This window comes from Xyrauchen texanus, chromosome 11, assembly GCF_025860055.1.
Source record: "Xyrauchen texanus isolate HMW12.3.18 chromosome 11, RBS_HiC_50CHRs, whole genome shotgun sequence".
NCBI classification, from domain to species: domain Eukaryota; kingdom Metazoa; phylum Chordata; class Actinopteri; order Cypriniformes; family Catostomidae; genus Xyrauchen; species Xyrauchen texanus.
The window spans coordinates 8,169,535-8,290,598 of NC_068286.1; the positions used below are offsets into that span (position 1 = coordinate 8,169,535).

General features: G+C 40.8%; 4 protein-coding genes and 2 pseudogenes across 5 annotated transcripts; 4 read left to right on the top strand and 2 right to left on the bottom strand.

The window, feature by feature from the left end:
- Positions 1-4,928: 4,928 nt before the first annotated feature.
- LOC127651885 (CRACD-like protein) lies at positions 4,929-23,560 on the bottom strand. 2 transcript variants are annotated; one of them, XM_052137927.1, is made up of 12 exons: positions 23,479-23,560; positions 15,955-16,076; positions 14,156-14,223; positions 12,627-12,783; positions 11,860-11,989; positions 11,482-11,643; positions 11,318-11,377; positions 10,629-10,853; positions 8,744-10,142; positions 7,262-7,698; positions 5,893-6,010; positions 4,929-5,738 (listed from the first exon to the last, which is right to left on the bottom strand). In XM_052137927.1, exons 3-12 carry the CDS (start codon positions 14,202-14,204, stop codon positions 5,587-5,589), a joined length of 2,889 nt encoding a protein of 962 aa, XP_051993887.1. In that variant the 5' UTR covers positions 14,205-14,223; positions 15,955-16,076; positions 23,479-23,560; the 3' UTR covers positions 4,929-5,586. The 2 variants fall into 2 exon arrangements, with proteins under 2 accessions (XP_051993887.1, XP_051993888.1); XM_052137928.1 differs by lacking the exons at positions 11,318-11,377; positions 11,482-11,643.
- Positions 23,561-24,014: 454 nt separating this feature from the next.
- On the bottom strand, positions 24,015-39,998 carry LOC127651959 (testis-specific gene 10 protein-like). The gene is made up of 18 exons (XM_052138023.1): positions 39,915-39,998; positions 38,903-38,995; positions 35,639-35,789; positions 35,303-35,458; positions 32,851-33,030; positions 32,445-32,522; positions 30,227-30,378; positions 29,793-29,908; positions 29,475-29,629; positions 29,236-29,291; positions 28,420-28,588; positions 27,841-27,951; positions 27,515-27,700; positions 26,932-27,099; positions 25,312-25,514; positions 25,135-25,239; positions 24,755-24,937; positions 24,015-24,446 (listed from the first exon to the last, which is right to left on the bottom strand). Exons 3-18 carry the CDS (start codon positions 35,717-35,719, stop codon positions 24,416-24,418), a joined length of 2,130 nt encoding a protein of 709 aa, XP_051993983.1. The 5' UTR covers positions 35,720-35,789; positions 38,903-38,995; positions 39,915-39,998; the 3' UTR covers positions 24,015-24,415.
- Positions 39,999-43,366: 3,368 nt separating this feature from the next.
- LOC127652160 (serine/threonine-protein kinase 10-like) lies at positions 43,367-63,693 on the top strand (annotated as a pseudogene).
- Positions 63,694-64,229: 536 nt separating this feature from the next.
- LOC127652092 (zona pellucida sperm-binding protein 3-like) lies at positions 64,230-67,547 on the top strand (annotated as a pseudogene).
- Positions 67,548-78,944: 11,397 nt separating this feature from the next.
- LOC127652093 (zona pellucida sperm-binding protein 3-like) lies at positions 78,945-81,740 on the top strand. The gene is made up of 7 exons (XM_052138154.1): positions 78,945-79,448; positions 79,662-79,774; positions 79,888-80,003; positions 80,231-80,402; positions 80,528-80,707; positions 81,111-81,175; positions 81,592-81,740. Exons 1-7 carry the CDS (start codon positions 78,945-78,947, stop codon positions 81,738-81,740), a joined length of 1,299 nt encoding a protein of 432 aa, XP_051994114.1.
- Positions 81,741-93,141: 11,401 nt separating this feature from the next.
- On the top strand, positions 93,142-106,432 carry LOC127652096 (uncharacterized). Its single transcript, XM_052138155.1, has 11 exons — positions 93,142-93,651; positions 94,970-95,082; positions 95,204-95,307; positions 95,596-95,764; positions 95,930-96,065; positions 98,400-98,734; positions 99,221-99,459; positions 101,990-102,213; positions 105,790-105,878; positions 106,108-106,184; positions 106,275-106,432. The coding sequence occupies exons 1-11, from the start codon at positions 93,142-93,144 to the stop codon at positions 106,430-106,432; spliced, it is 2,154 nt and encodes a 717-aa protein (XP_051994115.1).
- Positions 106,433-121,064: the final 14,632 nt, after the last annotated feature.

The following is a 121,064-nucleotide window of genomic DNA, read 5'->3' on the forward strand; positions in this document are numbered from 1 at the left end:
TCATTGTTTTGATGAATGAAGGCTATACAATGCTTGACATTGCCAAAAACAAAACTGAAGACAACTGGCACTAACAAGGACAGAAAGGGATGTGTAAGGCAAGATGTACAACTAAACAAGAGGATAAGTACATCAGAGTCTCTAGTTTGAGAAATAGACGGCTCAAATGTCATCCGCTGACAGCTTCATTGAATTCTACCCGCTCAACACCAGTTTCATGTACAACAGTAAAGAGAAGACTCTGGGGTGCAGGACTTATGGGAGAATTGCAAAGAAAAAGAAGAAAAACTAAAAGAAAAGATTACATTGGGCAAAGAAACACAGACATTGGACAACAGATAATTGGAAAAGAGTCTTATGGATCTGAACCCCATTGAGCTTTTGTGGGATCAGTTAGACTGTAAGGTGTGTGAGAAGTGCCCGACAAGACAGTCACATCTATGGCAAGTGCTACAGGAAGTGTGGGGTGAAATGTCACCTGAGTATCTGGACAAACTGAGAGCAAGAATGTCATGGATCTGCAAAGTTGTTATTGCTGCAAATATATTATTTTTTGGATGAGAACTCTTTGAAGTAGTTTATTATTTATTTTTTCAAATTGTAATAGTAATTTTTCACGTTATTAATGTCCTGACTGCACATTGTGATCAGTTGAATGCCACTTTGGTGAATAAAAGTACCAATTTCTTTCCATAAGAGCAAAATCTGTCCACTATTGCAGACTTTGGCCATCTGTGTGTGTGTGTGTGTGTGTGTGTGTGTGTGTGTGTATATGTATGTATATACAGTATATATTTGACAGGTTATTTAACTTTTCTTATCCTATCAATACAAAAGGAAGGGCCAATTTCCTGTAATTACATGACACCATAAATAATATAACACAAAGTATTTCACAGAATGAGTCTTCTAAAATACTTTTGTGACAGTTGACAGTTTATCTCATCAACAAATCTGATGCCTTAAACAAGCTAATTTTAAGCTAAAATTAACCTTTGTTTTTACCCAAAGATAATGCCAATATTATGTCCTGTATATCCTTTAAATGGTTCTTAATTTATAAGATTGACTAGCCTAGATTCTGAAAATATGTGAAGTGCTTATCCATGTAGAACTCATTGCCATGGTGTTGCTATGTTGTTACTGAGTCCTTTGTGGTTGCTAGGGTGTTGCTAGGATGTTCTGGGTGGTTGCTTGGTGATTGCTTATGGTCTTAAAGGAACAGTTAACCCCAAAATGACCACACACACCTTTCATGCCATCCCATGTGTATGAATTTGCATGGTTTAATGTATGTCTTCAGAAGCAATAAGGTATGTGTGGATGAGAATCAATAGTCCTTTTTTATTATAAATTCTTCTCCTTGCCCAGTAGGTGGCGATATGCACAAAGAATCGCCAAAAATAAAAGAAGAAGAAATCTTAGGAGAGAAGATCGCTTAGGAGGGCTCTTTGAAAGTGGAGATTTATAGTAAAAAGGTCTTAAATATATTGATCTGTTTCTCACCCACACCTTTCACATCGCTTCTGCCTCCTTGCCTCCAATATTACTTCACCACTGATAAAATGATGCTATATGTGCTCCAATAATTTTGCTTGCTTGAGTTTACCAAGCTCCTGGAACAGACAACAAGGATAACATTATTTTATGCCTGTCTTACAAGGTCAAGTCACTTTCTGATGTACTTTAAAGTAGGTTTAAATAAGATAGTAAGAAGTAAAGCATGTTCTGTATTTAGAGTGAAAGAAAGATTAGACAACAAGATAGAGAAATAGATATAAAAAACAACAATAGGAGGGCCTTAAATCAAGGCAAGGGGCTTGTTGTCATCTTCCAATGCTCAATTAACAATGCCTGCCTGCTTGCTTTTTCTCTGTCATGAATTATTTATCTTTGAATTGTTAATAAATAATAACAGAGGGCTCAGGGGACCCCGCCTGGTCAATTAGGCAATGAAGAGGGTGAGACTAAGCAATGGGGGTCTACATATTATTATCATCAGCCAGATCTCTCACTTGCTTCATCTTCATAATATCGCTCTGCCGTCAGACACAATAACATCCCAATGCAAGGCCAATCTTCAAACAATCCTGCATATCAAGTCCTCATTTTCCTCACCAGTTCTTCTTTATATACCTCTTTGTTCAGACTTTTCACCAATTGCTCTGGTCTAAGAACTCTAATATCCACACCGTTTAGACCGAGTTTCCACGATATTTCCTGAGGTTTGTGTTTGCCAAGGATTTCTACAAGAATATATTCTATATCTATTCTACAAAATAGAGATAGCAAGAATCAATGAAATATTTTAGAGCTTGAAAGTTTTTATTGATTCAAAGAAATTTCCATGATTGTTAGGATTTAATTCATTTCCACAAGCTTTCCAGGCCTGTCCTATAATGATCTCATTATCAAAGGCCAAGAACCTCGATATGGTCTTGTTTTCATTACTTACAATAAATAAATAAATATAATTGAATCTACAGTTGATGTATAAGGAAGGAGAGCATTTACTGTATTTTGTTATTTTTCTGATTTGACTTGGACCTTGACCTGTATCCTAATTAGGGACAGACCATCTCAGTCACCTTTCACTTTCATTTTATGGAGAAAAAATAAATAGAATAAAATAAGATGAAAAGAAAGTAAATGGTGACTGAGGCTGTTACTCTCCAACATTTTCACTCAGCATCTGCTAAGATGTCAGAGTCCTACAAGGCATATTTCGGTATGCCTTTCGGGGGTCAAGACAAGCCCTGGGAACCTCATTTCACCTGCGAACACTGCAAAAAAACTGGACAATTGGAGCTTGGAATTTTATGTTATACATTTTTAAAATTGTAAAAGTTTTTAATTTTAAAATGTCTTTTTGGGACGGCTCTGCGACAGCAGGGACACCAAGGCACACTACCACAGACGGGACTGGCCACAGCGGACCGAGTTCTCTGTGGGGAGGAACAAGGTCAAGTGGGAGCCACTGGTGGACACCAAATTGAGACATATCCAGCTGCAGACCCGCAGCACCACCAGTTTCAGAACCCCAGTTTCAGAACCCCAGCGCCAGAACCTGAAGTGAGGGGCGGAGTTATTGACAATGAGACAAGCATGGCGGAGAGTATGGTGAGTTGTGTAAAGTTTTTGACATCATGTTGTGAAAAATTATCGCATATATTAAGTTCAGCGTTTATCTGCTAAATATTTAATTTGTGCATAACTTTATCATCTTAATGAAGCTTGAATATGTTGTCATACTTTACTGTATTAAAAAAAAAATTCTACGGATGGTTCGATACATTTTTGCGTGTTGTAAATGGGCCTTGCGGTGACGTTTTGAAGACATCTTGTGAAGGTGTTAAAGTGTTTGTTCCACGTTCCTCTGTTATATGCATTGTTTGTGAGTTAATGTTACCTTATAGTTGATGGGGTTTTTTTTACGTTGAGATTATTGTGTGGTGCTTTCATCTCTTGTAGAGACATTTCGAATGAATGAAGACCACAAGGAAAAGGCCGCAACAATCTCCTGGAACAGTCAGAAGCTTCCAGAGAGCCCTTTCTATTTCATTTTGTGTTCAGGGATGACATGGAGTTATTTTAGCAAGAATGTAAGGACAAAATGGGCCTGAGAGTGAATTCCTCATTTGATACATTTTAAGTTTAATTTATACAGGATTGTCATGATAAAATGGGCCTAGGGGTGAATTGGTCATTTGTTGTATATATTTTTATTGTTTCTTTTAAAATTATGCTGAATTTTCTCTCTTTTTAGTTTTTTGACATGTTTTATTTTACATAAAGAAAAATGCATGCTGCACATGTTCTTGTGAAATAAAGTATATTTTATATAAAATGCCCATAAGTTTCAAGCATTTTTTTTCACCATCATGATCAGGAAGTAACTCTCATAATACAATGAAACGGATAACTATATACAATTATATTACACAAGATCAATGTTTTAAAGTGCTTATTGTACTGTACCTTAAAGAATCATTATAACATACGTATAAAGTATGATGTTTCGTTTGTAATAAAAGCAAAGTACTCTCCAAAACGTTAGGTGGCGCTACTCGGTTTAGAACGTAAGCTCCGCCCCTCACTTCAGGTTCTGGCGCTGGTGTTCTGAAACTGGGGTTCTGAAACTGGTGATGCTGCGGGTCTGCAGCTGGATACTATTGACCAAATTGGGCCTTATGAAACAATTCATCAGAGCTCTAGATAAGAAGTCTGCAGCCTTCAAGTACCTTCAAGACTTCTTTTCTAAGCTGTCTGAGGCAACGTTCAAAGCCGATGTCTTCGTTGGACCACAAATAAAGAAGATCCTGGAGTGCACTGAATTCCCTAAGAAGCTCACTAGTAAGTTGAAAGTGGCTAGGAACAGCTTTGTCGCAGTGGTTCAGGGCTTCCTGGTCAATCACAAGGCCAAAAATTATGTGTAGCTTGTTGAGACTCTGGTGAAGAACTACAGAACAATAGGCTGTAGGATGTCCCTCAAAGTCCATTTCCTTGATGCTCATCTTGATTATTTCAAGGAGAACATGGGAGCATACTCGTAGGAGCAAGGCGAGTGCTTCCATCAGGATAATCTGGACTTTGAACGCGGCTACCAAGGACAGTATAACGAGAACATGACGGGAGACTACATTTGGGGGCTGATTCGTCAGTGATTTACAGTATAATCACAAATCTTTTCTAGTCGTTTTTGTATTACTTTACTAAAAAATACATGTTCATTTGAATTCATGTCGTTTTGTTTCTGACTTTATGTGAACGAAAAGACACAAATTCACCCGTTTTCTCATTATAAATAGGTAAATTTCAAAATATCATTGTCCTGGTCACAAAAGCAAAGTGTGTTGGTAGGCATAGGCAATTAGTTAATAACACTTACTACCCAGGAACAAAAATAGTGTTGTAAAGATGGACTATGGTCATACAGGTATGAGCTCTATAATTTATATATAGGAAAACTTGATCAGTAAAAGACAACAAATGCATGGTGTAATATATTTCAAACATTTGTAAACATGTAATTCTTTAAAGCTACAGGTAAGCCTTGTCTATTGCAAATGCACTATATTTAAAACAATCAAACAGCAAAAAACAAGACAAATCTCACTCACTCACTCACTCACTCACTCACTCACTCACTCACACACACACACACATGTTGTGTTTCCATGTTTTATGGGGACTTTCCATAGACATAATGGTTTTTATACTGTACAAACTTTATATTCTATCCCCTAAACCTAACCCTACCCCTAAACCTAACCCTCACAGAAAACATTCTGCATTTTTACATTTTCAAAAAACATAATTTAGTATGATTTATAAGCCGTTTTCCTCATGGGGACCGACAAAATGTGCCCACAAGGTCAAAAATGTCGGGTTTTACTATCCTTATGGGGACATTTGGTACCCACAAAGTGATAAATACACGCTCACACACACACGCACACACACACACACACACACACACACACACACACAACAGATCAATTTATGAACATATATAACATTTACATTCATTCATTGTAACATTCGCTATTCCAACACTCTAACTCTGAATGTCCCTGGTTGCTTGTTTCAAATAAAATCTAAAGTTTTGTCACTCCAAGCTAAAGACTTTCTTTTGGCAAGCTCCATCCAAGATGGCTGAGCTCCATCAGACCGACACTGCTGCTGTGAGTCTAATGATGAGGATGATGATGATGGAAGCTCAGATGTGATAGTCGGTACTAATGGAAAGAATCAAACACACACACACACACACACACACACACACACACACACATACACAAATGTGAATGTCAAACTCATCAGATAATGACAAAACTTTGAGGAGCTTATATTAAAAACATAATCAAAATGATAGTAAAAACAGTAGATTACATTCTGTGTTGGTGGGTGTGATGGGGCTTGTATTCCCTTCCATCTTACTGGGTACTGCTTTTCTCTTTATTGATTCAGTTGCTGATGTACTGATCCTAACTGCAGGGATGCTTTTATCCTACAAAACAATGCAATAAAATGTCAGAATGATATTTAGTAGGTGGAATATGATGTTGTTCACAGTGGTACACTGCATTCATAGTACACTGAAACAACAGCATGATTGCGATTTGACTGGTCGAATGTACATTATCTCACTTGTTAAATGGCTACTTAACCTCTTAGATAATAATAATACAATGAATGAAATAAAAAAGACAAATAAAATATCAAAATGAATATAAATATAAAATAATATATCTGCAAGTGGCCATTATTGGTATCCAAGCACATATGGAGAGAGATGACCAATATAAACAAATTTGACAGAATTGATGCTAGACAAAGCTATTTTAGTGTCACATTTCAAAAGCTTTATGCACAGTTTTCTTAAGTTATAGCACCCTTATCATTGAGATTTTGCACGTGACCTCAGAATGCTCTGTTGTCCATGTGTACTAAGGTTTGTTAAGTTTGGATATTGCACTAACAAGTTACAGGCCAATTAGACATAATAGGTCACACCCAAAAACACATTGGCTTATATCTTCTGAACGACTACACAAATCAAAATTCTTTTGATACATTTTTATTAGGAAGGTCTGTAGATGATGTGTACCAAATTTTGTGCGATTCAGACAAACGGCCTAGGACAAGTTCTAGAACTTTGAACTTTGTTGATCAAATGGCTGCGGAGTTGTGACAGTTTTTTAGTTGTAGCACCCACTATGGGCAGAATTGTACACAATTCTGCATGATTCCCCAAAATGTCCTGTTGATATATGTATACAGGGGTTTTGTTACATTTGGAATTTGTGATAAGTAGATATTGGGAAATAAATCAAATTGTGCATTACCGAACATATTGATTTGCTTATATCTTTGTAATGATTTGGCATTTAAATTATTTTGATACATTTTGTCATGAGGGTCTGTAGATGATTTTTACCAAATTTCAAGCGAATTGGACAAACGACTAAGTAGTGACAATGATTTTATAGTTTTTAAAGTACCTTCGGTGCTTGGACCCCTAATACGAATAATACGAAAATCAATACAAATGCAATAGGTTCTAGCACATTTGGTGCTTGGGCACCTAAAAATGCAATGGAAGTCATAGAATATCAAAAATTATTAGTAAGCATTTATTAAGTATTTCAGAGAGCCATAAATTAAATAGCTACGTTGTTATAAACAGTAAGTTTAGGGTGCTGTTAGGGGGCAAATAGAAAGAAAAATAAAGAAGCAAAGACAATCAGTTCTCACTTGCCTTAATGTCAGTTATTTTTCCTCCACCTGCTGATGGGCTAATTGTGTTCTCTGCCCTCCAACCTGATGATAATTGCTTGTCTTTTATTCCACTTGGGGTTGGTTTAGTGGGAGATCTCGGAGTTGTCACTTGTGAAGATTGCTGGTTGGCTGTCTGAATTGGTGCATTTAGTGTGTGCTGTGTTTTCAATGGAAGAAACATGGTGGTTACTGGCTGTGTTTTGGGCTGTGAGGATGGTGTTGGAGGCTGCAAGTGAGGTACTGTTGGAGGTGGAGAGTGGACTTGCGGTGGAGAGTGGACTTGCGGTGATTGATTTGTGGTAAATCTGCTCAAGAATGGCTGGTAAGCCCTGGTCTTCTCTCTTGCTAGACTCATCCAGCCTGGCTCAGATCCAGCCTCTTTACTTTGTCCCAACATGTCTTGGGATGATCTTCCATCTATAAATTGATACTTCATTTTAATAATAATGCTGATCAGCTTGAAACACTCATAATTAAAGGGATAGTCCACCCAAAAATTTAAAATCTGTCATCGATTACACACGTTTCATTCCAATCCTGTTTGACTTTCTTAAGTGGAACACAAAAGATGTTAGGCAGAATGTGAGCCTCAGTCTTCATTCACTTGAAGCGAATGGTGACTTTTGGGATTTTCACACTGAATGCAATTTTGCGGCACTCATTGTTATTCTTTGTAAAAAGCGCTAGATGGAAGTCTTTGACAGTTGTGCTGCTTCTTGCTGTTTTTTCAGCATCTTGCGCAAGTGCACAACATTTTTAGACGATGTGCCATGTTAAAAAGAACAGAAACTTTTAAAAGTGCATCCCGAGACCCCTGCGCTTTGTTATAATAGTTGCACTATAATCAAGCTATGTTTAGGACAAGAATGTGTCAGTCCCTAACATTCCCTATAAACGCAGAAACATACACTATGCAAGTATGTGAACACAGACATTTCTAGCTAAGCAATCTCAAGTTCGTGCCTTGTTGGGTTCCAAAATGTGTCAGATCACAATCAATAACACAACGCAAGTGCGCGATGCATTCTCAATGTTATATAGCAGACATTAATGTGATCTGTCCCCTTCCACTGTGATTTTTCTCTTTCAAGCCAACTACTGTCATGGCGGAGCAACAGTTTGAAGAGAATATTGCTGAGAAAGTTAAGTTAAATGTAATATATTTAGAGAAATTTACCTGAATAATAACACATCCAATTTAATGAAACAGACGTCTGAAGATAACTCTAAGTTTTACGAAATGCATAATGTTTCAGGACTAACATCCCCTTTTGTTTTCCATGGAAGACAATCAATCATATATGGGTTCAGAGTGACATTAGAATGAATAAATGAGGACAGAATTTTAATTTTAGTTAAACTAGTCCTTATAGGACTTCTTGCAGAAGCTCTTTTCATTAAATTACCACCATATAACGTAACTTATTTTAAAGGTTAATAAAAAGAAGAAAGACACACTCACTATCTGTGGCAGGAAGCTGAGAGTGCAGATTCTGTAAATCTTTTTTTTCGGGAGCACTGGGCTTTTTGATGGAATTGCCATCCAACATATTTTTGGAGGTATCTGCTTTCCGAGCATGCTCTTCTGAGGCTGCTAGCATTTGATTCGACTCTAAACTGTATCGCTTGGTTTCATCCTTAATTTTGGAAACCTCAGAGCGATATCTCAGAGACAGAGAGGTGGTGCGAAGCTGCACCCCAAAAGCACTCTTCCGGTCTTCAGGTTCCTCGGCTTTCTCCATTTCAACATATTCTGTAGAGGTCTCATTCTTCTTAAGGTGGTTTCCTAGTGCTGGTTTGGACATAACAGGAGATATTACTTCTCTATGGTTACTGCTCTTTGTCTCTTGCATCTGATGAAGGAGCTGCAACTCTGTTGGTTTTGTCTCCCTTGCTTCGTCCTTTAGTGGCTCTGGGTTGGGTTTGTTGGATTGCATCTTGATTCCTGGAACATCTTTCGAATATCCCTCGTTCTGCTTCGCCGCATTCTCACTAGTCATTTTGGAGCGATACTTAGCAGGTGCGATGGAAAACTGAAATGCTCCAGTGTTAGGTGTCTGTGATTTGGCATCACCCTCTCTTGCAGAAGGGGGCGCAACAACTCCTTTAAAGGGTGCTGTAGTCCTACCAACCAGTTCTGGTGTAGAAGATTCCATTCCAACTTCCCAAGGCTTCTGATAGGCTTCTGTGGCACCTTTAGGAGAGGGAGGGTTCCTTATTTCCATTTTAGTTTTTTTGGTTTGAGGCACAGGTACAAGTTGTACTTTGAGCGGTGCTTCTGCTTGTAGCCCACCTTTGTTCTCATTTGATCCTTGAGATCTTTTTTCATCAAAAATCAAGATCTCCTTAGTAACAGATCTCTGGATTGGCGAATGGACTCTTAATGGATCTACTTCCCTTGATGGTTGGATCTCCTCTGCCTCATATCTCTGGACAAGTGAATGGGCTCTAAATGGCTCCATTTCCCTTGATGGTTGCATGGATTCAAGATAATGTTCTGAAGATGATACTCTACAAGAAGACAGTGTGGTCAAGCCAATGGGTGTCGGTTGCAAAGAGAGAGGGTTGGCGGTGACATTCTCCTCAGGTTCAAGAGACTTGAGGGTTTCAACATCAGTAAATGGGGGATTCATTTCAATTACGGTGCATCTCTCCTCTTGGATCGGCAGTGAGTTTGCAGGTGTAGTTGTTTGTGGTTCTGGAGAGGTAGGTTTCTCAGTTAAAGTCAAAGTTGGAGAAGAGCACAAGTGATTGTACATTGTCTCTGTGGACATCGTGGTTTCAATATCAACACCCTCCTCAGACAGAACATTGTTCAAGTCATTTAGACTTCCTGAGCAATGCTTGGGAGAGAGAGATTCCTGGTAGAGACAGATTTTGTTTAAACCAAACATTCAAAATCATTGTTACATTTTTGCATATGGTATTAATGATAAGTGATATTTGTGTTCTTTAGTTGCACCCCTAACATATATTAAAACTACACAGCTAATCATGTTCCCTCTAAAGTCTCGGGTATATATATTTTTCTGCATTGTGGATCAGATCGACCGCATTGTCTTTCAAAGTATACTATTTCGACCACAAGCGAATACGCACTCAATTGACGAATGTGCACTTTGACTGCTTTGTGATACTCTTTTAATACAGTGAATGAATAATTAACTTTCACTGGTATACCGACTACTGAAATTGGTCTCTATATATTATATAATAATCAATGTATATTTCTCAGGTGGCTGAAGGGTCGGCCCAATAGAAATAGGTTTTGCTCAGCAAGGAATAAATAAAAGGGAACATTGACAGCTTAATGGCTTCATTTGAAGTAACTTCAAAAGCTGTCTTACCATTGGCACTTTTTTGCCCTTTGTACTGGCTCTTTGGTTCCTGGGTTTGATTAACATGCGATGACGAGCGGCCGAGTTATCCAACCTTGGCGTGTAATACACAGGGCTACTGAAGTCAACTCCTGTAGGTGGTGTGTACGAAGCTGAGGTGGGGGAGATGACTGTCTGAGGAGACAGCTTAGAAACTGGTGATAAAGGCCTTGATGATGACTGGAACGGATCACCCTGGATGAGACAAAATTTGCTAGTGTCATATAATATATATGTAGTATCTTCCTTAAAGTGGCAGTCCACCAAATATGTGCTGTTGCAAAACCAATATGACTTTATTTTCTTCAGTAACACAAATTAAGGTGTTAGGTAGATTATTAGGGACTGATAGCCTCAGTCACCATTCCGTTTCATTCCATACAATTCCTTGATTGTGAATGGTGACTGAGAGTTAACATTATACATAACTTCTCCTTTTGTGTTCCACAGAGGAACGTAAGTCATATGGGTTTGAGCTTTGAGAAAAAAGAAGACACAAAATCAATAGGGTGAGCAAATTAATTTCGATTTTTGGGTGAACTATCCCATTTCTGTACCTCTCAAAGAACCTTTCTAAAGCCCTGAGCTTTAAACGCCTATTATGATGTTGATATCACTCCTTGACATTAAACCAGGGTTGATTTTGAAAATAATGTTACCTGTTCCTCCTCTTCACTTCCTGTTCCTGCTAAACTTAGAGAGCTCAGATGTTCTGGATACTGGAATAGAAATGGCATAATGATCCCAATCATTTTCCAGGTGTTTTAGGTGGCTGTGTTTAAGTCTAGCCTACAATCTGTGTATATCTCTGTTCTTTGTTCACCTTGTAAACTACTCCATGCATCCCTCGCTCATGGAAGGACATCTCAGGTGGGCTGCAAGGTAAACCATCATCCTCTGAAGTTGCTCCTGAGTCCTCTGTGCATTTACCAGAGATTGACATTGGAGGAGAGCCCAGACGCAAGTTCTGTTGCTGTAGTTTTAACTATCAAAACCAAACAGAATCACCTAACAGTAAATTTATGGAACGCCTTCCTCAAACGTCTGCAAAAATGTATTAGCCAATAAATATCTGACTCAATTCAAACTGCTGGTACTCAGTAAGGGTCCTTGTACCTGATCAAATCTAATCTCCCTCAATTAAAGAATTTGTGATTGGGTTTGCCAGCTTTCAACCTCCTTACAAAGAACATTTCCTTACTTGCAAAGCCTTAATTTTGCCATGAACGTTCTCTTGTGAAAGAACCCCTGTTGGTTCTGGGGTCTGGGTCTGATCAGTAATAAAGATGCTATCATGGGACATCGCCCTGGTGCTCAGGCACTGTGGGTACCTGTGGGTCAATTTGAATAGGTTTGTGTTATTTAGCTGGACATGGATACAATAAATATATATGAAGTCATAACTTCATACTTTCAGTATAATGTATATGCTAACACAATATAGCACAATACATACAATATGATAATGCATTATAGTGTACAACATTTTTATAATTCAAAACAATAAAATATCAATCTTTGCATTTTTGTAATGTAATTTTAATGTAATAAAAATTGTATTTTGTATTACAGTACATAATGGGTAGGATAGCACTTTTTTTTTATTAACGCATTGTAGCGTTTTGTGAAGTTTAGTTCTATGTCATATCATAGTTCTATTTCCTGTTCCATTCCTGACATCCGGTTTTGTTATGTGGCAGTTTATTAATATTATCCAAAAATGCGAAAGTACCAAAACATTAATATAAATGAAAAATGAACATTAACTTAAAAAATAAAAGACATGACAAAACAAAGGACATAAACCGAAACATACAAAATGAACACACAGACATCACATACCATCATCACGACAGGAACCAGAATGGAACGGAACAGGAAATGACATGGAGCTAAACTTCAAAATAAAAGACAACGAATAAAAATGTAACAAAACCACACAAAATTCTACATGCATCAGCCACTTACAAACAGTCATCCTCAGAGTCATATCCTTCCCTCCTACCCTCTGGAGCTGTGATGTCACTGGCGGACTGACTTTGCTTCATCAGGCCTTCACTTTCCTTTTTCTTCAGTTTCCCAAAAAGACGTGTCTTCAGCTGTTTAAAACGTGACTTCTTCCTCCCTGTGGAAGACCAGAAATCAACAGGATTGGTTTAAATAGATCAGAAATACACTCAAAAATGTTTTTTAAGATTTACGCATTTCAATTTTATATTTATAAAATAATATTGTATGAATTAAATTTTGGTGGGATAGTTCACCCAAGAACGAAAATTCTCTCATCATTTGCTCACCGTCATGCCATCCCAGATGTATGACTTTCTTTCTTCTGCTGAACACAAACAAAGATTTTTTTAAAGATTATTTCAGCTCTATGGTCCATACAATGCAAGTGAACGGTGACTAGAACTTTGAAGGCTCAAAAGGCCAGTGGTTAAATGTATATCTTCTGTAGCAATTTGATAGGTGTTGGTGAGAAACAGATCGCTATTTAATTCCTTTGTTTACTGTAAATCTGCACTTTAACTTTTACTTTCACATTCTGGTGTGGAAGTGACTTTCACTTTCACATTCAGCCACCTACTGGTTTGTGCTGGTCAAAGTCCAAAACAAGGTCTTAAATATTGATCTGTTTCACACACACACACACCTATTATATCACTTTAGAAGATATAGATTTAACCACTGGAGTCATATGTTTACATTTTATGCCTCCTTTATGTGACCTTCTGAGTTCTGGTCACCATTCACTTGCATTGTATGGACCAACAGAGCTCAGGTATTCTTCTAAATATATTTTGTGTTCTGCAGAAGAAAGAAAATCATACACATCTGGGATGGAATGGGGGTGAGTAAATGATGAGAGAGTTTTTATTTTTGGGTGAACTATCCCTTTAAAGATTACTCAATTACATTTGAGGGAATTGTGTTATGAAATTAAAATGTGAAAATCTTAAAAAATAGGCTCAAATGTTTTTTTTGAGTGACAGATGGATGACATTATGTGAAGGAGAGAAAAAAAAGACTAAATACCCATAAATGAAATGATTAGATCTGATTGGATGAGACTCTTTGAAGTAGCTGATAAACACACTCATGTGCTGCACATTATTTGCAATCCATATCAATGCGTCATCTTTCTTCATACTTTGGCAATCATAAACAGTTAGGCTATTTTATATATATATATATTTTTTTTTTATTAATTTGTTTGCTATTTTAGGTTAATTGTCTAGGAATGTCTGTTGTGATCATTAGTATTAATAAATGTGATTATGTGTTGAAAATTGGTGTCTTTTTTCAAATTACTGTTGCTGCCATTTTATAAAAGCAATAAGCCACACTAGGACAAATGTTACAGTGATTTTACCATGGTTAAGAGAGTTTTTGGCACTTTTGTTTAGGTTTTAGTAACACCCCTTAACTATGGTAAAATCACTGTAGCATGTTGCCACTCATGTACTGTTAATGAAGAATGTACACATTTTTCCAACCTGTGAGTTCCTCTCCATTCTTGTCAGTTTCTCCAGTGCTGGATTCCATGTCTATCTGCTGATCCAGACTGCATGAGACAATAAGTATTATCTTCAAAAGACATTAAAAATAACATAAGGTAACATTCATCTCTGACATGTGATGATGCTCGTTGGTATGGATGGTCTGTAGACTGGCCAAATGCAATTGCCAATCAGACTTCATTCAAAAAACCTGCTCGTCTGTGTGGAAGAGACTTATCTTCTGCATGTCTAGCTGTAAAAACCAGCTGATCACGGTTGACTAATACACTCTGTTTGCACACACTTTATTCCAACGTTTCCTGTGTTCAAAGGTGGTAAACCCTGTTCTGAGTCTCTTAGATTCTTCTGCAATGCCCTTGTAAGGAAAGAGTTGATTTGCTACTGTTTTCAGTTTAAAGATCCTCATGAAGCAAATAATATATATGGAAACAGCTTCAAGTCAGCCTAATTTAAGTGACACCTTCTGCAAGCCTAAATCAAATGGTGTATCACTGTTAAATTGAGTATTGTATACTGCTGGCATATGATACATTATCATAGCACTCAGAATATTGCTTAAATGATTTAATGACATGAAGCATGACCACACAACATACAGTATGCCTTAATCCTGTAAGGCCAGTCTCATTGGCAAACCAAAGGTTGTACAAACGTGTCCTGTGTCTTTTTATTGGCATTGAATTGTGATATATCAGTGGCCTCTCGTAATACAAACACAGAGATCTATGGGGGGAGAATAGTTAACTTTGGCCTGGACTGAGGCGCCAGTTGCCTAGTGATGCACTAGGGTGACGCGATGTTACAGCGACTATTAGACAAACAGTGTGTGTGCACCTTTGCTGCAACCTGGGTAACCAAGCCCTTGTCCAAGCAAACTCATATCCACACACATTTCCTCACTTCTCAGTATTAGTCTTTGGAGTGTTGTAGAAGAGTGGAACATACTGGAATGGGTATAAGACACTTAAACTTGCATTTATTTCAATGTTCTAGCATGTTTCAATGCTAAATCCCTAACCCAAATTAATATGCCTGTCTTAAGAAGCAACACTATTTAAAAGATAATAAAAACAGCAGTCTGTTGCCATTTGTCATGGCTGTAACTTTATGAACCAAAGGGGAAACTAAAAGAATTAGCTGTGCTCTTTATGCATGTGTCTAAAAGATTTTGCATGATATGATTCTATTAAAAACCTGATCTATTAAATCCAACAATGTTTTGTGTACACTGCCATACAGGACATATGCCTTGGCACACATACACACCTGTTGCTATTGTCCTCACTCCTTAACCAAACAATCATATGACAGAAATATGCCAATAAGCCCTGCTTTACACTCTGTCTACTGTCATGTGGCTGTAAGCATGACTAAAGTATTGTGCGTCCACGTTACCTTCATGTAGACACAATTCGAATCAACACAACACCAGACAATTGGCTCTTGTTTAACCAAAAGACCAAAAATCAATAGGCCATTATGTCATCATAGAGGAAGGCTAAACATCAAGGTTCGAGTTTCCAAGTAATTTTCCTGCAGGTTGCACTCATAAATGTCAGTGTGCTTTACATTTTGGCAGCAAATTCATATGCAGTGGCCCCAAAAAGCATTTCGACACTGAAGCCACACTTAAATGTATGAATGTCATTGCATTCAACAGCAAGATATCACACCAAATGGAATTTATTTTAAAGATTTTTTTATTATTGATTCCTAAATGTGTTGCTAAACTAAAATGAACAAAAACATGAAATAGAAAATTCGTCTTAACTTACCAGCAGCTCTACGTTCCGTACGTTCAGGCTGAATGATATCTACTTAGTGGTTCAGTTGTTTTCTTCAGAGTTTTTTTTTTCTTTGGTCCCCACTCCCCTTGATAGTTCTAGATCATTGGCATCTGCAAATGAAGTTTAAGAGGGGAGTAGTTGTGCAAGGTAGAACGACAGAGTCAGGGAAAGAGAGACAGAATGTGTGTGCGTGTGTGCATGCGTGTTTGTGAGAGAGAGAGAGAGAGAGAGAGAGAGAGAGAGAGAGAGAGAGAGAGAGAGAGTTAACAAAGAGTTTTCAAGTCACCAAGGATGACAGGGCAGTAAATAAGATGTATTGTGAACCTAGCTTGGGTCACATCTTCTCAGACACGGTCACTGGGTCCGTGTGGTGTGTAACACAACTTTATGAACTCTAACATGGTAAATGCAAAAATGCATGTAATTATAGAAATTAAAGGAGCAATATGTAACATTGACATCAAGTGTTTAAAATGGGTCCTGCAGTCCAAATTCAAAATATTGGAGAGAGTTGTCTCTCCTACTCCCCAGACTCAACTCTCACGTGGGATGCCAGGTTGAGACACACAACAGGAACGAGCAAACTGACAATGGCAAGCGAAACTGTAAGTTGATCATTATAAACCAGCTCATGTGGATTTTTATAACTCTGTCAATGTTAGCTAGATATATTGTTGGCTTCCATGGTTGCAGTATGCTGTGTTTGCCTGCTAACTTGTTTCAAATCTAGCAACCCGTGGTGTCTAAATACTTTTGGAAAATGGGCAGTGGGCAGGATCACACAGGCCAAAACACAAACAGAAATTCCGGTCCCTGATCGGACATTTCAAAGTGGAATATACTGGCTGTTGCATTGTTTCAGAGAAGCCAGTATTTCAACTTAGCATGTTTCCTAAATCTCTGATAACAAAATATGATAATTTTATGCTTTAGTACAGTAAATATATTACATGTTGTACCTTTAAATGGATAGTTCACTCACATGTTAAAATTATCAGCTAAAGAACTCAGTGATTTGTATTAGTAAAAGCCCTTACTAAAGCATCTTTGTCTTCAATAAGAGTTAATAATTATGGTAGGCAGGTGACTTTTCTCCTAAAATATTAAAGAGAAGTGTGACTGACAAAATGGCCATTCAAATTTGACCACAACATCCATTTCTGAAATAATATGTGACCTGACATTATCATGTTTTAGGTAGGGGGTTCATTGTGGTTGAGGATTAATCAAGGGCATGGCTTTTTATACCCTACAACAGATGTCACACACACACACACACACACACACACACACACACACACACACACACACACACACACACACACACACACAGAGTGAGAAGGACAAAAGAATTCTTTCTGCAGTCTGAATCTTGAGCACGACAGTTTGCAATTGCATTACTTAAATGTTCTGAAATAATCAATGCATGACTGAGTGCTACTGCTGTAGTAACAGAGTTGCTTTAATTGCATCTATTAAGGAAGTTTGGTTACTTCAGTGTGCTTGGGAGCCTTCAGGAATGCTGTAAATATTTCTGTCTGACATGACTTGGAAAAGAACACTATTTCAGATCACTACCCTAATGTTCCCACCAAACTAGAGCATATCTTCAATCTCAATTGAGTTGTGGTGACCGATATACTCATGTAAATGTATCTCTTGAGGTGTGTAAAGTCTTGCATAGTGTGAAGGGTGTCTCATTCTAATTCATGGGTATACGTAAATTGTTCCCTTATGTTTTTCTAAGTTTGGATTGTCACTTAAATATACAATATCAATGTATTGACACTGACAGCAAAAAATGTATTCATATAATCCAGTATAAGGTGCGTAAACAGAAAGAGCTGAACACCAGCTAAATTAACCGCTTTACAAACAGGTTAATTACCTCACTCAAACGCATCCTATTTATACATGAGATTAATCTCTATATCCATGACATTTACACAACAGTACAACTTGCATAATTAGTAAATACTGTGTTCTGTGATTATAATATGTAAGCACAGCACTTTTGTGAAGGGCGCTGCTTTGTTGACACACATACATAGCATGCACAGTCTGGTCACAGTCAGCTATTTTATGCCCTCAGAGCTTGCTGCTATTTTCACGTGAGCGCTACTCATGAATAACATTCAAGATGTAGATGCTCAATAGGTCGGTTCACTTATAATATACATTTAAAATGGCACCTGAGGAGCATTTGACCAGAATTTGAATAAGAAACTAATTCAACTGCTGTGAACTAGCCCACATACAGATACTTACAGGACTTCATTGAGTGTTCAAACTAGGGCTGTCACGATTATGAAATTTGGCTGACGAATTGTCAAATTAAATAATTGCGATTATGATGATTAATTGTCTCTTTAAGGGCTTTCACGATTAATTGTCATATTTCTTTAAGGTGTGTTTTTTCTGCGTGTGTGCTACATAGTGGCATAGATTCCAGGGGGGATGGGGGGGAGGTAACCCACCCACTAATCAAGCAAGTACATATAATACTTAAAATATGTCTCTCTTTTTGGTCAACTTTAGTTTTTGTCAATTTTACATTTAGACTGTTATAATATATATTGATATATTGATATAATATTTTATTAGATTATACAATAGTAAAATATTTCTGTCCTAATTAATGCTCTTTGTTTAAACCCACGAGCCCTTTGAGATTTCGTTTCATCATTTCGTTACTCCACACAAATAGAGTGAGCAAAGAATATTTGCCATTACACGATCGTTTAAAGTGAAACTGGAGCGCTTTACATTAACTATCACAGCTTGTACTGGTTTGTTTATATTTTTGAGGGGTTTGGCGCATTTATTATTATTATACATTTATTATTATTATTATCATAATATAATTTTACAAATTATAACAATATTTAAGTTGAAAGGTTTCCGACAAATAACAGTGTGAATGAAAAGTGGACTGATATCTTTCAAATTTAACTTTGAGATTAGTTGAGAAGTCCAGATACAAGTTGAAAGAAATGTGCATAGATATCTGGCTTCTTTTCTATTTAAGTCATAGACTGGAATGACTGTAAATTTTTCTGCTGCATTATCCAGTAAACTAGTTAACATTAACAATAAAGTGTATTTTTTTATAGGCTATACATTTATATTGAAATAATGTGTAGTTAGAGGTTTGTGTTTCTTTACATATAAAAGAGTACCCCAGTTCCACACAATGAGGAAAAGATATTCTAAACTGATTATGCCCCAAAAAACAACAACTGGTATTGGATCGGTATCAGCCAATACTGACATTTCAGATATCGGAATCAGAACGAAAGAGAAAAAGTGGTATCGGTGCATTCCTAATTTTGTGGGACATTTTTATCAAAATACTAAAACTATGACAAAAAAAAACAATACAAAATAAACACTGTGTGTGTGTGTGTGTGTGTGTGTGTGTGTGTGTGTGTGTGTGTGTGTGTGTGTGAGCGTGTATTTATCACTTTGTGGGTACCAAATGTCCCCATAAGGATAGTAAAACCCGAACTTTTTGACCTTGTGGGGACATTTTGTCGGTTCCCATGAGGAAAACAGCTTATAAGTCATACTAAATTATGTTTTTTGAAAATGTAAAAATGCAGAATGTTTTCTGTGAGGGTTAGGTTTAGGGGTAGGGTTAGGGTTAGGGGATAGAATATAAAGTTTGTACAGTATAAAAACCATTATGTCTATGGAAAGTCCCCATAAAACATGGAAACACAACATGTGTGTGTGTGTGTGTGTGTGTGTGTGTGTGTGTGTGTGTGTGTGTGTGTGTGTGTGTGTGTGTGTGTGTGTGTGTGTGTGTGTGTGTGTGTGTGTGTGTGTGTGTGTGTGTTTCTGGTAATTACAATGATTCTTAAGGAATCACACAGAATGGTGTAGTGGTTAAAGCACAGGGCTGGTAATCAGAAGGTCACAGGTTCTAACCCCACAGCCACCACCATTGTGTCCTTGAGTATAATAATTTAATAATTGCACTGTAAGTCGCTTTGGATAAAAGTGTCTGCCAAATGCATAAATGTAAATTTGTTATACTGTATCAAGTCGTCAGAGCCATGAAATTTAAATTATTCATAACAAATTAAAATGATTGTTCAGAGATTAAGGTTAACTTGTTTGTTGATTTTTGGCTCTTTTCAAAATCGTATGTTCAAAGTAATCATTCACAGACAATGATTTGCGCTAACCAGGGAAATCCATGTTTGCAGCTTATCTATTAACATTAGAGACACATCTGCGACTTCCCATCAGTGCAAGTGACACAAGAGGAGTTTCCCAGCAGTTCTAAATCAACAGCTTGCACAATTTACGAATGTCAACAAGCTTTAATCAACCTCTCGGCCTGCTCATAAATGACCTGCAGATGCTACATTGATCCTCTATGAGAAATCCAAGCACGAGACAATATTATGTAGCTGGCAACTAGTGGTTCTGACCTTTTCCAGCCAAAAACCCAGAGATTTTCTCCCTTAGATCTCTCTAACTCTAGCTCACCTTCTCTGGCTTCATTCTTTCAGACTTGACCTTCCCTTCTCTTCAGGTATGAATGCACCCATTCAAGTACTGTGTTACTCAGGTGAAATGCAATCTGCACAGAGGAACAAAAATCAGGCCCACCTTTGTACATTGTACAGCCTGTGGTAGATTAAGTAGAGGTTGTACAGTTCAGTACATTCACTATAAAGCACTCAAAATCCCATATAAGGACTGATTTGTTTTTCCAGGCTGGCTATGAGACATCTAAAGGATATAGAGGAAACGTTATTCAAATACATAATACATAACTATGAAAATTAACTAGGAACAAGTTCCAATTTTATCTAGCAGGGCACTAGTTACAATAGTACACTACAGTATAGTGATGAACGCTGTCTGCCATAGGTCTAACAAATAAACAGCCCCGCCCCAAACTCACACCACTGGTTGAGCTAAAGATGTGTCAGGCTGGTCGGGATTCTCCAAACAACCAGCAATCTTTTGAAAGCACCACAGTGTTTCCAATTTTGCCTATGAATGGGCAACCCACTCTCATGGAGAAGTCATATGGATTCGTACAAGTTGGCTAAATCGTATGTGATCCTACATCGAACAAATTACATACTTCTGAACAGCTTGCTGCTCATTCTCTAAATCGAGTAAACTGCAAACATTAACTGCTCAACAGAGAGGGTGACTAATCTGCTTGAACATTAACTGTGTTTTGAAGATACTCAACCCCTCCTTAACCCTGCTTTCATCTTAAACTTACTGACCTATGGATTATCGTTTTTCCTTTTCCTGTAAACATCATTCAGCTGTTTTTTTGTTAGTTTTTCTCCCCAATTTGGAATGCCCAATTTCCAATGCGCTCTAAGTCCTTGTGGTTGCGTTGTGACTCGCCTGAATCCAGGTGGCGGAGGATGAATCTCAGTTGCCTCCGTGTCTGAGACCGTCAATCCGTGCATCTTATCAAGTGGCTTGTTGAGTGCCTTACTGCGGAGACATGGCACGTGTGGAGGCTTTACGCTTTTCTCCACGGCATCCATGCACAACTCACAACACGCCCCACCAAGAGCGAGAACCCCATTATAGTGACCACAAGGAGGTTACCCTATGTGACTCTACCCTCCCTAGTAACCGGGCCAATTTGGTTCCTTAGGAGACCTGGCTGAAGTCACTCCGCACACCCTGGATTCAAACTCACGACTCCAGGGATGGTAGTCAGCTGAGCTACCCTGGCCCATCATACAGCTGTTTTAATAAAAGTGTAGGAGTTATATCACAACCTGAACACCTACTACTCTTTACCTAATCAACTCTGGGATGGTTTTAGTTGAAACAGCAGTAGGGAAGGAGATTTACCATTTTGTTCTTCACAGATTATGTCAGATTATGTGTACAAAGCATCTAAATATGCCTGAATCTATCCCTGACTGTAGGACACTGGCCAACTGAAAAGTATTTGGACACTTTTGGACACTTAAATAACAAACGTATGAACTTAATTGCATTAGATAACAAAATATCAAACAACGTTCCTTTGGCGTTTATTGCCATTACTTTTAACCAACTGGTGGATAGTGGAAGGATAAAGTCAGTTCCCATCAAGTTCACACAGGTTTCCTTGCAGAGTAACTGCATGTACTTCATCACATTAAAGGTACAGTTCACCCAAAAATGAACCTGCCATCACAGCTGTGTATGACTTTATTTCTCCTACTGAACACAAAGGAAGATTTGTAGAAGAAAATCTTAGGTCTGTAGGTCCATACAATGCAAGTGAATGGTGGCCAGACCTTTTTTAAATCCATATAATCTGATCAATATTTTAGTCCTTCTTTACTATACATCTCCACCTTTGACCAGCCCTGACCAGACGGTAGAGATATACTTGAAGAATAACCAAAAAACAAAAGAAGTAGAATGTAGAAGTGAAAGTAGAGATTCATAGTAAAAAAGGACATAAATATTGATCTTTTTCATCTATCGTATCACTTAGGAAGACATGGATTTAACCACTGAGTCTTGTGAATTACTTTAATGCTGCCTGTATATGATTTTTGGAGATTTGAAGTTCTGTCCACCATTCACTTGCATTGGATGGACAAACAGAGCTGAAATATTCTTCTAAAAATCTTAATTTGTGTTCAGCAGAAGAACGAAAGTCATACACATCTGGGATGGCATGAGGGTGAGTAAATGATGAGATCATTTACATTTTAGGGTGAACTATCCCTTTAACACAGACAAACCCTGCCATGAATAATAGGCCCTTTGTAATAGCCAACTTGGTATCTCACTAAAACTAAACTGTATTAAAGCTGAAGAAGAACACTTCACATGTCAAGTACAGTAACCATGTGTTTTACAATGATCTACTATCACAAGTGATGCATGCACACACTTAACTGAACGCATTGTCCTTACAAGTGTATGACATCATGGGTAACACGGTAAGTCTAATGCACAGAGAGTTGTTCACTCAGGGATTTCATGCAAAACTCTTTGCTATTGTACATATTTGTAATAATAAGAATTGAAAATCAGTTGGTGAGATGCGCTCAGTAACAGAATGAAAATAATGAGCATTTCAATTTTCTTTTACCTTAATATCTTGAATAGTCTCGTTTCATTGTATATCTCCAGACAAGAGATTATTTTTAGCCTCAGATAGGAACTTTGTTCTTAGAGTTTACCTTTTCAACAGCTGAATATTCTTCTTCACCTTACTTTCAGTCTAAACCAATAAGACTTCTGTATTCAAAATCAACAGCTACTTCTGCACATGATATCAATGCTGAATTTGTACTTCTGATAGTGGCTGCATGTCAAAATATAATCTGCTAGTGTATTAAAAAACAGTGTTTTCAAGTTAAAGATATCTTAGAAATATGCACTTTTCTTGGAATTGTTTCATCTTCCCAGAAATAACTGTCTCGATGTTTACTAAAACTCCAAAAGTGTACTAAAATTCTCCGTGGAGAGGATATGTAGAAAAATAAAAAAACAGCAGCATCACAAATGTCTTACCTTTGTGGAATATGCAGAAGCGCGCAAATGCGCGACTATAATCAATAGTGCCTGTCCAGCTCGAGCTGCTGTGGAAATAATCTAGAGCGCTCACGTGATTGGTTACACCCCAGCCGATGACGTCACACAGCTTCACGCAGAGCGCAGGAAGTCGAACAGGTGCAGTAGGAGAAAGTTAGGATGTGTGATCAGATTCAGGATTTGTGTATTTGAGGTGTTTTAATTCAGAGATTATTTTATATTTTTGCAATGTACATAAATATATTATTGTATAGTTATTATGGTGGGTAATTACCATATTCACGAGAAAAAAAGGCACTTGGCAAACAAAATTTCTCACATTTTATAAATGCATTCAAATGATATGTTAGCCTTTTTACAAACTGAGTACTTAGAAAAGGTAACGTTGTAAAGGAACTAGATTTATTGTAAAATTACTTTTGAATTTTTCATTTGACTATGTACTACTTGTGCACTATTTATTGTATAGAACAAAAGCATTAAAAGACAGATAGGGAACATAAGGCAAATAACATTATTCTTGTGAAGTGCAGTGTTCTGGAATTATTCATGCTAACCGTTTCCATAGATGCAAAAGCATAGTGAAAAACACTTCTCATTGTGCAGCATTCGTTTACATTCAAGCACACTGGCAACTTCACAGCTGTCCTGATGTCTTTATGCAAAATACGTACAAATGCATTTTAATAAGTACAAATTCTATTAAATGAATCAAGCAGAATCATATATAACTATCATCAAACCACTCCCAAACAATTTACAACTTAAATACTGTGTGCTTTAATGACAAACACAGAAATTCTTAATTGAAACACATGACCAAGATGTCACAGTAAATCTGATCACATCAGTGTCTATTCATTTTCTTAAGGCAGAATCCAGCCAAAACATGGATGATTTGTGCAATGAGAGCTTCTCAGCCGTAAAGGTCTGTGAAAGTCTGACTCCTGTTGAAGGATAAAAAATGTATTATAAACAAAATAAACATAGCCAACACCTTCACTAACTGATAATATAAACTAGAGTGACAAATACATTAGTAGTAATGTAGCCATGCATAGTATTTCCAAAAATGAAATAAGATTAAGAGATAACATAGAAACTGAAATCACAGTTGGGGCAACAATGGATGTTGACCTGCTGATAGTTTATATGATCCTGTTCCTTATTATGAACCAAATATGTGCTGTCACCCCAGCCATCACATTCTGAATAAAGATTATTACAGGTGTGTGCAGACTGCATCTGAGCACACCTTTTGGGGTAGTGTGACACAAGCAGAGTGTCAGGTGAGTTGTGATGAGAGCGTTCTGGAGACCAGGATTTATGATGGCTCAGAAAGCGATGACGGGAAGGGGATGAGGAGCGCATAGTGGAGGAAAGGACAGGATATATTGCTGAGAGACCCTGCTTGTGCAGCTCCTGTACTGCACACTCCCTGAGAGAGACAGAGACAGAGAGAGAGAGAGAGAGAGAGAGAGAAGGTGGAAATTATAGACCAACACAATTTGACATTCTAATCAAGTCCTTATTGTGAAAGGATTAACCATATATAAAATATATAATATAGTTCTCACACACAAAAATTCATTGTCACTAAGCTTTAGTGTCAGCTTCTTGGTCTTAAAATCTTACCTCTCATAGCTCTCAGTGGACAGGTGTCTCTTTGTCATCTCAAGATCTCCCTCCAGCTCAGCTGATCGTGTCCTCAGCTGAGCCATTTCCCTACTCTGACAGCTCCTGAGAGAGAAACGATTGGGTGAGTGAATGGACGTGTGTTGCTCTCTTTGAGTCTATGTGTGCTACACTCACACTTTGCTGTCAGCCATGCTGAGTTTGTCCTTCAATATTTGTATTTCAGTCTGTCTTTCCTGAGAAGTGAGTTGTCTCTGAAGCTCCATTTCTCGTGCAGACACCAGCAGGCTCTCCAGACTCTGAACAGAGACACGTTCACTGGCCAGCTGCTTCTGAAAATGTTCCATCTCTGAACGGCATGATTCCAGCTCATGCTGTACCTGGATGTATAACACATTAATGTTTGCCATATACATGTCAGACTGGAACTACAGATTATCTGCTTCTCTGGCAGTTTTGCTAGCAATATGCAAAAGAGAAAGTACTGTGGGCAGTCCGAGGCTAAGATGCTCAGTCATGCCACTTGCCCAGTGGCTTAATGCAGTGATTCCCAAACGGGGGTAGGTATACCCTGGGGGGCACTTAAGCAGATTCCGGGGGAGTTATGCGAATATAATCGAAAAAGGCATCAGCCTCCAAAGTTGGGGATTTGTAGGTTTAAGTCCCACCTGGATCCTATCTGAAGGACTAAATTTAAATGGGTGCAGCAAGATCACCTGAGTAATTTGCAAAGCTGCTAGCCAATCACAGTGGAACTGCCTTTCTTATGGTTCTCAGCCAGCTATTGGGCAATATCAGACTGTGGACAATCCAAGGCTGAGATGCTAATGGCACTTTTCCACTGCACGTTACAGTTTGACTCGACTCTGCTTGCTTTACTTTTCTGAGCTTGATTTTCCACTGCAGTTTAGTGCAGCCTCAATGTGGGTGGGATTGTAGGATGATCGTCGTAGTTGCGCCGCCTCTACTGCCATGACATCATCTTAAACGCGACAAAAACACGCAATAAAGGAGCAATGAATGAATGGTGTTCTTGATTCTTGGCATGTGGCTGTTTTTCACAGCAAGACGAAAAAACTTTGTTTCAAAAGAGGCTGATGGCAGCAAGACAAAATACTGCAAAAAAAAACAACAGGAGAGTTTGGGAAATCATACACCAAAGCGCAGATGAAGATATCACTCAGTTAGCTCAAAGATGACGCACGAGGGTCAGTTATACTGCCATCTAGCTTTAGCAATGACGCTGTTAGTGATCTTCAGGGTTTTGATGTCACATTTAGGATTGGCTCGGCTCGCTTGGAACCTCGACTGAGGTGGTACTAAAAAAAGTACAAGGTACCAGGTACCATCCACAGTGGAAAACCCCCGTAACGAGCCATACCGTGTAGTGGAAAAGCCCCATTAGACATGGTGCAGTGGGAAACCCAGTGACATAATGGATAAGGTATCAGCCTCTGGAGCTGGGGATTGTGGGTTTAAGTCTCATCTAGGTTGCTTAAGAAGGTCTTCCTTTAATACTGTAAAAGCACCATCATTTTTGTAAAGCTGTACTATAAACCAAGTGTTAGGAACTGACCTTTAAACTTATGTACTGTGTAGTAGCTCTGAGCTGGTAACTCAAAAGATTTATGAAGTTCCACTCTTGTGCCCTTTTCATTGTGGAAATGCAAATGTCAACCAATGTTTGTGATATAAGTGTACTCTAAGGCACAGAGGAAATGTTAGCTAAATGTAACATTAGTTTCATACACACTCTTTCACATTCTTCACAGTAATAGAGACATCCTGAGTACTCACAGCCTCTTTGCTGGCATCCAGTTTGATGCAGAGTTCTCTCGTTTTTTCCAGGTCAGACTGCACCTGTGTGCGCTCAGTCTGGGCCTGCCGGAAATCTTCCTCCAAATGAATGAGCTTTCGATTCAGCTGAGACAGCTGACTATTACAGCTTCGCTCTGCACTCAATGCCTGGACACAGAAAAAAAATCAACCTAATGAGAGATTTAGTTAAAAGATTCTACATTTATTTTATACTGCATATTAAGCCACACACTAAATAATTATAAAATAATTGCACAATACCAAACTGAAACTCATTGCCCCTATGCACATTTAAGACCTGGACAAATCGCAGACTTAGTTTATTGTAGCATCTGCTATTAGTCGCAACATATCTCACAAGTGTGCACACTAGAAGAGCATCAGCGATGTGCTGTTGGCTATGATCAGGGGCTTTTAGTCGCAAAGTACAGTAGTGGCATACCTAAAACACGAAAGGGCGATGAGCTTCAGTCTTGAAGTACATTTGAATCCATGAGTATCTCCTGGATATTAACATCATAATTATTGTAACCACCAATATCATTATGACGAAGTGGCTGACCTCTTGCAGGCTGCTCTCTAAGCTGTCTGTTCTTTCTTTGAGTCGAAGTATCTCAGAGTTAGAGTTGCAAAGCTCAAGACGGAGTTCAGTTATGGTGGTTTCAGCCTGTCTGGCTTGTTTTTCCAAGCTCTCCACCTGAACAGATGCTTTCCTTCGAGACTCTTGCAGATCCCTGCACTCACCCTCCTAAAGATCATCAAACAAGACTAAAATCAAAATTGACTGGAGCCCAAGTATGCCAATGACAATTAAATACTATCACATTTGCAGACATTTACAATGACTATAACTGTTTACATTTAACACTTTTGTTTAAGTGACTCAACCTTAGCAGACAGCAGATCTTCAGTGCGTGAGATGTCAGCAATGTGATCATGTACTTTTCCCTGCAAGTATTCTATTTCCTGATTAGCTTTATCTAGCTTGATCTGTAAAGCCTGAAATGGAAGAAATAAATAGTTGGTTAAGGGACATTTACACCATTATACAATATATGCATGTGGCACAACCAGTAAGGCATTAGCTAAAGTGGGTCACACATGAAGGTCTAATTAAAAAGATCCTATGTTTAGAGAAAGACAGAGCTTCAGATCATCAAAAGCTAAACATTTTCATTTACATTGTATAAACTATTAGCAACCAGAAACATTTATATAAAGTATGTCTATCCCTCCAGGAAAGATTAGGTAGTGTGTTGCTTCCTTGCAATGCCAGAAGACTGTGTCACCAATCAATCAATACATCCAGCAGTTTTAACAGACTAGACTTGTGGAGTCATGGTAAAACATTGATTGCAGATAGATGCGTTCTCCCTATCTGGCGAGGAAATGTTAATTAAATTAGTAAATTTGATCACATGAGAGGTCTTTCCTTATTTATTGAATTAACCCTGTAAAAAATGATACCTTGTTGTCCAGATGTGCTTTGTCAAGGTCATCCCTGAGCTTAATATTCTCCTTCAACAAGGCATCTTCGACTTTTATCACTCGGACCACCTCTTTTTCAGAGTCTGACAACTTCCTCTTCAGAACATCCAACTCTCTTTCTTTGCCAATCACTGTCTCCTTCTGAGCTCTGGAGATAGTAAGTCACATCATTATTGAGGTGGCAGCATGTGGGATGGTAATCCATGATTGTAAATTCAATACCATGAATGGCTAATCCATGTTATATAATATTTGATCAAATGAACCATTTAAGGATATGCATTCTATGCATCATGTTTTTAGTATTATTTAATTATTTAACTGCGCAAACAATATAAATGGGAAAACCACAGAAAATAGCACACAAATTCAATCTAGGATATGATACATTGTGTACTCAGGCACTACAAAGAATAAAGGGAACTACCATCAGTAACAATTGTTATACCTATTTATTGCTACCACCCAACTTTACAATCATTTTGAGAAATGCTAACTGATGTTGACTGTGGGTCACATTCTACATCACTAACAACTTGTGCAGAATGTTCCTGGTAACAACCACTTTATATACAGCAATGTATCCATTAATAGACCATTTAAAATCACAGGGGTATCATTCTGTAATTAGCTTATACCTTGATGGTGAAGACAGCGCTGTGTAATAAAGGAAAAATCATACAGTAAGCTATACATTATACAAAGCTTTGGTAACTTTTCCCTACAAAATGGTTTAGCTTTCCAAGGTCAGTAGTAAACAAACAAATAACCAGTGAACCTGAACACAGAACTCACATCAGAGTTGTCTCAAGATCCTCAGATCTCAACTTCAAACCCTTGATGGTTTTCTCCTGAGAATACACAGTGATTTTCATCCAGTAAATATACATAGAAAATGACAACAATTTTCACGATACACAAACAATAAAGTTCTACTGCGTGCAAGTGGGTTAGTCATGTAAAGTGGCACCCAACACACTTATGAATGACTATGACTATGTATGAGTCAATGTAAATGTGTTGGTGTGTGTTACCTTCTCATTCAGCTGGTTATTTGCTGTGCAGAGCAGACCAGTCTTCACCTCCAGCTGCACCTGCAGTCTGTTTCTTTGCTGGTCAAGCTCTGAGATTCTACCCTGCAGTGTGCTAACATCTTCCTGCAGAGCAGTCACCTGCCTCACCAGAGACTCTGATACACACAAAGAGACAGACAAATCAAAAGATATGATGTGCATCTAAAATATGATATAACCTCTTGTTGTACATTTTGGCACAGTATCATCTCAAACATCTACACCTAAATTAATGTAATGGTTTCAAATCCTAACAGACTAAATATCTTCTATCCTCACCATTCTTCTCATCCAGCAGTTTGTTTTTCCCCTGAATGTTATGCAGCTCTCCAGTCCTGCTGGTCAGTCTCCGTTGATTCTCACTCAGAGAGCTTTCCATCTGACTGTTTGACAGTCTAATACATGGACACAAAGCAACAGCAAACTAATATTCAACACAGACATAGAAGTTGTTCATATTTTGTAAATCACACTAAGGTGACGTGTTACAGATATTGTTGTGATTCTTAAAGTTAATGAACTTGCATCTAAAGGAATCAAATGTGCATTAAGTAAAGTTTGTCAGAAAATCCCAAACCTCTTTGCTACGAGCTATAACTATTTCAGATTCTTCATTACATTATTTTAAGAATCAAACTTAACTAGTAAACACAAACCATTGTAGTATTGCTTTTAGCACTGAGCTTTAGGGTTGCTATTGAATCCTAGTGTACCTGAGACTACTGCACTCATTCCTCAGGCGACTGAGCTCCTCATCGCTGGCGTTGAGTTTTCGGCCAATTGTGTGAACTTCCTCCTCCAGACCAATCATGGTCTCCCTCATCTCAACTTGCCTGCCCTTCTGGTCCCCCCGCTCCTGCTCCAGCTGGGACAAAGGCACACCACCACCACCAGTTATGGATAATGACACTTGTCCATTACAATAACTGTGTATTTTGTTTTGATGAGGTTTTATGATTTTGATTAACTGATCTTTTATTTATTTTTTGTGATTGCTTCTGTGCTTTCCATTATTTAGTTATATTATGACAATAACTGTAGTCAGGGTGTAAAATGGAACTGTATATTACAGTATAGATTAGTATAGTATAGTATGGTATGGTATGGTATAGCAAGGTATAGTCTCAATTTATTGCTACTGTTTTTCACATCATTTAGTTAGATTTTGACAATATTTTTTAGTCTTAGTCATATAGTATAGTATGGTACATTCCATTACTGTACAGTACAGTATAGTCACAATAGATTGATACCATTTTTTCCTATGCTTTAGTTAAAGGAATATTCCGGGCTCAATACAAGTTTAGCTCAATCAACAGCATTTGTGGCATAATATTGATTACTACAAACATTTTGTAATTTTATCCTTTCTTTAAATAAAGAAAAAATCTTGGTTCCTGTGAGGCACTTACAATGGAAGTGAATGGGGGCCAAATTTTTCACGTTGGAGGAATATTCACTGTTTCAAATGTATAGCCACAAGACACAAACAATGTGTGAGTAAATATGATTTTAGTTTGATAAAATCGCTTACTGACCTTTTCTGTGTAAAGTTATAGCCAATTTTACTACTTGGTTACCATGATGATGTAATGTCAACAAACCCTAAAACAACGATTTAAACAACTTTACAACTCAAATAATACACAAGTTTTAACAGAAGAATGAATGTGTGCTTTTATAAAATGATAAGCTTCACATTTCTGTGTTTAAACCCTCCAAATATTGGCCACATTAACTTTCATTGTAAGTGCCTCACTGTCACCTCGATTGTTGATGTTTTTGGGGTTTTTTTAAGATTTGAAATTATGTTTTGTGGTCATCTACATTTTGCCATAAATGCTTTCGAGCTACTTAACAAGTATGGAACCCGGAACATTTCTTCAAATTATAAAAATAACTTTAGTCAAATTAAAGTATGGTACAATTTAGTACATTAGTGTATGTTGCAGTACAGTACAGTATAGTATTGTATATTATCTATACAATATACATAGCACAGTATAGTCACAATTGATTGATAATATCTATAGTCTTTGTCTAGTATAGTATGGTACAGTGCAGCACAGTATGGTATGTTTTGGAATGGTATGGTATAGCACAGTATAGTCACAAATGATTGCTACTTTTTTGCATAATTTAGTTATATTATGAGAATATCTATAGTCTTAGTCTAGTATAGAATGGTACAGTGCAGAACATTACTGTAAAGTGCAGTATAGCACAGTATAGCATAGTATAGCATAGCATAGTATAGTAACAATAGGTTGCTACATTTTCGCATAATTTACCTGTGACATAATATAGTTTATTATGACAATTTTTTTTGCTACCATTTTTTCCAATGATTTAGTTATGTTATGACAATAACTATAGTCAAAGTATAGTATGGTACTGTGTAGTAAAGCATAGTGCAGTGTAGTGTAGTGTAGTATTATATAGTATAGTATAGTGTTGTTTAGTTTAGTATAGTATAGTAAGGTGTATTATCTTACTGTAAAGTACAGTGTAGTATTGTATAATATAATATTGTTTAATATAGTCACAATAGATTGCTACAATTTATTCCCTATAATTTAGTTATATTATTATGACAATAACTATAGTCAAGGTATTCTGTAGTATGGTACAGTGTAGTACAGTAGAGTGTAGTATAGTATAGTACAGTACATTACTGTATAGTACAGTAGAGTACAGTATAGTTTAGATACCTCATTCCACATCACATCACTATGGTTTAACTACTGTATATTATAGATTACATTTATATTTATTCAGCATTAAAGCAGAAGCTTTAACCCAAAGCGATTTACTAATGAGGAATGCAGCAAAAGCAATTAATCCTGAGGAGGCAAAAATATGAGAAGTGCTTACAGTTCTCAACACTGGTCAGATTACAGACAGATTACAGTATAAAGATGGAGCTCTTACTGTGAGTAAAGCAGCCTGCAGGTCCTCCACCCTCTGCTCCAGGTGAGCTCTCTCACTGATGGCCGTCTCCTGAGAGATCTAAGGCAACGTTCAAAGGAAACACACATTCACTCAACAGGCTAAAAAAAGCTCTCTCTCTCCTGTTATCATTGCTTCCCTACCCAGTGAGATGACTCAATTCTTTAGTGAGGAGCAGAAAAGTGCACAAGTGGTTTTCCTTTAGTACTCCTCAATAACATCTTCATCAGACAGAAACAAGTGAATGTGAAAACACGTGCACACATGTACACACCTGTGAATAAGATCTTATTCAACAATGACAATGGATTCAGGGTCTCTTAACATCTGACAATGAGCTTGTAAATTGAGATGAGCTCTCTCTCTTTCGCTCTCTTTCTCTCCTCACCTTGAGTCTCTCTCGGAGACTATCTCTCTCTGTAGTCATGCGGTCGAGGTCTGATGTAGCCTCGTCCCGTTCAGCTTCCAGACGTTTTAGGATACTCTGAGCGGTCACACTGTTCTTGGACCCTCGCGCCGCCTTTGACTTCATAACTTCTCGCCGTAGAGCTGCTACTTCCTCTTGAGCCTGCAGGGGTAGATAGGAGACAAGTAGGGAAGCAACTAACGATTATTTTGATAATCGATTAATCTAACGATTACTACAATGATTATTCGACTATTCAGCAATTATTGCAATGATTAATCATTAGTTCTTAACCAATTATTCAGCTTGTGCCCCGAATTAAAAGGTTGTATTAAACGTGCTTACTAACAATAAAGAGGACAAAATCATCTTTTAAAAATACCTCTAAAATGCCATTCACTGAATTAAAGGGAAAAATACTTTTTAATAAGTTTAATCGAGTAAAGAAATTCCCTGTTTTCCATTTAAAATTGTCTAAAAATCCTTTAAACAAGATCATTTTACTTGAGAAGCAACATATACTATATTTAGACTTGCTTTAAGAGAATGTATCTCAAATATATGTGTATTTTGTATACAAATGTATTTTTTACTTGGTTATACTTCTGCGAGTGCAGTAAAGACAAAATATACCTATATTTAAGTATACTTATGCGATAGAGCAAGTGCAATACCTCCCCCGCTGACCCGATTCTCCGGCCAACCTCCTGCTCCATTGTCCCCTCACTTGTGAAAAATACCCTGAGGTACTTGCACCCGAGGTACTTGAAATCTTCTTCAGTTGGACGGCTTCCCTGACCACCAGTGTCCACCACGAAGGGTTACCACCCCTTGATGCACCTAAGACCTTGAGGCCGCAGCTCTCCACCGCAGCTTCGGCAATGGAAGCTTTGAACTTTGTCCCCAACCTCTGCAGGGATGCCTGAAAAGCTCAGCCAGAGGTGTGAGTTGAAGGTCTCGCAGACAGGGGCCTCCTCCAAATGTTCCCAGTTCACCTGCACTACTCGCTTGGGTTTCCCAGGTCTGTCCAGAGTCTTTCCCCACCCCCTGACCCAACTCACCACCAGATGGAGATCGGTTGACAGCTCCGCCCCTCTCTTCACCCGAGTGTACAAAACATATGGCCTCAGATCTGAAGACACGATTACAAAATCGATCATCAACCTTCGGCCTAAAGTACTCTGGTACCACGTACACTTATGAGCATCCTTATGTTCGAACATGGTGTTTGTTATAGATAATCCATGACTAGCACAGAAGTCTAACAACAAACATCCACTCGGGTTCAGATTGTGGAGGCCGTTCCTCCCAATCACACCTCTCCAGGTGTCCCTGTCATTTTCCACGTGTGTGTTGAAGTCACCCAGCATCACTATGGAGTTCCCTACTGGGGCCCTATTCAGGACTCCACTCAGGGTCTCCAAGAAGGCAGAATACTCTGAACTGCTGTTCGGTGCACATGTAGCGTTTTCCCCCCACAACCCGTAGGCGTAGGGAGGTGACCCTCTCATCCACCGGAGTAAACTCCAACATAGCGGTGCTCAGCCGGGGGCTCGTGTGTTTCCCCACACCTGCCCGTCACCTCACAAGCTGGGAACCTCCAGAGAAGAATAGAATCCATCCCCTATCCAGTAGTATGGATCCAAAGCCAAGACTGTGCGTCGAAGTAAGTCCCACCAGAGCCAACTGGTAGCGCTCCACCTCCCTCACCAGTTCCGGCTCCTTCCCCCCCAGCGAGGTGACGTTCCACATCCCCAGAGCTAGCCTTTGCCGCCCAGGTCTGGTCCATTGAGACCCCCGGCCTTCACTGCCACCCATATGGCAACGCACCAGACTCCTGCACTTTCTCCAATGGGTGGTGGGCCCAAGGGATGTAGAGGGGGGTGTCACGTAATTTCTTCGGACTCCATAGCAAGCCCGGCCACCAGGCACTCGCCGACGAGCCCCCTGTCTGGGCTTGGCTTCCTCCGGTCAGGGTAACTCCTCCTCTTGCTGTTATTTCCATGGAGTCTTTGTGAACCATTCTTAGTCTGGCCCTTCACTTTGCCTTGGGAGACCCTACCAGGAGCACCTGGCTCCAGACAACTCAGCCCTCAGGTTCATAAAGGCACACAAACCTCTCCACCACGATAAGGTGATGGTTCCCGGAGAAGTCTAAAGTGACTTTCGATATATTTATTGCATGGACAGTCCCTATGGACGAACCAGCATTGACATTTAACCACTAGGCTAGACCACCACATACACAAATTTCCCTTTAACTAGATCACTCATTCACAATTATGAAGATTTACAACTAGTTAATGCAATTTATACCTAGATTATTGATATGATTTAAAACAAATTGCTTTATATTACCTCAATCGTTCCTAGACATGATACAACAACGTGATACCAAGCTCCCAATACTTCTGGAAGCTTTGGTGCTGTCTACCTGCTGGTAGTGTATTCTGGTATTGTCCCGTTCGGCAGTGAGCACTTTAACGTTGCCCTGGGTCTCTGACAGGTGGCGCTCGTACTTCTCCAACATGTTTTGCAGCTCATCTCTTTCTCGTAAAACCCTTATCAGCTCTGAGTCATAAGTCCCACCCTTTAAAAAGAGAAAGAGAGATAGACAGTGAGATTTTTACATTGGCATACCACACTCCAAATACAAAACCAAGTGATTATGGTATGACTTTGAATTAAAATGTTCTAACTAACAGTCTAAGTCTGAATGGTGTGTGTGTGTGTGGGGGGGGTCAATCTCACTAATACAACTTAACAGTACTTTAACAGTGGAGTGTCTGGTGGGACTCCTGTGGGTCAATGCCCCTCTGACGGGGCTGGTAGAGCGACGAGCCCTCAGCATCCTTCTAAGTTACTCAGCCTCCTGTTTGGACAGCAACTCTATGAGTAAAACTCCAGAACTTGCTCTCTAACTGTGCATGGAAATGAAAAAGTCAACAATGGTTAAATGATGGTAAAACAACATCAACATTTTTTATTAAATAATTCTGTTGAATAGAAGAATGCACAACTGTAAGAATTCAATATATTTTCTCAACATTATTTGTATTTATGGACTCCAGGGAGGTTTGGTTCATAATTGAATAATAACAGAAATAGGAAAAAGAAAAATAGTTACGTTAATTATTGAGCAAACATGAATAAAGGATAATAGCCTATCATGTCTGACTTTAACACAAACAGAGAGTAAGACTGCTAATTATGAGCAATAGATTGCATATCATCACGGAACATTTACTGAACCAGTAATTGAAACATAAATAAAATAAATCATCCATACAGGCAAATAAGTCTGATTTTTTTAATCAAGCCGGCTCACAGAATTAAAAACCTCAAGGTGTGTACGTTAAGGACAAATAATGATCAGGAGTAAAGCCACAGTACACTATCGCCTACCTCTCCAAGTGTATTCTCCAAATATTCCACAATATGCTTAATATATGATAATTGGGGAAGAAAAGAAAAACAATTAACTTATTTTTAACTTATGAACGTGTCGTTTGCGTCTCACCGAACATCTCACTGGATGTCTCACTGGACATGTCGTTTGAGTCTCACTGAATGCATCACGGAACTTGATGTTTGCGTCTCACTGAACATGTTCAGTGACATGTTTAGTGAGATCCAAATGACACGTCAAGTGAGACATTCAGTGAGACACAATGACACGTTCAGTGAGACGTTCAGTTATATCCAAACAACATGTTTAGTGAGATGTTCAGTGACATGTTTAGTGAGACGCAAAGGACATCTCACTAAACATGTTGTTTGGATATAACTGAACGTCTCACTGAACGTGTCATTTGCGTCTCACTGAACGTCTCACTGGATGTCTCACGGGACATGTCGTTTGAGTCCCACTGAACGTCTCACTGAATACAAAATTAACACTAAACACGCTCCAAATACAAGGAATAAAAATTGCCTTTGGCGAGTAAATCTCTTGCTTAGGCACGGATGGGCCTGGGTGGGCCAGTGCCTCTCATTGGCATTCTGGCCCACCCAATCATTGTATTATGCCCCTATTCCAACAATAGCAAGTTGATTTAAGTTAAGTTGATTAACTAGATGATACATAAATAATGACAGACAAATCATTATCCCAGTAAAATGTATTCACCTGAAAGAAAAAACTTGTTCTATGAATTACATACAGACCTATTAATAGTTCATATTTAGACTTTAAATGCAAATGAGCTGGTGTTCCCTGCCCCCCTATCCAGAACAGGGCGGAGTTTTGACATCTCTGCGTTGGATAACTAGACATCATGAGCAATTTGACTGACAGTGAAAATAGTGGTGTTCAGCCCTATATGTTTGAAATGGAGTCAGACACTGATGAGGGAGAGTCTATCAGAAGTTTGATAAATTCCTTTATTTGTTGTAGAGTTTTTTTCAGCAGTTTTGCAACGATAGATCAGCAATAAACACACACAAATACTGTTACAACTTTTGCTATGTGCTATAACGAAACAACACACACAAACAAACATGTCCGTCGGCAGAGTCCATCAACAGTCTTGGGCAGGGCCTCTACAAAGTGACACTTTGTACAGAATCTGCGAGCGGCTTGTTCTGAGACGGTGCTTATGATTAATGGGGATTTTTAAAAAAGGACTGGGTGGATTTTTATCATTATAGGGTGGTTGTGTACACACTGCCAACACATTTATGTTCAAACACTATGTAAAAGTGCATTTTGCATAATAGGTCCCCTTTAACCCATGGTAGTACTGTATGTAAATATAGTAGCTTATATGTATCTTACTGTATGTTATGTGAAGCTCAAATTGAGTTTGACAGCCAGTTGGACCTCGTGAAAATTCAGTGTGAAAGTAATGAATACAGTTCTGAATTTGTTGTATCATCTCTTTGATAAATGAAAAATGAAACATCCAAATTTATCAGAATATATTCTATGTTCTCATTGTCTTGAGAATGTTTTGAAAATATGACACTATCTGGGCATTTTGTGGATCCATTTGTGACTGCCCATACGAAAAGTGCTGTGTCGCTAAAGACCCGAAGGGTGTAATAATGTTTGGCGAAACACCCATTAAAGGGGTCATGTTATTAGGATTCAAACGTTCCTTGATATTTTGACATATAAGAGATCTTTCTACTATAAAAACATACTGTAAATTTCAGAACTCAAAACTTAATCCCCAAAGCAATAAATGTATTTATTGAAACCTAGTTGCCAAAATGCCTCCTTCTCTGCATAAGTATATTAGTGATGTCACAAAGAGTACTCATTAATTCATGACTGCCTCAACAGCAAAAACATCAATGCCAACTTTACATCATGGCACTCTTGGCCCCGCCCACTATGGGGTCAGTTCGTAAAGAGAGAGTGAAAGAGCAGAATATTGGCCTACTGCTCTGCTTCTTGTTGTTTTGTGCATAAATTGCTCAACAAACTGTTTTCAAAACAAACTCTTTCGCCCAGCTGTGCTATATTTAATTGTTGGTCTGTGTAAACACACACTAGATGGAAGTCGTTCACCGTTTTGATGTGTTTCCGGCGATGTGCACCTCAGTACAGGATGATAGTGGAAACTGGATGTGTGCTTCAAGATTGTATATAATGGATTCTATTGCTTTTGACGTGACGCGCCTCTCGCATCCGGTGTAGACAGGGTGTGAGTGTTAACAGTTGTGACTGAGATGAACAGTTTAATATATTCGGATGCAATGTTTTGGATCTGTGTTATGTGTAAACCCTGAAATGTAGTTTTATAATATTATGGTGGGGTTGTTCCTTCTCTGTCGATAGAATTTAAAATATAGCTGTATTTGAGGGGCTGCACAATGTTAGCCAATCAGAAGAGTGTGCGATTACATTGATGTTTAAAGGAGGAGAAAATGGACATATATATTACTAAATTATGACTGTTTTGGTGAGAAAAAAAAATGTCTACCATTATCAGTGGACCTCAGGGAAGAGTATAAAACTATATATAAAAATGGCATTTCATGACCCCTTTAAGGGTTAAGAATGTTTTGCATGTGGCGAAAAACATACCTCCACCTACTGTTCTTTCAAATCAGCTTATTTCACAGTCTGATAACAGTTATGAATGATTCTGATCCAGCGTTGCCCTCTGCTGGGCCTCTTCTGTAACATCAACCCACAAAAATAAATACTTTAATAAAGAATGTTTAAGTATCTGTGTGCATCATATCTTACCATTCAGATGACTGTCATTAAACCCGTTTTTAATTCAGTGTTTTATCAACAAGCAATGCTGAGCTGAAGTTTGATCACCCTGTTTATCAAGACACATTTTACGGTTTATTATGTAAAGTTATTGATATTAATATATTCCAATTCAGCATTACTAGGTTGACTGTTAATAATACACCTTGTCTGAATCTACTAACAGCAAGGTACCTAAAGCAAACCTCGTTAGTTACTTTATATTACTGATTGTAACGCGGCAGAGGTTGCCATGGCAACTGAGATACTACGGCTGCACGTGTCATTGGAAAAAAATCGAGCACAAGGAAAACACAAACGTCTTAAACTGTCTAGAGCAATATAATATTGCATATTCTACAAGACTGTATCGATGTTAATGATCAGTGATAATGGTTGCAAGAAAATTAGCTATTTACTCCAAAAGTGTTATTTAATTAAGAGGAGAGGTGGTGGCGTAGTGGCTAAAGCACAGGGGCTGTTAATCAGAAGGTTGCTGGTTCTAACCCCACGGCCACCACCATTGTGTCCTTGAGCAAGGCACTTAACTCCAGGTTGCTCCGGGGGGATTGTCCCTGTAATAAGTGCACTGTAAGTCGCTTTGGATTAAAGCGTCTGCCAAATGCATAAATGTAAATGTAATTGCATTGACGTCAATGTATATTTGAAAACAAATGGCAAATAAATCCATTCACAGTTGATCTAAAATTCAGCATCAAAGTAAATCTTCAGTTCTAGCATTGTGTCTGCACGAAGAAATCTGCCAAAAAATTCTGCTTTCATGACGAAGTAAGTCTTTTTTGTCTGTGTAAATTTAGTACAGGTTTGTATGCATTACCTTTTGCTGTGTTTGGTGAATGTAAAGGAATTAAATCTCAACACAATCTCAAAACTCTTTACCCTGAGGAATCAAACGTCCACACTGACCAACCAAAGACTGCAAGTGAAGATAAACGAGGAACAACAAGCACTCACAACACGCCTTCTTCCACCGTTTGCGTCCGTTGCCTTGACTACATAGTTGAGCACGCGCATGCTCAGTTTAAAGGTAAAAAGGCGCGTCCATTAAATTGCGACGCACGAAAAACAAAAATAAATATAAAGTAGAATTATTATTAATAATACATATTTTGAATTTAGCAAATTATGAGTACATAAACGATACAAAATAGCATGTTTCATATGGTTCAAAATAAATACACTGACAACCACCACTGGAGTCTCAAGTAGTGATGGGCATTCCGGCTCTTTTGGCTCCCAAACGGCTCTTTAAAAAAATATGTGTTTTATATTTTTTCAAGTCAAACATTTTGCGATAGTTTGACTATAATTGGTGTTAAAACAATTCTAATTACATTATTAAATGAAATCATACTCTACCTTAACCACAATGTATTTAAAAATGCATTGGTTTGTTATGAAAAAGAATGCTATTAAACATTTGCATTGAAAGTATAATTTTAAATAGGGGTGGTATGAGCGCGAAGGGATCATCTGTGTACCGCAACTGCATTCGGGTCCTTGAATAACGTATAACGTGCGAGTAAGGGCGGCCAGTGGGCTTCTGGTGCCCTCCTAGGGTAAGATGGGAGATAGTAAAATTGGTGTCCTACGCAGACTGCGTAGAATGCGTGTAGGGAGCTGCGGTACTGTAATAGAGCATTGCACCATATCAAAGAAAAATAAATAACAATTTGCAAATCTGCAGCATCCCACAAATTGAAATAAATGTAGAAAGAAGGATGCTATTTCGCATGTGCATTTAAAGTATAATGTATACAAACAAAGTGCATATATAACGATTCGAAACTAATACAATCTGAACAACATAATACGTTGGCTCCGCCCTCCCTCACGCATCGTTGGTTCATTTGTTGACACTGCGTGTCTGATTGACAGGAACAGGTGAGGCTGCTAGTCTGAGCAGACAGTCAGAACGAATGCGTGCGCTTGAGCATTTAGGCCTATATTATTTTATTTCTTTTTTCGTTCTTTGAATTAGTCAATTCTATTCATTTAAATATTTTGATTATTCTTATCTCAATTTAAAAAAAAAAAATGTTTTTTATTAATAGACCCGGCTCCCAACGTTCACCTACAAGAGCCGGTAGGCTACTTGAGAACAGAACACGCGCGAAGAATCCGCCGCTCCACGTGAACGCGCACAGCAGCAACAGCCGCGGCGCGCACAGGGGGGTACACTTCTCCAAACAAAAACGATTGTGTTTACATATGCATTTGTAGCAGTTTCCCTTTTAATCTACCAAATGTGCCTGAACGCCGATCCGGACCGTACCGGCCCAATTGAACCCCTATGGTACATTTGACGTCAGATCTAAGAATTGCTCGAATGAGTAGGCAACTAGTTTCTTTGTCTGTCTATGAACGCATCGACAAATCATATAGTGTAATAGCCTATATAACAAGTTCACCTGTTATAATATGCACAGAGAAACATGTAAAATCACCACTCCGACTATTTCCTGATTATACAAATAGCTGAATAGTATTGCATTGCAATGGGAATAGAGTAATTGCATTACGCCTAGTATTTATACCTTTATGTAATGATAACGCCAATGAACTGCGCACATGCTGTGTCGTCACACTGTATGTGGAATTAACATTTACGCCGTTCTTTTTCAACAATTGTTATGGTATGTTGGCATGGTAGTTCCTTCTTAGCTATGAAATAGGCTTCCTGCCTGCCAAATGCTACTGGAAGTGGCGATAACGTTTCATTTGTGTTTGTGTCTCGGCATACTTTAGGTTTTAAGCTGCTGTTGTGCTTCGTTAAGGAGTCGTGTTTAAACTGTGTGGTGCCACTTTTCTGGGCACACTTGGTTTCGCCCGCATGTTGGCCTATTTCTTGTGCAGATACAGTTCATGGTGGTGCTAAATCTAAGCCATGTAAACTCCCTCAGCCATTCCTGTCGGAAACAGTGTGTTCTTGACCTTTTCGCCACGACCTCTACAGTTTGCTGCTCTGGTACAGGAGCAGCCATAGATGAGGGAAAAATGCATCAATAGTTAGTTTCGCCATGGTTGACCTTTACATATGACGTCACAAAAGCGAGACACACGTGTGTTGATGACGTTACCCACGCAGTTGACTAATCACTCACGGACTGTCGGACCACTCTGGAAGACTCGGTCCCTCCTCGTTTTTCAACATGGAAAAAAAAATGCCGTCAAATTTGCAGGTCGCACATGTGCGAGTAGTTAAAAAAAATTGTCGGCAAATTCGTCCATTTGGTCACAGTCTGCACTGATTCATGTAAGTCCTTGAAGTTTTAATGCCCAAATGTGTTTCTACTACTGACTATATGTGAGCAGGTGTAGGCCTACCAATGCCTGCACACCCTCTCCAGATGACTAGCCTCAGCTGTGACCCTCTGCAGTCCAGCTGGTGTTCACGGAAACTCTAATCCTATTAAGAGAGAAAGGACTTGATTTTGGCACAGTGCTAATGTGTGAAAACCCTTCATCCCTCGTCATGTGCTTATACAGGCCTCTCTGGCTTGATCCACTTATGTCATTCACCATATTGAGGTGGTGGAAAAGACTTCAAGACTCAGTCAGCAGCTTAATTGACCAATCATAGCCATGCACTGCAACTTTGTTGACCAATCACAACTCTATAATGTAGCTTCATTGACCAATCACAACTCTACAATGTAGCTTCATTGACCAATCACAACTCTACAATGTAGCTTCATTGACCAATCACAACTCTACAATGTAGCTTCATTGACCAATCACAACTCTACAATGTAGCTTCATTGACCAATCACAACTCTACAATGTAGCTTCATTGACCTGTTCAGGAGTATTTTATTAATAAAAGAGTCACATTTGTTACAGTTTCCCTGGATGTGACGATTTTGTTCTTTTGAACATATGGGATGGTTCTAACTTCTATGCACACATTGTTTTTGTGATATTATGTTTTTTTTACATAAATTAAATTAGCAAATTGGAAACAAAGCTTATTGTTTTAAAAGTTTTTGTTTTTATTTCACCTCTAGAGGCCACTGTTATACCGCAGAACCAAGCGTGCCACACAAGCCCTCAAAAAGTGAAGCCAAAACGTCTCTATCGCCTATTGCCTTCTATAATTAATTATTTCACACCGTCATAAGTCAAAAGTGCGGGGGCGTGTGCTTGCGATTGATTCAGCGAGAGTGAGGGCGGGGCCTTGATTTCACGGCTTTACTTCCTGCTCACTACTGCGCAGGTCTGGTCCCGAAATCGCAACTGCGCAGACTCAAGTCCCAAGATGTCAGCGCCATATCGGGACACTGGCGGCTTCAGTTCTCACCAATGGAAAAGAGCGAAGGGGCGTCGTCCATCTTTTTTTTACAGTCTATGCTGCAGAACCAAGCCATTTTAACTGTAGATACCTCCAGCACCGGCAACAGAGGAACACAGAGGAATAATATTTAAAAAAGCAACTTTTGGCACTGATTAATCTGTAAAACCGATATATCGTCTACCTCTAGTCGGATGTTCCTGTTTTACCTGGTCTGGATGAGGTTTTATTGAAGTTTTGGTCTTTTCCATTGACCTGCAATAGACTGAACTGAATTTACAGTTCTGAAGCTCTTGGTTTAGTTATGTCTGGGTTTGTTCATTGTGTGCAAATTGATGAACACAAGAGTTAACAAGTAATTTCAATGCACAAAAGCTTTTTGAATGAGGAAAGCTTTTCTATTTTTAAACCAGTGACTGGATTTAAGCCTGTAGGTTTGCAGTATGTATGGGCGGTTCCATGTTAGAACAATTGGATAAACTAAATATTATTCATCCACAGTGTCATAATACTGCCATTGTGATTTTGTTTTTGTGCTGAACTTTGAGAAATAAACAATATGCTTTTCTCATTCAGTCTGCCTTGTGCAATGTAATATTGTTGCTGTTGTAAAACACTGTGATTGTGTGTCAGTGAAGTCTGTTTTATGTTCGTCTGTACTTCATGTTTTCTTCTGCAGATCCTGATAGAGTTTTGCGGCGGTGGAGCTGTAGATGGAGTCATGCTCGGTGAGTGCACACAAAGCATTTAATATGCATGACTTAATCAGGAAAAGGTCACTTACAAGTGCATGGAGCATTTACATTCTTTAAAACTCATTTAACCCTTGACAAGGGCAAGATAAACTTGAACTATGTTGACCATTACATGATTTAGTGATTCAGGCTTTCTCAGCGGTTGCAGACATGACTCAAATCCTGCAATCAGTTTGGTTCACCTAGTGAGTACTAGTTCATAGATGTATCCCATGTCTCTTAAACAAGACGTTTTGCAGCACATTAATGGACTAATTTATGTGTGAACAAATTACTGCAGCAGAAGTAGGCCTTAAATGAAAATATTGTGTTTTTTTGTTGTTTATTCATGCATTTGTGTGGAGCTGGAAAGGCCTCTGACCAAGCCACAGATCAGGGTTGTCTGTAAGCAGACTCTGGAAGCTCTGTTGTATCTGCACGACAACAAAGTCATCCACCGGCACCTGAAGGCAGGAAACGTCTTGCTTACATTGGATGGAAACGTCAAACTTGCTGAGTGTGTGTGTGTGTGGGGGTCAGTAGATTTTGTGTACTGCGTTAAGAGCAAATTAGCAGAAAATTCTGGACACATTGAGCTGAAAAATAAAATACATTTTACAGTTCATGTTATGAGATCTGTTAAGGTTAAAGGAATAGCTCATTCAAAATGGAACATTTTATCCATACATAATCCTTACATCTCAAGTGGTTTAATCCATGACTTCCAGCATCAGTTCTCGCATGAAGGATGAGGATGCTTGAACAAGCTTCTTACATGAACACGCATAGGAGAGCAGGTGAGAAGATTTATAATATAAAGGACTTAAATATGGTTCAGTTTTTCACTGAAAGCAATCATATCACTTCTGAAGACATCGATTGAACTACTCAATTCGAATGGATTACGTTTATACTGCCATTATGTCTGTTTTGTACACCAATGACAAAATCAACTGAAATATTCTTAAGATTATCATCTTTTTTGTTTTGCAGAAGAAAGAAAGTCATATGAGTTTTGAATGGAACGAGGTTAAGTAAATGATGAGAGAATTTTTGTTGAGAACTTTTCCTTTTATAGTTTTGTCAGATTTTTGGCCCATTTTATTTTTTGGCCAAAAAAACATTTTTGCTGCCTGAAATTGTGGTGCATCGCTAATATTTATTAGTAAAAAATAAAAGAGATAGAGAGATAAATAAGTTAAGTATTGTGATTGTGTTCTTTTTTTATTAGTTTTTGTTTTGCTCATCAACTGCATGTATTTCAGTGCAGCAGGATATCTCGGCTTTTACAGAGGCCTTGTGCTAATGAGAATTTTCACTTCATATAATAGCAGTGGCGATGTAAATTAATCTAAACTGTTGGTTCTTGGATGACACTGATAAGTCCCTTTCAATAAGCCTAACTTAATAAATATATATATATATATTAGCACAAACAACTGTAAAAGCTAAAAAAAACATATTTCTTCTGTATCTTTCAGTGGATTTTGGGGTATCTGCCAATAACATAAAGACACTCCAGCGAAGAGACTCCTTCATTGAAACCCCTTACTGGCAAGTCAGATTTACATACAAAGCAGAAAATGACCCATAACCATGCACATTAATATGTCTTATTGATATCTCTCTCTCTTCTCACTCAGGATGGCCCCAGAGGTCGTGATGAGTGAGACTACAAGGCTGATATCTGGTCTCTAGGAGTCACTCTGATCGAGTTGGCCCAGATTGAACCGCCCAAGCATGAGATGCACCCAATAGAGTCCTGCTGAAGATTGCTAAAGCTGACCAACCTACTCTCCAACAGCCTTCAAAATGGTACGATACAGAGAGAGATTTGTGTAAATAGTGCAACATGTTTATTAAAAGAGTATAACAGCTTTTATTTTGCTTTGTTTTTTGTTAGTTTTTTTTTTTTTGTTTTGGCTTTTTGTGTTTTATGCCTTTTGTTTTGTGTTTTGGTTTTTGTCTTTATTTGTTTTATTTTCTTTTGTTTTGTGTTTTATTAGTTTTTTATGTTTTTTGCTTGTGTTTTTTATTATTTGTTGTTTTTGGGGAGGGGGTGTATTTTATTTGGGTTTTCTTTGTGTTTTGTTTTTTTCTTGCTTTTTGTGTTTTGTTCTGTGTCTTTTTGTATCTTGTGTTTGTTTATGCCTGTTTTTTTGTTTTAAAGTTGCGTGCTTAAAATGTTATTAATGCTTTATAGAAGTAAAGATTAATGAAGATGAACTTCAAGTAACAACAAAGTACTTTTTGAAAAAACTTTCTTCAGGTCTTCTGAGTTCAGTGACTTCCTTAAACATGCGCTGGATAAGAACGTAGACAACAGATGGAGCACAGCTTCTTCAGGTGAATTGAACTGTCCCACCTTTTTTTCAACACTGACATTCTAAGACCACATCCGTTCAACTGTGATCTAACCTATTAGAGCAATCCCGAAAATACATTTGTGTAAATTACCCTTGTTTACCTTTGTCCTGGTCTGTTCCTCAGCCACACTGTAAAAATAAAATCCTGTTGTTTTTACAAAAAAAAACTGTCAATCATTATGTTAAATAATACAGTAAAAATGTAAACAACTTTACAGAACAACCTGTAAATTATACAGTTTAAAATGGTTGTAATTTACATGACCATGCTGGCACTGTAAAAATACAATAAAATGTTACATTTACAGTAAACAAATTTCATATGCTTGATATTAGCCTTCTGAAACTGTAAACATCTGCTTTTTAATTTATAAGGTATTTGTTAATCACCATAGTAACTACAGAAGGGCACATGACATGAAGTTCATCAATAGTAGCTCTTCCTGGAGCAATGATCAATAAACATGTAGAGACGGTGCTCAATGTCACTCACACAAACACTAAAACACCATCAGAGTAACACATGTGAAATTTAAATAATGCAGTAAACATCAACTCAATTACATCAAATATAAAACAGAACACCCCAGTGTACGTAACTGATAACTATTCCCATAAAATACAATGAAATGTAATGGGTCTCGCAGGGAATTCTGGGAACGGCCATTTACGTTTTTTTACTGTAATTGTAACAATAATGTACTGTAAAAAGTACATGTACTCTCTTGTTAAACATAATGTAAATTTTTTACCATTAATTATACAAGAAAATCTTACTTTTTACATCTAAAAATATAATTTTTACAACATTTATTGTAAAAACTACTGTATTGTCTTATAAAAAACATTTACTGTATATTTTACAGTTAATATTCGTTGATCAATTCACATTTTATTTCTGTAGCATTTTTACAGTATTTTACTGTTAAAATTACAGACATGTTTTACAGTGCACCTGCTGGAGCAGGTGGCCGTTTTTGCCGCTTGAATCAGCAGCTGTTCTTTTATAAGTCTGTGTGAGTCAGGCACTTTCCGTGCCAGTTTTCATCCCCTAGAATTGACATCAGCAAAGGAGCTTTTCTTACCGAGGCTTTAAGTAGACCAACCTAACACCGAGCTCCTCACACACATACACACACATGATCAGACACATTTACCAGAGCTAAAATGTTCAGGGGAGAATTTGTTTACTGAATGTGGCTGAATGGGTTTGAAATTCAGAACTCAAATTTTCCTCAGATTAAGCTGATAATATCTAAGAAGCTGCATATTCTCAGACCTGCTATAGACTGTCTGTGGCAGGTAAGAGACGTGTTAATAATGCAGAGGTAGATCTATACGGAATGGTCATTTGATTTGTATAATGTTGCATGCACTTGTACAACAGGCATTTCCTGTTTAGCTTGGCACTCGATCTGTTAATCTTTTTTTAATAGTTTTTGTTTTATTTTGCTGGGGAAACTTATGAAGAAATGTCTGGTTCATATTTCACCTAAAAATCAAAAGGAAATACTTTGTATGAAGAAAATTAAAGCTATTTTTTCACCATTAATGCCTTTTGCATTTCCATGACTTTCTAGTACATTTTATCCCCAAATTCTTACCAGTGAATCAAAATGACTTTTTTTGGATGTGACTTCTTTAGTGTCTTCTTATTTTTTTCATGTTCGCATTTATAATTAAATGCGTATGGTGTGTGGTAACGGTAGTTTCCCCTTTGTGTGTTTAGCACCCATTTGTGAGTAATGTGACTGATAACCGACCCTTGCGGGAACTCATCGCTGAGGCCAAAGCGGAGGTTACTGAGGAAATCGAGGAGGTGAAGGAGGAGGAGGAAGATCATGAAGGAAACCTAGTAAGATATTATTAACATTGTTGAGAAATTTAGAGGACTTTTCACAGACACCAACTAAACATAGTAAAGAATACATGGTCTAGAATACTTCACAACAATATATATTGTTGTGAAGTGCTATAGCCAGTGCTATAGCCAGTGGTTAAAGGTTTGGGCTGGTTACCGAAAGATTTTGGGTTCAAACCTTGTAAGAATCTCTGACATATAGTTTGTATTTGTTGCATAGCAGCTACAGTATTTTTCATTTAACCAGTATGTATGAAATGATTGTACTTCTGTCTTGAACATTGTACTACTCAAGTCATTTGGTTTGCAATATTTATTGTCAGCTCCCATTACTCAATACCACAACTGGTGTCCAATGATTTCATGTTGGTTACACCAGCTAATATGAAATTATCTTTTCCTCAGCTGCTTCCTGGACACAAAAGTGCACCTTCTGACGCTAGTGTTGTAAGCTCGGAAGACGAGAATCTTCCACAGTCACCATCCACCTTGGAGTCTGTTCCTGAGAAGATTGAGGAGGTTTCCACTCTCAAACTACCAGATGATAATCTTCTAATTGTAAATACGAATGAAGAAGAACCTCTAAAAGTGGAAGAGAACCATATTCAGGATGTAGCTGTACCTCCAAAGGAATCTCAAGAACATAAAGTTCATGACAAGGCTGTGGAACCAGAGGTTCCTCTTCCAGAGAGTCCTGAGGATGGAATAGTTCAAACAGATGGGCAACCAGTCAAACCTGTTGGAGAGAAACTGGAAGAGGATGTCAAGAAACAAACAGAAGAGCCAACAGACACTCAGGAAGATGTGAAAGAGGTCAAATCGACTGAAAGCAAGGAAAAGATTGCCAATGGTGAGCTCATGAATGAAGTGCCCACATCAAACATCTCCATGGTGAAGAAACCAATCAGTGAGGAGGCCTCAAAACAAGCTTTTTTTGAGGTTCTTCCAACCTCCGAAAAGGTTGAGAAGAAGAAACCTGCTTTGCCTGAGGAAAAGGAAAGTATATTGAAGCACAGGTATCTAAAGAAGGAAGACTCAGGAATTGGTTCTACAGCTGAGAACAGCAGCATAGACATGAACTTATCCATCTCCAGCTTTATTAGAAAATCCAAGGAACAAGGAACCGTCTCTCAACAGGTGAGCAATACCCAATAGAAGGTGAAGAATGTCATTTCTACACCATTAGCATCACCGGTTATCATTAATGATAATTTTCAAGCAAGTAAAAATCCCAGGAGATCAGCAGTTACAGAAATACTCAAACCAGCCCATCTGGCACCAACAATCATGCCATCACATTTTTTCCCCATTCTGATGGTTGATGTAAACATTAACTGATGCTCCTGACCCATATCTGCATGAGACATTTTCAGTTCAAACCAGTCTGGCGATTCCCTTTTGACCTCTCTCACCAACAAGGCATTTCTGTCTGCAGAACTGCCGCTCACTGGATGTTTTTTGCTCTTGGCACCATTCTGAGTAAATTCTAGAGAGTGTTGTTTAAGAAAATCCCGTGAGATCATCAGTTACAGAAATACTCAAACCAGCCCATCTGGCACCAACAATTATGCCACTGTCCAAATCACTGAGATTCTGATGGTTATGTGAACATTAACTGAAGCTCCTGACCCATATCTGCATGATTTTATGCATTACACTGCTGCCACACGATTGGCTGATTAGATAACCACATGGATGATTGTTGGTGCCAGACGGGCTGGTTTGAGTATTTCTGTAACTGCTGATTTTCACACACAACAGTCTCTAGAATTTACTCAGAATGGTGCCAAAAACAAAGAAAACGTAATCTATTTTTATTTCGCTATATCACCCAGCCCTAGTCTCTACCATTCATAATGTTCTTAATTAACATATTTAATTTTTTTTTATTTGAATTAGTTTTTTTATAAATATATTTGTCTTTTTTAGTATTATTAGAAATGTATTTATTAAAATATATATAGTATTAATTATTATTAAATAACATGCATTAATATATAGATGTTTATATCATTTAATATATTTAATAAATATTTTTATTATAGAATGTAGTTGTATTATATAAATAATAGTGTTTATATACTGTAAAAATACTGTATGTATGTGTGTGTGTAAACAGCAAAAAAATAACTCACTTGTAACATTATTTTCTCGACCCTCTCTTGTCTTTGACTTTTGAGTGTTAATACGGAGATATTTGAACAGCATCTGTAATTTAACTTGGTCTAATATTTTTTAGAAATGTATTTTTTTCTAAGAAATATAATTGTATTTATTTTCAAATAAACAAATATCAAATAATATGTAATAATATTTTTAGATATATGTTAATATTTATGTTATATAAATAATTATTTTGTATTTTATTTTTTCCTCAGTATTTCCTTATTTGTTCTTTTTAAATGTATAGTCCCAATTTGTTCAATGTTTTTCATAGGATAACAAGAGACAGAAAAAGACTTTGACAAAGACTCGCAAGTTCACCGTGGACGGTGTGGAAGTCAGCGTAACAACATCTAAGATCATCACAGATAATGACACAAAGAGTGTGGAGATGAGATTCCTCCGGTGAGCTATCAGCTGAAAAACTGCTCCTATCATTTACATGTTTGCTTCACATTTACATTATATTTGCATTAAACTCCGGCTCTGCCTGTTTCATGCTGTTGCTGAGAAGTATATTTACGGAAACTTCTTTTGAGCCTCTACCATCACTTTCAGCACTGACAAATATTAGGCATTGTTAGAATTAGGATGCGATGTGATTTGGTACATGTACACGGACTGGTAGTTAAGTGCAGAATACGTTTAAGTATCCAAGCCGCCAATATTAATTCGGAACAAAGCAACAGAACGTTTCCTTTCCCATGTTTGGTAAGTGTTACTTCTAATGGGCCCCAGTGAAGCTCACTTTATTCCAGCAGAAGATTCGCTGTTAGTTTGGGTAAGTAAAAACAGGCTGTGAGTGACACTTCCTGTCCTTGTGTGGCAGTGTGATTGCATCCTGTCAGGCTGATTTGTGAGAGATCCAGAAGAGCTTTGCATTTCTCATCTATTAACAGGATTTAGCTTACAGTGTTTTATTTGCATTAATCATAATAGTATCCTAAAATAAATGTCATTATAAAGAGTTTATTTACAAATATAATGGCTTGTATCAGGCTTTGGCATTTACCAAAATCAAGCTTGAAAGAATAAGGCTCGCCACAGGTCAGACTGATGTTAGATGAGTAGGAAATGTCCCGTGTGTGTGTTGCAGGCGTCAGGAGTTGAGGGAACTGAGGCTTCTTCAGAAAGAGGAGCAGAGAGCTCAACAACAGCTCAGCAACAAACTCCAGCAACAAAGAGAGCAAATCTACAGATGCTTCGAACAGGAAGTCACAGTGAGAAACAACAAAGAAACCATTCACACAAGAGCTGAGATTAATCAGTTTTTATACCGTCATTTTATATGCCATCAAGGCAAGTTGTGCACTCCTAATGGCACTTTTCCGCTGCACGTTACGGTTCGACTCGCCTCAACTCTACTCGCTTTACTTTTCTGAGCTTGCATTTCCACTGCAGTTTAGTGCCTCCTCAGCATGGGCGGGATTATAGGCTGATCGTCATAGTTGCGCTGTCTCTACTGCTGTGACATCATCTTAAGCATGACACAAACTGACCAAAACAATAACACGACCACTAGCTGTTAGCTACTAGCTCATTGTGCTGCATAAAGCAGTTGTTGCATGGTGATTTGACACAAGTGTAACAGTTAAATTGGCCTGGTTGTTTTAGAAGCAAACTTCCAGTAGATGGTCAACTAAATAAAGTGAAGCTTTCAAGCAGAGTATAGATTTTTTTATTCTTCCTACACTGTTGGTAAGTCCGGTGGTAGCCGTGTGCGGCCAACAGCTGAGACACTTCCTGAGAGACTTTTTCGTTTCGCTCATCGCTAACGAGAGGAATGTCTGCACCTCGTTTATTGACCACATTGTGGTCATTTCTTTTTTCACAATTCGAAAGTTGCTTGAACAAATTATACTGTTATCGCTGTTGCTAACTTTAAAACTAGCGGGTCAGAAATCCAGTGACGCTGGTAGTGACGATTCTCCCTGACCAATCAGTGATCTGCAGGATTTTGACATCACATTTAGTATCAGCTCGGCTCCCTTGGAACCTCGACTGAGGTGGTACTAAAAAAAGTATCAGGTACCAGGTACTCTCCACAGTGGAAAACCCCCAAAAAAGTGAGCAGAGTTGAGTTGAGCAGCACCGTGCAGTGGAAAAGCCCCCATAAGACAACAAATGGTGACACCAAACCCTGAAATACACTCAAGAGCCTTAGAGAGTTAAGATCACATGCTCAGTAGCTTAATTATTTTGGGAGTACGTAATCCGTGTCAGGGTATTAAATACAAATACATATTATACAGGGAGGTCAGTCGCTATTATATACAACCCAGAATCATGCCGAGTTTGCCCGGTCAATAGTGATTTTCCTCGTACAGGACATTTGGTTGCTTTTTGTTTTTCACTGCTGGATGAGAATTTTTTTCATGTAATAATGTTTGTGGAAAACCTGGATATACTGTATCTGGGAATTTTACAACTGCAATGTCTTGGCCAGGAAAAAGTAATGGAAATGAGTTAAATATTACAAATGCATGGACATATTTGTAGTCAATCTAAATGTATCTTGTTATGCTTGGCTCAAAAAATTGTATTGGCTTGAAATTGGTCTTTATGAGTGCAATCTCTTCAAAAGGTATTTAGAAAGTTCTTATCCAGTAAGCACGAACAACAGGAAAAGTTTGTTGGTTCAAAATGTGCAGGAACCCTGTTTTTAGTTGAGTAGGACTAATTCCACCTCTGCAGGGCTGCTTGTTGCTTTGCTCTAATGATTTTTCTTGTCTTTCTAGGGTAAAAAGCGTCAGTATGACACAGAGGTGGAGAATCTAGAGCGGCAGCAGAAACAGACTATTGAGCGTCTGGAGCAGGAACACACGGTCCTTCTGCGAGACGAAGCCAAGAGAATCAAAGCTGAGCAGGACAAGGAGCTTTCCAAGTTGCAGAACATGCTCAAGAACTGCAAGAAAGAGGTCTGTAAGAGTTTAGAAGTTTTTGTTTTTCCTAGTTTCCATAAAGTGCTTGAGATCTGTCGATTTTGAACAACCAAACTACAGGAAAGTTAAAAATATCAGGGTTCTCATTTTGTTGTAAACCCCAGCAAAATATCTTCCAACAACAAAAGGGGCCATATTGTGCACATTTTGTAATTTTATTTTCCCTGAAGTCCACTTACAATGTTGTCAAAGTGTGTTTTTCCAAAAATCATCATTTAGTTTTAAATGAAGTTCCAAACACAAGTTCGGGAGGAGCTTGTTCATCTAGGTCTGCCAATCATTTCCCAAGGATAAATAAGCAGCTGCTTCCCTTGCACCAGTGATGACTCCTCCAGTATCCCTCCAACTCCCATTCTCCAGCTTTATATGTCATAATGCCTATATCAATTATTTCAAAATTGTGTTACTTTAATCAGAGAGTCAAGAGTAGGGCTGCTTATTACTAGTGATTTTTAAATTAGATTTCAATTCACAAGCTCTCGGTTTTATTTCGTTAGATTGTAGATTGATTCATATGGGTATGTTTTGGTTATACTTACAAATGAAAGAAATTCTTTTCCAGCTAATGTTGTTAATTATATAGTGGACCTTCTAACTAGGTACACTACGAAAATATAAAGTACATTTTATTAATTCATCATGTTGGTCACATTTTGGCTTTTTAAAAATGAACTCAATGTGTTCGATAAATAAATAATATATTATATTTCATATATAATTGTTTGTTGTTTAATTGCAGAATACATACATTTTAACACTATTTACATTATTGAGCACATGCTAAAACTGGGACTGTCTCATTTATTAAAACCGGCATTGTTAATGAGAGAGACTCTAATGGCTTTACTTCATCTTTGCAATGCATGATTAGAAATAAATGTTTGATTTTTTTTGTTGTTTTTGATCAACAACTGATTGTAGAGAACAGAAAGGGTTTTAAAAGAGACATTATTCAATGGCAGATTGGTCACGTGGGCGCAAATTGGTTGGACACACATTACATGGAACACCACGCAGTGAAAAGATCTTACTGCTGAATACTTTACCACTATTCTACACATTTACTGGTGAGCAAAATATTAAAACCAGTTGCCAAATATTTACATTTTAGCTGCATAAAATTTGGTTGAAAAAGCCAGTGATTTCCTCCATTGTAGTAAAGGGTACTCTCATTAGAGTAAAAGATCGATCTTGGGATTTAAGAATTTAAATTGAGATCGATCAAATGAAGATTGGCATGCATTGGAAAATCTATATTTTTACCCACCCCTTGTCAAGAGAGGGGTTCTCAGAGCTCAAGCCTCAGCCCTGTGCTCAAGCCCCTCCATTATGAACAGCATGCCAAATACATTTATCTTAATTCGCTACTGGACCACATGAATCAGTGAACTTGTGACATGAACATTTTCCACCCTCTCTCTGCTACTTTACCTTGAAGCCTTTTATATGTAAATTCCCTCTGTTATGGCTGGCTAACAGTTTTGCATGAAAAAAAACACTGGCTTAGTTCAAACTGTCATTCCTTTCCATTGATGTGTAAATGTGGACGGTCATATGTTAATGTAACCAAGGTCAGTATGTTCATACCATTGCTATTTTATTTTTCAAACACGTTTCTGATGTGAAATCAGATTTCTTTCCCAAAAAATGTTGTTAAACTACTGTTTTATGGATTTTTGGCCAAAATAAAATGTAACTGTAGGCATTTAGGCATTTGAGTCAGCCTGCATAACCTAAGATAGCACAGACAGCCTGTGTCCTTCCATAGCCTGTTTAATAAGGTGGATCAGTGGTGGCACTTTGAGTCTGGTAATCTGTCACCCTCTCTCATTTGCAGGGTTTGACTGTGTGTTGTTTACTCTCACCAGGTTAAATTTAGGCCTGTTTAGAGGAATGATTAGTTTGCAAAGTGCAACCCGAATTTTGATAAAGGTGGAATAGTATGGAAAATGCAAATACAGCTTTTGGGTGGAGGGGGCCTTTGGAGATAATTGGCCCTAGGGCATTTGCAAGTCATAATCTGTCACTTCTCATTTCAAATCAAATGATTGCAACACGCTCCGATAACGTTGAGACAGACAATTTAGGACAACAAACAATCTGATGTGTTAAAATAAGGTGATGTGAAACAGGTGACTTTAAACTGGTGATGCAATTGGAGCCTCCAAAAAAAGCCTAGTACTTTAAGAACACGGATGGGTCGAGGCTTGCCAATTTGCAGATGAAAGCATCAGCAAATAATCTAGCACTTTGAGATCAATGTTTCTCAGACAAATTGGAAGGCTTTTGGGCATTTCACCCTCTACAGTGCACAATTTAAAAGATTTATAGAACCCAGTTAAATCTTGGTGCATAAAGGTCATGCATCTGCAATGGATATCATGACATGGGCTTGGTAATACAATTTGGTAAACCTTTGTCATTCAACACCATTCACACGGCATACAGAGATGCCAGTTAAGGCTTTACTATGCAAAGCAGAAGCCATACATCAACACCAGTAGTGCAGCTGTCTTCTCTGGGCTCCATCTTATGTGAAATGGAAAGTAGAACAATGGAATTGTGTTTTGTGGTCTGATAAATCCACCTTTCAAATAGTTTTTGGAAAAAACAGCCATTGTGTTTTTCCTGGACAAAGACGAAAAGCAGTCAGGTCCAAAAGCCAGTTTATGTCACGGTATCGGGGTATGTTAGTGCCCATGGCACCATTAATGCAGAAAGACATGGCACCATTAATGCAGAAAGACACATTATGGAGGAAAATATGCTGCCATCTTTCCAAAACCCATAATTAGCTATTTAAAAGCTAGTTGTTAAAGCTGTGATTGTTTGTTTGTAGGAGCAGGTGTTTCTACAGAAACAGCAGCAGGATTTGGACAGCGCTCTGAAGATCATTCAGCAACACAAACGTGAGCTTGCCACTATCGAGAGAGACTGCCTCAACCACAAGCAGCAGCTACTGAGAGGTCTGTTTACAAGATTTGTTCTTCTACTTTATTTTCCTGTTAAAACCTGTTAATATGCAGGTTTTTTTACATTTTATTTTTAGCCTCAGCATTTCTGAGACTATTCAGACTGAACTCTGGTCAGCTGTTTTTTTAGAGGGAGATTTCACCACAGTTTCCTAATACTGTTGTTTACAGCATTGCCATAGAAACTAGAGGTCAACTGATAGTGGACTTTGCAGCGTAACCAAGGTGGTGGAAACCGATAAGCCGAGAACCAAAAAAAGCAACTATCAGCACCGATAAAACCGATATATCGGTCTACCGCTAATGGAAACTGCTCTATATAGCTGCTTCAGGTTTTTCAATGTAGTGGCGATGGCAGGAATTGTGTGATTTTAATGTTTGAGAAAACAATCCAAAAGTTTACAACTATGGAATCCAAAAATACAAGTGCAAAAGTGGAGAACCATTCCCTGATATTCTAGTACTGTGCTAGATTTTGCAACTTGCCATAAAGATTAGTCTACTAGGATACTATTAGGATCATCTGTTATCCAGTTGGCTAAACACTGTTCTTCTATTTGGTTCCCTTTAGTCCGAGAAGCCGCCATGTGGGAGCTGGAAGAGCGCCACCTACAGGAAAAACACCAGCTGCTCAAGCATCAGCTGAAAGACCAGTACTTCATGCAAAGACATCAGCTGCTCAAAAGACATGAGAAGGTCAGTCTGTTCTCAGATCAGTCTTTATGCATTTGACATGGTTGAGCTGTCTGCATACATCTGATTACAGAACAGCAGTTCAGCATATAGCACCCTCACCATATGAATCGGCCTCAATATACTTCTGTAGAAGTTCTTCTTCATTCTTCATTCAGGGGTAAAAAGAATTTCTAAACAGCCGAGCAACGGTATACTGTTTCCGAACATTGAGACACCCGCCACACCGGTGTGCGAGGCATTTAGAAGTACATTCAAATAAGACGCTACATGTAAAACTTAAAAAATTTGTTATCAGTGACTCATTCTGAGTAGAATTCACATGAAGTCATTAAAGGTAGCTGTTTTAACCACTCGATGGTGATTTAAAGTATTATACATGCAGTAGAATTTGTCTTGTTTACATTATGAATTCATGACGCTAATGCACTAACATGCTACACATGGCCATAATATGTGCCCGTTACACTCTGTTATTGTAATTTATTATGACACTGACACCATTGCGAAGATGAGTGTGTTAATGTTCAGATCAAAGAAACACAATGATGATATCTGCATATCTTCAGACAGATGCATTAATGGCTTTTGCTGCAGATTGTACATGAGTGAATGAGCACTTGAGAGTATTTGAGAAGATTTGATTCCTTTAGTTAGTAGACAAAAAAATATATAAAATCTCATGACTTGGTTTTGGAAAATGTTTCAAAGAAACTGATCACATACAGATGTTGGTGCATTTGCACCAGCTTGCTAATAACTCTGAACATCGATGTGTTCATGTTGACTGATTTTGACTCCCTGAATAACATAAACAAATTTAGCCATTCGCCTCAAGGTAGGTGGAGCTCCATGTCACACCTGCCGATGATGTGGAACAATGGCAGTAAGGTGTTCAGCAGCAATGTTTCCTAAAAGTTTGCCCTGGCGAGCTGTTACAAACCATCGAAACGAATGCAAAAGCACCCTCTTTTTGGCCAGATTTTGTTCTAAATTACGTCAAGCCCATTCGTTCTTCGATTTCGATGTATATCGCCTTTATTTATGTTAAAATGCAAAAAAGCAGTTAGCTTATAGCAGGGGGTTTACAAACTTTTTGTACTAAATAGTAATCTATAAAGACCCCATGACCGTAATAATTTACTTGAGGTACCCCATGAAATTTAAGTAATGTTAATCCTTTCAAAATATAGTAGAGTGTTTTATATTTATCTTCTGTATATTTAATAATTAGGGCTGTCAACTGTTTGAAACTTTTAATCAAAGTAATTACATGATTTGCTTATTAATTAATCAAATTAATTGCATGTATAAATGTTTGTCAAAAAGGCCTTCAAATAACAGTAATTCTATATAGTGATTTAAATAATTATGAATATAATATATATTAAAATAATAATAATTCAGATAATTAACATGTATCGCATTATTGTGGCAGATTAGGAAAGCATTGCTGAGATGATGCAAAAAGTGTCTTAAGAAGGCAATATTGTTTATTTCCATATTATTTAACATAAGCCTATCATTGGCCTATAGTCCACAGCAATCCAGTTTGCAATTGAATTATTCAATCTGTTCAAGATCATAAGGGCTTTTCAATGGATGTGGCAATGTACACATGCTTCAGACAGATGCTTTTGGAGCATCTCACTTTGATTGCGTCACGTCATAAACAGCGTTTTCAGGTTGCTGTGTCAAGTTAAATGTTGTTTGAAACTTAGAAAAACATCCCTTGAGACCTCTGCATTCTGAATTGTGCTCCATCCAGCTGTTTGAGCATCCATCCTCATCTTGTGCTGCATTAAGTAAGCCTGAGTGTGGTTTGTTGTCTGTACAGCTGCTCGCTGCTTATACAGCTGGAGTTTTGCTTACTGCCCCCTGCTGAAACCAAGTGGTACTTCAAGCTTGAATTGCACCGACGGTAGGATCCTATTAAAGTCTGGGGACATGATTAATGGCATTAATTTTTGCAAATATATACTCTGTGTGTGTGTGTGTATATATATATATATATATATATATATATATATATATATATATACAGGTGAAACTCGAAAAATTAGAATATTGTGAAAAGGTTCAGTATTGTAGGCTCAAAGTGTCACACTCTAATCAGCTAAACACCTGCAAAGGGTTCCTGAGCCTTTAAATGGTCTCTCAGTCAGGTTCAGTTGAATTCACAATCATGGGGAAGACTGCTGACCTTACAGTTGTGCAGAAAACCATCATTGACACCCTCCACAAGGAGGGAAAGCCTCAAAAGGTATTGCAAAAGAAGTTTGATGTTCTCAAAGTGCTGTATCAAAGCACATTAATAGAAAGTTAAGTGGAAGGGAAAAGTGTGGAAGAAAAAGGTGCACAAGAAGCAGGGATGACCGTAGCCTGGAGAGGATTGTCAGGAAAAGGCCATTCAAATGTGTGGGGGAGCTTCACAAGGAGTGGACTGAGGCTGGAGTTACTGCATCAAGAGCCACCACACACAGACGGGTCCTGGACATGGGCTTCAAATGTCAAACGTCTTACCTGGGCTAAAGATAAAAAAGAACTGGTCTGTTGCTCTGTGGTCCAAAGTCCTCTTTTCTGATGAGAGCAAATTTTGCATCTCATTTGGAAACCAAGGTCCCAGAGTCTGGAGGAAGAATGGAGAGGCACACAATCCAAGATGCTTGAAGTCCAGTGTGAAGTTTCCACAGTCTGTGTTGGTTTGGGGAGCCATGTCATCGGCTGGTGTTGGTCCACTGTGCTTTATTAAGTCCAGAGTCAACGCAGCCGTCTACCGGGACATTTTAGAGCACTTCATGCTTCCTTCAGCAGACAAGCTTTATGGAGATGCTGACCTCATTTTCCAGCAGGACTTGGCACCTGCCCACACTGCCAAAAGTACCAAAACCTGGTTCAATGACCATGGTATTACTGTGCTTGATTGGCCAGCAAACTCGCCTGACCTGAACCCCATAGAGAATCTATGGGGCATTGCCAAGAGAAAGATGAGAGACATGAGACCAAACAATGCAGAAGAGCTGAAGGCCGCTATTGAAGCATCTTGGTCTTCCATAACACCTCAGCAGTGCCACAGGCTGATAGCATCCATGCCACGCCGCATTGAGGCAGTAATTAATGCAAAAGGGGCCCAAACCAAGTACTGAGTACATATGCATGATTATACTTTTCAGAGGGCCAACATTTCTGTATTTAAAATCCTTTTTTTATTGATTTCATGTAATATTCAAATTTTCTGAGATTCTGAATTTGGGGTTTTCATAAGCTGTAAGCCATAATCATAAAAATTATATCAAATAAAGGCTTGAAATATCTTACTTTGCTTGTAATGAGTCTATATAATATATTAGTTTCACCTTTTAAGTTGAATTACTGAAATTAATGAACTTTTGCATGATATTCTAATTTTTCGAGTTTCACCTGTGTGTATATATATACATATATACATATAAATCGCAATCTATCTATATAAAAAAAATATATATATAAATGTTTAGGCTCATATATTACATTTTATCAAATGTATTATTATTTTTCAAAGTTCTCTCATGAACCCCTAAATATTGCCTTAAATATTGATGGAATTCTTCAATATTGCAACCAAAATAAAAGATGGAAGTTTGGTAAAAGAACAAATGAACTAGGATCAAAGTTTGATTCTCTTATTCTAACAATGCAAACATTGCTATTGGTGATAAGTATGTGTTTGTGTACAGGAAATGGAGCAGATGCACAGGTATAACCTGCGTCTGATGGAGGAGATGAAGAGCAAACAGATGCAGGAGAGAACCAGGCTGCCCAAGATCCAGCGTAGTGATGCGAAAACCCGGATGGCCATGTTCAAAAAGAGCCTGCGCATCACCACCACAGGGGTCACACCCAAACTAGAAAGAGGACAGGTCAAACAGGTCAGGATCATTCAGGATAGTGAAGTCAGGCTAAAAGATTAGTGATGACCAAGAAATTGCCCCTTTATGAAGTTTTATTTCTATTTGATTCAGTTTTGTTTGGGTTAAGGCCTAGTTCACCCAAAAATGAAATTTGTCATCATTTACTCATTCCAAACCTGTACCACTTCTCTCTACCGTGGAATGCAAAAGACATTTAGAAGAACTTAAGAGTACTGGTCATTTATTTTGGGGCGTTCAAGTATGTATATAATCAATCCTGACATAATAATGACAGAATTTTCATTTTTTGGTGAATTATTACTATAAGTTAATTGTGTTCAGTCGTCCGTTGTTGCACATATAATTTTCTTAGGTAGTCAGAGTATTAGATTATTTGTTGTAATTATTATATGTTTGTGTGGCTGATGAGCAGTTTGCAGCACAGGAGGACAAGAGGCAAAAGAACGAGCGTCTCCATCAACACCAGAAACATGAGAATCAGATGAGAGACATGCAGACACAATGTGATGCCAACATCAGAGAACTCCAACAGATACAGGTACTCACAAACACACACATTCGAGAAGCAAAACGAGAAGTAACCGTGCGTCTGTGTGTTTCAGAATGAGAAGTGTCATCTGCTGATCGAGCACGAGACACATAAACTGAAGGAACTGGGTGAGGAGCACGGTGCAGAACTGAAGAACTGGAGAGAGAAACTCAGACTCCGCAAGAAGGTATCACACAGTTTATTATTCGCAAACTAGACTGAAGTTTGACTTAAAGCTCTTCTTGTAAAATGGATTGTTTCTGACTTATTGCTTGATTCTAGCTCCAACAAGGTTGCATGTTGAATTAATGCGCCCCCATAAGGAAGCTTTACTTATTGCAGCGTATTATTCAGCAGTATATTACGAACATTGTTAAACTACTGTGTGCAGGCCCTTGAGGAAGAGTTTGCCTATAAGCTACAAGAACAGGAAGTGTTCTTCAAAATGAGTGGAGAGTCTGCATGCCTTAACCCAACGTCCCAGAGTCGCATCTCAAAGTTTTACCCTGTACCGGGTGTCCACTCCACAGGGTTTTAATACCCACAAGCACACCCCTGCAAACTGCAAAAGCACACCACTTTTTTGTGACTGAAACTCTGCTGCCTTGTTCCCTCCGCTCTGATGTCAATCAGAATAAAGAGGAGTTACCTCACCTGTCTAATTCACTTTTATACTGAAAATAATGTGTGTTTCGTGTTAAAACTCTTCATGTTTTTAATTACATTGGGATAATTCACACTGGATTTTCAGTGTGGCTTTCGATAGCATTTGTGGCATAATGTTGATTAACACAATTTATTTTGACTCGTCCCTCCTTAAAAAAAAACAATAATTGAGGTCACAGTGAGGCACTTACAATGGAAGTGAATGGGGCCCAGTTATTGGAGGGTTTAAAGGCAGAAATACGAAGCTTATAATTTTATTAAAGCACTTCCATTAATTCTTCTGTTAAACCTTGTGTATTATTTGAGCTGTAAAGTTGTTTAAATCGTCATTTTTACAGTAGCTTTAGAGGTTCTTGACATTACATCGTCATGACAACGAGATCTTTTGCTTCTTTTTTTTTTTTTTTTACAAAAGGAGGTGCAAGTCAAAATAAATTTTTGTGGTTATCAACATTGTGCCACTAATGTTCTCGATTAAGCTTAACTTGTATTGAACCCGGAATATTCCTTTAAGGATATTGTGGTTTAATTCTGTTTGCCACTAAATTACTTTTACCATTTTTGTTTTCATTATGCATTTTTACATTTCGCAACTGATTTTTCTGAATCTAAATGTGGCCATTTGTTGTTGTATTGTTTGGTTAATATCAAAGTATATGGAATGACTGTTTGGCTTCAGGCTAATTTATTTGCATTTAAGGAATCGTGTTTAATGTCAAAAGAGATCAGAATTAAAGTGAATGTTTTAATATCTTGGTCAATCAGTAGAATAAAGAGCACAATGAATTTGCCAATCAAAAATCATTGAATGGTAATGAATTTGCTCTACATATTCGTAAAATCGTAAAGTCTCGGATGAAATTTGAGTTTGACGTTTGAATGGCACACAATGTAAATACCTTTTCAGCAAGGACACAAATCTGTAATTTATTGTTTTTTGGTTATTTACTGTTTAAAAAAAAATATGTTTGGCTTTCAATTTGTAACTTTTTGCAATTTTTTATTTATTACCATTGAAGAATTCACTTTATATTACATGTCTTTAACTACTATGTACTTAAGAATTTGATACAATGTAATTATTATGTAGGCTACAGTACATGTTGTTGCTTTGTACTTGCATTAAAAGTACCTGAAATTAATGACATCTGTAATTTCAACCCTACTTCTAAACCTACCAGTAACCCTATGTCAGTAGCAGCAAATGTGAATTTTGCTGAACAACATGTAGTCGCATAATAAATATAGTGTATTGCATGTAAAGTTATTATGTAGTGTAAGACACCTAATATAGATTGGTTTATACAACCATATTCATTTCTTTAAAGGTACAGTATTTTAGCATATCAACCACTGTATGCAAATATTCTGACATCACTGTGGTATAAAAAGTGCATTCTGTGCTTGCACTGCTATGCAACCACAATGTGAAAATGTATCCAGCCAGAATAAACCATCTCAACTAACCTCGAAGCAAGATCAGTCTCTAGACAGTATGTCCTCTATAAAACACCAAATAATTGTATTGTTAATTTGAATGCATGCTGGGGTGTATTATTATTGATTTAATAAGTATTATTCATACATATACAGTAACAACATTGCAACAAACCTGTATTGCCGATGTTAACAAGCTTTTACTACATTTGTGGTGTGGTCTAGACTTACAAAGATCCTTCTGTCGTGTTTATGTTTCTTTTAAAATAATCAGAGACAGATAGACAGCTGGGAGATTGTTATCAGTTCATCACTTAGAATAGCCTACAACACCTTTCTCTAACTGCTTATTTGAGGGAAGTACAGCAGGACGCAGGAAGATGGTTGAGTGTTTTTTTAGGCATAAATGATCTACATCTAGTGCCTGTACTGTCCATTTATAGTCTTTAAACAACAGCTTTGACCCTTACCTAGTTAAAAACACGATAATTTCAAGTCATTGAACAAGATGTTCGGTTACACGGTCGGTCAACAATGTTCCCGCCATAAGCGCTAACACATTTCACTATGCAAAGACACGTGGTCGTGGAGTCAAACTTTGGCAGCAGCAGGGTGCGTCTGCGATCGCGTACTTACGTGAAGTAGGTTTGGGCCTGGGCTGAGCTAGAGATCGTGGGTTAAAACATACAAAAAGGGAGAAATCCCCTAAATTCATAAGGTCTGTAAAAGCAGTCATAGGTGGGGTAACTGATTCATGAATCAAATTCTTTCTTTCTGTGCCGGGTATGGATAGACCGATTCATCTGCCGATATTTGGGGATAATCGACTGTAAGACTATAGAAAAAGATGTGGATTATGGACAATTTCTCTAAAATATGAGATTTTCTTACTTGTAATGATGATAATAATAAAAAGAAAATAATATTTGTGTATCCTGCAGTGAATGGAAAACAATTCAGCACAAGTGATGTGAGCTGGAGATAAAATACAAAACAATGCATATCCAGTATTTCAAATAAGCACCAAAAATTGAAGCTGCCAGAAGAAAAATAAATGTTGGATGAATTTGAAAATTATGCAAACACAGATTTCTATAGACTGGTTAGTTTTACAGGTTAGTTAGCCACTAACATGTAAAACAAAGTTGCAAATACGCTCTACATGCCAGTTTTATGACACTTAATAATATAATGTGTAAACTGTAAAGAGGATGTAATGTAATATACAGGCGCATTAAAAACATCTAGTACATGACACATCACATTAATCGATCGCGGATTCAGGCTACAGTCCATTTTTCTCCAATCACTAGTTTGCTACATGCAATACCAACTTTTGTCCAGCAGATGTCCCGCTTTAGATAATAGTTTGCAGATGCACGGTTCAGGCCGCAATTATAATCAGGTGTTGCTTGTTACAAGGATCCTACAAATATCCTGCCAGCACTTCCATTGGTATGTTCGGTCTTAATGGAAATGAACTACATGTAGCAGTGGTCACACAAAACGGTAGAGGATGTGGGTAAACGTTATATTTGTTGTTGTTCTACTTAACATGAAGAATTTGGTGGATACTTCACCTTTTGAGGCTGATGCTGAGAAGGAATGGCTCTCTGTCAAGAAGATCAAACCAAATTATTCTGTGAGGCCACAATTCAAAGAAGGTTCACTCAACAGCCCAAGTCGTTTTCTGGAACTGCCAGAATGGGTACGAACTGAAGCTTCTGAGGTTTACTATGATTTCTTCAAACCAGAGATGGGTGTAAGGCTGGTGCCTGAGGAGGTCAAGTCAATTCTACTGCCTGAGAAACCGGCTCCGAAACGACCGTCCTCCATGACCAAGAAAATGGTGCAGGTGTTGTGCTACTTGGACCGCATGTATGTGAGGGTCCTTAAGACTGTCTTCACTAACCCCCAGGCATGGAAATACCTCACGCTGGGAAGCTGTCCTGTCAATAATGTCACAACGTCTCACTACTATTTTCGGTGTCCTCTGACTGGGTGCGGCATGAACCGAAGGGTATGTAATTTATTTACTTGTATCCCTGCTGAAAAATGCCTAAAACCAGCCTAAAGTGGTTAGCTGGTCTTCCATCCTGGTTTGACCGGTTTGCAAGGCCAGCTAATGCTGGAAGCACTCCGTAGGCTTTTGCATCTTAATGTGTCCACCGCCCTACAGCATTTACCTGTCAGATTTGTTTCTTTAAGTCTTTATGCATTTATTTTGTTTCAGGAGGATGATGATCGGGTGATTTACTCCAATACGCTCTGCTATAAACCACCCAACTCTGGTCTGGTGGTTTGGGAGCTGCCGTATTCTTTGCCCATTCACTGTCGCTACACTAAGTAAAGATGTTCACCTCTTGAACAAACTTTTAAATTATTGACACTTAATAGAAGTGTTCTGTTTAATCCTGAGTGGTTGCGGTTTCATAGATCTATCTCTCCCCTATTTTAGGTTCCATCACTCTTATCAAGTTGGCTTCTTGCCCAAGGTTATGAGTGAAACCTTGTACAGAGGCCTACAAACTGGAGGCCTACAAAGTAGAGGAGGAGTGACGCTCACTGCAATGAATGGTATGTTTGATGTTTTTGTTTTAAATTGCACATTCAAGCATCCTTATGCAAATATCCCTTCATGTGCCCCATGCTGTAGTCCATTATGTGTCCATGTTCTGTTGGGCTGGTATTTGTTGCCGGTGTGTATAATTTGCTGATACCCCCTTTGACCAATCTATGAGTTAATTAAATGGGTCTTGTTGATCCTATAACTTGTTGGTTTGGTATTTTCTGTCTTCACCTGATTAACATTAAACTAGCCATGGACACTTGCATGGAGTAAAACATGTATATTTGGAAACAACGTCACATGTAATGTGACATTTTCATGGTATGGCATTTCAGCATCTTGGACCGTACTTTCTGCTGGCCAGAGTGTTGTCATTGGCCAACCCATATGCTTTGAAGCCCAGGGCCCAACAAGTGGTGAATCTGAGAGACTGTACCTGAACCACTGTGTCGTCACTTCCTCTAAAAGTCCTCCAATGGACCCAAATGTTGTGGATCAATATGTTGTGGTAGCCAATTATGGGTATGTGACTCTACTCTCTGTTTGCAAAGGGCCTTGTGTTGCCATTTGCACTTTTTACTGTACATTTTGTTTTTACTGATACACCAGCAGTTTATATTTAACTTGCCTCTTTTAAAATCGCTCCCTTAATGTAGATGCCTGGTGGACAGTAAGAACAACACTCTGGCTAAGTTCTACAACACTTCGGAAAAGAGTACTGTGAGGATGTGTTTTCAGACTTTTATGTTTAAAGACATGGTTTCCAATCATTCCCAATTTGACCAGTCCTGTAATCAGTCTGGCTCCCAGCCCGACTCCGACCAGCCAAGCTATGGGTCTGGCCCTGACCATTCTGGACCTCCGTCCCAAAATACTTCTCTGATGGTATAATTTGCTGAACTTTTTATTTACACCCTTGGTCAAGTTTCCAAAACTGCACTGCTTTTAATCTTGGTTCTGAAAATTGACACTTTTTGAATGCTACCTCTTAACACCCTCTGCCCATGTTAGTCATTGTTTCTGCATTGTGAGTTTGACCTGGGACCAGATACTCCGACAGCTGGTGCAAAGTTCTGCATGTTTGACACCCAATCCGATATGTGAGTTTGAATCATTAGCACTGTGGTGTGGCGGGTTTAAGGGTACAGTGGCTTCCTAGAGCTAAAACTGCACAACTTTTGAATTGATTGTAATGTTCTTTGTTCTTTAGTTGGACTGGGCTGTATGGTGACCCTTCTGTCTGTGACTGCTGTGACTCTACATGTCAAGCTCCTGGTCTGTATAACCCCCAAGAATATGACCTGGCTGTTGCATAGTTTAGCTTAAATATATCTGCTCCATAATACAGAATTAATCACTGTTCAGGTTGTAGAGGACTCTCCTTGCCTTCCATTGGTTTTACAGCTAGTCCTGCCCCTCAACTCGCACCGTTGGTAGAGCCAATAGTTGGCTGGATGGCAATTCATTGTGTGCATAGTGTCTTTGATTAAATCAACTGACATAGCTTGTTAACTTAAGTTAGCTGATATGAGATTTTATTTATTAATGGCTTTAAACGGCATCTCCTTTTTAACTGAAGACTTTAATAATTGCACTAATCTCGATTCCATTGCTTGTTACTGTTTGCCAAGATAATTAAGGCCAGTGGTTTTAAGCTAGATATATATATATCTTGCTGTTTTCTGTCTTGACAGCTACCAGTAACTACAAGTCTATGAGCGTCAGTAAGGCTTGGGATGTAATGTTGGGAGGTCTTCAGACCTAAACTCCTTTTACCAGCGACTACCATTTCAACAAACTTCAGCTGGTCCGAGTGATTTGCCCTGGGACAATTATGACTACTACTAGTGGTCACACTGACTTGCTCTGGGACTCTTCTCCAGTAAAGGATTTTTGAAAACGCATGTTTGTGTTGTAAATCCTTGTTTTTTTCTAAAAGATTGTACCAATGCCTCTTTAGTGCCATAATTGATCAAGAATTGCTTTTGTTCCCATTTGTCACAAGTAGACTTTCTGTGCATTATTAATACTGGTTTGTCCTCTTGCCTGTACTTTGCTTCTGTCTTGATTAGATTGATGGTGAGTAAAATGTCTGACTACCACTCCTGTCAGTTTAAATGTGCTGAGTGACTTCAGACCAGTCTCCTAAGTAACCAGATGTTCCTGGTTGCTAGGTAGGGTTGCATGGCATAACCTTCTGGTTGCTATAATGTGGTTCTTGGTGTGGTGAGTTGTGCATGGGTGCTGCTGAAGCCTCCATGTGCTATGGTAACATGCACAAACACCATAAGATGCACAATTTATGGTCTCTGAGGCAACTGAGGTTTGTCCTCTGGCACCCTGATGGAGGTGAATCACTATGCCACCTAGACTGCTTTAGGAATTGGGCATTCCAAATTGGAGAATCACAATCCCTTTTTGAAAGATATGAGACCAAGAGTGCGTCTAGGTCCCTAAACTTCACCACTGGTGTGATTTTAAACTGACCTGAAATCAGCCATGCTTTCCAGGTCTATCTCAGTTCTGGAATATGGGCTCATACTCATGTCATAATTGCCATCTTAAACCATTTCACCATATGTTTTAGTAAGGTATGGGATTCTGTTTGGGTGATCCCTTCAAACTGCGAGCCAGGGCCATGGTCTATGATTTGAGAGATCTTGAATCTCCACAGATTCATTGAACGGCAAGCACATACACACTACCTGGGTAGTAAATGCACAAAGGCCTTTTACACTCATTGACATTTGAGTATCTCACACACAAGGAGCCAGAAGGTCTATTGAGACTTTGTCTTGTTTATTCCTGGACTTCACATACAACTTTGGTCTATGAAACCAATCACTTTTGTTCATGGTGTTGAGGGAACCAGACAATTTTGTATTCAAACTGTGGATTGATTTTTTTTTTTTTTTTTTTTTTGGTGTAATTGTAAATTTCTGGCTGTTAATTAAATCTAATTTGGCCCATCTATTCATCCTCGAGCCGAACCTAGCCATCATATAAACTGTTGATTATAATACACAATACTTATCTGGTCGTTTCTGTTACATGTTGAATTTATTTTGGGAGGCTGACCTTCAACATGGTTTTATTTTTAAGCATTGAATGTTTCATTTGGAAACGTTTCACAACTAATTTAAATTAAACAAATATTTGTTGATGTAACTTTAACAACAATTGCCATTCATATATGTAACCATTTTTAGTGCTAAATTTATTTTCTGTTTAGCCCCACATTACATTATAATGAATCTATTAGCCTAAACAAATGAATGTCACTTTTAGGCCTGCACAGGTAAATTAAGGGACCATTTGTACTAACTGACAAAAAGTACTTCACCAGGTTTTACATTCACTGATTCAAAAACTTCATTTAGGAAAATAAATGTGTGAGGCATTTTATGAAATCAATTTCCAGCAAAGGAAACAAACGTTTGGCAACATTAGAGGCCATTATTATGATTCACATACATACATTTCTATCATTAATCTCTATAAAGGCAAACATTGATCTGTAACCCTGTTTTACCGATGCCATCATTATTTAATTTAATTAAATGCTGTGATTGTCATGAACATTCAGCATCTCGTCAAGTTTCATTTCCAAGCTTGTCAGTATTTCTGCATTATTGTCATGTTGAGAATATAAACTCCTGGATATATTGGCCAAGGTCTCACTTTTGTTTAATAAACTGCACTTGTGTTCGTCTCTCCATTGCCATCGTCTTCATCCTTGACAGCAACATTACACCATTGCCTACTTATTTATTACTTATTTATTTGAGGTGGTTCTTGTAAATTGAAACATGATTTTAAGTAACTTAATGATAAAAAAATAAATTGATAACACAATTGCAACAGTTTACTTAATTGATGAAAATGTTTGCTACTTTTAATTTAATGGAAATAAAGTATTTTCAAGATATTTGTAACTTTTGCATTATAATTTATTTACACAGCAATAACAATAATAATGTCAACAATAATAATAGTACCAATAATACTAGGATGGTTAAAGCAACATTTTGGCAACCCCAAAAAATTAAATCCAACAAATTAGTTATTTTATAACCCAATTTATTGGGTAAAACTTGCTACCCAATGCATTGGGTTAAAATAACCCAACACTGGGTTGGTGCTATATCAACCCACCATTGGGCTATGTGTTGGGTCATTTTTAACCCAACTAATTTTAGTGAGTACGTTTACTATTGTTGACCTGGACTACTATGATTGTTTGCTGGCTGCCCTGACCTTTGCCTGTTTGTGACCACCCCTTTGAGTATCATTGGATACTGCTACTGTTGGTGATTGACCTTTTTGCCTGTTTACCTGTTTTCATTATAAAGCTGCACAAGGATCTCAATTCTGATGACTCATTACACATTATCTATGTAATATAACAAGTGGCATTAAGATGATCAAAGTTAAATTTGCAGCCTACATATTTATATACACTCACCTAAAGGATTATTAGGAACACCATACTAATACTGTGTTTGACCCCCCTTTCGCCTTCAGAACTGCCTTAATTCTACGTGGAATTGATTCAACAAGGTAGTGAAAGCATTCTTTAGAAATGTTGGCCCATATTGATTGGATAGCATCTTGCAGTTGATGGAGATTTGTGGGATGCACATCCAGGGCACGAAGCTCCCGTTCCACCACATCCCAAAGATGCTCTATTGGGTTGAGATCTGGTGACTGTGGGGGCCATTTTAGTACAGTGAACTCATTGTCATGTTCAAGAAACCAATTTGAAATGATTCGAGCTTTGTGACATGGTGCATTATCCTGCTGGAAGTAGCCATCAGAGGATGGGTACATGGTGGCCATAAAGGGATGGACATGGTCAGAAACAATGCTCAGGTAGGCCGTGGCATTTAAACGATGCCCAATTGGCACTAAGGGGCCTAAAGTGTGCCAAGAAAACATCCCCCACACAATTACACCACCACCACCAGCCTGCACAGTGGTAACAAGGCATGATGGATCCATGTTCTCATTCTGTTTACGCCAAATTCTGACTCTACCATCTGAATGTCTCAACAGAAATCGAGACTCATCAGACCAGGCAACATTTTTCCAGTCTTCAACTGTCCAATTTTGGTGAGCTCTTGCAAATTGTAGCCTCTTTTTTCCTATTTGTAGTGGAGATGAGTGGTACCCGGTGGGGTTGTAGCCCATCCGCCTCAAGGTTGTGCGTGTTGTGGCTTCACAAATGCTTTGCTGCATACCTCGGTTGTAACGAGTGGTTATTTCAGGCAAAGTTGCTCTTCTATCAGCTTGAATCAGTTGGCCCATTCTCCTCTGACCTCTAGCATCAACAAGGCATTTTCAGCCCACAGGACTGCCGCATACTGGATGTTTTTCCTTTTCACACCATTCTTTGTAAACCCTAGAAATGGTTGTGCGTGAAAATCCCAGTAACTGAGCAGATTGTGAAATACTCAGACCGCCCGTCTGGCACCAACAACCATGCCACGCTCAAAATTGCTTAAATCACCTTTCTTTCCCATTCTGACATTCAGTTTGGAGTTCAGGAGATTGTCTTGACCAGGACCACACCCCTAAATGCATTGAAGGAACTGCCATGTGATTGGTTGATTAGATAATTGCATTAATGAGAAATTGAACAGGTGTTCCTAATAATCCTTTTGGTGAATGTATATAAATATATATAAATATATATATATATTTTTTTTTAATAATTTTTTGTGTGTGTGTGTGTGTGAGGAAAAGTGGGAATAAAGTCATGTGTATATTTTTTACAATGTAAGGTCGTGAAGGTACTGGAGACTATCCCAAGAATACGTTTTTTTATTATATATATATATATATATATATATATATATATATATATATATATATATATATATATATATATATATAATATGTGTAACATTAGAAAAGCTGAAAACTGAGATTTGACATTTACAAATGAAGATGCTAAAAATTAACATACTCTTAGCCTAGATAAGATTATTTACATTTGTATTCAATTTATGTCTGTAAATTACATTTCAGATTTTTTTAAATCCTCGACTGTGTAGAAGCCCTTGGTTTCTTGGAATTATTTACTTCAGCGCTGGATATTAATACACAGATATTGACATAGTTCAGGAAACTCAAATAAATAAACAAGGCTCTGTTTTCACCATGGTTACACAATGTTAAATAAAAACCAATATGTTCACATCACATAAAAAATCCTATTAATGGAATAATTGCATCTTACATATTAATTTAATTAACTGTGGTCACACTACTTCATTATGTCTGCCTACACAGCAATCAGTGATTCAGGGCCAGTTCTAGACATTGAGAGGCATTGGTTTTGTTTTGCAAGCTTTGGCTAATCTAATCAAAAGTCAAGTGGTTTTGACTATAGTTCTTCCACGGAGGTGCTCATTGTTGTAGCCTGGTAACTGCTAAACAACACTTTGATCTGATAAAGTGATAAAAAGCCTGTGCACCTCAAGAGCTGCCAGCCAATGGATGTGATCACATCTGCAGATTTCATGCTGTCTGAGACTGAGATTAACCCTTAGCACTGACCACATTAAAATCCACCTTCCAACATTCTTGACTTATTTGTTTAGTATTTTACAAGTAAAGAAACTAAAATATAGAAAGTGCAAAATAATCAATCCCATATCCATACCAAATTTTGAAATATAATGACATACTTGTATTACAATTAATATTCATTTTCAGAACATTCTAGCCATTTCTAAAAACTCCAACACCCCAAAGAATATACTTTTTCCTATTTCCTGCATTGTAGTAAACACTGCAAGAATAAATAGAACCATTTTAATAAATATTTGTATTAACATTCATTATACATTATATTCACTATAATGTTATCATATTAATTATACTTTATGTCAACTACTAATAGTCTATTAGAGGAACACATGGCATGGTGTTTCTACAAGAAACATGTTGACCTCAGTGTTATTGTGTCAAAGTTCAACATATTTAAGCTTGTTCTCTTCAAGACAAGCATCTAGGTAAATTACTCACATGCATGACTTGTTGGGCAAACAGAATAATATTTAGCATTTTATTTGATCGCCTCTCAATTTCTCCTGCTCTTGTTTTTGCGTACAGTTCATTCATTTGTGGAGTGGTTCAGTCCAGGCCCCACCCACACGTGTATGTAGTTGGTACACTCCACAGTAAGAGTGTGTATATTCCTTTAACTGTGTGTAGTTGAGACACAAGGCCACCTAGTAAAGGTGTCAAGCATAAGAACAGCTCTCTGTACATGTCTGTATTTTCACAACAATACTAAGAACACAACACAAAGTACACATCAGACGCATTTTACACGTTTTGTGGATTTTCCTAGATAGACACAACGCTTTACAAGTTTTTAAATGCAGATGTGAGCGCACTGCGCAGCTCTGGGCCTCGTTTCACAAGGGCTGGGTTTCCCTATAACATTGCAACTTAAGCATTAACAATCATCTTAAATGATGTCGCTGTTATTTTATGATAGAGTAATGAATGTTTCCCAAATGAGCATGTATATCGCTCGCTATAAAGTTGAACTTAAGTGCTTTGTTAAGGGAGCTGTCCAGTCCAAAGGTGCTGATCACTTTGGCCAGTATGTCCAGGAGTTTGTCTTCTCAACATGACAATTACAAAAATACAGTTGTAACCTTGTCGAGGCGCCCAAATGTATTACCTAACTATTACAGAATTTGATTTAAAAAATGAGGAATCATTATGCATCATGCAATTTCTTACTGCACTGTAAAATGACTATATGTGATCTGATTTGAACCAGCCATTGGAGGAAAGAAGAGGAGGAGCAAGAGAGAGAGGGAATCTCTTTTTATTATTTCAGCACCCCAGAGAGCAGCCCCCCTAATCCCTGTAACTAATGCTGCATTGGAGACACCTTGGAAATTTTCCAGTTGTAATTTCTTCCGACTTTCGAATTCAAAGCCTTCCAGGTTGCCCGTGAAACACTCATGCTTCTTTGTCAAGTGTACACACAATTGAACCCTCAGCAGTGCCTTTGGTGTTAATTAAAAATACTTTGATTAATGATTAATTGATTGATTAATTGACATGACTATTTTCTTCCACCCAAAGAGGAGGGACATGGTAGGCACAACAGAGGTACTCACAGATGATGTAGCAGGAGATGTGTAAAATACAAAGCTATTGTTATCATTCCAACTGAATTTTACAATTTTATCCACACGTTTACACATTCATAATGTGCGTTTTCGTGACTCCAAAGCACACGTCGAGGACGCGCTTTTTGCTGTCAAAGCGCATGCTTTTGATGGGTCAGTGTGCAATCAGACACCCGACCAGGCGTATATGAATACTTTGGCTTGCCATACACCCAATTTCCTGCCGCTTTCACGTGCACGGCGTTTCGCGACAGGCACGTGAGAGGTAAAAATATTTGATATTTTTCTGAGCCGCTGCCTCAAGTCATTGAAAGGCTTATTATTCACAGTCAATCATACAACAATTTACTGAGCTCATATCAGACTGCTGAAAACATGAAAGAAAAGATAAATGTCATTACAATTCCTGTACTACATGATCCTTTGAAAATCTCATAAAGAGATATTATTTGAAAGCCAGGGCTTGGGAGCATATGAGTGCACAAGTACATTTGCCATTTTAAAATAAACTGCTAAATGAAACCTAATTTGAAAATGAACTGATTTCAATGGGTGATGTATCGTTTCGTGTACACTGGATGTGTAAAGAAACCATGAAGGCAAATTATTATTGAACAGAAACGTCTCTTTATAAATGCTGCGCTAAATTTGCATCAGGTTTTCTCGTAGGCAAATCAAAGACAGACCAATCAACAATAAACACAAGTGCCGTTTTTATTTTATAATTTTTTATCTAAGAAAAATTAAAAAACAAACTATCAAAACATATATTCTGTACCTGTAGCTTTGTTGATCAACAGTCAACACACGATCGCATTGCACCATTAGTGAGAACGAATAGCTCCAGGTTGAGATTGTACATTGGTACTTTGCTACTTTTCCTGCAATTCCTGGATGTGGAAGGTTGAATTTTCAACCAAATTTGAACCATTCAATTTTAGGAAGTGAACTTTGTTAAGCGAAATAGAACGGGCTGAATTTTACCTGATGAAACATCTAGATTGTATTTTCAAATGAACTTAATATTTTGGAAATGAACTTTGGAAGGTGAATATTTATTGTTAAATTGTTTTATAATTAAATTAGCAATGTTTCCAAATGAAATATTCAATGCTTAATAATGCAACCATGTTAAATTTCAGCCTCCCAAAATGCAATCACTGTAAATTCAGCCCATTTAAGTGCAAACACTGATAATACAATGCATTTTTTTTCGATTAGAGCAATTCGACATTCACTTTTATGCACCAAGACTTTAGTCATGATTTTAGCTCTATAACCATCCAAACATAACTGTTTTCTTCAAACCAAGTGTGCCGCACAAGCCCTCAAAAGTGAAGCCAAAATGTCTCGATCGCCCCCCGGTGACTGGTCCTAGTATAGGTCATAAACCCCGCCTCCCCATGTTATTCAACGGGACGTGAGACCAACTAAACAATTAAATTACACTTCACATATATTTTTTCCAAAGATAGTTTCTATCACATTGATGTACTTTCAAGTGTTTGTTTTCAAAATAAGTTTGTTTTTAGTTATTTGATGCTATAAAAACGGTGCTGTGACATCACGATTGACAGCTGTGATTTACAGGTTCTCTGAGCGAAGTAGTCACTGAAGCACCAACAGACTTTTTTTCGGGATCTTCGGAGGACTGAGGAGATTGGAGCTTTAAATTTCATACCTAAATTTCTATAATTAATTATTTCACACCATCATAAGTCATAAGTCAAAAGTGCAGGGGCGTGTGCTTGCGATTGATTCAGCGAGAGTGAGGGCGGGGCCTTGATTTCACGGCTTTACTTCCTGCTCACTACTGCGCAGGTCTGGTCCCGAAATCGCAACTGCGCAGACTCAAGTCCCAAGATATCAAGGCCATATCGGACACTGGCGGCTTCAGTTCTCACCAATGGAAAAGAGCGAAGGGGCGTCGTCCATCTTTTTTTACAGTCTATGCTTCAAACGTATGACAGCCCTTTTTCAAGTTTCCTCCCTAGCCTTGTCAATTAAGGTCCAATTAGAAACAGGTGAGTTCAATCAACTTCAAGTGGGAGGAGAAAACGTTGAGGGGAGAGTAAAAGGCCGAAACACACTTCATGCAAGTAAGGGAATGCAGATGCGAGCACTTGGCCAATGCATGACCTAAGCGTGGTCCCGTTGTACATACTCTACCAGGGCCATTTCTAGGCATAGGTGAACTAGGCGGTCACCTAGGGTGCCAATAGGGATCTCGCCTAGGGCACCAGAATGACCTGAATGTACTGTACTCTACTTGAGCTCTTGCATTGCTCTGGCGGTTACAAACCTCACACCACAAGGGGGCGATAGATTTTTATAAGACGCCACAAAACTGAATCATGAAAATTTGACTCTATGGTCCGGTGTATGAAGTCAAAAATCCATCCCAATATGTCCAAACTGGACCAAAGGTAGTTGTGGCATCTCCTCTGCAGATGCCTTTCCATTTCTTCCTGGCTCTGACAAATCGGTCCCGTTGTTGTTTCCATTTTCTCTTGTGTCGTTATCAGAATTTAGGGAAGCTACAACTTCTTGCCAAGCATTTTCTATCGCTAATTTATTCAAATGGAGAGGGGACGAGGGGTTGTAAATATGTTTGTATAATCTAACTTGTTTGGCAAGACTTTCCTCAAATTGCTGCTCTGCCATCATAGTTGTTGACTGAAAACATAAAATCTGCTCTAGCGCTCTTTGTGGCCATGCGTGAGAATGCAGCGTGTACTTTCATTTTGTTGTGAATTGAGTGCTGATGGATTTCACTATGCAAGGAGGCATGGAATCGACCTTGCGTTTGCGTACCAAGGTGCATCTGTGGTCGTAAACTTGCATGAAGCATGTTTGGGCCTGGACTGAGCTAGAGATCGTGGGTTAAAACATCCAAAAAGGGAGAAATCCCCTGAATTCATCTGTAAAAAACAGTCATAGGGTAACTGATTCATGATTAAAATTCTTTCTCTCTGTGCCATAGGCACACGTGTATTGATAGACCGATAGCCTATATCAGCTAGGATGATGGGCTGATATTTGAGGGATTTTGGGATTATTGCATTCGGCATTGGCCGATAAAAGAGTTCACTTGGTCAATTCTCAGAAGTGTCAACACCTGGGGCCGGTTGCATAAACATAGCCATTAACTTAAGACTGCATCTAACAATTAGTTTGACTAGCTAAAAACGCCATAGAAAGCATGTTGCATAAAACAAGCTCACAGTTGTCTTTAGTAAGACAGTCTAATTTGCATTGCATTGTGGGAAAAATAAGACACTGAACAGCTTAAAAAAATGGCCGACAGTGGACGCTCAATACAGTTTTTATTCGCTGAGAATATTTGCTTATTAGAGGACTACAGTGCTTCAAAATGTATTTTAATGAACACATTTAGTGATTTAACCCAAATAATTAAAAACACAACATTTGTCTACAACCAAGTCTCAACTCAATCCCCTTTCAGCCCCCACTGGCTCAGCTGACAGTTATTTTCAATGGCAAAATGGACTGTAAACAAAAGTTAGCCTGAGGTGTGCTGTCTTACATTTTGGTCTTAAATTAGACTCATCTAAGTTTTTATGCAACTGACTGAAAAAATTAAGACCAACATTTTAGACGACTAACTAGTAAGACTAGTCTAAAATGTATGCAACCGGCCCCTGTTTTCAAATTGGGAAATCTGAGTAAATATTGCATAAAATAAGTGTTTGTTTCACTTTAGAAATTTTGTGTACATATATTTGCTGTTGTTAAAATGTTTATCGGCATATATATTGGGCATCCTGCTCTCTAGAAATCTGTATCGGCATAAGCCAATGAAAAACCTATACTGGTCAACCACTATATACATGTACACAGAGTATACGACTGTAAGACCAGGGGCGAAAATTTCATCAAAATGTTGAGGGGGGACAATAACAATTGTTATTAACAATTGAACATAACAGTTCTCAAGACCAATTTTTGAAGGGGACACCAAGGGGTTTTTTGTTGTTGCCCCATTTGCATTTGTATTATTTTATTTCTTAAACAATTATTTTAAGAATATATCATTATATTATTTACAATACACATATTTTAATGATATTTTAGGGGGGGGGTCCCAAACACAGATTTCTATAAACAGTAGTTAAACTACTCCTTTTAGTTAGCCACTAGCCTGTAAAACAAAGTTGCAAATTAGCTACATGCCAGTTTTATGACACTTAATAATATAATGTGTAAACTGTAAAGAGGATGTAATGTAATATACAGGCGCATTAAAAACATCTAGTACATGACACATCACATAAATCGATCGCTGATTCAGGCTACAGTCCGCTACATTATATGTTTCTCCAATCACTAGTTTTCTACATGCAATACCAACTTTTGTCCAGCAGATGTCCCGCTTTAGATAATAGTTTGCAGATGCACGGTTCAGGCCGTAATTATAATCAGGTGTTGCTTGTTACAAGGATCCTACAAATATCCTGCCAGCACTTCCATTGGTATGTTCGGTCTTAATGGAAATGAACTTCGTGTAGCAGTGGTCACACAAAACGGTAGAGGATGTGGGTAAACGTTATATTTGTTGTTGTTCTCCTTAACATGAAGAATTTGGTGGATACTTCACCTTTTGAGGCTGATGCTGAGAAGGAATGGCTCTCTGTCAAGAAGATCAAACCAAATTATTCTGTGAGGCCACAATTCAAAGAAGGTTCACTCAACAGCCCAAGTCGTTTTCTGGAACTGCCAGAATGGGTACGAACTGAAGCTTCTGAGGTTTACTATGATTTCTTCAAACCAGAGATGGGTGTAAGGCTGGTGCCTGAGGAGGTCAAGTCAATTCTACTGCCTGAGAAACCGGCTCCGAAACGACCGTCCTCCATGACCAAGAAAATGGTGCAGGTGTTGTGCTACTTGGACCGCATGTATGTGAGGGTCCTTAAGACTGTCTTCACTAACCCCCAGGCATGGAAATACCTCACGCTGGGAAGCTGTCCTGTCAATAATGTCACAACGTCTCACTACTATTTTCGGTGTCCTCTGACTGGGTGCGGCATGAACCGAAGGGTATGTAATTTATTTACTTGTATCCCTGCTTAAAAATGCTTAAAACCAGCCTAAAGTGGTTAGCTGGTCTTCCATCCTGGTTTGAACAGTACACAAGGCCAGCTAAAACTTGAACCATCCTGTAGGCTAGCTTGATGTGTCCAACCCCCCTCCCTACAGAATTTACCTGTCAGATTTGTTTCTTTAAGTCTTTATGCATTTATTTTGTTTCAGGAGGATGATGATCGGGTGATTTACTCCAATACACTCTGCTATAAACCACCCAACTCTGGTCTGGTTGTTTGGGAGCTGCCGTATTCTTTGCCCATTCACTGTCGCTACACTAAGTAAAGATGTTCACCTCTTGAATGAACTTTTAAATTAGTTGATGCTTAATAGAAGTGTTCTGTTTAATCCTGAGTGGTTGCGGTTTCATAGATCTATCTCTCCCCTATTTTAGGTTCCATCACTCTTATCAAGTTGGCTTCTTGCCCAAGGTTATGAGTGAAACCTTGTACAGAGGCCTACAAACTGGAGGCCTACAAACTAGAGAAGTTACACTCACTGCAATGAATGGTATGGTTTTTTTTTATTTTTTGTGCATTTAAGCCCTCTTATGTGTCAGACATGTGGTGTTGGGCTGGTATTTGTTGCAGAGTTTATTCAATGTATCTTGTTGGTTTAGTATTATCCATCTTAACCTGCTTTCCTTTAAAATGGAAGCTAGCAGTGCAATTTTATTTCTTTTTAATAAAACCTTGGAAACTACTTGTAACGTGAATTTTCATGGTATGGCATTTCAGCATCTTGGGACATACTTTCTGCTGATCAGAGTGTTGTCATTGGCCAACCCATATGCTTTGAAGCCCAGAGCCCAAAAAGTGGTGAATCTGAGAGGCTGTACCTGAACCACTGTTTCGTCACTTCCTCTAATATACCTCCAATGGACAAATATGTTGTGGTAGACAATTATGGGTAAATTATGTTACTTTCAGTTTGCACTCATTGATTTACCATCTACTGTAGATTTGTTTTTGACGTATACCAGCCATTTGTGTTTAATTTTTTTTATTTTCTCTTAAATCTCTCCCTTAATGTAGATGCCTGGTGGACAGTAAGAACAACACTTTGGCTAAGTTCTACAACACTACGGAAAAGAGTACTGTCAGGATGTGTTTTCAGACTTTTATGTTTAAAGACATGGTTTCCAATCATTCCCAATTTGACCAGTCTTGTAATCAGTCTGGCTCACAGCCCGACTCCGACCAGCCAAGCTATGGGTCTGGCGCTGACCATTCTGGACCTCCGTCCCAAAACACTTCTATGATGGTATAATTTGTGGCACTCTTGATTTGCACCCTTGATCACCTTTCCAACTACTGCTTAACTTTTTAATTTTAGTTCTGACACTTGTGTTAAGCTTTCTGAATGTTACTGACTTCCAACACTTCCCATGTTAGTCATTGTTTCTGCATTGTGAGTTTGACCTGGGACCAGATACTCCGACAGCTGGTGCAAAGTCCTGCATGTTTGACACCCAATCAGATATGTGAGTTTGAATCATTAGCACTGTACTGAAGAGCAATATGGATTTTTTTCCATGTAGTGAGTGTTTAAGGGTACAGTGGCTTCCTAGAGCTAAAACTGCATATGTTTTGAATTTATTGTAATCCTGTACTTTAGGTGGCTTGAGTTGTATGGTGACCCCTCTGTCTGTGACTGCTGTGACTCTACATGTGAAGCTCCTGGTCAGTATAACCCCAAGAATATGACCTGGCTGTTGCATATAGTTGAGGTTTTATTAGTTTTAAGCTAAACTACTACTGCTCCACCATGCATAATCACTGTTCAGTTCCAGGAAACACTCCCTGTCTTCCATTTGGTTGTACAGCTAGTCCTGCCCCACAACTCTCTCCATTGGTAGAGCAAGTGTTTGGCTGTATGGCAACTTTATTGCTTGCCATGTCTTTGATTAAATCAACTGACAAATGGCTTGTAGGCTCTGCATATTAAGCTGATATACGAGAATTTTAACATCAGCTTTTAATTGAAGCTTTCCCAAATTGCACGAATCCCAGCTTTTCCAATTCCAGTGCTTGTTCTGGTTTTGCCAGTAAGCTATAGGGTTTTTTTATTTAAACTTCCTTTTTTCTGTCTTTTACAGCTACCAGTAACTACAAGTCTAGGAGTGTCAGTAAGGCTTGGGATGTGATTATGTCTGAAGACCTCCCAACTCCTTTACCAGCGACTACGGTTTCAACGGACACTTCAGCTAGTCCGAGTGATTTGCCCTGGGACTATGATTACTACTGACTTGCTCTTGGACTCTTTGACTAGGGGAGTTTTTTTTAAACAAAAGATGTTTGAAATAAAGCATGTTTGATATGATTAACTGCTGTTCTTTTGACCATCACATTTCTTTTACTTGTGAATCCTTGTCGTCTTAAAGACAAGGATTTACATATGTGCCATAAAAGGAGTAGAGTGAGCATTGTGGACCTATTGGAAGCTGGTGGATATCTGACTAGTCCGTTTTGGGTGGGGAGGTTGCTGGGTAGCTCCACCAGGTGAAGTGGCTGACTACCACTCCTGGAGTCAAGAGTTCAAATCCAGGGTGTCCCAAGCAACCAAATTTGCCTGGTTGCTAGGGAGTGTAGAGTTTCATGGGGTAACCTCATGGTCACAATGTGGTTCTTGATGGGGTATGTGGTGAGGCCTCATGTGCCAGATCTCCACTGTAACGTGCTCAAGATGCACATTTACTGTATCTGATGCAGAGATTCGCCCTCCACTACGCCACCACGAGGACCCGGAGCGCATTCGGAATTGGGCGTTCCCAATGGGTAGAAACTCTAACAAGTCCCTTTTAAAATATACAAGAGAAGGTGTGCGTCTAGGTTCCTAAATTTCACCACTGGCATAATTTTGAACCAAATTGAGCCTCCAGTACCAGAACTGGGATTCCTTGGAAATAATAGCTCCAGCTCTTTGTTGCTGTGTTTTGACGTCATTGCCATCTTAATTTTACCACGTTTAAGTAGGGTATGGGCGGTTAGCTTTGAAATTGACTTTTTTAACCTTGTTAGTCTTTTTACAGCCATTTCATTCTGAAAACTGAACTCTTGCAATCGAAGACATATTGGTGTCAATGGTGAACATGGCTAATATCAGCCTATTGGCTGAGGTTTATATTCCAGGTCTGTTTTTGGTCCCAATGCAAGTGCAGTTTTAAAAGTGTGATTTTTGTCAGTTGAAATTTCAGCAATTGAATGTATTCCAATATGTGGGAGTTGTCTTAAATGCACTTTTTGCAAAGGAAAAAAAATCACTTGTTCATTATGTGGTCCAAAACGTAGGGTTTACAGATTGCAAATATCTTTCCCAGTCGTTTCATAGAACTAAAATGGGGACCTCTGTGTGCTAATTGGATAAACTAGTCTTTATTGACCGGTCAAAAAGGGACACCTCAGTTCCACCACACAATTATGACTTTACAGACATTTATCAAGTGTTCAAGTACAGCAGAAAAGTAATTTATGCATTTGGAAAGGTTTGCAAATGTAGGCTTTGATTTTACTAACTCAAACTGTGGCAAAGTATCTCAAAAGCACTGCATTCCTTTTTGGTGATTAACTAGCACAAAACTGAATCTGTGATTATCAAAAATGACCAACTTCAAAGTGAAAAGCAAAAAGCATGGTTTATAGTACAAGTGTCCCTATTGTATGACTAAGTCTTCGAAAGCATTAAAGCATATCGAATTGCTAGAATTGAATCAATAAATTGTATTATCAGTGCTTGCATTTAAATGCATTGAATTTACAGGTCTTGTGTTTTTGGAGGCTGAAATTTAACATGGTTGTCTTTTTCATTTGGAGACATTTTGGAACTAATTTCATTAACATTTAAACAAATATTCACCTTTCAAATTTAATTTGAAAATACGATCTAGATTTTCCGATAGGTAAAATTCAGCCTGTTCTATTTGCTTAAAATTCCTAAAATTTTCAAACTCAATTCAACCTTCCACATCTGGGAACTGTAAGAAAAGCAGCAGACTGATGCACAATCTCAATCTGGCACTAATCGTTGTCACTAGTAGGTTGTGCAGTGCGATCAGGTGTTGACTGCTGAAGACCAAATCTACAGGTTGAGAGAACAGCCGTGTAAGTTTTGATAGTTTGTTTTTCAAAGTTGTTCATGGGTAAAAAATATATACATATTTGATTTGCACCAGTGGGTGGGGTGTGGGCATGAAACACAGCTTACCACTGATTGGCCAACCTGCTGCATCATCATCAGTTCATCAATACTGTGCAACAGAATAATTATCCACTGCTGCTCAACTTTTAATGCAACTTATCTCTCATCAGGGAAGGGTCTATAGTGGGTTCTGCAACCTACGTGTGCCAGAGAAATATTAGTTGTCTGTTCTAGAAATAGCCTATTGATGTCCCTCGCATCTGCACGCAAAATTTCTCGGCCTATTTGGACACACAGCTTGTTTTATTTAGCTGTCTGCTATGAAAATCTCTATCAAAAGGTGTGGCGAAGCAGCACACAGCATGATCCACTGGACAGGTTGGATACATTTACTTTGTAGTGATGTGCAGACCAGTATGTGGAATTTAAAAATGTTTATAAAAAGATTGCTGATACATTGTCCAGGTTATTACATAACTCAGATGTTTGAAGCACTGATTGCTGTGTAGGTAGGCATTACATATAATGTTGCAGGGTGACCAGTCCCGAATTGGAAACTTTTTTGTTTCATTTCACTTACTAGTCCATGGCTGGGTTTCCCAAGGCACTAAGTAGAACATAGTATCACAAAAGTTGTACGTAATCTCTTTGGTGCATTTCCAAAAAGCATTAACGTAATAAAGTAAAAATTAAGTAAATAAAAGCAGCTTTGATCCACTCTAAATAAGTGCTACTTAAATGTATATTTCTCGCATTTTCACAGTTTATCAGAGAATAAGGAATGTTTAATAACTTGTATTGATATATTTGGATCATTGGAAAGCCATAGCCAGAAACAAGGCTTTGGGTGTGCCAAATGGATTGGTGGTGGTGTAGTGGGCTAAAGCAAATTACTGGTAATCAGAAGGTTGCTGGTTCGATCGCCACAGCCACCACCATTGTGTCCTTGAGCAAGGCACTTAAATCCAGGTTGCTCTGGGGGGATTGTCCCTGTGATAAGTGCACTGTAAGTCACTTTGGATAAAAACAAAATGCCAAATGCATACATGTAAATGTAATTTTAACAACAATTGCCATTCATATATGTAAAATTTTTAGCACTAAATTTATTTTCTATTTAGCCCCACATTACATTATAATTAATCTATTAGCCTAAACAAATTAATTAAACTGTAATCAAAGGAGTTGGTAGGACCGCACAGGTACATGAAGGGACAATTTTTACTAACTGACAAAAAGTACTACACCGGTTTACATTCACTGATTCAAAAACTTCATTTAGGAAAATAAATGTGTGAGGCATTTTATGAAATAGAAAATTACAATACCATGTGCATCAATTTCCAGCAAAGGAAACAAACGTTTGGCAACATTAGAGGCCATTATTATGATTCACATACATACATTTCTATCATTAATCTCTATAAAAGCAAACATTGATCTGTAACCCTGTTTTACTTATGCCATCATTATTTGATTTAATTAAATGCTGTGATTGTCTTGAACATTCTGCATCTCGTCAAGTTTCATTTCCAAGCTTGTCAGTATTTCTGCATTATTGTCATGTTGAGAAGGCAAACTCCTGGATATATTGGCCAAGGTTTCATCATTGGACCGGACCGCTCCTGTAACAAAGCATTTAAGATCTAATTTATAATGAGCAATCTTAAGTGCTGTTTTGGGAAACAGGAATTCTCTACGTAAAATAATGAGTGGCATTAATTAAGACCATCATAAAAATTCAATTTGCAGCCTATATATGTTTTTGTATTTTATTTTAAAAAATACACATTAATTTATTCCCACTTATCCTATGTAAGGTTGCGAAGGTACTGGAGCCTATCCCAGGAACATGTTTATATTAGGGCTGTCAATCGATTACAAATTTTAACCGAATTAATTACATGGTGTCCCGATTAATTAATCATGATTAATCGCATATACAAATATTTGCTGAGAAAGCCCATCATATAACAATAATTCAATATATAAAGATTATTCATATTTATATCAATATACAATTATACACAGTTATCTTTAAATATTTAAAATATCTAATATAAATAATATAATATAATATATAAATATATATATAATACAAAATATTCAGATAATTAAAAAGCATTACATTCTTGTAGAAGAAAGTTAATCATTGATAAAACAATATAAAAGCGGCTTTAGAATACAATGTATTGTTTACTTCCATATTATTGATCATAAGTCAATCATTGTCACACAGTTCACAGCAATCCATTACACAAGTGAATTTGTCAATCAGTTGGAGATTTATTATGAGGGCTTGTTTAAGGACCCGTCAATTTACACCTGCGTCAGATATGCTTGTGTAGTGTCTCGGGAGTGTTGTGTCATAAACATAAAATGTTTAGTTCACTGTGTCAAGTTAAATATAGTTTAATACTAAATCTTTAAACACATATTAAGATCCCTTAGTTCGCATTTGCGCTCCAAGTGTTTTGAACGCAAGAATGTAACGCATGTTTGTATTGTGGGTTGTTTTCTTCACTGTATAAACTGCATGTTGCTCATACAGCTGAAATTTCACTTACTGCCCTCTGGAGTAGACAGGTGGTACTACAAGCTTGCATTTCTCAGGAATCTTCCTTATTATGGTGCGATTAATTGCGTAAATTCTTTTAACGCGTTATTTTTTGTCAAATTAATTGCACTGAATTAACGCGTTAAATCGACAGCCCTAGTTTATATATATTAGAACATATATTAGAAAAGCTGAAAACTGAGCTTTGACTTTTACAAATGAAGATGCTACAAATTAATACTGTTGGCCTAGATAAGATTTGAATTTGTATAAAAAATTTTATGTCTGTCAAATACATTTCAGATTTTAAAAACCCTTGACTGTGTAGAAGTTTACTTATTTTTATTAATGTTGCATGACATACAACAAAGTGGTAGCTCATTAAACTAATCGCTTTAACAAACTGTTTAAAGCAGTACTTTTAACTCAAGTCATGTCATTGTTATTTGTATAGCGCCTTTCACAACACACATCGTTTCAAAGCAGCTTTACAGAAGATAATGCCTTAACAGAAGATAAAACTGTAATGTCTATAATGTCGATGAGTCATCATTGCGTAATTAGATAAAATACGATTATGAATTGTTTCAAAATAAATAATTAAATAATAATTGTATTTAAAACCCCAGTGAGCAAGCTGATGGTGTCTGTTAAGGAACACAAAACACCATAAGATGTTGGTTAATGGGAGAAAAACAGCTTTTTGATGTTTTGTTTTGCAAGCTTTGGCTAATCTAATCAAAAGTCAAGTGGTTTTGACTATAGTTCTTCCATAGAGTTGCTCGTTGTTGCAGCCTGGTAACTTCTAAATAACACTTCGTTATCTGATAAAGTAATAAAAGCCTGTGCAACTCAAGAGCTGCCAACCAGTGGATTTTATGACATCTCCTGCAGATTTCATGCTGTCTGAGACTGAGATTAACCCTTAGCACTGACCACATTAAAATCCACCTTCCAACATTCTTGACATTTGTTTAGTGTTTTACAAGAAACCAAAATAATCAATCCCATATCCATACTGTAATGAAACACCTACTCAGGAAGCTTGAGGTTAACCCAGGTGTGTGAGTTTATTATACTGGACATAGGAAAAGCAGGTAAGTATTCAGGTACAGTACAAAGTCTTTGGACACAGCCTATGATCAAACAGTGAACTAAAGGCAGAGGGCACAAATCCATAAATGGTAACTTCCAAATTAACAAAGTTATTTAGCTTGCAAGTCTGGAGCAGACCATAGACAAACAGGTGAGATTAACACAGGTGAGTAGAAACGTTGTGTTCTCAAGAGTCACTTGTATTGTATATTCAGCACAGATCGTTGACAAAAAGGTGAAGTTAACACAGGTGAGTAGATATGTCGTATTCACAGAATTCTCAAGAGTAATTTATCTTGTATGTCCAGAACAGGTTGTTGACAATCAGGGAAGTAAAACACAGAGGAAACCGTAGTCTACTGCGGCAGTGTAAGATGAAAGACCAAGGTACCTTTCAACAAGGCCAGACACTGACTGAGCATGAGTGTGGGGTTTAAGTGCAGGTCCAAACAAGATGATAATGAGCTGCAGGTGTGCGTGATTAATGCTCAGCCAAGTGAGAGCGGTGACTGACGTGGCACACCACGTTTTGAAATAATAATGACATGCTTGTGTTACTATTAATATTCATGTTCATATAAATTCTAGCCATTTCTGAAACTCCAAACACGCCAAAGAATATGCATTTTCCTATTTCCTGCTTTGTAGTAAACACTACAAGAATAAACAGAACCATTTTAATAAATATTTAATTAATTCATATGTAACATTCATTATACATTATATGCATTATAATGGAGTGGTGGTGGTGTAGTGGTCTAAGCACATAATTGGTAATCTGGTAATCAGACGGTTGCTGGTTCAAGCCCCACAGCCACCACCATTGTGTCCTTGAGCAAGGCACTTAACTCCAGGTTGCTCCGGGGGGATTGTCCCTGTAATAAGTGCACTGTAAGTCGCTTTGGATAAAAGTGTCTGCCAAATGCATAAATGTAAATGTAAAATTATAATGTTATAATATTAATTATACATTATCTGTCTACTACTATTGCTAACATGTGAGTGGGTTCAAATTTCTAATAGCAAGTTTTTAAGTGCAGATGTGAGCGCACTGTGCAGCTCTGGGCCTTGTTTCACAAAACCATCTTAAGCCAAGATCGTAGAAGCCATCATAAGTATTACTTGAAAATGCTTGTAGATTTACGATTGCTCTGGAGTAAACCTACAGATAAGAGCATCTTAATAGACAAGGGCTGGGTTTCCCTATAACGTTGCAACTTAAGATTTAACGATCATCTTAAATGATGTCGCTCGTTATTTTATGATAGAGTAATGAATGTTTCCCAAATGAGCATGTATATCGCTCGCTATAAAGTTGAACTTAAGTGCTTTGTTAAGGGAGCTGTCCAGTCCAAAGGTGCTGATCACTTTGGCCAGTATGTCCAGGAGTTTGTCTTCTCAACATGAAAATTAGGTGGAAATACTGACCAACATACAGTTGTTTGTAACCAAATGTATTACCTAACTATTACAGAAAAAAATAGGACTCATTATGCATCATGCTATTTGTTACTGCACTGTAAAATGACTATATGCGAGCTGATTTGAACCAGCCATTGGAGGAGCAAGAGAGAGAGGGAATCTCTCATTGCACACTCTCACTCTAATCTACCATGTTTCAATTATTGATCAAATTATTTGTATTTCATATTTAAACTTTGTGATCACATTACTCACATGTCTTCTTAAATAATATGTTTAATAAGAACATATCGTCTGTCTATTGCCATTACAATTATGCTTATCAATGAAGGCTAATATAATGTTGTACTGTATTACATGTCTTAGACCTAGATGCAATAATCTGTGTAGCACTGAAAAATGCACGCAATTTAATCACGATAAAAATAGAAAGCGGATGCAGGTGGAATATGCACGCTGTAGAATCGCGATAACAGAATAATGTGAGGGGGAACCCCGAATTAAATGATGAAAACAGATATATAAGGCTACAAAAAAACTAGCAGGCTACAAACACAGTCTCGAGCTAGGCGCCAGCAGCAACAGGTAAAATACACGCAGATGAAACAGTAGAAAAGGGGAAAAACTTGAAACACAGTAAAATGACAAAGGATAAAATTATGAACGTATGAAAATAAGACTAAGCAGGCTACAAACACAAACACTCGTGCAGTGTGCCGTCAGCAACAGGAAGTCCAGTGGTGTCAGCTCCAATGTAATGGCACATTAATACTGAAATTGGTCACACCTAAGTTTTCATGCCTGTGTTCTTATGTCGTCAGAAAACAATGAAAATCATGACAAGTTTTCGTCTGGTTTCTTCCCAAAACATGGTCCCTGTACTGAAGAGCACTGCCAGTATTTGATAAATAATTTAGTTTGAGCTAAAACTGCACAACTTTAGAATTAATGGTAATTGTTGATGTTTCTGTTCTTTTGATGAACTGAGCTGTATGGTGATCCCTCTGTCTGTGACTCTACATGTCAAGCTTCAGGTCCATAATAACCCCAAGAATATGACGTGGATGTTGCATATGGTAATTTGCGGATTTATTTTAATTCAAGCTAAACGGACTTCTGCTCCACCATACAGAAATGCAGAAATAATCACTGTTCTGGTTCCAGAAAACTCTCCCTGTCTTCCAATGGTTGTCCTGCCATTGCATACAGCTAGTCCTGCCCCCAACTCACACCATTGATAGCACCAATGTTGGGCTGGATGGCAACTCTTTTGATAGCTTGCCATAGTGTCTGGGATTAAATCAACTGACAAATAGCATGTAGTTAACTCTGCATATTAAGCTGATATACAAGATTTTTAACATCAGCTTTAAAGTACATCCCCTGTTAACGGTTACCTTTTCCCAAATTGCACGAAATCCCAGCTCTTCAGATTCCAGTGCTCGTTACTGTGTTGCCAAGAGACTTGAGGGCAGTTTTTTTTCATTATGGTTTCCAAAATTGACTCCTGTTTGCCTGTTTTGGTGGGGTTTATTATTTTGTCATTTACTGTTCTGTCTTTTGACAGCTAACAGTCACTACAAGTTTATGATCATCAGTAAGTCTTGGGATGTGATGTTTAGGCCTGAAGCCCTCCCAACTCCTTTACCAGTGATTTCCACATCAACTCTCTCTTCAACTGGTCATAGTGATTTGCCCTGGGACTGTACTTCTACTGGTCAGACTGACTTGCCCTGGGACTTTGTTTGAATAAAAATAAAATATTTTGAATGTGCTATTCTTTTGATCTCAAAGTGTTTATCCTGTCACATTGATTTACTTGCTTGTTAATCCTTGTCTTTTCTAAAAGCTTGAATAAATGCTTCTTTAGTGCCATAAAAACGAATCAAAAAAGTCACGTGTACAACTCAATATTTGTCACAAAGTAACTGATTTGTCTAATTACCTGTACTTGGTTTCTGTTTTGATTAAAATTGTTAGGCTTCTCATTCAATGAATTGTTCAGGACATCCAGTGTTCCTAAGAACATGAGGGTTCCCAAAGCATGGAAAAGCAGTTTAGCTTGTAGTCTTTGCTGATGGTACAAAATGTGGTCTCCTCAGGTTGCCATGAAAGTGCTTACTGACCAACAGAAATGCATTCTTCAAGTGGTAACTTGTTAGTCCACATTTTCCAGTCAAGCCAAGGAGGCTTGAGAGGTGGCCACAGGGCCGGAGAGAGTCAGGAATTGGAGCCACTGGAGGAGGAGTGGGCAGAGCCGCTGGAGGAGTCTCAGGGAGCATGGACGGAACCGCTGGAGGAGTCTCTGGGAGTGTGGATGGAACCGCTGGAGGAGTTGTCTCTGGGAGAGCGGGCAGAGTCACTGTAGTCAGGAGCTCTGGCAGCAACTGGGAAAGGATCTCCGTGGTCGTGAGCATGGGCAGTGACGGGGAACGACCTCTGTGGTCGTGAGCACGGGCAATGACGGGGAACAACCTCCGTGGTCGTGAGCATGGGCAGTGACAGGGAACGACCTCCGTGGTCGTGAGCATGCGCAGTAACAGGGGAACGATCTCCGTGGTCGTGAGCATGGGCAGTGACAGGTGAATGACCTCCGTGGTCGTGAGCATGGGCAGTGATATGGGAACGACCTCCATGGTCATGAGCACAGGCAGTGACAGGGGAACGACACAGAGATCGTGAGCACGGGCAGTGCCTGGGGAGTAGGAGCCCTTCTCTTCTGCTTCTGGATGGCTATGAGCACAGCTGAAAGAGACTCGGGAGGCAGAGCCCTGTTTTGAATATTTGATTCGCACATATGTGTGGGCCTGACACGCTCCGTTCAGATTGGTCAACCTGCACCGTCGTCTTCCTCAATACTGTGAGATAATAATAGATGATAAATATAGTAATTATTATATAGAATAATAATATATTGTTTACAATGTATTCTCTAAAACTCGCCATGTTTATTGCAGCTGAGCTATCTCTCTCATCAAATAGTCAGACACAGTGCCTATACACAAAACCATAAAATGTTCACTGAATGCAGACAGGGTTTCGTCTTCATGCGATTCAGCATTTGGACAGTCATTGCAAGCATTTGACAAGGGCGCACACACACACACACACACACACACACACACACACACACACATTTAAGATGTTTATTAAGATTAATCCATCGCTCTGTATGCCAAATGTCTTCTCACAATTATCCTTCTTGTTTTATTCATTTATAAGTGGTGTCATGCACTGCAGCTGATCAGTTGGGCGCTGGTGGTCCACACTGCACTGGACAATCGGCTGGCATTCAAGACAGCCGGGCATTCATGCCAGTGAATTATAACAGCAGTAAATAACACATTATAAATAATAATAAAACTAATAATAATAACACATAAATTGGAAGATATTATTACATTTAATATTTAATAATAAGACTACCACTATTTACAGCGAAGATAATTAATTTTGAGCATCCTGATTTTGTATGGGTGACCTTTACCTATTGGGTCACGCGGCAGTTTTGTGTGCCTTGTGAAGGCATGCTGATTTTAAATTCTCTGGTGGAGCTTTCATGAACTTGGTTCACCTTTGGAATGTATAAATATTTTTTGGGGTGAATTTTAGTTAATACATTAATAATCTAATACTAATATTATAGGACATACTGTAAAAATCTCAACTTTAGAAATTCGGTCTGCCTACTGGGAACTTCCTACAATCTTTGGAATGTGAAAATAAGGCAAGTATGAATATCGAACCTAAACTAACTTTACCCCACAGTTAAATCTAAGCCTATAAGTCTTTACAAGGTAGGCATATGCTTCAATAGTCTTATGAATATGGTTATTTTTGTCATCTCATTTAAAACCAAGACAGCAGGTTAATGTGTGGGGCTGTCTGATAGATCTAGCTAATTGATGAGAGAGATGGCTCAGCTGCAATACACAGTTTTGGCAAATAAATGGTAAAGATTTTAATATTAACTGCATTTCAGGTGCGAATCAAATATTCAAGCCATATATTAGTGAAATCAAATAATGAAAACGCACAGTGTCCCGTGGCTATTTTTCCAATTTCATATTTATAACTTTAGCATTAATTCGAAATTACGAAATACATGTAATTATTTGTTTTTAATATTGGTTTTGTACACGAATAATGAAATTAGTCGGGGGGGTTTTCTCCGATTTTTAATTCCAAATTGAATATGAAATTAACGATACACGGATTTCATTGATACATGCAATTCCAACATCTGTCCAGCAGATGTCAAGCTTAATAGCTTAATTAATACTGTCAAGTTTACATCACTGATTAAAGACCGCAACTATCATCAGGTGTCTGTCTCTTGTTACACGGATCCTACAAATATCCTGCCAGCACTTCCACTGGTATGTTCGGCCTTAATGGAAATTAACTACGTGTAGAGAAACTCACAGACGGTAGATGATGTGGGTGAACGTTATATTTATTGTTTTTCTTAACACGAAGTGTTTGGTCGACACTTTACCTTTTAAGGATGGCCATATTAATACAGAGGAGAAATGGCGCTCTATGGAGAATTTCAGACTACATGCTTTTAGTCCACGATTCAAAAGTGGTCCACAAGATATACCACCAGCTCCTGTTTTAAAATTGCCAAAGTCAGTACGGATTTCGGCTTCTCAACTCCACAAAGAGCTTTTCACTCCAGAGGTGGGCATAAGGCCGGTGTCTGAACTCGTCAAATCAATACTACTGCCCGGGAATCCTCCTCCGAAACCGCCTCCATCTACTGCTGAAAGAAAAGTGCAGGTGTTGTGCTTCTTGGACCGAATGTATGTGAGAATCCTCAGGAGTGTTTTCTCCAGCCCCAAAGCATCGGAACACCTCAAGATGGGAAGCTGCCCTGTCAATAAAGTCACAACAACTCACTACTATTTTACATCACCTCTGACAGGGTGTGACGTAAGACGAAGGGTAGGTAGAGTGTTTTATTTTTTATTTTTTTATTATTGCACTGCTGAAAAATAAGTGCTTTAATCGGACTAAATTGGTTAGCTGTTCTTCAACCCTCGTTCGACTGATCTCGAGAGGTTTTGGGAACTTGTCAGCGTCTCTGGTTGGGAGACCTGCTGTGTGTGTCAAGACTAATTCTCTCGTTCACTCAACCTTATGCGATACCACATGTGTGAGACTTTATTCTGCAGAACACAAACTAAGATTAAGAATGTGCCCTGTTGGTCCATGCAATGCAAGGTCTTGGTGGCCAAAACTTTGCTCAAAGCACCACTAACCCATACACATCTGGTATTGCATGAGGCTGAGTAAACTAGAGAACTTTTGATTGGGTGAACCCTTTGCTTTAACTAGGTCCAGTGTTACCCCTAATATTTATTTGGTTTTCAGCAGAGGTGCTGTTGTGCGTCTGTAACGCCGGACCCGTGTTAACGCGCGTCGGTGGAGCAATGGCATAAAATTAGAATAGAATGTGATGTATGCTATATTGCCTAATTCTGGTACTTCTATTGGTCACTTGTTTCTCAGCAAGACGTCATTCATTTAGTTTTAATTTACATTTGTGTTTTTGGCAGTAGGCCTATTTTATCATGCGTTAAAGGCCATTCTGTCATTACTCCCCCTCAAGCCTCTTCTGTGGAACCCAAATGATTTTAGGCAACGTTTAGTTTATGTTCACTGCATATTTTCTATAAAATTAAAGTTAATGGTGACAAACTTGCACTCCCCCAACATCTACTTTTGTGTTCACTTGGAGTATGTTTTCAGGAATTAACGAGTCAATACTCCGTTACATTTAAATGGCCTTTTAACTTTGACAAAATGCACTAAAAATGTTAACCGATGAATCTCTCTCTCTCTCTCTCTCTCTCTCTCTCTCTCTCTCTCTCTCTCTCTCTCTCTCTCTCTCTCTGCTCAAGCGTTCAATGATCCGCACGAGAGGGGGAGAGCTGGATTCAGTTAATCCGGTTTTATCTGCGCATATTCTGGAATTGCAGTTTGATACATGGACAAGACTATTGATTTAAATTGTTCATATTTGTGGACCGATATAACGATTCCTCCGCTTAATGGTTAAGTGAATAACGTCACGGTGTGTTTCACATCGCCATTCAACAGTGTGCACTGTGTGGAACGAGCAGCTATAGCAAGTGTTGCGTAAAGAATGATTAAACGTGAAATTTCAACCGCGCCGCTGCTGAATGCATATAAGGGAAACGCTGAGGTATGTCTCTTGGTTTCTATTTTGTGGAATGTAATGTGTGCATTATCATTTCAGGAGGATGATAATAGGGTGATCTACTCTAATACACTTTGCTATAAACCACCCGTCAATGGGCCGGTCGTTTGGGAGCTGCCGTTTTCCGTGCCGGTTCACTGTCGCTACACTAAGTAAAACTTTTAATTTTTTCTCACCTAGACCTCTTGAACTACCTTTTTGAAATTGAATAATGCTCAATATAAATGCATCCTGTTGAGTGGTTGCGGTTTCTTAAATGTGTTTATTTTATAGGTTCCATCGCTCTTATCAAGTTGGTTTCTTGCCCAAGATTGGGAGTAAAACCTTGTATAGAGGCCTACAAACTAGAGGAGGGGTTACACTTACTGCAATGGATGGTATGTAGGCTTTTTTTTTTTTCTTACCCCTTCAAGCGTCATGTCAGACTGTGGTGTTTTGTATTTTAGCCTACTGAGAAATGTTTTATTCTGCTAACAACCATGACTAATTTTAACAAAGTTGGTCTAGAAACTTTTGCATTTTTATTAAAACATATTTTTAACATGCAGGTTTTCAATTTGTTTTGGTATATATTTTAACCTAATTTGTCCATTTTTAAAATGGTCATAGAAGCTGGTATGGTGCTCATTTCTTGCCACACAAATTTTCTTTGTATGAAATTTCAGCATCTTGGAACGTGATTCCTGCTAGTCAGAGTTTTCTTATTGGCCAACCTATATGCTTTGAAGCCCAAGGCCCCAAAAGTGGTAAAAATGAGAGGCTGTATCTGAACCGCTGTATTGTCACTTCCTCTGAAAAACCAGTGGACAAATATGTTGTGGTTGCAAATTATGGGTAAGTGCTGAAGCTATTACTTGCTGCTTTTTTTTTTTGGTATTTTTTTATATATTGTAGGAGTACCATATTTACTGTAGTAAAGCTTGCCATTTTGTTTTAGATTGAGTTAAACCAGACAAATGTATCTGCTTCTGCATTAATTTACATTCTGTGTGAATGTAGATGCCTGGTGAACAGCAAGAACAATAGTCTGACCAAGTTCTACACCACTGCTGACAAAACTACTGTGAGACTGTGCTTTCCAGCCTTTATATTTACAGATGCGATGCCACCTTATTTCAATGAGTCCTGTAATCAGGCCAGCTATCATTCCAGGCATAAGTTGTCCGGCCATGGTTCAAACAATCACTCTGGCCAACAGTCCGACCAGGAGTCGCACGGCCAATCCGACCATGACCAGACTAGCCTCGACCACGAACAGTCAGGCCGCGACCAGTCCAGCCAAGGCCGCAAGCCACACGGCCAGTCAGACCGCGACCAGTCCAGCCAAGGCCGCAAGCCACACGGCCAGTCAGACGAGGACCAGTCAGATCCTGACCAGTCCAGCCAAGGCCGCAAGCCACACGGCCAGTCAGACGAGGACCAGTCAGATCCTGACCAGTCCAGCCAAGGCCGCAAGCCACACGACCAGTCAGACCGCGACCTGTCCGGCCAAGGCCGCAAGCCACATGGCCAGTCAGACCGCGACCAGTCAGCGGACGACCAGTCCAGCCAAGGCCGCAAGCCACATGGCCAGTCAGTCGATTACCAGTCCAGCCAAGGCCGCAAGCCACACGGCCAGTCAGACCGCGACCAGTCCAGCCAAGGCCGCAAGCCACACGGCCAGTCAGACCGCGACCAGTCCAGCCAAGGCAGCAAGCCACACGGCCAGTCAGACGACGGCCAGTCAGACCGCGACCAGTCCAGCCAAGGCCGCAAGCCACACGGCCAGTCAGACCGCGACCAGTCCAGCCAAGGCCGCAAGCCACACGGCCAGTCAGACCGCGACCAGTCCAGCCAAGGCCGCAAGCCACACGGCCAGTCAGACCGCAACCAGTCCAGCCAAGGCCGCAAGCCACATGGGCAGTCAGACCGCGACCAGTCCAGCCAAGGCAGCAAGCCACACGACCAGTCAGACGATGACCAGTCAGATCACGACCAGTCCAGCCAAGGCCAAGACCTTGACCAGTTAGACCACGACCAGTCCAGCCAAGGCCGCAAGCCACACGGCCAGTCAGACGACGGCCAGTCAGACCGCGACCAGTCCAGCCAAGGCCGCAAGCCACACGGCCAGTCTGACCGCGACCAGTCCAGCCAAGGCCGCAAGCCACACGGCCAGTCTGACCGCAACCAGTCCAGCCAAGGCCGCAAGCCACACGGCCAGTCAGACCGCGACCAGTCCAGCCAAGGCCACAAGCCACACGGCCAGTCAGAGGACGACCAGTCCAGCCAAGGCGGCAAGCCACACGGCCAGTCAGAGGACGACCAGTCCAGCCAAGGCCACAAGCCACACGGCCAGTCAGACGACGACCAGTCAGACCGCGACCAGTCCAGCCAAGGCCGCAAGCCACACGGCCAGTCAGACCGCGACCAGTCCAGCCAAGGCGGCAAGCCACATGGCCAGTCAGAGGACGACCAGTCCAGCCAAGGCGGCAAGCCACACGGCCAGTCAGAGGACGACCAGTCCAGCCAAGGCGGCAAGCCACACGGCCAGTCAGAGGACGACCAGTCCAGCCAAGGCGGCAAGCCACACGGCCAGTCAGAGGACGACCAGTCCAGCCAAGGCGGCAAGCCACACGGCCAGTCAGACCGCGACCAGTCCAGCCAAGGCCGCAAGCCACACGGGCAGTCAGACCGCGACCAGTCCAGCCAAGGCAGCAAGCCACACGACCAGTCAGATGATGACCAGTCAGACCATGACCAGTCCAGCCAAGACCTTGACCAGTTAGACCACGACCAATCCAGCCAAGACCTTGACCAGTTAGACCGCGACCAGTCCAGCCAAGGCCGCAAGCCACACAGCCAGTCTGACCGCAACCAGTCCAGCCAAGGCGGCAAGCCACACGGCCAGTCAGACCGCGACCAGTCCAGCCAAGGCGGCAAGCCACACGGCCAGTCTGACCGCAACCAGTCCAGCCAAGGCGGCAAGCCACACGGCCAGTCAGACCGCGACCAGTCCAGCCAAGGCCACAAGCCACACGGCCAGTCAGAGGACGACCAGTCCAGCCAAGGCGGCAAGCCACACGGCCAGTCAGACCGCGACCAGTCCAGCCAAGGCCGCAAGCCACACGGGCAGTCAGACCGCGATCAGTCCAGCCAAGGCAGCAAGCCACACGACCAGTCAGATGATGACCAGTCAGACCATGACCAGTCCAGCCAAGACCTTGACCAGTTAGACCACGACCAATCCAGCCAAGACCTTGACCAGTTAGACCGCGACCAGTCCAGCCAAGGCCGCAAGCCACACAGCCAGTCTGACCGCAACCAGTCCAGCCAAGGCGGCAAGCCACACGGCCAGTCAGACCGCGACCAGTCCAGCCAAGGCGGCAAGCCACACGGCCAGTCTGACCGCAACCAGTCCAGCCAAGGCGGCAAGCCACACGGCCAGTCAGACCGCGACCAGTCCAGCCAAGGCCACAAGCCACACGGCCAGTCAGAGGACGACCAGTCAGACCGCGACCAGTCCAGCCAAGGCCGCAAGCCACACGGCCAGTCAGGCCAGTCTGACTGGTCGTCGTCTGACCGCGACCAGTCAGGCCAAGGCCGCAAGCCATACGACCAGTCAGGCCAAGGCCGCAAGCCACACGGCCAGTCAGACGACGACCAGTCAGACCGCGACCAGTCCAGCCAAGGCCGCGAGCCACACGACCAGTCAGACGATGACCAGTCAGACGACGACCAGTCCAGCCAAGGCCAAGACCTTGACCAGTTAGACCACGACCAGTCCAGCCAAGGCCGCAAGCCACACAGCCAGTCTGACCGCAACCAGTCCAGCCAAGGCCACAAGCCACACGGCCAGTCAGACCATGACCAGTCCAGCCAAGGCCGCAAGCCACACGACCAGTCAGCGGACGACCAGTCAGCAGACGACCAATCCAGCCAAGGCCGCAAGCCACACGGCCAGTCAGACCGCGACCAGTCAGGGGACGACCAGTCCAGCCAAGGCCGCAAGCCACACGGCCAGTCAGATCGCGACCAGTCAGACCGCGACCAGTCCAGCCAAGGCCGCAAGCCACACGGCCAGTCAGATCGCGACCAGTCAGGGGACGACCAGTCCAGCCAAGGCCACAAGCCACACGGCCAGTCAGATGACGACCAGTCCAGCCAAGGCCACAAGCCACACGGCCAGTCAGCGGAGGACCAGTCCAGCCAAGGCCGCAAGCCACACGACCAGTCAGACGATGGCCAGTCAGACCGCGACCAGTCCAGCCAAGGCCACAAGCCACACGGCCAGTCAGACCGCGACCAGTCCAGCCAAGGCCGCAAGCCACACGACCAGTCAGACGATGGCCAGTCAGACCGCGACCAGTCCAGCCAAGGCCGCAAGCCACACGACCAGTCAGACGATGGCCAGTCCAGCCAAGGCCGCAAGCCACACGGTCAGTCAGACCAAGGCCGCAAGCCACACGGTCAGTCAGACCAAGGCCGCAAGCCACACGGCCAGTCAGACCGCGACCAGTCAGACCGCGACGACGACCAGTCCAGCCAAGGCGGCAAGCCACACGGCCAGTCAGACCGCGACCAGTCCAGCCAAGGCGGCAAGCCACACGGCCAGTCAGACCGCGACCAGTCCAGCCAAGGCGGCAAGCCACACGGCCAGTCAGACCGCGACCAGTCCAGCCAAGGCGGCAAGCCACACGGCCAGTCAGACCGCGACCAGTCCAGCCAAGGCCGCAAGCCACATGACCTCTCCAGCCAAGGCCGCAAGCCACACGGCCAGTCAGACGACAACCAGTCCAGCCAAGGCCGCAAGCCACACGGCCAGTCAGACGATGGCCAGTCAGATCACGACCAGTCCAGCCAAGGCCGCAAGCCACACGGCCAGTCAGACCGCGACCAGTCCAGCCAAGGCCGCAAGCCACACGGCCAGTCAGATCGCGACCAGTCCAGCCAAGGCCGCAAGCCACACAGCCAGTCAGATGACGACCAGTCAGACCGCGACCAGTCCAGCCAAGGCCGCAAGCCACACGGCCAGTCAGAGGACGACCAGTCCAGCCAAGGCCGCAAGCCACACGGCCAGTCAGAGGACGACCAGTCCAGCCAAGGCCGCAAGCCACACGGCCAGTCAGAGGGCGACCAGTCCAGCCAAGGCCGCAAGCCACACGGCCAGTCAGGCCAGTCAGATGACGACCAGTCAGAGGACGACCAGTCCAGCCAAGGCCGCAAGCCACACGGCCAGTCAGAGGACGACCAGTCCAGCCAAGGCCGCAAGCCACACGGCCAGTCAGAGGACGACCAGTCCAGCCAAGGCCGCAAGCCACACGGCCAGTCAGAGGACGACCAGTCCAGCCAAGGCCGCAAGCCACATGGCCAGTCAGACCACGGCCAGTCAGATCGCGACCAGTCCAGCCAAGGCCGCAAGCCACACGGCCAGTCAGATCGCGACCAGTCCAGCCAAGGCCGCAAGCCACACGGCCAGTCAGATCGCGACCAGTCCAGCCAAGGCCGCAAGCCACACGGCCAGTCAGGCCAGTCAGACGACGGCCAGTCAGACCGCGACCAGTCCAGCCAAGGCCGCAAGCCACACGACCAGTCCAGCCAAGGCCGCAAGCCACACAGCCAGTCAGGCCAGTCAGATGACGACCAGTCAGACCGCGACCAGTCCAGCCAAGGCCGCAAGCCACACGGCCAGTCAGACCGCGACCAGTCCAGCCAAGGCCGCAAGCCACACGGCCAGTCAGACCGCGACCAGTCCAGCCAAGGCCGCAAGCCACACGACCAGTCAGACCGTGACCAGTCCAGCCAAGGCCGCAAGCCACACGGCCAGTCAGGCCAGTCAGACGACGACCAGTCAGACCGCGACCAGTCCAGCCAAGGCCGCAAGCCACACGACCAGTCCAGCCAAGGCCGCAAGCCACACAGCCAGTCAGGCCAGTCAGATGACGACCAGTCAGACCGCGACCAGTCCAGCCAAGGCCGCAAGCCACACGGCCAGTCAGACCACGACCAGTCCAGCCAAGGCCGCAAGCCACACAGCCAGTCAGAGGACGACCAGTCCAGCCAAGGCCGCAAGCCACATGGCCAGTCAGAGGACGACCAATCCAGCCAAGGCCGCAAGCCACACGGCCAGTCAGGCCAGTCAGACGACGACCAGTCAGACCGTGACCAGTCCAGCCAAGGCCGCAAGCCACACGACCAGTCAGACCGTGACCAGTCCAGCCAAGGCCGCAAGCCACACGGCCAGTCAGAGGACGACCAGTCCAGCCAAGGCCGCAAGCCACACGGCCAGTCAGACCACGGCCAGTCAGACCGTGACCAGTCCAGCCAAGGCCGCAAGCCACACGGCCAGTCAGAGGACGACCAGTCCAGCCAAGGCCGCAAGCCACACGGCCAGTCAGACCGCGACCAGTCCAGCCAAGGCCGCAAGCCACATGACCTGTCCAGCCAAGGCCGCACGCCACACGGCCAGTCAGACCGTGACCAGTCCAGCCAAGGCCGCAAGCCACACGGCCAGTCAGAGGACGACCAGTCCAGCCAAGGCCGCAAGCCACACGGCCAGTCAGGCCAGTCAGACGACGACCAGTCAGACCGTGACCAGTCCAGCCAAGGCCGCAAGCCACACGGCCAGTCAGACGATGGCCAGTCAGAGGACGACCAGTCCAGCCAAGGCCGCAAGCCACACGGCCAGTCAGAGGACGACCAGTCCAGCCAAGGCCGCAAGCCACACGGCCAGTCAGACCGCGACCAGTCCAGCCAAGGCCGCAAGCCACACGGCCAGTCAGACGACGACCAGTCAGACCGCGACCAGTCCAGCCAAGGCCGCAAGCCACACGGCCAGTCAGACCGCGACCAGTCCAGCCAAGGCCGCAAGCCACACGGCCAGTCAGACCGCGACCAGTCCAGCCAAGGCCGCAAGCCACACGGCCAGTCAGACCACGACCAGTCCAGCCAAGGCCGCAAGCCACACGGCCAGTCAGACCACGACCAGTCCAGCCAAGGCCGCAAGCCACACGGCCAGTCAGACCGCGACCAGTCCAGCCAAGGCCGCAAGCCACACGACCAGTCAGACCATGACCAGTCCAGCCAAGACCGCAAGCCACACGGCCAGTCAGGCCAGTCAGGCCAGTCAGACGACGACCAGTCAGACCGCGACCAGTCCAGCCAAGGCCGCAAGCCACACGGCCAGTCAGGCCAGTCAGATGACGGCCAGTCAGACCGCGACCAGTCCAGCCAAGGCCGCAAGCCACACGGCCAGTCAGGCCAGTCAGATGACGACCAATCAGACCGCGACCAGTCCAGCCAAGGCCGCAAGCCACACGGCCAGTCAGACCACGACCAGTCCAGCCAAGGCCGCAAGCCACACGGCCAGTCAGAGGACAACCAGTCCAGCCAAGGCCGCAAGCCACACGGCCAGTCAGACCGCGACCAGTCCAGCCAAGGCCGCAAGCCACACGACCAGTCAGACCATGACCAGTCCAGCCAAGACCGCAAGCCACACGGCCAGTCAGGCCAGTCAGACGACGACCAGTCAGACCGCGACCAGTCCAGCCAAGGCCGCAAGCCACACGGCCAGTCAGGCCAGTCAGACGACGGCCAGTCAGACCGCGACCAGTCCAGCCAAGGCCGCAAGCCACACGGCCAGTCAGACCGCGACCAGTCCAGCCAAGGCCGCAAGCCACACGGCCAGTCAGACCGCGACCAGTCCAGCCAAGGCCGCAAGCCACACGGCCAGTCAGACCGCGACCAGTCCAGCCAAGGCCGCAAGCCACACGACCAGTCAGACCGCGACCAGTCCAGCCAAGGCCGCAAGCCACACGGCCAGTCAGGCCAGTCAGATGACGGCCAGTCAGACCGCGACCAGTCCAGACAAGGCCGCAAGCCACACGGCCAGTCAGACCACGACCAGTCCAGCCAAGGCCGCAAGCCACACGGCCAGTCAGAGGACGACCAGTCCAGCCAAGGCCGCAAGCCACACGACCAGTCAGACCGCGACCAGTCCAGCCAAGGCCGCAAGCCACACAACCAGTCCAGCCAAGGCCGCAAGCCACACAGCCAGTCAGGCCAGTCAGATGACGACCAGTCAGACCGCGACCAGTCCAGCCAAGGCCGCAAGCCACACGGCCAGTCAGACCGCGACCAGTCAGAGGACGACCAGTCCAGCCAAGGCCGCAAGCCACACGGCCAGTCAGAGGACGACCAGTCCAGCCAAGGCCGCAAGCCACACGGCCAGTCAGGCCAGTCAGACGACGACCAGTCAGACCGCGACCAGTCCAGCCAAGGCCGCAAGCCACACGACCAGTCCAGCCAAGGCCGCAAGCCACACGGCCAGTCAGGCCAGTCAGATGACGGCCAGTCAGACCACGACCAGTCCAGCCAAGGCCGCAAGCCACACGGCCAGTCAGAGGACGACCAGTCCAGCCAAGGCCGCAAGCCACACGACCAGTCCAGCCAAGGCCGCAAGCCACACAGCCAGTCAGGCCAGTCAGATGACGACCAGTCAGACCGCGACCAGTCCAGCCAAGGCCGCAAGCCACACGGCCAGTCAGACCGCGACCAGTCAGAGGACGACCAGTCCAGCCAAGGCCGCAAGCCACACGGCCAGTCAGAGGACGACCAGTCCAGCCAAGGCCGCAAGCCACACGGCCAGTCAATTCGCGACCAGTCCAGCCAAGGCCGCAAGCCACACGGCCAGTCAGACCGCGACCAGTCCAGCCAAGGCCGCAAGCCACACGACCAGTCAGACCGTGACCAGTCCAGCCAAGACCGCAAGCCACACGGCCAGTCAGGCCAGTCAGACGACGACCAGTCAGACCGCGACCAGTCCAGCCAAGGCCGCAAGCCACACGGCCAGTCAGGCCAGTCAGATGACGGCCAGTCAGACCGCGACCAGTCCAGCCAAGGCCGCAAGCCACACGGCCAGTCAGACCGCGACCAGTCCAGCCAAGGCCGCAAGCCACACGGCCAGTCAGACGACGACCAGTCAGACCGCGACCAGTCCAGCCAAGGCCGCAAGCCACACGGCCAGTCAGACCACGACCAGTCCAGCCAAGGCCGCAAGCCACACGGCCAGTCAGACCGTGACCAGTCCAGCCAAGGCCGCAAGCCACACGGCCAGTCAGAGGACGACCAGTCCAGCCAAGGCCGCAAGCCACACGGCCAGTCAGACCGCGACCAGTCCAGCCAAGGCCGCAAGCCACACGGCCAGTCAGACCGTGACCAGTCCAGCCAAGGCCGCAAGCCACACGGCCAGTCAGAGGACGACCAGTCCAGCCAAGGCCGCAAGCCACACGGCCAGTCAGGCCAGTCAGACGACGACCAGTCAGACCGTGACCAGTCCAGCCAAGGCCGCAAGCCACACGGCCAGTCAGACGATGGCCAGTCAGACCGTGACCAGTCCAGCCAAGGCCGCAAGCCACACGGCCAGTCAGACCGTGACCAGTCCAGCCAAGGCCGCAAGCCACACGGCCAGTCAGAGGACGACCAGTCCAGCCAAGGCCGCAAGCCACACGGCCAGTCAGACCGCGACCAGTCCAGCCAAGGCCGCAAGCCACACGGCCAGTCAGACCGCGACCAGTCCAGCCAAGGCCGCAAGCCACACGGCCAGTCAGACGACGACCAGTCAGACCGCGACCAGTCCAGCCAAGGCCGCAAGCCACACGGCCAGTCAGACCACGACCAGTCCAGCCAAGGCCGCAAGCCACACGGCCAGTCAGACCACGACCAGTCCAGCCAAGGCCGCAAGCCACACGGCCAGTCAGAGGACAACCAGTCCAGCCAAGGCCGCAAGCCACACGGCCAGTCAGACCGCGACCAGTCCAGCCAAGGCCGCAAGCCACACGACCAGTCAGACCATGACCAGTCCAGCCAAGACCGCAAGCCACACGGCCAGTCAGGCCAGTCAGACGACGACCAGTCAGACCGCGACCAGTCCAGCCAAGGCCGCAAGCCACACGGCCAGTCAGGCCAGTCAGATGACGGCCAGTCAGACCGCGACCAGTCCAGCCAAGGCCGCAAGCCACACGGCCAGTCAGACCATGACCAGTCCAGCCAAGGCCGCAAGCCACACGGCCAGTCAGAGGACAACCAGTCCAGCCAAGGCCGCAAGCCACACGGCCAGTCAGACCGCGACCAGTCCAGCCAAGGCCGCAAGCCACACGGCCAGTCAGACCACGACCAGTCCAGCCAAGGCCGCAAGCCACACGACCAGTCAGACCGCGACCAGTCCAGCCAAGGCCGCAAGCCACACGACCAGTCCAGCCAAGGCCGCAAGCCACACAGCCAGTCAGGCCAGTCAGATGACGACCAGTCAGAGGACGACCAGTCCAGCCAAGGCCGCAAGCCACACGACCAGTCAGACCGCGACCAGTCCAGCCAAGGCCGCAAGCCACACGACCAGTCCAGCCAAGGCCGCAAGCCACACGGCCAGTCAGAGGACGACCAGTCCAGCCAAGGCCGCAAGCCACACGGCCAGTCAGAGGACGACCAGTCCAGCCAAGGCCGCAAGCCACACGGCCAGTCAGGCCAGTCAGACCGCGACCAGTCCAGCCAAGGCCGCAAGCCACACGACCAGTCCAGCCAAGGCCGCAAGCCACACGGCCAGTCAGGCCAGTCAGATGACGGCCAGTCAGAGGACGACCAGTCCAGCCAAGGCCGCAAGCCACACGGCCAGTCAGAGGACGACCAGTCCAGCCAAGGCCGCAAGCCACACGGCCAGTCAGACGATGACCAGTCAGATCGCGACCAGTCTGACCATGACCAGTCAGTATATAGTTCACAAAAGGTATGAACTTTCAATCCTCAAGAGATCCAAACAAACATAATTACTAAGAGTTCATATTTAAATTATCTAAATGGTACTGAATTTCAACCACCTCTTCACATAGTCAATGTTTCTGCATTGTGAGTTTGACCTGGGACCAGAAACTCCTACAGCTGGTGCAAAGTCATGCATGTTCAACACTCAAACCAATAAGTGAGTTTCAAATGTTTGAGTACAGCTTTGTTCAAAATTGTCCCTACACTAATGAACACTTGCAATTTGTTTGAACAATAGGTTTTTTTTATTTTTTATTGCATCGCTTCACTATCAATGCATGTGCTTGTCCATGCATCTACTGTGGTTTTAAAGCATAATTCGTGCAGCAGTTTTGGATCTAGAAATGGTAACATGAGTGGTAATTGTAGATTTTCCTCTACTTTAGGTGGACTGAGCTGTATGATGACCCCTCTGTCTGTGACTGCTGTGAATCAACATGTCATTCCCCTCATAGAAATTCTGGTTCGTATAATGGCAAGATTGCCCTGACATTAAAGTTTGTTTTGTGTTTCCCAAAGTATAAGGTTCTGGTTTTTTTTTTTTTTTTGACAGCTAACAATCGCTACAAGTCTATGACCACCAGTAAGTCTTGGGAAGTGAAATTTTGGAAGGAAGCCTTTGCAACCCATTCATCACCACATTCCCTGCCAGAGTTTAGTTTAGCTGTTGAGAATGATGACGAATTGTTCTGGGATTTGGATGACTACTAGGAGTTAAAGCACTTTTATATAAAAAAAATAAATAAATAGAATTCATGGCAATTACCATGACATTCTTTCAAAATGTCATGCTAATTTGAATGGACTTCTTATAAATCTTGTGTTTTCTACAACTTTTATTGCAGTCAAGAAAAATAAAATTGAAACCTTGAGTATAAACAATTGTGGGGTGTTTTTTTTTTTTTTCTTTTAGATGCATAATGTCAACTTCACTGTTTTAAGGTGTTACAAACCTTAAAAGGTCTAGGGCAGATACCGTAACATTTATATATTGACGTACTGCTGAAGGGGAGAGGTGGTGGAAAATTACATGACAGGCTCTTATTGAATGAAAAGATAAACTGGACTTTATTTACAACAAGCCGAAGCCACTGAATCCAGTCAAAGGAACAACAATAAGGGGTGCTATGTACAAAATAAGTAGGTGAACAAATAAACAATAAATGAGAAAAGAACGAAATATAACAAAACAATCCCTAATCTAACCAAAGAAAAAGGTAGAAAATAAACCAAATATTCAGTGCACACAGCACCCTAGTTAAACTACCTAACAAAACAAATACAGGGGTTGGCACTCACGTCTTACCTGGTGTGTCTAGACAGTCATTTGCTACGGGTGCAGTGTATATCGCGATATACTGACCTGCGTTCTCTTCCCACAATATCCGTTGTTAAACAATTTCTCAAGCAAATGAAAAGTTAGACATACACATCAGAACTAAGCTCACATAACATGGCTAGTACTAAAAGTACAAAGAACAAAACACACACACACCACTCAAGTCGCAGGCAGAGCCATACACACACTCATTTCGCTACAGAGAGAGAGACAACGTGAATGAACGTGCCATCCTTTTAAAACCAGCCGGCAGCCTCCAATTAGTTGTCAAGCGCTGCCTTAACGATGACTGACGTTCGACTCCGCCAATTACAGCAACCTGTGTGCAGAGAGAGGGAGCTAGAGACAGAGAAGATAATGAGCACAACAACCAACACGTGCAAAGTACACTAACGTGCACAGAACAATAAAAACGAACACAAAACACGCGTGGAACGTAACACTCCCCCACCTTAAGAACCAACTATATGGGATAGATCAAACATAGTTGTTCAAACAGTTATCAAATGCCGCAATAAGCAACTCTAGATGGGCGTTGAAAATGTGATAGCTGACGCACTTTCTTGTGTTTGATTACCAGATTGTAACCCTGTACAATTAGAGACCAACGCATCAAACGTTGATTCTGATTATACATACGCAACAGAAAAACTAAAGGGTTATTATCGGTAAACACAGTAACTGGAATATTACTCGATCCGACATACACGTCAAAATATTGGAGGGCCATTAAAAGTGCTAATGCTTCCTTCTCGATCGTCGAATAATTCAACTGATGTCTATTGAACTTCCGCGAAAAATAACAGGATGATCAATGCCATCTTTACCTTCCTGAATTAAGACAGCTCCAGCACCAATGGCACTGGCATCCACCTCGAGTTTAAAAGCAGAATCACAGTCGGGTGCGGCTAAGATAGGTGCATTGCACGAACTTTGAGTGAAAAGCATGCTGACATTCATCAGACCATAAAAACGTTTGGGACGGAGTTCACATCTGGTGGCTGGAGCAGGAAACTCCGCTATGGCGATAACTTTTGCTTCTACTGGGCACACTTGACCTTGACCAACTTCCTTCCCAAGATACGTAATAGTGGCCTGACCAAATTCACATTTAGCTAGGTTTAAAGTCAACAACGCTTCCTCGAGACGCTCAAAAACAGTTCACAATAACGACACATGTTCTAACCAATCAGTAGAATACACTACTAGGTCGTCTAAATATGCGTTACACTTTGGCACCCCAGCCAGCACAATATTGATGAGTCGCTGAAAAGTGGCTGGTGCGTTACGCATCCCGAAAGCCATCACGGAGTACTGGAGGAAACTATCAGGTGTTACAAATGCCGAAATGTCAGAGGCACGAGCCGTAAGAGGAACTTGCCAGTAACCTTTTAACAAATCTAACTTACTGACATAACGAGCAGAACCAAGGTTGTCAATACAGTCTTCCATGCGCGGCAACGGAAAACAATCCAGCACAGTTACGGCATTTACTTTCCGATAATCAGTACAGAATCGTGCAGTACCATCGCTTTTCGGCACCAGTAAGCACGGAGAACTCCAGGAACTACAACTGGATTGAGCAAGTCCATGCTCTAACAGATACTCAACCTCTTTCCGCATCAGATCTCTTTTCGCTGTATTCACGCGATACGCGTGTTGTTTGATCGGAGCAGCCTCACCCACGTTAATATCGTGCTCTTAACACTGTAGTGCAAGAAGGTACATCATTAAACAATGCAGGAAAATCATCAATCAACTGCATAATATCACACCCTTGTTGTTCAGATAAATGAGATACACGAGATGCAAAATCAGTCCATACTTCAGAGTTCTTAAGTCGTGCACACTGTTGATGAGTATGACGCAAGATTATCCCATCATCCTCCGTATCAGCAATCTCGACAGCAACACAAGCAACTAACACACGAGATGACTCAGGAACGGTAATTTCATCTGTAGGTGAAACATTCTGGACAGCTTCTCTGTTGTGAAAAGTCTTTAACATGTTTACATGACACACACGGGTCTTCCTTCTCCTATCAGGAGTTCCGATAACGTAATCGGTGTTACTAATTTTCCTTACCACCTCATATGGTCCAGAAAATCGTGCTGACAAAGCCGACCCTACCATAGGCAGCAACACCAGCACCTGATCGCCCTTGTTAAAGGTACGCTGTACAGATTTACGATCGTAATGACGCTTCATTTTTTTCTGAGCAACTTCAAGTGACTCTTTGGCCACCGAACATGCTTTGTGTAAGCGTTCACGGAACTTACTCACATAGTCAATCACATTCAATTTAGGCTTAGACTCGAAAGACAACAGATTCTCCTTGAGCATTTTCAAGGGTCCTCTGACAGTGTGTCCAAATACTAATTCAGTAGGACTGAATCCAAGACTTTCCTGAACTGCTTCTCTGATCGCAAACAAAAGTAATGGTACACCCTCATCCCATTCCTTACCCGTATCCATACAATACTTTCTAAGCATTGCCTTCAGCGTTTGGTGGAAACGCTCGAGCGCCCCCTGGCTTTCTATATTTATGCATTTGGCAGACGCTTTTATCCAAAGCAACTTACAGTGACACTTATTACAGGGACAATCCCCCTGGAGCAACCTGGAGTTAAGTGCCTTGCTCAAGGGCCCAACAGTGGCATCTTGGTGGTGCTGGGGCTTGAACCCCGACCTTCTGCTCAGTAACCCTGAGCCTCAACCACTGAGCCACCACTGCCCCCACGCTTTCAGCGTGGTAAGCACTGGCGACCCTGTGGGAGATATTTAAACTGGACAACACTTGAGAAAAAATCCTCAAAAGAAAATTAGTGCCTTGATCTGTCTGCACAATTTTTGGTAAACCAAACATAGAAAAAAATTTCACAAGTGCTGTAGTTACAACAGACGCTGTAATCTTCCTCAATGGAATTGCCTCCGGAAATCTGGTCGCAGTACACATTACAGTCAGTAAAAACTGATTACCGGTCTTAGACTTAGGCAAAGGGCCGACACAATCGACGATAACATGCTCAAACGGTTCACCCATCACTGGAATAGGTACGAGAGGAGCACACGGGATTACTTGATTCGGTTTACCAGTAATCTGGCATATACGGCAGGTGCGGCAAAATTGTGTGACGTCAGCCTTTAATCTCGGCCAAAAGAAATGCCTCAGAATACGGTGATACGTTTTCTTTATGCCTAGATGTCCTGATAAGTCGTGATCATGAGCTAGAGATAAAATGTGTTGTTGGTAGCAAAAAGGAACCACAATCTGATACACACTACTCCATTCAGCATCATCTGTAATTCCAGAGCACCACTTACGCATCAATAAATCGTTTTCAACATAATATGCAGCCTTTCTTTCTTGAGCTTTCTCTAGGAGAACAGCAGCAGCAAAACACTTCTGAAGATTTTCATCCTCCTTCTGGGCAGAAATAATCCTCTCGCGCGTCACACACAACTTCACCCCCGAGGTACTCAGAACAGGGGATCTCTCAACAGTCTTACTCTCATCAGATAAAACATCATTGATAAGACTATATGCCATAAAAGATGTAGCCAAGTCACCAACAGTATTTAACTCCTGAGCCCGAACGTAACCACACAAACTGGAAATGTCTCAGGATAAGACCTCGAAAGTTCATCAGGCTGATCTGACACCACTGGATTGTCAAAAACTTCCAGCAAAGGCATGACTTTCCCACCGGCTAGATCATTGCCAAGGATAAAGTGTACCCCACTCACAGGCAAACGCTCACGAACGGCTACCTTCACAAAGCCCGTGCACAGTTCTGATTCCAAGTGAATCTGATGCAACGGAACTTGAACAAGACCCATTTCTATGCCCTGTACTAACACATTACTGCCGCAGGAAGTTTGGTCAGACAACGGGAGTACCTCTGCACTAATAAAAGACTGCATTGCCCCAGTATCACACAGCATTTTGACTCTTATCTGCGCCTCCGACTTTCCTGTAACGGAAACAAACCCTTCTAATAGAAAAGGTGCATAACTAGAATCAGGTTTGTCACTATGCTCGACCGTAACAGAGTCAACCAATTTAACAAACCCAGCGTTCTTAGGTACAGAACTCGACTGTTTTCTCCTCAACACAACACAATCAGCGATTAAATGGCCAGATTTGTGACAATAAAAACATTCTCGATTTTCTTTTGACTTACAATTAACTAGTTTCGGTCGTAACGAGCTGCTCTGATTTTCGTGAGAAGACATAGCCCTCTCAGAACGCGCAGGCGTGAACACATTTTTATGCGTCAATGTAAATTCATCTGCAAGAACAGAGGCTTGAGATAATGACGTCACTTTTTGCTCATTTAAATAAACAACAACACGCTCAGATACACAGTTCTTAAATTCTTCTAAAAGAATTAATTCTCGCAAGTTTTTAAATTCATTTACCTTACTCGATGTGCACCACTTATCAAACAAGATGCCTTTTTCCCTCGCAAATTCAACAAATGACTGATTAGAACTTTTCTTATGACACCTAAACTGTTGTCGGTAAGCTTCTGGCACTAGCTCATATGCACGCAAAATTGCAAGTTTCACTACCTCATAATTCACACTATCCTCTAAGGACAACGTAGCGCAAACATCTTGAGCCTTACCGGTTAACTTGCACTGTAACAGCAAAGGCCAAACCTCTTTAGGCCAATGGAGTGTGGAAGCAATACGCTCAAACACACTAAAATATGAGTCAACTTCTGTTTCCCGAAACTGCGGCACCAGAGAAATATGTCTACTGACCTCAAAATTGGTTCCCACCGAACCAGGCCCTGCCGAAGCATCAGCGGCCTGTAAGGGTTGCACAACTGGAACAGGTGTCACTTTGGCTGCATTCAATTCAAGTTCACGCAGCTTAATCTGCGTCTCCGCCTCGATTTCGAGTCTGCGGACTTCAAGTCGAAACTCCATATCCATTCGACGGACTTCTGCCTGTTCACGTGTCTCCATCTGCAGTCGCGCTATGCGAACCTTCAGTCGCGCATCACCTCCTGTAGACTCATCTGAGCCCGGTGAAAAAAAATCGAAGGGCGGAAAAACGGCTTTGACTTCAGAAGCCTCCATCCCAGCCGTCTCGCTCTGCTCCTCCTCATCAGGACGACTGTCAGCACCAGGGAAAACTTCCCCGCCACCTGCAGGCAACACTAAAACACCCAGTTCCACCAACCTTTGGGACACAGTAGACCTAATCTCTTTTTTAAGCCGCTGCTTTGAAACAGCCATCTGAAAATGAGCAGCGATACGTAGCAAATCATCTTTCCTACATTTATCTAACTGCTCCACTGTAGGTACACTCACAAAGGTGTCTAAATCAAAATCAGCCATACTTGCTCCTGTAGCTAAAGTATATACTCTCTCTCTAGCGAACGTATTAGAGCACACACACTGCCTCGTACAACCCTAATCTCTTCAACAACAAAAAAAAACCGAACATGAATATTCCCCCATCCACCCCAGCAGTAATCAATATCTCGGGAAAACAAATATAATAATATTTATTAACATCCTGGACGAGTCCCCATTTAATGTTACGAACCTTAAAAGGTCTAGGGCAGATACCGTAACATTTATATATTGACGTACTGCTGAAGGTGAGAGGTGGTGGAAAAATACATGACAGGCTCTTATTGAAGGAAAAGATAAACTGGACTTTATTTACAACAAGCCGAAGCCACTGAATCCAGTCAAAGGAACAACAATAAGGGGTGCTATGTACAAAATAAGTAGGTGAACAAATAAACAATAAATGAGAAAAAAAAAAGCGGCGCCAAAGAAAAGAACAAAATATAACAAAACAATCCCTAATCTAAACCTAATCTAACCAAAGAAAAAGGTAGAAAATAAACCGAATATTCAGTGCACACGGCACCCTAGTTAAACTACCTAACAAAACAAAAATACAGGGGTTGGCACTCACGTCTTACCTGGTGTGTCTAGACAGTCATTTGCTACGGGTGCAGTGTATATCGCGATATACTGACCTGTGTTCTCTTCCCACAATATCCGTTGTTAAACAATTTCTCAAGCAAATGAAAAGGTAGACATACACATCAGAACTAAGCTCACATAACATGGCTAGTACTAAAAGTACAAAGAACAAAACACATAGCACACCACTCAAGTCGCAGGCAGAGCCATACACACACTCATTTCGCTACAGAGAGAGACAACGTGAATGAACGTGCCATCCTTTTAAAACCAGCCGGCAGCCTCCAATTAGTTCTCAAGCGCCGCCTTAACGATGACTGACGTTCGACTCCGCCAATTACAGCAACCTGCGAGCAGAGAGAGGGAGCTAGAGACAGAGAGAAGATAATGAGCACAACAACCAACACGTGCAAAGTACACTAACGTGCACAGAACAATGAAAACGAACACAAAACACGCGTGGAACGTAACAAGGTGCCACTCGTATTTTTCGAAACCTCTTCAGTAAGTGTGTTTCAATAAACACCACATTATAGCAGCAAAAGTTAATGGGGTTTCCCCATCCTGAATTCTTCAGGAAATCTAATGTTACTAGGTACACAAAGGTTTCCAATCAAGCATGGTAGAGCTTTTTAGCCTTGATCCTTTGCTGTAGCCTCCAATGTGCTCTGTTTGACATGATAATGGCTTCTTGATCAGCAAGTTAAACAATGCATTATTCAGGTGGTAGCTTGTTGGTCCACATTTCCAGGTCCAACCAATTTGGTGTTTGCGTGTAGGGGAGGATTTGTAGACTGAATATGGCAAGTGTTATCTGTAATGTTTGAGTATTGAAGGGTGTTCTCATATTGTGCAAAAGATGTGGGTGTCAGACAGGTTACTGAGAAAGGGAAGACATGGGAGTGAACATCTGAGCCCTTAAACTTGACCACTGGTGTGATTATTAAACTGAATTCCTCAACCTGACCTAAATTGAATCTTCCAGGGCTGTCCAGGTTCTTGAAAATTGCCTCATCCCTACATGTGGCTGATCTCTTCCAATGCCTTCCTAACTGATTTCTAAAGTTATCTTGTTTATCTAGGGCCGTTATCTTGACAGACGGCTTTATTTTTGTATTTTTTATCCACCTATTTTAAGATGTAAAAGATTTTGAATTGCTGCAAGGGCACATGTTTAATTGGCACCATCTTGATCCTGTAGTTGGCTGAGCTTTTGAAAGGATTGGTTCAAACTCAAAGCTGAAAGGCCACTGCTCATACAAACTCCCAACAAGTCTTCAAGCTCCATATCTTTTAGTGCTCATGTTCCTCAGTTTCCAAGAGTTTGTTCCAAAAAACTCTCTACGAACTGAAATCTGTAAAATGTTACTGGGTGGAACAAAGACACTTCATAACTTTTGTGTAAGGTGGGACACTTTGGTAGACCTGTTCAGGAATGCAGGTTTTTTTTTTCCCCTTGCAGTGCTGAAATTATTTTAGTTTAATGAGTCAAGTTTCAGGAACCTTATCAGAATGGTAATAAATTGATAGTCTTTCAAAGGTACCAACTGTAGTGGTAGTCCTGGTCAGCAGATTGTTTAATCAACTTTTGGTTTTGAAGTTTGGTTAATGAATGATGCCTGATCTGCTTTTCATGGTGGGCATTATTAGCCTGGCCATTTTTGTAAGATGTCATTGTCAATAGCAGACCCTGACTGATCAACATTGGCTTGCCCATGTGTTGGGCCTTTTATTTGGCATTAGCAATGTCCATTTGTCCATGGCAATTTGGAGCTTCTGGTCATCTGTTGCAAGTGCATTTTTGGAATGGATGACATGTTGTTCCTGATGTAGTACTTTAGTCTTTTTTTTTTGTGAAATTTTTATTGATTTCATATTTTGTGTGTGTGTGTGCAAACGGAATCTATACTTAACACCCCCCCCCCCCCCCACTGGGCACGCATGATTATAGACAACCACAAATATATAATCACACACATTAACCACTACACCACTCTCCACTGCCCCTCCCTGAAAGCCCTCCTGAAATGGCAGAAATTTGCCCCACTTCCCCACAAACAAGTCCAAATTCCCCAGTCTTCAAGAAGACCCTTCCTCAAAATCCACCACCCTCCCCATTGCCGAGCACCACTCCTGAAATTGGGGCGCTCCAGCTGACTTCCATCCCCCTTTGAACCATTTGTCTGGCAACCATGACTCTGGTTAGGACCCAACTCTTTATGTGCCTATTCTCCACATCTATGACAACCCCATCAACCAAAACGCAGTCGGTGGCAATACATAATTTGAGTGCTCAATACATTACACAAACACTCCTAACCTTCAACCTAAACTCTTGGATCTTAACATGGGACCAAAAGACATTGGTTGTGTCTCCATCTTCCGATTGATATTTGCCAGCAGGTGGTCGTGTATTTAAGATCAAGCCTATATAATCTAGAGGGGATCCAATAGAATGGAAGTAAAATCATGAATTGCATAAGGCACACCCCTTGCATCTTGAGGCAGATATAGCCCACAATCACCTCCTACAATACAAAGTTTAAATCTTTCCCTTTCCCCCCCGAATTAGCAGGAAGTTATACGCTGATGCCTCATGACCTTTTCCAAAAGCAGTAATAACCACTCCCAGAGTGTCTGCTACTATAAGGGGGTGTATGCTACTCCCAAAAAAGCACTGAGCAGGTGACGCAGCTGTAAATATCTAAAGAACTGAGATCTGTGAATCCCAAAATGTTGAACCATATTTTCAAAAGATCTCAACACTCCACTCTCATAGGTCACAGAGTGTATTAATCTCCCTCACAATCCACTCTGACCAGCAAAAAGGTGACTTATTAATTCATCATTTTGGGTTCAGCCATATGCTTGAGGCAATATTTAAATGTCTAAATTAAACTCTCTGGACACATTTAAAAAAAACGATTGTCCATACCATGTGCAATGGTGTGACTTAACTTCTCTGGTTATTTTGATAGAAAATGCTTTAAAGAGTTTTTGAATTTTGGAATAGAATTAATTTTAATAACATTAATCTTCCCAATCATGGATAAATGTAATGAAGCCCACCTGCCCACATAGCTTACATCTTTTTATTAAGGGGTCAATATTAACACTGAATCAAACCAAATTGCTGGGAATAAAATGCCCAAATATTTAATGCCCTGTTTGGGCCACTGGAAGGAGACTGGCTGAAAAGCTGTTACTGGGCAGTATGCTATCAGAGACAAAGCTTTGGAATTAGACAAACTGACTCTGTATCCTGAGAACTTGGAAAAGGAATTAATAATTCTTTGAAGGCAAGGCATAGATCTAGTGGCGTCGGAGATGAAAAATAAAATATAATCTGCATAAAGCAAAAGTTTGTGAGCCATACCTTCCGCTACCACCCCTGGAAAATCATCTTCCTTATCGCAGCTGCTAATGGTTCTATGGCAAGATAGAACAATAATGGGGAAAGAGGGCAACCCTTCCAGGTACATAAAAGTATTCCCGAACCCATATATTTCCAAAATCTTAAAAAGATAATCCCATTTTAACATATGAAATGTCTTTTCGGCATCAAGTGAGATGGCAGCGACTGAAGTCTGATCATTCACCACTGACCACATGATATCAATGAAATGCCTAATGTTATCAGTAGAGCTGTGGCCCAAATAAACTCCACCTGACAAATGTATAAGAGATATCAACTTAATCGGTTAGCCAAAAATTTTGATAATATATTAACATCTAGCTGGATAAGAGAAATAGGACGGTAACTATTACACTCGCTTGGATCTTTGTCCTTTTTAAGAATCAAACAGAATTGTGTCATGATTGGCAGAAGCTTTCCATTCTTTAATGATTCTGCAAAAACTTCTAGCAAAAGCGGAGGCAGTCCTGTTGCATAGGATAAAAACAATTCAGCGGCAAAGCTGTCTGGCCCCAGAGCCTTGCCTGTATTGCCAAATTCCTCCATGGTTATCTTAGAATCAAAAGATTTTATTTTTTTCTCAGTTGTCAATTTAGGGAGTTCTAATGGTTCCACAAAGTTTATAATATCTTCATCAGTAGACAAAGACGTGGAGCTATAGAGATCAAGATAGAATTCTTTAAAAGCATTATTAATAGGGGAGGTCACGTGACGCAATGCGAGGAGCGGATGTATAAATGGCAAGCTCTGTTCACTTTGCTAGTTTTTAATAATTTTTATGTTATCCAGTGAGATTCGATACACCCTGCTACATATCTGTTCTTTGAAATCAATATGGCAAAGAATTCAAAATCCTCTGGCTCTGGAGATATTAAAAGACACTTATGTGCTCAAGCTGAAACCTCTGACAGGCCAGCAGACCAGGGACTCAGTTGGGAAAGTGCGGTGCGATAAATCCAGCCTCAACTGGTGAGCACGTCTGTGATGCTGATGAAGGTTGTTGCTGACTTGGAGGATCTGTCTGTAATACGTCGATCGATTACAGTGATGGAAACAAAAGTTGGTTAGTTACAAGATTGTCCGACGTCGTAAGATGGATCATCAAGTCATTGGAGAAGGACTTAGCTGCTAATCCACTAGCAAACAAGATGGACGTGGAACGCATTTTGGAAAAACTGGAAGAACTTGAATCGTATCCAACGAAATAATGTCCAGATTGTTTGAATTCCAGAGCATGAAGAAGGCCGAGATATGGTGAAATTCCTAGATGAGCTCTTCCTGAGTCTGCTCTACATAACAGGCCATATGCCAGGGTTGATTGTTGCACTAAAGGGGAATGTGGTCTTTTTATTTTTGACACAATATATTTTTTCTATATGTTAATGTTAATATGAGTGGATTATCTCTCTCCATGTGGAATGTGAATGGGTTGGGGCACCCCATAAAAAAGAAGGTTATTTATTTTCTTAAACATAAGAAATGGTATTGTGTTTCTTCAAGAAACACATCTTTCCCCCTTAGGAAGCTGAACAATTTGGGAAGATATGGGGTGGACACGTTTTCTTTAGTGCTGGCTCAAGTAAGGGGGGACATCTACAATTCAAATATCTACCTAATTTATCTTTAATCTGTTTTAGAGTTGTTTTAGCTGAAATCCAGGGGCAAAGGTTGATTTTTGGTTAATATTTATGCACCTAAAGTTGATGATGGATGTTGCAAGATGCTGGCACCCGTCATGATATAATATTGGGAGGAGACTTTAATCTATTGATGACTCAATCATTGATCATAGTGAAGCAAAATGTGTAAGCTCCAAAGAGCAGCAATGATGCTTCATAGGATGTGTAAAGATATTGGTCTATAAACAATAATGTTTTATTCATCAGTCCATAAGATTTATTCTAGTATATATATATATATATACACACACACACACACACATAGTATGTCACAAAAGTGAGTACACCCCTCACATTTTTGTAAATATTTGATTAGATCTTTTCATGTGACAACACTGAAGAAATTATATTTTGATACAATGTAAAGTAGTGAGTGTACAGCTTGTATAACAGTGTAAATTTGCTGTCCCTTTCAAAATGTCTAATTAATTAATTGCCATTAATGTCTAAACCTCTGGCAACAAAAGTGAGTACACCCCTAAGTGAAAATGTCCAAATTGGGCCCAAAGTGTCAATATTTTGTGTGGCCACCATTATTTTCCAGCACTGCTTTAACCCTCTTGGGCATGGAGTTCACCAGAGCTTCACAGGTTGCCACCTCTTCCACTCCTCTATGACAACATCACGGAGCTGGTGGATGTTAGAGACCTTGTGCTCCTTCACCTTCCGTTTGAGGATGCCCCGCAGATAGGGTTTAGGTCTGGAGACATACTTGGCCAGTCCATCATCTTCACCCTCAGCTTCTTTAGCAAGGCAGTGGTCATCTTGGAGGTGTGTTTGGGGTCGTTATCATGCTGGAATACTGCCCCGCCTCTCCAAAGACCATAACACTCCCACCACCATGCTTGACTGTAGGCAAGACACACATGTCTTTGTACTCCTCACCTGGTTTCTGACACACGCTTGACACCATCTGAACCAAATACGTTTATCTTTGTCTCATCAGACCACAGGACATGGTTCCAGTAATCCATGTCCTTAGTCTGCTTGTCTTCAGCAAACTGTTTGCAGGCTTTCTTGTGCATCATCTTTAGAAGAGGCTTCCTTCTGGGACGACAGTCATCCGGACCAATTTGATGCAGTGTGCGGCGTATGGTCTGAGCACTGACAGGCTGACCCCCCACCCCTTAATACGTCTATTTCCCAAAGACAACCTCTGGATATGACGCCGAGCATGTGCACTCAACTTCTTTGGTCGACCATGGCGAGGCCTGTTCTGAGTGGAACCTGTCCTTTTAAACCGCTGTATGGTCTTGACCACCGTGCTGCAGCTCAGTGTCAGGGTCTTGGCAATCTTCTTATAGCCTAGGCCATCTTTAAGTAGAGCAACATTTCTTTTTTTCAGATCCTCAGAGAGTTCTTTGCCATGAGGAGCCCTGTTGAACTTCCAGTGACCAGTTTGAGGGAGTGTGAGAGCGATGACACCAAATTTAACACACCTGCTCCCCATTCACACCTGAGACCTTGTAACACTAACGAGTCACATGACACCGGGGAGGGAAAATGGCTAATTGGGCCCAATTTGGTTTAGCCAGCGGTTTAGACATTAATGGCTGTGTGTTGAGTTATTTTGAGGGGACAGCAAATTGACACTGTTATACAAGCTGTACACTCACTACTTTACATTGTAGCAAAGTGTAATTTCTTCAGTGTTGTCACATGAAAAGAGATAATCAAATATTTACAAAAATGTGAGGGGTGTACTCACTTTTGTGAGATACAGTGTATATATGTATGTATATATACATACACAATTATACCTAAGTCCCTCATTTCATCTGTTATGGATTGCTCAGTTGGAAACATCTTAGTCTCAGGTCACGTCCTGGTGAGTTTAGAGATGTTGCCACATATAGAGAAAAATAAATCCTATAGTTGGCACTTTAATGTATCCCTTCTGCAAAATCCTGATTTCCAACAAATGTTAAAGGGTGAAATCAATGTTTATATGGAGAACAACTGGTGCTCAGTATCCTCTGTGGGCGTGGCTTGGGAGGCACTTAAGGCGGTCCTTAGGCGTCTGATCAAACAGTATGCCTCGTTCATCAAAAAATCCAAAGCAAGAGAATTGTTGGAAGAGAATATTAAAAGTACAGAGACAACTGAAGTGCTGAATGTCGTCTGATGGCCTAATTAACCCGATTGAAATACAGATATAATACTATATCATGGAAGGTGGAGTTTTAGTTATTTAGGGCAAGACAATCATATTTTGAGTCAGGGGCCAAAGCCGGGAAGCTTTTGGCTAGATATATAAAGCAGAAAGAATCTTTTTCTACCATTCCCACAGTTAAATCTGCTGGTGGTGAAATGTTTATTCGGCTGTTGATATTAAAAATGCTTTTAAAGAATTCTTGATCTTTATAGTCTATTGGTGAAGATTTTAGAAACTTTATGGAACCATTATATCTCCCTAAACTGACGACTGACAAAAAATTCAGAGATAACCTTGGAGGAGCTTGACGAGGTAATTAAGGCCCTGCCTACAGGCAATGCTCCGGGGCCAGATGGTTTTGCCACTGAATGTTTTAGATCTTATGCTACAGAACTGGCTCCACTTTTGTTATAAATTGATATGGAATCATTAAAGAATGGAAAGCTTCCGCCAAACATAACACAAGCCTGGATTCTTAAAAAGGACAAAGATCCAAACGTTTAAGTTACCGTCCAATTTTCCTGATCCAGCAAGACATTCAAATTGTAAAATTATGGCTAACCGATTAAGTAAAGTTATGACATCTCTTATACCTATAGATCAGGTGGGGTTTATTCGGGGCCTAAATCTGCCAAAAGCCTGAGGCAGCATCCAAAGATGAAAACAGTGTTGCAGCACTCAGCTATGCAATTATTTCCTCTATAGTTGGAGGAACATACCTCTCTCTTTTTACAGCTTCATTTAACTTTTTAAGATCCACACATGCGTACCCTGCCATTCTGTTTAGACACTGGCACCA

Excerpts from the sequence above, each read along its gene's own strand:
- LOC127652093 (XM_052138154.1), top strand. The coding sequence starts at position 78,945 with ATGTGGGTAAACGTTATATTTGTTGTTGTTCTCCTTAACATGAAGAAT. Across the intron at positions 80,004-80,230 it reads TACACTCACTGCAATGAATG|CATCTTGGGACATACTTTCT; the intron begins GTATGGTTTTTT and ends ATGGCATTTCAG. Across the intron at positions 81,176-81,591 it reads CTCTACATGTGAAGCTCCTG|CTACCAGTAACTACAAGTCT; the intron begins GTCAGTATAACC and ends TGTCTTTTACAG.
- LOC127652096 (XM_052138155.1), top strand. The coding sequence starts at position 93,142 with ATGTGGGTGAACGTTATATTTATTGTTTTTCTTAACACGAAGTGTTTG. Across the intron at positions 99,460-101,989 it reads CGACCAGTCCAGCCAAGGCG|CCAAGACCGCAAGCCACACG; the intron begins GCAAGCCACACG and ends TGACCAGTCCAG. Across the intron at positions 102,214-105,789 it reads CGACCAGTCCAGCCAAGGCC|TCAATGTTTCTGCATTGTGA; the intron begins GCAAGCCACACG and ends CTCTTCACATAG.
- LOC127651959 (XM_052138023.1), bottom strand. The coding sequence starts at position 35,719 with ATGCTGAGGGCTCGTCGCTCTACCAGCCCCGTCAGAGGGGCATTGACC. Across the intron at positions 27,701-27,840 it reads AAGATCTGCTGTCTGCTAAG|GAGGGTGAGTGCAGGGATCT; the intron begins GTTGAGTCACTT and ends GATGATCTTTAG. Across the intron at positions 24,447-24,754 it reads GTGTCACACTACCCCAAAAG|GAGTCAGACTTTCACAGACC; the intron begins GTGTGCTCAGAT and ends ATCCTTCAACAG.
- LOC127651885 (XM_052137927.1), bottom strand. The coding sequence starts at position 14,204 with ATGGAATCCAGCACTGGAGAAACTGACAAGAATGGAGAGGAACTCACA. Across the intron at positions 11,644-11,859 it reads GCAAAATTAAGGCTTTGCAA|TTAAAACTACAGCAACAGAA; the intron begins GTAAGGAAATGT and ends TGGTTTTGATAG. Across the intron at positions 11,378-11,481 it reads TGCATGGAGTAGTTTACAAG|TATCCAGAACATCTGAGCTC; the intron begins GTGAACAAAGAA and ends TTTCTATTCCAG.